The 144,179-nt window shown below is 33.5% G+C and overlaps 1 protein-coding gene and 1 pseudogene across 1 annotated transcript; both read left to right on the top strand.

The window, feature by feature from the left end:
• The first annotated feature begins 29,635 nt into the window (after positions 1 to 29,635).
• Positions 29,636 to 128,181, top strand: CCDC7 (coiled-coil domain containing 7). Its single transcript, XM_036228055.1, is given in 17 exon segments — positions 29,636 to 29,822; positions 31,414 to 31,743; positions 32,885 to 32,977; positions 39,583 to 39,666; positions 60,764 to 60,784; positions 61,161 to 61,193; positions 72,803 to 72,969; positions 76,192 to 76,253; positions 77,364 to 77,420; positions 87,829 to 87,904; positions 97,262 to 97,292; positions 97,728 to 97,817; positions 101,787 to 101,872; positions 103,744 to 103,795; positions 120,703 to 120,768; positions 123,700 to 123,918; positions 128,086 to 128,181. Coding segments are annotated over 16 exon segments (1,458 nt in total). The 5' UTR covers positions 29,636 to 29,822; positions 31,414 to 31,464; the 3' UTR covers positions 128,128 to 128,181.
• Positions 33,403 to 33,521, top strand: LOC118609251 (annotated as a pseudogene).
• Positions 128,182 to 144,179: the final 15,998 nt, after the last annotated feature.

Raw genomic sequence — 144,179 nt, 5'->3', positions numbered from 1 at the left:
CGATCAAGTGGGTTTCATTCCAGGGGACAGGAATGGTTCAAATAGATTAATGTGATACATTACATAAACGAATTAAAAAATAAGAATCATATGATCATGTCAATGGATGCAGATAAAGCCTTCAACAAGATACAGCATCCATTTATAATCAAAACACTTAACTAAATTGGTATAGAAGGAAAATACCTTAACATAATAAAGGCCATCTATGACAAACCTTCAGCCAACATTATACTTAATGGTGAAAAACTAAAAACCTTCCCTCTAAGATCAGGAACAAGGCAAGGCTGTCCACTATCACCACTGCTATTCAATATAACATCGGGGGTCCTAGACAGTGCAATCAGACAAGAGAAAGATATAAAAGGCATCCAAATAGGAAACGAGGAAGTTAAACTGTCACTCTTTGCAGATGACACGATTCTCTATGTAGAAAACCCTAAAGACTCCACAAGAACAAGAACACTACTAGAAACAATAAGCAAATACAGTAAAGTCTCTGGATACAAAATCCATGTTCAAAAATCCATAGTTTTCCTATACTCTAATAATGAAGCATCAGAAAAAAATGAAAAAAAAAATTATTCTTTTGCAATTGAAACAAAAAGAATAAAGTACCTAGGAATAAATCTAACTGAACATGTGATGGACCTATATAATGAAAACTACAACACCCTATTAAAAGAAATTAAAGAAGATACAAAGAAATGGAAAGATATTTTGTGTTCTTGGATTGGAAGAATCAACATAGTTAAAATGACTATATTACCTAAAACATTAGAGATTTAATGCAATCCCCATCAAAATCCTATGAGTTTTTTTTTTTTTAAAGAAATAGATTAAAAAAATTATCAGATTTGTATGGAAGCCCAAAGACCTCAACTCACCAAAGACATTCTGGGAAAAAAGAACAAGGTTGGAGGCACATTTAATTTGCCCAACTTCAAATTAAACTACAAAGTGACAATAATCAAAATGGCAAGGTATTGGCAGAAAACCAGACACACAGAACAGTGGAACAGAATCCAGAGTCCAGAAATAAACTCACGTTTATATGAGCAAAATATTTTGACAAAATAGCCAAAAACATACAGTGGGAAAGGAAAGCCTCCTCAAGAAATGGTGCTGGGAAAACTGGAAAGCCACTTGCAAAAGAATGAAACTAGACTATTGTCTATCCCTACACACCAAAATTAACTTAAAATGGATTAAGGACCTGAATAAAAGACCTGAAACAATAAAATATATAGGAGGAAACATAAGAACTAAACTAATGGACCTTGTATGATCCAATCAAGAAATGGACAGAGGACCTAAACAGACACTTCTGTCTAGAGAACATTGAAATGGCCAACAACTGTATGAAAAGATGTTCAACATCGCTAGGTATTAGGGAAATGCAAATCAAAACCACAATGAGATATCATTTCACACCTGTTAGAATAGCAGAATAAGTAATCAACAGAACAAGTAATAAAAAATGTTGGAGAGGGTGCAAAGAGAATGGAACTCTCATACACTGCTGGTGGGACTGCAAATTGGTACAGCCACTATGGAAAACAGTATGGTGGTTTCTCAAAAGACTGAGAATTGATCTACTATATGATCCAGCAATCTCTCTACTGGGTATTTACCCCAAAGACTTAAAAACTCATAAAAGATTTTCCACACTGATGTTCATAGCAGCTATTCCCAGTGGCCAGGACATGGAAGCAATTGAAGTGTTCTACGATAGATGATTGGATAAGGAAGATGTGGTATATATATACAATGGAATATTACTCAGCCATAAGAAGAGATGAAATACTACCATTTGCAACAACATGGATGCACCTCAAGATAATCATGCTAAGCAAAATAAGCCAGACTGAAAAAGTAGAAAATCATATGATATCACTTATATGTGGGATATAAACCTAAAAGCAACAAATGAACAAGACAAACAGAAACTCAGGGACATGGACAATGGGCTAGTGGTTACCAGAGGGTAGGAGATAGGGGAGGAGGGGGGAGGTAGATAGGGTAAAGGAGGTGAAATATAGGGGGTTAGGGGGAGGGCGAAGTGGGTAAAGGAGTTCAAATATACGGTAGCTGAAGGAAACTGGGCTTTGGGTGGTAATCACACAGTAGAATATATAGATATCAAATTATAATGTACACCTGAAAATTATATAATTGTACTCACCAATGTTATCCCAATAAACTTAATAAAAAAATTGAGAAAATATTTGCAAACCATATGATAAAGGTTTAAATCCAAAAAAAAGGAACTCACATAACTCCACAGCAAAACAGAGATAATCTGATTTAAAATGTGCAGAGAAACTTAATAGGCATTTTCCCAAAGACACAGAAAAGGCCAACAGAATAAGTGCTCAGCATCACTAACCTTCAGGGAAATGCAACTCAAAACCATGCACTATCACCTCATACCTATTAGGATGTCTATTATCGAAAAGACAAGAGATATGTGTTGATGAGGATGTGATAAAAAGGAAGCCTTGTGCACTGTTGGTGGAAATATTAAATGTTGCAGCCACTGTGGAAAACAATATGGCAGTTTCTTAAGAAATTAAAAATAAAACTACCACATGACCCAGCAATCCCACTTCTGGGTATATGTCCTAAGGAAGTAAACAGGATATGACAAGATATCTGCTCTCCCATGTTTATTCCAGCATTACTCACAATAGCCAAGATATGGAAATAACCTGTTTGTTAAAGGATGAATGGATAAAGATGTGGATACATATGAATATTATTATATGTGACTATATATTACATATATGAATATTATTCAGCCATGAGTAAGAAGGAAATCCTGTTCAATGTTATGACAGAAATGGAACTTGAGGGCATTATGCTTAGTGAAATAAGTTAGGGAAAGACAAATACTGTATGAACTTACTTATATGTAGAATCTAAAAACAACCAAACTTGTAGAAACAAAGTAGAGTGGTGGTAGCAGTGGCTATGGGGTGGAAGAAATTAAGAAATGTTGGACAAAAATTATAAACTTCCAGTTAGAAGATAAGTTCTGGGGATCTAATGTACAGCATGATGATTAGAGCTAACAATTCTGTATTATGTACTTGAAAGATCTAAGGGAGTAACCTTAAATGTTTTTACCACAAAAAAAGAATTGGTAATTATGTGACATGAGGGTAATCATATTACAATATATAAGTGTACCCATTCAACAGGTTGTACAGCTTAAACCTACACAATGTAACATGTCAATTACAATTAATATAGCTGGAACAAAAACATTGTAAGTGTAGATGTGCAGTAAAGAAACACTGAATATGAAAATCATTATTCATATGTTGTAAAAATTTATTCTACTGATGAGATAGAAAGGGTCACACAATAGCTTCGTAATGCTGAATAAGTTACTACTACATGATATACAAACTTTAGTGCTTTTCTTCCTCTCTAGGTGCTTTGGGCAGAGGTTTAAACCTATATGTAAAGGTACATGTAACATGCTTTCAGGTTAATATTTATGTTAATAGTGTTTACCTTTATAGTTCCTTTTAGTAATGTAGAAGGTAAATGTGATTGGCAGAGAATGTATAATCACAATCAAACGATACTTTAAATAATAAAAAAAGTATATGTATAACAGGTAAGGGGATAAAATCTACTTGTATGTATAATGCCTGGGTGATTCTTTGTAAAGTATATTTTCAGAGGCAGTTTTACCAAGTATAATAGTTTTAATATTGTTTACAAAATATTCACTCTACCCTTCTGCTCCCAGTGACATTAACTTGATCAAAATCTTCCATTGGTTGATTCAACATGGTGGAAATGACAACATGCCACTCTGAAGTTCAAATTTAAGAGATGTTATGGTTTCTTTTTTACTCTTGTGCTCCTATGATATGCCATGCTCTAGGTAATCCTTGATCATTTAACCTGAATTCTGGAATAAGATGTCTAAAGCACACCTGATCCCAACCATTAGCCTGGAGGAACAGCCAGCTAACTTAGCTAAATGTTTCTGAACCATTACTGATCTGTAGACTTGAGAATGAATAAAGGTTTATTATTAGAAGCCATTGAGATATTGGGGTTGTTTGTGGTGCTGTATTATGACAGTAAAACTTGACTAATATAACATTTTTCAAAACTTCGCAATATCTTTTCTAATATATTTTATTAAAAAACAAAGCAAAACAGAAGACTCACTCCAGTTATTGTTTTTTCCTTAAATTTATTTTCACACATGACCAATGAAATATCAGTCAATATCTATGCTGGGTGTCTTTTGTTTGCTCCACCAAAATACTCTCCACACTTTCTAACCTTGCTCTCTTAAGAGATTTAAATAAGGTTTGGCCAACAAGAAGCACTGACAGAACAGAAGAAGGAACAGAGAAAGTGGGGCTGGGGATATTTAATTTCTGGACTTTCTCCTTGCTGGGTCACTGTAAGCTGGCAGCATCCTGTGGTTAAAGGACACAGCATCCGCCAAGCAGGCCTCTCTGCATATCCATAATAGCTCACTCCCCCTTTCCATGTGGGCCTAGGGCTTTCCTTAGCCCTGAGGTCACTAGCTCTAAGTACTGCACTATTCCTTGTGGTTTCTTTATACCCTGCCCCTACTCTTATAAATAGTCCCTTATTAAACTTTCCTCAAAATTGCTCAGTTTAAGTGTATCATCTGTTTCCTGCTGTGACCTTGACTGATATAAATTCCTTGCTTAAATTTTATAAAAAGTATTTGTGAAGTGACAGAAGTTCAATTTAATCTGGTGTTCTGACTGACATACTTTATACCAAAAGAAAACATATAAGCATGCATATGTGAAAATGTGCATGGCTCCTAACCTGATTTTGTTTCCCTGCCTGGAGGCTTCTGTTATGCATGTTCAGGCTTGTGAGACCTTTCTCAGGGCACTGTTTCTTTGTCAGGTAACTTGATATTACTTCCAATTCTAAAATTTTGTGCTAATTAAGCAACTCTCAATGTTTTTCCCTGCAATTTTCTCTATAAATGCTAGACGATTTCATTTTTAAATTTCTTCTCAGGATTTAGTAAATGAGAAAGAAAAGTAAAAATAGAGTGGAGGAAGATAGAAGAATAGTTCTTTCCTTAGCTCTCTAAACTTTCATTGTAATAAACTTCATTTTCCAGTAATAGACAATCAATTATTTCTCAAAGCTGCTTCTCAACTGTGAGAACTTACCCAATGTATTTGTTCTTTTTCTACCTCAATTTTTTCAGTACTAGCATATCAAATTCAGGGCTAAAATATCTACTTTCTGCCGCAGGCCACAGACCTCAAGCTGTTTGACACAGTCGCAGCCGGAGTGAAGCGTCGCTTGCAAAGCAAGCAATGCTAGAATCATCTGTGCCTGTTGCTTTGCTCTGTATTGTCTATATTGAAAATGTATGCATCGCTTTTGATTACTGTTCCGTCTTTGGGAGAGGAGGGGGGTGTTAGTGTGGAAAGGCAACTTTTCCAAGACTAGGGCACAAAGAAATATAAGTAATAGGAATTAATCAAACAACTTGATCAAAGGAGAGAGCAAGATTTACTTTCTGAGTGGGCCATTGTGTCAGTGCTTACGTGGAAAGCCCCTGTTAGGCCCACAAAGGCCGGGGTGGGGGGAACGTGTTAGCCGAAATAATGATTCTTACTGGAAATTACTGTTCGACTATTGCTATGGGCATTTATACCTTTGATTATAGGAACATAACATTCTAAACAAGCTTTCTGCTTCTGTAACCCTGCTTACATACCTAACCTGTGAGTTGACAAGTAGTGAATAGAAGAAAAATAGACGTTTGTGTTTAGACAGAATGAAGAATGGGATTTTGGGCTTAAAAACCCTGCACCTCTACATTTTTGAGGTGATAAAAAATAAAACTGCCTTGCATCAAGGCTCACTGCCTGTCGTTTTTCCTTCGCCGACTCCACATATCCTTCAGCCCTGGAATTGGCTGGAGCTGGCCTCCGGCAACTTTCAGTTTTATTCTGAGAATTTAATATAATATGTGAAAAAGAATCTAATGCAGTGATTGGGACTCAATAATTGCCCATTTATTTTAATCTTTATTCCAACTGTACTTCTAAGGTTTATTCAGTCCTTCTGCAACTGCTTTTCGGAAAGCCTAGGTATTTGGTGGACTTACATTTTTTTTCCTACTTGAAATTTTTTTCTAGGTTTCTTGTCAAGATGGCAGAGTAGGTAAATTCTGTGCTTGCCTCCTCTCATGACAACATCAAAATTACACCTAAACTGCAGAACAACCAGCATTGAGAATCACTTGCAGTCTAGTCGAACAGAAGTCCTACAACTTCTATAATGAAGAAGCCATGTTAAGACTGGTAAGAGGGGTAGAGATGCAGAATGGGGCTTTCCTACACCCATGTGGGGTGGTTAAAAATTGGGAGGAATATCTTGGCTGTGGAGGTCCCAGCCCCGTACCATGCTACCCACTCCAGGGTTCCAATGCCGAGAGGTCCCCATAACCTCTGGCTGTGAAAACCAGTGGAGATTGTGACTGAGTGAGATGGAGAGCAGCTGGAGTACCAGGAATTCCTCTTAAAGAACCCACGCATGAACTTACTTCCTAATGAAGTCACTTGCTCAGAGCTCCAGCAATGGGGCAGCAGCTTGAAAGACACCATCGACATACAGGGAGGAACTGAGTTGTCTAGCTTCAGTGTAAGAGCTAGAGGAAGCTTTCTCCCAGCCAGAAGTGTTGGCGAAAGCCATTGTTCCTTTGTTGAGCCCTACCCCAACTCAGCATGTTGACTCAGTGGCCACCACATCTGAGTCTCCAATAACCCGGCTAATACTGATTACCCAGCCCTGATGATTCCCTGAGATGCTGCCCCACCCAACTTATGGGCCCACCCAAGTTGCTTCTAGTGGCTTTTTAATATGAACAGCGTGTTTTGGCTCATGCCGCAGATGTTCCTAAAATCTATCAAAGGTTTGCAAAACCCTAACAAGCAGCAGCTGGCCTTGACATGTCTTTTTACCTTTTGCTAAACAGCCCCAAGCTTGGCACTGGTGGCAGCTGGCCTCGTTTTGCAACTTAGTCTCTCCCGGGCACCTCTAAGCCCAGCACAAGTGGTAACCATTTGCAGACCCCTTTGTGGCTTATATCATGTGGCCCCGGGCAGGGCGTAGGCAGAGGCTAACCTTGACCTACACCAGAGCACCATCCAAGGGGCTCCAGAAACAACACACCTGGGGGCCGGCTTCAGATCACAGAGTGCACACCCAACCACCTCCACAAACGACATACCCAAAGGACAGACTGGATGGCACCAGAGCCTTGCTAAAGTGATTCCTGCTCCATTGGGTCAGCCCCTGCACAATAGCAACTTCACTGTAGTAATGGTCAATCCTCACAACCAATTAGCCTCAGGGTCAATCCCTCTAATTGACATGCCAATAGCAATTAAGGCTCAATTACAACAGGAAGGCCCGCAAAGGACACAAAGGACACATCTAAAGCATTCAGCTCAGGTGAGCAGGGAGACTGCATCACTGGGCCCCACAGGACACCTACTCCATAAGGCCACTCTACCAAGACTGAAAGACAAAGCAGCTTTACCTAATACATAGAAACAGAGAGAGGCAGCCAAAATGGGGAAACAAAGAAATGTCCCAAATGAAAGAACAGAACAAATCTCCAAATAAAAGAACTAAACAAAATATAGACAAGCTATTTACCAGACGCTAAGTTAAAAATACTGTTTATAAGTATGCTCAGTGATATCAGTGAAAACTTCAACAAAGAGATAGGAAACATAAATGTAAAGATAAAAAATGTAAAAAAGAACCAGTCAGAAATACAGAACACAATACCTAAAATGATGAATATATTAGAGGGTATCAACAGTAGATTAAATGAAATGGAAAAATGAATCATTGAGTTGTAAAATAAGGTAGCAGAGAACACCCAATCAGAATAGCAAAAAGGGAAAAAAATCTAAAAAAAGAGGATTGTTTAAAGGGCCTCTGAGACAACATTAAGCATACGAACATTCAAATCACAGGGGTAGCAGAGGAAGCAAGGGATTGAAAACCTATTTGGAGAAGTAATGACTGAAAACTTCCCTAACCTGTCAAAATAAATAGACATACATGTCTAGGAAGTGCAGAGAGTCCCAAATAAGATGAACCCAAAGAGGTCCACACCAAGACACATTATAATTAAAATGACGAAGATTAAAAAAAAAGAGAGACTCTTAAAAGCAGCAAGAGAAGGCAGTTAGTTTCCTACAAGAGAGCTCCCATAGGACTGTCAGCTACTTTCCCAGCAGAAACTTTGGAGACCAGAAGGAATTAGTATGAAATATTTAAAGTGATTAAAAACAAGGACCAACAACCCAAATTAGTCTACTCAGTAGAGCTATTATTTAGAATTGAAAGAGAAATAAAGAGCTTCCCAGACAAGAAAAAAGCAATACTAAACTAGTATTACAAGAAACATTAAAGGGACTTTTTTAAGAAGAAGAAAAAAGGATAAAAAATATGAATAATAAAATGGCAATAAGTACATATCTATCAACAATTACTTTCAATGTGAATGGATTAAGTGCTCCAATCAAAAGATAGGGTGGCTGACTAGCTAAGAAAACAAGACCCTTACATATGCTGCCTACAAGAGACTCACTTCAGCTTGAAAGATACACACAGACTGAAAGTAAAGGGTTGGAAAAAGATATTTCATAAATAAGAAAAAGTTGAAAACCACACTATATTACTCATATGTGGGATATAAAACTGAAAGGAACAAATAAACATGATAAACAGAGACTCATGGACACGGACAGTGGATTAGTGGTTACCAGAGGGAAGCAGGGAGGGGAAGGTAGACAGGGGTAAAAGGGATCAAATATTTGGTGACAGAAGGAAACCCAACTCTGAATAGTAAAAACACAATGCAATATATATATGACTTACTGTTGAATGATACACCAAAAATATTTAATTTTGTTAATGTTACCCTAATAATTTTTAATTAAAAAAACAATAGAAAAAAGATATTTCATGAAAGTAGAAACAAAAAAAATATCTAGGGTAGTGATACTTATACAAGACAAAATAGACTTTAAAAGAAAGACTTTAACAAGAGACAAAGAAGGACCCAATAATTCCATTTGAAGTATTTCTCTGAAGAAACTCAAAACACTAATTCAAAAAGACATGCATCCATATGTTTATTGCAGCATTATTTATAATATCCAAGAAATGGAAGCAACTCTATGTCCATCAATAGATGAATGGATAAAAAGTGCTACATGTATACAATAAAATGTTACTCAGCCATAAAAAGAATGACTTGTTGCCATATGCAACAACATGGATGGACCTACAGAGTATTATGCCAAGTGAAATAAGTCAGACAGAGAAAGACAAATACCATATGATTTCACTGTGGAATCTAAAGAACAAAATTAACAAAGAAAACAGAAACAGACTCATAGATACGGAGAACAAACTTATTGCTGCTAGATGGGAGGACATTTGGGAGATTGGGTGGAAATGGGGATGGGATTAAGAAGTACAAATTGGTAATTAAAAAACAGTCATAGGGATGTGAAGTATAGCATAGGAAATATAGTAAATAATATTGCAATAGCTATATATGTTGTCAGATGGGCACTAGATTTATTGGGAGTGATCACTTCATATGTGTCTAATAACAGTTTTATGCCTGAAACTAATATAATATATTTGACTATAATGAAAAAATTAAAAAATAACTTAAAAAGTGAAGGATGTTAGATAGAAAGTTTTAAACTGTGGTAAAATACACATAATAACTGTGATAAAATAAACATAATATAAAATATATCATCTTATACCGTTTTTAAGTATATGGTTCAATATTGTAAAGCATATTCACATTGTTGTACAACTAATCTCCAGAACTTTTTCGTCTTGCAAGACTACAACTCTATATCCATTAAGCAACTATTCTCCATTTTCTTTCCCTCCATCTTCTGGTAACCGCTATTCTACTTTCTGTTTGTATAAATTTGACTGCTCTAGGTACCTTATATAAGTGGAATCATCATAGAGCATTTTTCTTTTTGTGATAATTTATTTCACTTAGCATATCATCTTTAAGGTTCATCTGTATGATATCTTGTGTCAGAATTTCTTTTGATAGATTTATTTTTAAAAATAAATTTTCTAAGATGTACTTGACGAAATTTCTAGATTTTGTTCAAAATCACATTTCTCCATGTGCTGAAAGATAAAAATGGCTCTAACACTGAAGATTATTATCATGAAATTGTAAAAAGTGTACCACGTGCTTAGAAAGCATCCTCTAGTCACCAGTGTGCTCTTTATGAATATCTGACTTTGTTTGACATATGTACACATGGGAATACTTATTCCCCTCAATCAGTCAGTGTTCTCATCCACCGGCTATTCTCTGTCAGCACTCTCGTTCGGAAGTGTATTAAGAAGTTTAATGAACAGAAAGGAATGCTGTAAAAAAGCATATTTCAAACATTAAGTATGTGGACTATCTATTGATTCTGAGAATTTCTGAGCAACTTTAAAATGCTCATTTTCCATACTTATGCCTCCTGTTACTAGATGCTTTTCTGGGCTCCACGTCAAGCTTTGCTGTCTGTGTGTGTGTTTTTTTTCTTTCTCTCTATTTGGAACATACAGCCTGCCAGAGTTCCTGGAACTCTTCTGAATGTGATGAATTGGGTCTCCTCCAAGACCTTCCCTGAATGCAGATGCACTGCTAATTTTCCCAGAGCTGGCCCCTTGAAAACAGGCAGAAGGCAGTCTTGGTGGTTAGTAGAAAATAGTCTCTCAGATTCATCCTTCTGCAACTACTATTCACCCTTTGTAACTGTTAAAATGATTTCTTTTCTTCCTTTGCTTCACGAGGAAATGGGGATGGGGTATTCTTGGAGAGGAATGATACACCTGTGGAAAAATCCCAAATGGGTCAACATTTGTTTTCCCCTCAGTTTTATTGAGATTTAATTGAGATATAACATTATATTAGCTTAAGGTGTTCAATATATTAGAAATAGGTATATATTGTGAAGTGATTAGCATAGTAAGTTCAGTTAACATTCATTATCTCACTTAATTACATTTTCCCCCTTTGACTGAGAACTTCTAAGTTCTACTCTCTTAGCAACTTTCAAATATACAACACAGTATTGTTAACTATACTCACTCACCATGCTATACATTAGAACAGAATTTATAACTGGAAGTTATAAATGTTGAATACCTTCACCCCCCCCCCCCGCCCCCACTGCCACCTTGCCACCATGGGCTCTAATCACATCTATTTTCTGTTTCTATTAGTTTAGTTTTTTTGGATTCCACATATAAGTGAAATCATATAGTATTTGTCTTTCTCTATCTGGCTTATTTCACTCAGCTTATTTCACTTGTCATAATGCCCTCAGAGTCCCTCCATGTTATCACAAATGGCAGGATTTTCTTCTTTTTTTAATGGATGAATAATATTTCAGTGTTTATATAGATCATATTTCTCTGATCTATTAATCTATTGATGGACATTTAGGTTGTTTCCATATCTTATATGTTGTGAATCCTGCTGCATTAACACGAGTGTGCATATATCTCTTCAATATAGCGTTTCAATCCTTCAGACATATACCCAGAAATGGGATTGCTAGATCATATTGTAGTACTATTTTTAATTTTTTGAGTAAAATTTATACTATTTTTCATAGTGGCTGCACCAATTTACAATCCCACAAATAGTACATAAGTTTCCCTTTTCTTCACATCCTCACCAACAGTTGTTAATTCTTCTTTTTTTGATGATAGCCACTCTAAAAGGTGTAATTGACATATAGCATTATATTACTCTCAGATGTACAAGATAGATTTAATTTTTTATATGTTGCAAGATGATCATCACCAAACAATAAGTCTAGATTATGCCCATTACCACAATAGTTACAAAAATTTGAAAGTATAATTTAAATAATTAAAAATTGTTTTGAGGTTTGTTTAAGGCATATAATATGGTCTATCTTGGTAAATGTTCCAATTTTCAATCCCACCAACAGTGTACAAAGGTTTCTTTTTCTCCACATCCTCACCAACATTTGTTGTTTTTTGGTTTATTGATGATAGCCAATCTGACAGGTGTGAGGTGATGTCTCATTGTGGTTTTAATTTGCATTTCTCGGATGGTTAGTGACCTTGAGCATCTTTTCATATATCTATCGGTCATCTGTATATCCCCTCTGGAGAAATACCTATTCAGGTCTTCTGTCCACTTTTTAATTGGATTGCTTGTTTTTTGTTGTTGTTGAGTTATATGAGTGTTTTATACATTTTGCATATTAACCACTTGTCATAGGTGAATATCTTCTCCTATGTTTCATTTAGTTGATGGCTTCCTTCGCGGTGAAAATTTTTTTTTAATTTAGTGCCATTTGTTTTTTTTGTTTGTTTGTTTCCCTTGACTGAGGAGATATAGCAGAAAAAATTATTAATAGCAATATCAGAGAGTTTACTGCCTATATTTTCTTACAGAAGTTTTATGGCTTCAGATCTTACATTTAAGTATTTATTCCATTTTGAGTTTATTCTTATATATGGTGTAAGAAGGTGGTCCAGTTTCATTTGTTGAAGACTGTATTCTTTCCCCCTTTGTTATCAATTAAATGACCAGAGAAGCATGGATTTATTTCTAAACTCTCTATTCTGTTCCATTAATGTATGTGTCTGTTTTTATGCCAGTACTGTGCTGTTTTGATTACTGTAGTCTTATAGTATAGTTTGATAACAGGTAATGCGATACCTCCAATTTTGTTCTTTCTCAAGATTTCCGTGGCTATTTGGGACTATTCTAGCTCTCTGAAAAATACCATTAGTATTTTGATAGGGTTTGTATTGAATCTATAGGTTGCTTTGGGTAATATTGCCATTTTAACGATGTTGATTCTTCCTATCAATGAGCACGGTATATGGTTTCGTTTATTTGCATCTTCAATTTTATTTTTAATGACATAATTTTCCAAGAACAGGTCTTTTACTTCCTTGGTTAATTGGATTCCTAGGTATTTTATTGTTTTTGATGCAATTGCACATGGGTTTGCTTTCTTAATTTCTCTTTCTGACAGGTAATCATTGGTGTATAAAAATGCAACGGACTTCTAAATATTAATTTTGTATCCTGTACTTTACTGAATTCATTGATTAGTTCTAACAGTTTTTTTTAATGTGTGGAATTATTAGGGTTTTCTTTATACAGTATCATGTCATCTGCAAATAATGACAGTTTTATTTCTTCATTTTCAATTTGTATTCTTTTTATTTCTTTTTGTTGTCTGATTGCTGTAGCTAAGACTTCCAATACTATGTTTAATAGAAGTGGTGAAAGTGGGCATTCTTGTTTTGTTCCTGATCTTAAGGAAAATGCTTTTAGCCTTTCTCCATTTAGTATGCTGTTAGCAATCGATTTGCCATATCATGTTGAGGTATGTTCCCTCTATTTCTACTTTGCTGAGAGTTTTTATCATAAATGAATGCTGGATTTTGTCAAATGCTTTTTCAGTATCTGTTGATATAATCATATGATTTTTATCTTTCAATTTGTTAATGTGTTATATGACATTAATTGATTTGCAAATATTAGACTAAACTTGCATTTCAGAAATAAATCCAACTTGATCATGGTATTTTAAATTTTTTACTGAATTATATTTGCTAATAGTTTGTTGACAATATCTGCAACAATATTCATAAGGGATAACTGCTTGTAAGTTTTTTTTTTTTTTTTTGCATTGTCTTTGGTTTTGGAATCAGGGTAACGCTGGCTTTGTAAAAAGAGTTATGAAGGGTTCCCTCCTCTTGAACTTTTTGGAATAGTTTGAAAAGAACAGGTGTTAATTCTTTGAATGTTGGATAAAATTCACCTATGTAGCCATCTAGTCCGAGACTTTTGTTTTCTGGAATTTTTTTTATTACTGATTCAATTTTGTTGGTGGTAATTGGTCAGTTAAAATTTTCTGTTTCTTTTTGACTCAGTCATGGGAGATAGTATGTTTCTAGGAATATATCAATTTCTTTTAGATTATCAAATTTGTTGACATATAATTGCTTATAGTATTTTCTTATAATCCTTTGTATTTCTGTGGAGTCCATAGTTACTTCTCTTTCATTTCTGATTTTGTATATTTGGGTCCTCTCTCTTTTTTTCTTAATGAGTCCAGTTAAAGGTTTAATTTTGTTTAGACGTTCATAGAACTGGCTGTATTTCATTGATCTTTTATATTGTTTTTCTGAACTATTTCATTTATTTCTGCTCTGATCTTTATTATTTCCTTCCTTCTACTCACTTTAGTTTTTTGTTTGTTTGTTTGCTGTTGTTTTTCCAGTTCATTTAAGTGTATCATTATATGGTTTATTTGAGATTTTTGTTTTTTGTTTTTTTTTTGAAGTAAATCTGTATTGCTATGAATTTCCCTCTTTGAACTGCTTATGCTGTGTCCCATGGATTTTGAGTCGTTGTGTTTTTGTTTTCATTGGTCTCTAGGTTTCTCTTCATTTCTTCCTTGATCTCATTGTTAACCCATTCATTGTTTAGTAGCATGTTGTTTAGTCTGTGTATCTTCCAGCTTTTTTTTTGTAGTAGTTGATTTCTAGTTTTATATCATTGTGGTCAGAGAAGATACTTAATACAATTTCAATCTTCTTAAATTTATTGAGACTTGTTTTGTGGCCTAATGTGGGCTATCCTGGAAAATGTTTCATTGGTACTTGAGAAGAATGTATATTCTGCTGCTTTGAGGTGAAACAATCTGAAAATACTAATTAAATCTATCTGATCTAGTGTATCATTTATGGCTACTGTTCCCTTATTGATTTTCTGTCTGGAAGATCTGTTCACTGGTGCGAATGGGGTGTTAAAGTCTCCAAATGAGTGTAATACTATCAATTGCCCCCTTTATGTTGGTCAATAATTGCTTTATATATGTAGGTGCTCCTATGTTGGGTGCATATATATTTATTAGGGTTATGTCCTCTTTATGTATTGACCGCTTTATTATTATGTAACATCTTTCTTTGTCTCTTTATAGCCTTTGTTTTAAAGTCTATTTTGTCAGATATAACTATGGCTGCCCCAGCTTTTTTTTCATTTCCATTTGCATGAAATATCTTTTTCTGTCCCTTTACTTTTAGTCTGTGTATATCATTTGACCTAATGTGGGTCTCTTGTAGACAGCATATGTATGGGTCTTGTTTTCTTATCCATTCAGCTATTCTGTCTTTTGATTGGAGCATTTAATCTATTTACATTAAAGTGATTATCAATAGGTACATAGTTATTGTCATTTTATCATATTTATGTCCCCACCTTTTTTTTTTTTTTTTTTTTTTTTTTTTTTAATAAAGTTCCCTTAACATTTCTTGTAATTCTGGTTTGTTGGTGATGAATTACTTGAGCTCTTTCCTGTCTGGGAAACTCTTTATTTTACATTCAATTTTAACTGATAGGTTCTTATTTTTTATCACTTTGTATATTTTTTGCCAATCCCTTCGGGCCTGCAAAGTTTCTATTGAAACATCTGCTAAAATTCTTGTGGGAGTACCCTTGTAAGTAACTAGCTGCCTTTTTTTTTTTTCTACTTTTAGGATTCTTTTTGTCTTTAACTTTTGGCATTTTGATGATGATGTATCTTGGTCTGGGTCTGTGTGGGTTCTTTTTGGGACTTTCTGTGCTTCCTGGACTTGTATATATCTAGTTCCTCTGCCATTTTAGGGAAGTTTTCTATCATTATTTCTTCAAGTAGGTTCTCAATCCCTTGCTCTCTTTCTTTTCCTTCTGGTACCTCTATGTTACCAGAACGTTAGTATGTTTGATGTCTCAGAGATCTTTTAAACTTTCCTCATTTTTTTGATTCTCTTTTCTTTTTGCTGTTTCTACCACATTGTTTTCTCACTTTCAGTCCTCCACTCTGTCTAATCTACTGTCGATTTCTTCTAGTGTATTCTTCATTTTGGTTATTGTAGTCTTCATTTCAGACTGATTCTTTTTTATGATTTCTATGTTCTTTTTATATGCTTACTATATTTCTGTTGAAGTCCTCACTGAGATGATCTATTCTCCCCCTAGTTCACTGAACATTTTTATAACCAATGTTTTAATTCTGTCTCTGGGAGATTGCTTGCCTTTATTTCATTTAGTTTTTTTTTTTTTTCTGGAATGTTCTTGTGTTGTTTTATTTATGGCATGTTGCTTTGTTTTTTCATTTTTGTTGCCTCTCTGTGTTTGTCTCCATGTATTAGAAAGATCTGTTACATCTCCCAGCCTTGGCCAGGTGGCCTTATGTAGTAGGTGTCCTGTGTGGCCCAGTGGCACAGTCTCCCTAATCACCTGCACCATGGGCTCTAGTTGTGTTCCTTGTGTGGTTATGTGTGTTCTCTTATTGTAGCTAAGTCTTGATTGCTGTTAGCATGTTAGTAAATGGGATTTACTCTTGGGCTGACAGGGTGTGGCGATTGGCCATGTCCACAGGGTATGAGCTGCTATGTAGAGGATGATCCCACAGAGTGGGATTCACTCTAGCAGTCTTATGTACCTGTTGAGACCATCGTTTGAGTGTGCTGCATATAGTGCTAGTCAGGTGGTGCTCTGTTGTGGTCTGATGCCAGTCTTTAGATATGTTGGTTCTCAAGTCCCTTAGGAGGGCCTCCTGTGTAAGCTAAGTTCAGCTACTACCTTTAATTGCTTGGGGACTACCCGGTAGGAACTAAAGTGTGATCTGCAGATGGTAGCTGCCTATACTGTATCTGGAGGCAAGTGAGCAAGATCATGCTGTGTGCTAAGGTTGGTTATTCCTTGTACTGGTTCTAGGGCGGCTTAGCAAAAGGACCCATGCACCTCAAGGCCTGAGGCTGCCTGCCAGCTACCCATTTGACTTTGCAGCTGGAGGAGCATTTGGGTTGGCGAGTTGGGTGGGGTGGGGTCCCAGGGAGTCACCAGGGTAAAGCGAACAAATTTCACTTGGCCAATGCAAAGTCAGGTTTCATGTCAGTGCTGAATCTGCAGTTTCTCATAAAAGTCTCCGATTGCAGCAAAGTCAGCCACTGTCCTCCTCAGGCCCTCAGACCCTCATGATCCACCCAAAAGATACTGCATGCAGCTTGGGCTGGCACCAGTGGCTTGCCACCAAAGTCTCTTCTGAAACATGTGGGCTGTGGGCCACATGAGCTGAGGACTACTGGCTGCCAATAAATATGCAGCTCAGGGAAGCTGCAGGATAGGGCCGCCTGACAATGGGCCATGGAGACAATTTGAGGGCTAGGTGGGGTGAGGCCACAGGGAGACTGAAGGTGAAGTGGGTTGATCTCTCCAGGCCGGTTCTGCTTCAGAATTGGCTGCGTAAGTGAGAAGCAGGGTGTTCAACACAGGCAGGATGGTGCTCACCTGTAGACTGCCTGGAAGGGGACCTGACAGAGGAGCAGTGGTGGCTGTGGCTCTAGCCTCTGCCCTGGCACCACGTGACTCAACCTTTCCCTGTACGTCTGCCACATCTCCTGAGTCTCTGACCCTTGGCCGGAGCTTAGGGAGAGTGTCTACGAATGAATGAGTCCATGCATGTGCCTTTTAATAGGACTTGGATTTCCAGTTTTTGTTTTTGTTTTTGTTTTTGGTCTCACGCAGATGGCCAGAGTCCCCAATGGGTTTTACAATCAAATTTTGTGAGAACTACTTTCTCTAGGATTGGAACCCTGGGTTGGGGAACTTCTGGGTGGGGCTAGGGCCCTTCGTTTCTTCACGGGTAATCTGCAGCCACATTCTCCCTCCCACTGTTCAGCTGCCTCACAGGGGTGCAGGACCAGCCCACTTAGTGTCTTTGCCTTGCTTTCCGAACTCAGATATGTTATGATCAGCTAGATTTCAAGTGGTTTTCCAAATTGTTTGTTTTAAAATTTGGTTGTAATTTTAACATGGTCATGGAAAAAGTGAACCCTGCTTCTTACCTAGCCCACCATCTTGTCTGGAACCTGTTATGTCTTCTTAATGAATGAGTTCTTTATCATTATGAAATAACCCACTTTATGCTTAGTTGTAGTTTTTATTCAAAAATCCATTTTTTTCTGAAATATAACAACTATAGCTTTTTTTGATTAGTGTTAGCATGGGATCTCTTTTTCTGTCTATTGGGAAGCAATTTTCCATGGGTCTCTTACATTTTTGTACTTCTTGTTTCTGCTTTTGTTATAGACTATGTTTTTAAAAAGGATATTTATTTAACAAACAGCCTTGGAGGACAGATATAGGGTCTTCAACCTGGGCACAGGGCAGAATTTGTTTCTGATGAGAATAATAAAGAGAATTTCTCTTTTTGGGGCAATTATTGGATAGGTGTGATTATTGATATGGTTGGACTTCATGGAATCATTGTGCTATTTTCTATTTGTTCCCTTGTTCCCTTCATTCTCTTTTTCTGTCATCTTTTAAACTGGGTCTTTTTAAAGTTCCATTTTATCTTCTTTTTATTTCTGATTCATAAGCTATAACTCTTTTCTGAGTAATTTTATTGCTTGCTTTAGGTTTTACAGTATGCATCTTTAACTTATCATGTATATTAGTTTCCTATGACTACTGTTACAAATTACAAACGTGGTGGCTTAAGACAAAAGAGAATTATTCTCTCATGAAATCCGAAACAAATTTCATTGGGCTAACGTCAAGGTGTTGGCAGGGTCACACTCCACTAAGAAGTCCTAGAGGGGAATTCCTTGATTTGTGACCACATCACTCAAATCTTTGCCTTGATGGTAACATTGCACTTTTTTTTTTTGCCTGTATCAAGTCTCCCTATGCCTCTCTCTTATAAGGACACTCGTAATTGCATTTAAGGATTAACCAAATAATCCAGGATAATCTCCTCATATCAAAATCCTTAAATTAATCTGTAAAGTCTTTGCCATATAAGATAACATTGACAAGCTCCAGTGGTTGGGACCTAAAATATCTGGGGGCCATTTTCTAGCCTACATCACAGCTTACCTTCATGTGGTATTATAACACTCCACATATAAAATAAGGATCTTGCAATGGTATGTTCTTACTTCTTCCAATTGGCTTTTGTGCTATTATTGTCATATATTTTATATCTGTTCTAAATTCTTCACTACATTGTTACTGCTTTTTTAATATTTTAAATCAAACTTAGAAAAATATTTAGGAATCCACAGACATGAATATTATGTCACTTGAAGTTTTTAAATAGGTCACAGAACCCAGATAATTTTTTCCCCCAATATCTTTTCTGTATCTTTCTTTCTAGACAATATTTCTTGCTATGACATCAGGTTCATGAATCTCTTCTTCCATAATTGCTAATTTACTGTTTCTCTCATCTAGCGCATTTTTTTTTTTTATCTCAGATATTGTGACTTTCATTTCTGGAAAGTTGATTTGAGAGCTTTTATGCCTCCTCTGTTTCTGCTTAATGTGTTCAACATTTCCTCTAGATTATTGACTATATAGACTGCAGTTGTAATAACTTTGTCCTTGTCTACTAAGACTCTCATCTGTTATATCTAAGACCATTTCAACTGATTACATGCTTTGTAACCTTTTTAAAAATCTATTTTTAATTAATTTATTTTTGATTACATTGGTCAACGAAATTCAGTAAGTTTCAGGTATACAATTTAACAGTAAGGCAGATATATATGTATGTATATATATATATATATACACACACATATATATAGTTTTTTTATATATATTTTTTCATTGTGTGTTTCCCTCTCATAGATTTCTTTCTGTCACCACATATTTGACCCTTTTTACCACATCTATATCTCTCCTCCCCCATCTGCCTATTCTCTGGTAACCACTAGTCTATTGTTCATGTCCATGAGTTTCCATTCTTTTGTTCTGTTCATATGTTGCTTTTACATTTTTATCCCACATATAAGTGATATCATGTGGTTTTCAATTTATTCTATCTGACTTATTTCACTTAGCATGATTATCTCAAGGTTCATCCATGTTATCACAAAAGGCAGTATTTCATCTCTTCTTATGGCTGAGTAATATTCCATTGTATATATGTACCACAGCTTCTTTATCCAATCATCTGCTTCCATGTCTTGGCCAGTGTGAATAATGATGTTAAGAACATCAGTGTGCAAAATCTTTTCAGAGATGAGTTCAAGTCTTTGGGGTAAATACCCAGTAGAGGGATTGCTGGATCATATGGTAGATCAATTCTTAGTTTTTTTGAGAAACCTCCATACTGTTTTCCATAGTGGCTGTACCCACCAGCAGTGTATGAGGGTTCCTTTTTCTCGGCATCCTCTCCAACATTTGTTATTACTTGTCCTGTTGATAACAGCTATTCTTTTTTTTTTTTTTTTAACATTTTATTTTTTTATTTTCCCCCTCCCCACTGATAACAGCTATTCTAACAGGTGTGAGATGGTATCTCATTGTAGTTTTGATTTGCATTTCCTTAATAGCTAATGATGTTGAGCATCTCTTCATATATTTGTAGGCCATTTGTACGTCCTCTATGGAGAACTATCTGTTCAGGCCCTCTGCTCATTTTTTGACTGGATCTTTTTTTTTTTGTTATTATTATTGAGTCATATGAGTTCTTTGCATATTTTGAATATAAGGCCCTTATGGGAGGCGTCACTTGCAAATATATTTTCCCATTCTGATGGCTGTCTCTTTATCTAGTTGATGATTTCTTTTGCTGAGCAGAAGCTTTTTAGTTTGATATTGTCCCATTCATTTATTTTTGCTTTTACTTCTCTTGCCTTTGAGGTTCAATTCATAAAATCCTCTTTAAGTTCAAGGTCCATTAGTTTAGTTCTTATGTTTTCTCTTATACATTTTATTGTTTCAGGTCTTTTATTCAGGTCCTTAATCCATTTTAAGTTAATTTCAGTGTGTGGGGATAGACAATAGTCTAATTTCGTTCTTTTGCAAGTGGCTTTCCAGTTTTCCCAGCACCATTTCTTGAAGAGGCTTTCCTTTCCTACTGTATGTTTTTGGCTATTTTGTCAAAATTTGCTCATATAAACACGAGTTTATTTCTGGACTCTGGATTCTGTTCCACTGTTCTGTGTGCCAATACCTTGCCATTTTGATTATTGTCACTTTGTAGTTTAATTTGAAGTTGGGCAAATTAAATGTGCCTCCAACCTTGTTCTTTTTTCCCAGAATGTCTTTGGCAAGTAGGGGTCTTTGTGCTTCCATACAAATCTGATGATTTTTTTTGATCTATTTCTTTAAAAAAAGCTGATGGGATTTTGATGGGATTGCATTAAATCTCTTTAATGCTTTAGCTAATAAGGTCATTTTTAACTATGTTGATTCTTCCAATCCAAGAACACAAAATATCTTTCCATTTCTTTGTATCTTCTTCAATTTCTTTTAATAAGATGTTGTACTTTTCATTATATAGGTCTTTCACATGTTTCGTTAGATTTATTCCTAGGTATTTCATTCTTTTTGTTTCAATTGCAAAAGAATAATTTTTTTTTTCATTTTTTTCTGAGGCTTCATTATTAGAGTATAGGAAAACTATGGATTTTTGAACATGGATTTTGTATCCAGAGACTTTACTGTATTTGCTTATTGTTTCTAGTAGTGTTCTTGTTCTTGTGGAGTCTTTAGGGTTTTCTATATAGAGAATCATGTCATCTGCAAATAGTGACAGTTTGACTTCCTCGTTTCCTATTTGGATGCCTTTTATATCTTTCTCTTGTCTGATTGCACTGTCTAGGACCCCCGATGTTATATTGAATAGCAGTGGTGATAGTGGACAGCCTTGCCTTGTTCCTGATCTTAGAGGGAAGGTTTTTAGTTTTTCACCATTAAGTATAATGTTGGCTGAAGGTTTGTCATAGATGGCCTTTATTATTTTAAGTGTTTTGATTATAAATGGATGCTGTATCTTGTCAAAGGCTTTTTCTGCATCTATTGATATGATCATATGATTCTTAATTTTTAATTTGTTTATGTAGTGTATTACATTAATCAATTTGTGTACGTTGAACCATCCTTTGCCCCTGGGAGGAAGCGTACTTGGTTGTGGTATATAACCTTTTAAATATTTTGCTGTATTTGGCTCACTAGTATCCTATTTAGGATTTTTGCATCTGTGTTCATGAGAGATATTGGTCTGTAGTTTTCTTTTTTCATGTTATCTTTACCAGGTTTTGGTATCAGGGTAATACTGACCTCATAAAATGCTTTGGGAAGTAGTGCCTCTTCAATTTTTTGGAAGAGTTTGAGGAGAGGAGGTATTAAATCTTCTATAAATGTTTGGTAGAATTCACTGGTGAAGTGATCTCATCCTGGACTTTTACATTTTGATAGGTTTTTGATGATTGTTTGAATTTCTATACTGCTGATCGGTCTATTTAGATTTTCCAGTTCTTGATTCAATTAAGAAAAAGAAGGTTGTATCTTTTTAGGTACTTGACCATTTCTTCTAGGTTATTAAATTTGGCATTATATGCTTTTGAATAATATTCTGGTGAGATCCTTCCTATTTCTGTAGTGTGTGTCATAATTTCTCATCTTTATCCCTAATTTTTGTTTCCTCTTTTTTCTTTAGTGAGTCTAGCCAGGTGTTTGTTGTTTTTATTAACCTTCTCAAAGAACCAGCTCTTTGTTGCATTTATTTTTTCTATTGTTTTTTTTGTTGTTGTTTTCAATTTCATTTATTTCTGCTCTAATTTTGATGACTTTGGGTTTCATTTGTTCTTCCTTTTCTAGTTTTTTAAAATGAAGTGTTACATTGTTTATTTGGGCTCGTTCTTGTTTTTGGAGTTAGGTCTGTAATAGTATGAACTTTCCTCTAATGACTGGTTTTGCTGTCTCTCAAAAGTTTTAATATGTTTTGCTATCATTATCATTTGTTTCTATGCATCTTTTTATCTCTCTTTATTTCTTCTCTGACCCAGTTATTCTTCACTAGCATGTTCTTTAATTCCATATATTTCTTCTTCCCTCTTTCTTTTTACAGTTGATTTCCAGCTTCAATGCATTATGATCAGAGAATATGGTTGGTATGATTTCAACCCTCTTATATTTGTTGAGGCTATCTCTGTGTCCTAGTATATGGTCAATCCTTGAGAATGTTCCATGTGCACTAGAGATGAATGTATAAGCAGTTATTTTGGGATGGAAGGCTCTGTAAATGTCATTTATGTACAGGTGGTCTAATGTGTCATCTAAGGATGTTATTTCCTTATTGATTTTCTGTTTGGATGATCTGTCCATATGTGACAGTGAGATATTTGGGTCCCGTACCATGATAGTGTTTTGGTTGGTTTCTCCCTTTAGTTCAGTTAGTAATTGCTTTACATATTTTGGGGCTCTCTGATTGAGAGCATAGATATTAATAAGTGTTATGTCTTTTTGGTGTATGATTCCCTTTATCATTATGCAGTGTCCCTCAGCATCTTTTTTTACCTTTTTTATTTTGAAGTCTATTTCATTTGATATTAGTACCACTACTCCCACTTTTCTCTGAATGCCATTTGCTTGAAATATAATTTTCTACCCTTTCACTTTGAGTCTTTATTTGTCTTTGGAGCTGAGATGTGTCTCCTGGAGGCAGCATATGGTTGGGTTTTGTTTTTTGATCCATTCTGCAACTCTGTGCCTTTTTATTGGTGAGTTCAGTCCATTTACATTTAGGGTGATTATTGAAATATGAGGTTTTCCTACAAACATTTTATCTTTTGCTTTCTGGCAGCTCGGTGTTTCCATTGCTTCCTTGTCCTTGTGTTCCATTTTCTTTATTTTGGTTGGCTTTTGTGGGGTTTCCCTCTAGTTCTTCTTGTTTTATGTTATATATTTCAGTTCTGAATCTCTGATGTGTGGTTCCTATTAAGAATATGTAAAGGATAGTTTTATATATATATATATATATATATATATATATATATATATATATAGTAATCTTTTTTCTTCTCTGTGTGTCTTATTTCCATTCTCCTTTGGGAATTTGGGTCTTTGAACCCTCCCCTTTTCAGTTATTATTGTATCAATTTGTTCTTATGTATGCTGAACATTCATTAGTATCTTGCTATAGGAAATCTCTTCTTATTGTTTAAGCTTATAATGCCCTGTTGTTGGTAAGGGTTGTACTTCTCTGCTTCTATCTGCTTGCTCTTCGTCTTACTTCTAGTTACTTTTATTTATTTATTTTCTTTGTCATTTTGTTTTCGGTGAGCTGATCCCTCTCAGAATTTCCTGTAATGCAGGCCTTGTGTTGGAGAATTCTCTCAATTTTTGTATGTCTGGAAAGGTCTTTATTTCTCCTTCATATCTAAAGGAGAGCTTAGCTGGATACATTATTCTTGGCTGGTTGTTTCTTTCATTTAATAGTTTGAATATCTGATTCCACTCCTTTCTGATTTGTAGGGTTTTTGCTGAGATGTCTAACAATAATCTAATGGATTTTTCTTTATAGGTTACTGTCTTCTTTTCCCTGGCTGCCCTGAGAATTCTGTGTTTGTCATTGATTTTTGATAATTTTAATACAATGTGTCTCAGTGAAGGCCTTTTTGGATTGAGATAATTGAGTGTTCTGTTGACTTTTTGAATTCCAAGCTCCAGCTCGTTGCTTAGATTTAGGAAATTCTTTTAAACTATTTATCTGAAAATGCTTTCTAATCTCTCTTCCTTTTCCTTGTCTTCGAGAATTCTCATTATTGTTATGTTTCCTCTTTTGATGGTATCAACTAGTTCTTATATTTCTCTTTCATTATTTTTCATTCTTCGGTTTCTTTCTTCTTCCTTCTAATTTATTTCTAGATTTCTGTCTTTGATCCTTTCCTCCATTTGGTCTATTCTATCCCTCAAACTTGCTATTTCATTTTTCATCTCTTGCAGTGTGTTCTTCATCTCCAGAAGTTCTATTTGGTTCTTTTTGAGGGTTTCAATCTCCTTGCCAAAAAATTCATTCTGCTTATCTAGCTGTTGTTTCTGTTCCTGAAATTGTTCATATGAATTGGTTTGGATCTCACTGAGTTTTTCATAAGTACCATCCTGAATTCTCTGTCATTTTAGTTGCATATTTCTATGTCTGTATGCTTATTTTCTGGAGATTTTTTTTCTTTTCTTTCTTTCTTTTTGTTTTTTCTGAACTGCCTTGTCATCTTGGTGTTCATGGACTATTAATGGACTATTTCTCCACTTGGGCATTAATGGAAGTGTATTCTGTTGTTTTTCCAGAAAGAAGATTTATTAAATAAAGGTCTCTCTTTAGCCTGCTGCAAAGAAGGCACTCTTCTTTTGGTTTCCACTAGGTGGCATCTAAGTCTCTTGGATTCCTGCTTTATATAATATCTTAATAATTCCTTTTTTTCTTATAGATAATCAATTCCATTTGCTACCCTCAGTCTCAGTCCCTGTTAGTGTCAGCAACAATTTCATTACTGTTTGCTCAGATTTTCCTGGTGCTCCACGGTGCTCAGTCTTTGAGGGGCCCTTTGGTTTTGGGGCGTGGGGGCTCCAGCTCAGCTTCGTTTTTGCAACCACGGCTGGTTAAAATAAATTGTTGTTTTCCTGCCATCCTGGATTCTCTGCAATCCCAACTTGTTTGCTTTCTGTCCTGATTCTTGGGCACTTCCACCATGGGGAGCTCACAGCTCTCCCAGGCAGAGCTGTGCAGAAAACTTGCTGCAGCTTCTCCCCTTACCCTCCTCCTGCAAGGAGCTCCAGCTGCGAGAGTCAGCTTCTTTGTTTCTCCCAGCCCGCCACTTGACTCCCAGGGTTCTGACCTGCGGTAGCTCTTATGTGCAGATCCCACACTCAGACATGCTGGTGTGCAGTTTAGGTGGTTTTTCTTTTCTTTTTTTTTTTTGAGTTTTAGATGTTCAGCTCACTATCGTTTCAAGGGGAGTGATCTGGAGACGTTTCTCACTCCACCATGTTTCTGACGTTGCTTGCTTTGCCACTTTTGATTGGAATCTAGACATTGTGATTCTTACTTTGTTGGGTATTGGACTTTTGGTATGCTTAAAAATATTTTTGAGATTTTGTTCTGGGTCTCAGTCAAATTATTTGAAACATTTGCCCTTTTCAGGTCTTATTTTAAAGCTTTGTTTGGTTGATTCAGAGGAGTGTACAGTGTAAGACTAGTTTTGACATCCTCCTGAGTTAGTTCCCTTCTGAGTACTTTTGAGCACCTATGAATTACAAAATTTTTCACTCTACATGTTGAGAACATAAAATATTCCCAGCTCCTCATGAGGTCTGAACATTGTACACTATAATGCTTTCAGGTGATTCTTCCCTTGCATGCATACAGTGATCATTAATCAAGGGTCCCTCTAAAGTTATATGAAACTCTTCCTGTTCTTCAGTATCTTTCCCAGTATTTTCTCCTCTTAACTTTAGCTTCCATGGCCTTGCTGGTCATCTTTTTTTCCTCAACTCATGACAACTTCTGGAATCTGCCAGGTATCCCTTTTTGTATTATGACTTGAAAACTCCTCTTTTTAGGAAGTAAGCTTAGGAAATCATAGGGCTCATTTTGTTTGTTTCCTGTTACACCAGGATCACCATCATTCATCACCTCATAGGCAATGTCTTGAGATTAATTTTTTTAATATTTTACCTGATTTTTTAGTTTTCTTTTTTTTTTTTTTTTCCTGGTCAGGAGGATAAATCCAGTTCCCCGTCACTCCATCTTGACTGGAAGTAGAAATCTTCACATTATTCCCTGAAGAATGATAAAAATAATACATGTCCATGGTACAAAGTCTATGATCCAATTCCAACTAATTTTCAGGTAGGGCATTAACCAGGAGCTATGAATAATTTTTTTCTCATAATGATATCAGTGGTTCTATTTCTATTTCTTTCCCCATTGAAGTGCATTGGTGCTGTTGAAAATCAATCAAATGTACAGATATACCTTGTTTTATGATGGGGTTATGGTCTAATAAACCCAACATAAACTGAAAATATTATAAGTTGAAAATGCATTTAATACACTTAAACTACTTAACATCATAGATTAGTCTAACCTTAAATGTGCTCAGAATATTTATATTCACTTGCAGTTGGGCAAAATCACCTAATAGAATAAATACACCATTGAGTTTTGGTTGTTTATCTTCATGATCACTTGGCTGACTGGGAGCTGTGGCTTGCTGCTGCCACCCAGCATCATGAGAAAGTATTGTACTGCATATTGCTAACTCAGGAAAGGATCAATTTAAAATTCAAAGTATGGCTTCTATTTATGCAAATCACTTTTACACCACTGTAAAATTAATCTTAAGTCAAATCGTCATAATCTGTGACTGTATATGAATGGGTGTATTTCTAAACTCTTTATTTTGTTTCATCAATCTCTTTGTTTATCTTTGTGCAATACTATAATGCCTTGATTATTATAGCTTTATAATAACCCTTGAAACCACATAGAGTAAGTTATTTAAAAATTTACTCATTTTCAAAGACGGTTTTGGCTATTCTAGATATTTGTATTTCCATATAAATTTCAAAATTATTTTGTCAATTTTTACCAAATAGTCTTCTTGGATTTTGAGTGGAATTTCATTTAATCTATAAATTTAATGTCGATAAACATAAGTTAATTTAAGGAAGGCTGACAATATATCAATATTGAGTCTTCCAATCTGTGAAACATAATGTCTAGCTCCATTTATTTGAGTCTTCTTTAATTTCTTTCAGTAATGTTTAATACTTTTATTTTTACCTGTTTTTCATATTTTATGTTAAAATTGTTCCTAAATATTTAGTATTTTTGGTCATAGTATAAATGATTTTTAATAAAGCTTATATTCTGTCTGTGAAGGAATTCAATTGTTTGTTGCTAGTATGTAAGAATACAGTTGATTTTTGTATATTGACCTTAATGCATTTAATTATTAATTTTAGTAGTTCATTTAATGTTACTTTGGATTTCTTTGAATACAATTATGTGGTCTAGGGATAAGGACAGTTTTCTTTCATTGTAATGATAATGTCTTTTATTTTCTTTCCTTATTGCATTGGCTAAGATCTCCAGTACAACATGGAATAGGTATAGTAAGAGTAAATATTCTTTCCTTGTTTTGAACTTAAGGGAAAATTACTCAATTTTTCACCATTAAATATCATGTTAGCTGTAGAATGTTCATCGATATCCTTCATCATATGAAAAGTTTGCCTATTCCTAGGTATTGCTTGTCTGTTTTTATATTATTCATGCCACAGAGTTGGACCACTGCCAAGTTTGACATTCTATGCTAAAATTTATTCACCTTTTAGACTTCATTTTTGCTTTACTAGCACTGATACTTGTCTTTGATTCCCAGCTAAGTTAAATATTTAGGCCACTGAGAGATTAGGATGTTAGAATTTTGACTTGACTCATGCTGAGTGCTTTGCTCAGGTAATTTGACAACTTGACCATTCAGATTTTGCCAGAAAAATTAAAGATGACTAGATACAATCAATTGCCAGGGTTCTGGAAAATAGTAGAAATCTACTGTCAAATTTAGAAAGTTTGAGGATCTTCTTAAGATTAAATATTTTGATTTTTAGTTCTGTCTTTCCTATTCTTTCTTTTTATAATGGTTTTCAGAGATTTTGAATTTAGTGATTCAAGTCTTTGTAAACAATTTCCTCAGATTAAATTTGTTGACAACTTTTTTTATGTTGGTGTAGTACTTATTAAATTTGATCACTGCATGTATATTTTCCCCTATTATTGACATCATACATACTGAAAAGTTCACAAATGATAACTGTAAACCTTCATGATTTTTTGAACACACCCAGAAAGTCAGAGCAGGAAACATTTCTGGCATGTAGAAGACTTCTTGGCATCCCTTCCAATCTATCCCAATGGTAACCACCAATAGTATACTGGAGGTGGCTTGCTCCAGCTCTTGAGAGCTGATTGTTAAGTTTTCAGGAATTTGGTGAGGCAGTTCTTAAACATAGCTATTATTAACAATTAAGTTCTATCAAGTTAATATATTTTAATATAAAACATTTTACTTGGTCAACAAAGCTTTATCTGGAGACTGTTTTAAATTAATAATCCTATTTTTAAAAAACAAAATTAATTTCCTGAAGGTAAACTACCCGAATAACTCTACAATGGAAACTGATGGCAAGAGACTGCCTGTGTGGCACAATTCATCTTTCTAGTGCACTTTATTCTTAAAACCTTCAAGTTGCTGCATAATTCTGTGTGAGGGCAGAGTCTGATAAACAGACTCCACTAAAGGTCGCATTGAAAAGAGCTTCAGACAGTACAGATGAGGACCTGGGGCTCAGGTTTTGCTGGTGATGGCCAAGTTTTCAAATTACTGAATGGGTACATGTTTTATTTCGTTAGGCCAAATGCCTGAAAGAATCTGCGTTTGTGAAGCGTCCTGGAAGAAACTATGCAGGTGAGAATGAGAGAAGAGGTCTCCGTAGTTGCCGAAATTCTTCAAGTTGTTCCACTTGAGGGAAGCCGGGGATGGCATCCCTTGCGTGCGTAGCTTGTGCGCGCGGCGGCGTCAGGCGTTGGACGCCCGTTACGTGGGGTCAACGGCCCGACCTGGCGGCTGGCGCCCTGCGGTCATTGCTGCCGCCCAGCGGTGCTAAGGCCGGGCCTTTCATTTCAGCACAAATGTCAGTTTGTAAAATAGCAGGGGTGGATTCTGGAGGGTTTGCAGGCTTCCGTCTTGAAGGAAGTCTGAGAGGCTCAGAATTTTCAACTTGGTCACCTTAGACCCAGTCTCACAAGGCAGAACCACCCCGTGACCTAATTTCCAGCAGCCTCAGCAGGTATACTCACTCCTCGGAGGGGAAACTGGTGAGCTACCTCCCTCATCAAGTTGTGAGTTTTCATTAGATTCTCTGGCAAAGCATCCTTGTTTTTCTCTTAATATTCCCACTGTGTGACCTCAGTCATGCTCATTTTGATGCAGAATCTCAGGGAAATCATACTTTCCTACCTTATTCCTTCCCCAATTTTGTATACTGTATTATTACAGGTTTGAAATGACTATCTAGTTAATCACTGAAGGAAAACTAGAAAATATTTGTTTTTGTGGTAGAAAGCGACTGTTAAATTTGTAACAGTTTATAGTGATATAGTATCAACCTTCTAGGATTGCTAGGAGGGCTTTAAATGAAGTAAATATAAGTATTCACTGCATGTAACTTTAGTTTTCGTATTTATGTGAACTTCATGGATCCATTTGTTAGGTTGTTTTCTAGCAGCACCTGGGGAGTGTTCCATTTTTTTCTTATTGGTTTCTTGAAATAGTCCACATCTCTGCCTTCCTGTCTGCTGCTATAGTTAAACTTTCCCTGTGCCAATCTAAAGTGCGTTAGTCCATTTGTGCATTAAAACCCATTTCTTCTTATTTACTCAAGGATATCAGCCCAGCAATTTTCCTACCACTCATATATTTTTCTCTCTATTGAATCATTTCAGTCAGAATACACATAAGTTTCCTAGTTTCTGGTGGATGCTGGAAATCCTTAACATTCCTTGGCTTACAGCTACATCACCCCAATTTCAGTCTCTGTCATTACATGGCCGCCTTTCCTGTATGTTTATGTACATGAGTCTTCACATGTCTTTCTTATAACACCACTAATTGGATTTGGGGCCCACTCTAATCCAATATGACCTCATCTTAATTTGATTACACCTGCAAAGACTGTATTTTCAAAAATGGTCTTAAGAGGTGAACAAAAAGATATCTTCAAGTCATAACTTTTAGGATTTGAAGATATCTTTTTGTGGGGCACAGTTCAACCCACAACAAGACTAGTCTAGGTGTGAAGAGCTTCAGACAACAAAACCAATGCTATTCTATCTTAATTTTGCCAGTCTACCAGATAACTTCCATGGTCAGGTATATACTTTAAAACTCTTTGAGAAGATAAATTGTCCCAAGTCTTAATTAATCAGCTTTGGAGAGAAAGAAATAGAATGAAAGTTTTAAGCCCTGCCCAGATTCTTCCTTACCCCATCATGATTCTGGTGCTACTTTGATATTACTCTGCTCATACCCTGAGTCTGGGATATTACTTCTATGGAAATAATGATTGACTATATATGTGTATACACACACACATATGGTATTTAATAGCCCTCAAATGGAGGAAAGCTAAGAATAAGAATTTAAAATTTTCTAAATATATTTTCTCACTACTGCCATTGTTTTTATTATCCTCTCACCAGCCCCCATCCTAAATGCCCATACAGAAATCAGCCTTCAATCACCTCTAGAGGTATATTACATTAAAAAAAATTGTTTTATTATTTGTTAGGAATATTTCCCTTTTCATTTTGTTATTTCTCCAGAGTTGATTTTGGGATCCACCATCTTCATCACAATTGATAATTCTACCATCATTTTAAATCTGAACTCTTCATCTTTTTTTAACAGGGAGGAATAAAATTTTTTCATCTGTAACTTGGAAACTAAGCAAATAACATAATGAAACCAGTAAAGCATTTGTCGACCTCTAGTAATAAACTGGGAAATGTTCCAGAAATAAGTTACAAAAAAGGACTATTGAATTTATCATTGTCACCTAAACTAAAGGAAAAACATAGTTCAAAATTAGTACGTGATAAACTTGAACCAATGGTCTTAAGATCTCCACCAACAGGAGAATCCGTTGTGAGGTATGCTTTGCCCATTCCATCAAGTAAGACAAAGGAGTTAATAGCAGAAGATGAATTGCTCAGGAAGATTACCAAACATCTGAAGATGGTAAGACACTTGTTGGTCCTTGTGATGGGGTTCCCATGACTGTCCCTGGGTTTAGTGATTTGCTAAGAGAACTCATTGGACTCAGCATATAGTCATTAATGGCTAAGATTTATCACAGTGAAAGGATACAGAACAAACTCAGCAAAAGGAAAAGGCATATGGGAAAAATCTGGAGGAAACTAGTTTCAAGCTTCCAAGATTTCTCTTTCTTTAGAGCCTCACAGGACATGCTTAATTCTTCCAACAACAAATTGTGACAACACATGTGAAATGTCTACTAGAGAAGTTCCTTAGAGACTCAGTGCCCAGGGTTTTATTGGAGGAGTCACCTAGATACTATCCGCCTGTCATGTATCAAAATTCCAGACTTCCTGAAGGAAAGCAGGTGTTCAGCATAAATCATTGCTTTTACAAACAGTTTAGGGACAGTGAGACACTGTTACTAGTTAGTGAATGGTGAAATCCAAGTTCTGAGAGGCAAACAGATCTTCTGAAGGACAGGCTTTTCTAAGTTTCATCCCTGCTCTATTAATTCTTTTACTTTTAGTGCTGAGAAAGAAATCTTTCTTTCTCTTGGTTTCTTTTTGCACAGTGATCAAGAATTGAATTGTAAATCTACCAAATACCAAATGAGAACAACGGGGAATAGCACAAATATGAAAAGAAGAATATAGTTTGTCAAACTTCCAAAATACAAGTTTGCTTAAAGTTTGAGAAATTGGTTCAGAGAATTTCCTTTAAAAATGTATTGCTTTCTAGTCTTCATCTCTTTACTCCCACTTTCTTTAAAGAAGAAAGTCGAGTCAGTAAGGTTTTGAAGAATACTTTAGTGGTTAGTATAGTTGTTGCTTCAGCTATCCATGGACAGACCCTCTCCCTTTTTGATACCTGTCAACGCAGAAATGAACAAGTCATACGGCTTCTCTTCATTGCTAGGAAGTAGGGTCAAGGACTGTTGCTTATCACTTCTTCATGATGATATGAGATGGGGCATAAAATGGAAAATTTAAGTTTATGGCACTGGCAGAAATGTCTTACTGCCAAAAAAGTCCTGACATGGTTTTCTAAAACATCTTTTTTTATATTTAATGTAATAATTTTAAACTATGAAGGTACTTAATTTGCTTTGATTTTCTCATAGGTTGTTTCTACTTTGGAAGAAACCTATGGAGTTTGCCTGGAAAATGTAGAAAACCCAGTTATGACGTCTGAACAAGAAGATTTAACTTTTTCTGTAAGTATATGTAACCCTAATGTAGAGACATTAACATTGAGAAGGGCTAAAATTTGCTATTGCTCCCCATATATGTCCACAGAATGAATTCCCCATCCAGGAAAATGATCCTCCTAGGAAACCTGAAAATGGTGTACTGATTTTTCCATTCTCTGCTAACACTTCTCTTAAAGTTTAATTAATGTTATCTATATATTTATGTATCTATATGTATGTGCATATATATATATATATATATCTTGAGCCTATTTTTTAATGCTGATGCTTCTGTTTAAGTTTTAAGCATGTAGTTGGATGTTGCTTTGAGATGTATATCTTTTCATGTTAACAAAGCGTTCTTTGATTTCTAGTTTGCTAAATAAAAATAAAACAAGAGGTTATTGAGTTTTAACAAATGTCTTTGTTGTATATATTGAAAGTAGTGTGTCTATGGCCATGCTATCCTGAACAAGCCTGATCCTGTCTGATCTCAGAAGCTAAGCAGGATTGGGCTTGATTAGTACTTGGATGGGAGACCACCTAGGAAGACCAGGTGCTATAGGCGTAAAAAAATTAATAAAATAAAGGATTGTAAGCTGACAAGTTCCTTGCAATCTGTGAGGTCAACTAAGGGTTACCTCACCTAAAAAATAAAAAAAAATAAATAAAAAAAAGAAAGTAATGTTAACTATTGATGTCAGTATGTCATTCTCCTTTAATAATGAGGTGAATTATTTTACTTATTTCTTAATATTCAACTATACTGTAATATATTTACTCATAAAATATTTTCCATCTATTTTATAATTAGTTTTGTTAGTTAGAGATTGAGTTTGGCTCCTGGTAAAAACCACCTATGTTGCATCTTTTAATTCATGAACATGGTACATCTGTCTCATTTATTTAGGTCTGATTTCTTTCATCAGCATTTTGTAATTTTCATCATACTGATTCTATACATGATTTGTTAGGCTTATATATTAATATTAATATATTAATAATATATATATCAATATTATATATTAATAATAATAACTTACTCAATGTACTTTCTCATTCTAGGGGTTTTTCTGTAGATTCTTTGAGGTTTTTTACATGACAATTATGTTACCTTCAAATAGGGACAATTTTATTTCTTCCTGTCCAATATGAATACTTTTTATTCCTTTCTCTTGAATCGGGCTAGCTCTAACTCCTTGTATCATTTTTAATAATAGTGATGAGAATGGATATCCTAGACTCATTCTGACTACTACTTTCAGATGAGGGTGAAAGTTTAGTTTTCTGCTTGGCTCCACCAACACCACTCCGGTGGGGGAATAAGGAAAGACTACTTTCATTGTGCATTTCTTTTATCACAGCTCTATTCACACATATTGGGTGGTGATGCAGTTTTTTTCTTGGTGTTTTGCTCAAGTAGGGTAGATATTGTCAAAAAATTTTTGTGTTGTGATAAAGACCCCTTTTCACAGTGCTTCGGCTTTTCTCATGGCATTTTCTTTTTGTTCTGCTCTTATTGGAAGTTCCAGGTTGAATGCTTTTCCAGTGCTCCATTTATTTTATATGTTCATAAAAAGAAAACCTAAGGAACTCATTATTCTGCAAGTCCTGATATCCCTGTCTTTCTCTTTCTACATTTCAGAATTTTTTTGTTTGTTTGCTGTGTTATGTCTAGGATGTTTTAGCTGTAGGAGGGAAGGCTCGAGGAATGGGCCTAGTCAAACATGGCCAGAATTGGAAGTCAAAAATTATTTTTTGTCTTTGATATAGTTCTAAGTTCTGATGTCTGTCCTATCTGATGTCAGTTTTCTTATGATTAATCATTGCATATTATATCTTCTTTCAAACTGTTACTTTCAAATTATGACTGTGTATTTACTGTGTCTCTTTGCAACAGCATAAAGTTGAGACTTGCTTTCGTATCTAGTTTGACAATCTTTAAATTGGTATATTTAGTTCATTTACGTTTAATTGATACAATTAAATATTATGTATTTAATTTGTTAAAATGAAATGTTAATGACGTAATGTGAAATAAGTTTATTATTCTACTATTTGCTTTTTTTTGTTCCATATGTTCTTTGTTCCTTTTTTCTGTTTTATATGGGTTAATTATGTATTTTTTAGTATTTCATTTTATTTGCTTCTTTTCTTTTGGCTTTTAGCTGTCTTTTTTTGTACTTGCTCTAGGGATTCAACATATGTCTTAAACATCACAATCTATCTTGAGTTAATAGTATACAACTTTATTTCTAATGTGAAAATCATATAGCAGTATAATTCTGTTTATCTCACTTATGTTTTTGTGCTATTGCTGTTACATTATTGTTTTTCCCCTTTTTTCTGACTGCTTTAGAGATTTTCTCTATCTTTCTTTGGGTTTCAGAAATTTGATAAGCTGTACCTATGTGAGGTCTTTAGTATATTTATTCTGTTGGAATCCATCAAGCTTTGAATTGTTTTTCATAAAATTTGAAAAATTTTGTTGATTATTTGTTCAGATATAGTACGGCCTGCCTTCTCTCTTTTTATGACACTCTAATTATATATTAGACTGCTTGGTACCGTGTAAGAAGTCACACTCTATTCATTTATTTCAGTGTTTCCTCTTTCTGTGCTTTAGTTTGGACAATATACATTACCCTATCTTCAAGTTCACAACCCCTTCTGTGGCGTCTGATCTGTTGTTAAGTGGTAGGCAAAAAAATTTTTATTGCAAATATTATAATTTTTACCCTTAGGATTATCTTTTGGTTCCCTTTTAGGGATTTTAAATATTTCTCCTTCTGTTATTTATCTTTCTATCTTTTCCTGCAAATTATTTTAATAATAATAGAGTTTTGAATTTTTTCTTATCTGCTAATTCCAATATCTGGGTCATCAGTGTGTTTGCTTCTACTAATTATTTTTCTTTTGGTTGTGGATCATATTTTCCTGGTTATTCATTTTGTCTGATTTGTGTAATCCATCATCTTGCCTATTGCTGCTTCCTCTGAGGGACCGATTTCTTTGATTTTGCCAGTATTTTAGCTGGAAGGAATTTGAACTTCACATTTAAATAGTTTGGTTCACATTTTGGTTCAATCCTGGCAGTGCTTCAAAATACAATTACCACAAGAATATGCAAGATGAGATTTCTCTACTTTTTAGCTCTTCCTGTTTTATAGTTGTATAATTGCCATTTCAATCAAGCTATAAGACATTTTTGTTATCCCCCAAAGTTCCCTTGTACCCCTTGCAGTGACTTTTCTTCTACCCTGGCTCCAGATAACCAACGATCTATTTCTATGGTTTTGTCTTTTGTAGAATTTCATATAAATAAAATCATATAGTATTTAGCTTTATTTATTTACTCCCATAATGTTTTAGAGATTCATACATGTTGTTCTATGTGTCAGTAGTTTGGTCCTTTTATTTTGACGAGTATTCCATTCCATTTGAATAAACTATAATTTCTTTATTCTTTCAACAGTTAATAAACATTTGGGTTGTTGGATCCAGTAGCTATTTTGGCTATTATAAATGAAGCTTTTATAAACATTTGTGCACAAGTCTTTGTGAGGACATACGTATTCATTAATCTTGGATAATTACTTAGGAGTAGGATTGGTGGGTTATGTTGTTAAGTATTATGAACAATTCCCAAGCTGTTTCCTAACATGGCAGTACCATTTTGTGTTCCTACCTCTCATATGAAAGTTTCAGTGGCCCCACATTCTTACTAAAATTGATATTGTCAGTCTTTTTCATTGTGACCATTCCTAATAGGTATATAGTCCTCATTTTCCACCACCTTCTTAGCAAAATTTATATGGGATGGGAGCTGCTGAGAGAAAAATGATTTGTTTGAGTGATTTCCTTTGAGAATTCTTTCTGATTCCAGGCCATCTGCCAACCTAAATGGCTGTCAAAGGCTCTGCTGTTTTTGCTTCAACCTCGAAATTCTGTTTGTCAATGGCAGGTCTGCTTTTTGACTGCACACACTAGGCCAAGTGCTTTCTTCCCTCTAGCACACTCCCTTTAAGCATGGCTTTTGTTCTTTGCTCACCTACAAAATGTTTACTCTTCTGTGGAATTCAGTTCATCAAGTTTTTTCTATGTCCTTTCCTTTTCAGTATCCTCAAGGAAAATTATGATAGTTATTTTATATAACTTTCTTTTTGGGATGTTAACACTGGAGTGAAGGTCTCATGTCTTTTTATAACCTAATCATGAGTAGCATTTTTCGCTCCCCTTTTAAGGATCTTTTTAGAAGTACTGTTCAACAATTTATTTTTTTTCATTGGTTTAATTGAGACACGTGGCTGCCATTATTGGTAAAGAAGGCTGGGAAATTTATTATTATTATTACTACTATTACTATTACTATTATTAGCTATGCACATTGCTATCCCCAACAAAATAGAGGTCCTGCCAGTAAGGGAGAATCAATATAATGTAGGTGACTAATTATCTCTATTATGATATTCTACTTGTCTCACAACACTACTATTGTTATACTTTTTGACATTTTGATATCCATATAAAAGAGCTTTCCAAATAATCTAATATCTCTGTTCATTGAATTTATTTTCTCCAAGATCTTGTCTTCTGTCCTGCCTCAACCACTAACTGACAAGATATTCTCTAGTCTTTTTTATAACCAATAACTAACTTTTCCATAATTAAAATTTTAATCATTCTTTTAAAAAAATGTTTTTAAATTAAGTTTATTGGGGTAACTTGGTTAATACAATTCAACATCTGAATATTCCATAGTGTATTTACCACCCAAAGTCCAGTTTCCTTCAGCTACCATATATTTGATCCCCTTTATCCACTTCACCCTCCCCCTGCCCCTCTATATTTGGTCCCCTCTACTCCATATACCTCCCCCCTCCTCCCCTAGCACCCTACCCTCTGGTAACCACTAGTCTATAGTCCATGTCCATGAGTCACTGTTTGATTGTGATGTTCATTTGGTGCTTTTAGTATTATATCTCACATATAAGTGATATCATGTGATTTTAAACTTTTTCTGTCTAGCTTATTTCGCTTAGCATGATTATTTCAAGGTCCGTCCATGTTGTTGGAAATGGCAGTATTTCATCTCTTCTTATGGCTGAGTAATATTCCATTGCATGTATGTACCACAGCTTCTTTAGCCAATCATCTATCGTAGGACACTTTGGTTGCTTCCCTGTCCTTGCCACTATGAATAATGCTGCTATGAACATCGGTGGGAAAATATCTTTATGGATATGAGTTTTCAGGTCTTTGGGGTAAATAGCGAGTAGAGGGATTGCTGGATCATATGGTAGGTCAATTCTTAGTTTTTTGAGGAATCTCCATACTTTTTTCCATAGTGGCTGTACCAATTTGCAGTGTATGAGGGATTTTTTTTTCCCTCTGCATCCTCTCCAAAATTTGTTATTACTTGTCCTGTTGATAACACCTATTCTAACAGGTGTGAGATGGCATCTTATTGTGGTTTTGATTTGCATTTCCGTAATAGGTAGCGATATTGAGCATCTTTTCATATATTTGTTGGCCATACAATTTTAATCATTCTTATCTTTGGCTTCCTATATTTCTCATTCGGTCTATCTAATATGCTGACTCCAAAATCCTTTGATTCCATTTGGAACTATAATCCATTGGACCTACTGCCTTGTCACAAATTCTCTTTTTTTTTCTTACCTAGATTAAATTCCATGGTCCATAACCATTGTTCCCTCGCCCATATAGTTAACTCTCTTGCCTTGTCCTTTATTAATATTATACTTTTTAAAACTGCAACCCTAATTAGATTTATCTCTATCTTCTCTATATTTGTGACACCTGAGTGTGGGTGGGAGCAAATCCCCAAGTATGCTAATGGTCTCACTTTATCATTGTTATTAGTCACTCTCGTTCATTCATCTTCCCGCTCTCATGAATGGCTATTGTAGTTTACCCTGCCTCTTTTCTATTTAAGTATAGGTCTTTAATATGATAAAAAAAAATTGACCTATGTGTATATTTAAAAGGTAGTGTTGAGGGAATGTATTCTTCAGGGAGAACATCATATTAGAATCTTAACTTTATATAAGCATCTGAGATTTGTTTATCATGACCAATTCTATGATTTACAAATCATCGCTATTTTAGAAGAGAATCAATCATTGTGACATTTTAATCTGTAACTATTTTTACCTCAAGGTTTTCTATTGACTACTAAGTGACTATGAAAGACTAAAGCTCCTTGCAGATATACTTATAATGAGAGGTCAAAATTAGCATTCATTTTTTAACACAAAGAAGTATTTACATAGTACACACACAATGGTTACCTTTTCTTTTTGCCACCTATAATATTTTAGGAGTCTAAGACTTGATTTTCTGCAACTATATAGAAGAAGATGAGAGGAGAGACATAGCTAAGTATATGTCATATATGAGCACTCCCCAGAATGTACTTTCTTTCACACTTTCTTTCTGGGAGAATATGCTAATATAGCATTTGGATTATGGTTTCTTATGTTTGAAGGAACATAAATCACATACATGAAATTATTTTAAAAAGTAGTTAAATGTACTAAAATATAGAAGAATATGCATATACATTCTGAAATAAAAGTAACTATGTTTTGTTTTTCTTTTCAAAGGTTGGGAATGATCTGAATTCATTCTTGGTATGTTGTTCACAATTTGCAAATCAATTAGAAGAAGCAGTTAAAGAGGAACATCACGTATGTATTCAGTGTAAACTGCTAAGTATAAAATATTACTTAATATTTTAATAATTTTAATTATTAGTAATTAATAACTAATCAATAAAACAATATTGGCTATATATAATTATATATATAATTTTTAATTGCTATTAAAATACAGTTAGCATACAATATTATATCAGTTTCAGGTGTACAACTTTATGATTAGGCATTTATATAACTTGTGAAGTGCTCACCCCAATAAATCCAGTACCCATCTGACACCATACATAGTTATTACAATATTATTGACTATTCTTTATGCTATACTTTAAATCCTTATGAATATTTTGTAGCTACCAATTTGTACTTCTTAATCCTTTCCCCTTTTTAATACTTCCTCACTCCTGCAACTCCTTTCCATTTGGTACCATTGAAATATTCTCTGTATCTGTGAGTTTCTTTCTGTTTTGTTTATTTCGTTCTTTAGATTCTACATGTAAGAAAATGTGTATGGCATTTGGCTTTCTCTGACTTACTTCACTCAGTACAATACCCTCTAGGTCCATCCATGTTATTGCAGGTGGCAAGATTTCATTCTTTTTTATGGCTGAGTAATATCCCATTGTGTATATGTACCACCTCTTCTTTATCTATTTATCCACCGATTGCACTCAGGTTGACTCCATGTCTTGGCTATTGTAAATAATGCTGCAATGAACATATAAATGCGCATATCTCTTCAAAGCAATGTTTTGTATTTCTTGGATAAATACCCAGAAGTGGGATTACTGGGTCTTTCTTTGTCTCTTGTCATAGCCTTTGTTTTAAAGTCTGCTTTGGTGTAAATGTTGCTACTCTGGATTTTTTTTTGTTTTTATTTTCATGAAATATCTTTTTGGATCCCTTTACTTTCAGTCTGTGTGTGTTTTTTGGGTCTGAAGTGAGTCTCTTGTGGGCAGCATAATTAAGGGTCTTGTTTTCTTATCCATTCAGTTACCTTATGTCTTTTGATTGATGCATTTAATCCATTTTTATTTAAAGCAATTGTTGCTAGATATATAGTTATTGCCATTTTATTATTCATATATTTAATCTTTTTTTTCCTTCACCTTTTTTTTCTTAAAGGAGTCCACTAACAGTTCTCATAATGCCAGTTTGGTGTTAATGAATTTCTTTAGCTTTTTCTTGTCTGGGAAGCTCTTTGTCCTTCAATTCTAAATGATGGCTTTGCTGGGTAGAGTAAACTTGGTTGTAGTTCCTTGCTTTTCATCACTTTGACTATTTCCTGCCAATCCCTTCTGGTATGCAAAGTTTCTGTTGAGAAATCAGCTACCAGTCTTATGGGAACTCCCTTGGAGGAAACTAACTGCTTTTCTCTTGCTGTTTTTAAGATCTTCTCTTTGTCTTTAACCTTCAGTATTTGAATTATGATGTGTCTTGGTGTGGACCTCTTTGGGTTCATTTTGTTTGGGACTCTTCGTATTTCCTAGACTTGTATGTCTATTTCCTTCACCAGGTTAGGGATTTTTTTGGTCATTATTTCTTGAAATAGATTTTCAGTCCCTTGCTTTCTCTCTTTTCCCTCTGGTATTTTTAAGATGAGAATGTTGGTACACTTGATGTTGTCCCAGAGACTCCTTAAATTATCCTTATTTTTTTGGATCTTTTTTCTTTTGCTGTTTTGCTTATGTGTTTTTTGGTACCTTATCTTCTCAATTGCTGACTTGATCTGCTTTATCTAATCTACTATGAATTTCTCCTAAGGTATTCTTCATTTCGGTTTTTTTTATTCTTCATTTCTGACTGGTTCTTTTTTACATTTTCTATCTACATTTTCTTGTTTTGTGTCTCTTTGTTAAAGTTCTTGCTGAGTTCATCTACTCTTCTCCTAAGTTCATTGAGCATCATTGTAACCAGTGTTTTGAACTACATATCTGGGAGCTTGTTTGTCTCCATTTTGTTTAGTTCTTTTTCTGGAGGTTTGTTTTGTTCTTTTATTTGGGACATATTTCTTTGTTTTACCATTTTGACTGCCTACTTGTGTTTGGATGTATTAGGTAGGGGTGCTGTGTCTCCTGATCTTAGTAGTAGGTGTGCTGTGGGGCCTAGTGGTACGGCCTTCTTCGGTCTCCTGAGATGGGTGCTCCAAGCGAATCCCTTGTATGGGTTTTGTGCCCTCCTGTTGTAGTTGAATCTTGGTTGCTATTTGCTCATCATGGGAAGTAATAACCCTTGGGCTGATTGGTTATGATAACTGGCTGTGACCAGTGAAAGAACTCTTATGCAGGAGCTGACATTACAGAGCAGGATTCACTGTAGTAGGGCTCTAGTGCCTGCCCTGTCTTTTCTTTGGGTGTGTCATCCTCAGATGTGTTCCTGGGTGGTACTCTGACTCATACCAGGCTTGGGCCTCCTGGAAGGGGCCCTAGTTCAGCTGCAACCTGTGTTCTTCCTAAGACCACTTTGCATGATCCACCAAGCAATCCACAGATGGCTGCCATGCTGGGCTTGGAAGTGCCTCAAGAGGCCAAGCTTCAAACTGAGGCTGGCTGCTGCTAGTGCCAGTCTTGGGGCTACGCAGCAAGAGGTACAGGGCATGCCAAATCAGATGCTGCTTGTTTAGGTTTTGTGAACACTTGAGAGATTTTAGGAAATTTTGCAGCATGAACCAAGACAGGTTGTTTGTATGGAAAATCCACTGGAAGTAGCTTGGGCAGGCCCACACGCCGAGAGTGATAGAACTTCTGTCTGGTCAGACTCCAGGTAACTTCCTATGATGACTATTTTGTAGCTTAGTTGTAACTTCGATGTGGTTGTGATTTAACTACTCTGATATCTTGACCGGAAGCCTAATATGCTTTTAAATTCTGTTTTCTAGTATTTTGTTTAGGATTTTAAAATCAATATTTATCAGAGATATTGGTTTGTAGTTTTCTTGTGTCTTGTCTAGTTTCAATACCAGGGTAATGCTGGCTTTATGGAATAGTTTGTTAGATTCAGTCCTTCAATCCTTCATGTTTCTCTGGAAGAGTTTGGTCTTGGCAGGTTGTATGTTTCTAGAAATTTATCTATTTCTTCCAGATAATCCAGTATTTTGGCATATAATTGTTCATAGTAGTCTTCTTTTATCCTTTGTCTTTTGGTGGACATCACTGTAATATCTCCTTTTTCATTTCTAATTTTAACTACTTGAGTCTTTCTTTTTTTTTAGGCTAGCTAAAGACGTATCACTTTAAAAAGTCTTTTAAAAAACCCACAACTTTTGATTTCATTGATTTTTTTTCTCTATTCTCTATTTCATTTATCACCTCTCTAATAATTATTATTTTCTTTCTTCTGCCCACTTCGAGTGTAGATTGTTCTTTTTGTTTTTCATTTAGGTGTAAGCTTAGGTTGTTGGTTAGAGATCTTCTTTTCAATGTAAACATTTGCCACTATAACCTTTTTAATACTGCCTTTGCTGAATCTCATAACTTTTGATATTTTGTATTTCTCTTTTCATTTGTCTCTAGATGTTTTCTAAATTAATTTCGTGAAAAATTTTTTTGATCTATGGTTTGTTTTATAGCATGCTGTTTAATTTTCTCATATTTGAAGATTATTTCTGTTTTCTTTCTGCTATTGATTTTTAGGTTTATTCCATTTCGTTCAAAGATATTTTGCATGATTTTCATCTCCTTAAATTTGTTAAAACTTCTTTCGTGTCCTAACATGTAGTCTATTTTGAAGACTGCTCCATGTGTGTGCTTGGGAAGAACATGTATTTTTCTGTTTTTGGGTAGAGTGTTCTGTATATGTTTGTTATGTCTATTTAGTTTGTAGTATTGTTATAGTGTGTTTCCTTATTGATAGTGTCTGAGCTATCCATAACTGAAAGAGGGGCATTGATATCTCCTATTATTAGTGTGTTGCTGTGTGCTTTATCCTTCAGTTGTGTCAGTGTTTGTTTCATTTGTCTCTTGCTTTTGTCAAGATTCTATCTCTTTGTTGTGATTTTTGACATTTTAATTATAATATATCTTGGCATAGATCGCTCTAGATATATTTCTAGTGGAGTTCTTTAAGCTACCTGAATTCGTGTGTTTATTTCTCTCCTCCAAATTGGGAAATTTTCAGTCATTATTTCTTCAAGTAAGTTCTGCGCCCCTTTCTTTCTTCTCCTTCTTGAATTTCCATAATATGCATATTGTTCTGCTTCATGATATTCCTTAGGCTCACTTCATTTTTCTTAATTTTTTTTCCCTCCTATGTCTCAATAATTTTGAAGATCCTATCTTGAGTTCGCTGATTCATTTCTCTGCCTGGTCAAATCTGATGTTGAGTTCATGTAATGAATGTTTCAATTCAGTTATTGTATTCTTTAGTTCCAGAATTTCTGTTTGGTTATTCTGTATAGTTTCTATATTTTGGTGATATTCTCATGTGGTCCATGCGCCATTTTTCTGATTCTGTTTAGTTGTCTATCAGTGCTTTAAAAAAACTTATTACATACCCCATGATGATAATTTTAAATTCTTTGGCAATTTATATACTGTATCTTGATTTCTTTAATGTTAATTTCTGGAGATTTCATTTGTTTCTTTAAATATATGGTGGACCTTTTTTCTTTGTCTTCTTATTTTTTTTGTTGGGATTTTGACATCTGGAGAATTATCCAATTCTCCCAGACTTTGTGATCTGATTTCCTACGTGGAGAACTTTCCCAATTCAGCCTACCTTGATTCTAGAGACCTCTCAAACACTTTTTTTTGTGTGTGTAGGTGGTCCCTCTGCAATTGTAAATGTCATCTCCTATTAAAGATTTATAGGTTTCTACTCAGGCATTCCTTCAGTGTCTCTGTGATATTGCAGTCTCCCTGGTGATGTTGTAAGTCACAGAACTAGAGCGCCATCTAATATCTGTCTTTTGTGTTGCAAACTTTAGTACATGATTGATTGCCTTCTTCTCAGAGATCCTCAGTTTGGCAACCCGTCCCAGCTAGTACTTGGGTGGATGCAAGAGTAAAACCAGTCCCTTGGGCAGTACCCGCTAAATGTCAAAAAATGTATAGGTTCTATTCCTTTCCATCCCCAAATGAAAGATGGGAGTTGTGGCTATCCTCCCAATTGTGCTACGCTATAGAGATAGGGAGGAGCTCTGGCAAATTAAGGTGGAGAAAGTAAAAAATTTTCTACTAGGCTTTGCTGTAATTGGCTTTGTTCTTGCTTGAGGTGCAGTAGCCTTTTAACTGGTTGCTGGGTTTCTCACAGAGGCATTTAATTTGTTTGATGTTAAATCCCTGTCTTCGTGGGAAAAGGAGAATCTCAGGCTTTCTATTTGCCATTTTGCTGATGGAGCCTTGTTTCTTTTTAGTCGGAAATTTTATTAGAAACCAACATCTGATAGTTAATTATGCCCCCTGATCCTAGACTGTCTTGGCTTCCTTTTAGCAGACAGAATTAGGAAATATATACAAGCATGTACACATATACATACGCACATACTTATTTGATATACAAATACTTTTACATACATATAGAGTGCACATATACATGCATATACACATGAATAGACATATTCAGAAATCTGGAGTTCTTACGAACACCTTCAATTCTACTGTTTCCCCTCAGGGCTTGTTTTTGCCTTCCTCCATTTCACACGTGTATGTCGTCTTGTCTACGGTAAGAATCCTAATTCCCAACATCGACACATTTACTCATTTGTTCAATCCTACAATACTTCTATGATTAAGAATTTCTTGACTTATGCCTCTATAAAAAAAAAAAACAGAGAGATTTTATGATTTGTTTGTACCTCCTCTCCTCACTCCTGCAGCACTCATGTCCAAGACTGAGTTTAGGGTATATGTTAAATTCTGTATTCGTGTTAGATTAGTTCTTTTTCTTTTTTCTTTGCTAGTTTTATTTGTTTAAGTTTGCTTTTAGTTTTAGTTTCCTGTTTCTAACTTTCTTGACTTAATTTTATTTTTGAAATATGTAGAACATTAATCTACTTTAATAAATAAAAAGCAATGTAAAAGGGTATACATAGAAAAGTATCATTCTTCTCCTTATTCTTCCTTTCCGTTGTGTTCCTCATCCCCTTTGCCTACTCTTACAGGTAAACAACTTCATTGTTTTTGTTTTTGTTTATCTTATTTTTCTTTCTTAAAAGATAAGTACATCTCTATATTTCTGTCTAATTCTTTTATTTCTCTTTCTTTCTTACCCAAAATGTAACATATGAGATAACCTCTAATTTTTTTAACTTAACATTACCTCCTGGAAATCATCTTGGTTTACAGAGATCTTTCTCATTATTTTTTACAGTTGTATGTTCAGCAGTTTGTATGATAGTATATACCATAGTTTATACTGTAGAGTTTATAGTATTGAATAGTTTATTCGATTAATCTCCTATGTAAACATTTAGGTGATTTTCAATATTTTGAAATTGCGGACAGTGCTTTAATGAATAGTCTTGTGTATGTATAAATTAATATTTTTAGAGGTGTATGTTCAAGGTTGTTTCTGTAAATGCCATTGCTATGTCAAAATATAAATGCATGTAAATTTTGTTAGATTTTGGAAACTTTTCTGCATCAAGGGATTGTGCCACTTTTAATTTCTATTAACAACATATGATAGTATCTGTTTCCCTATAGTGTCTTCAAATGAGTGTATGCCACATGTTAACATTTTATTAGCCTGATGAGTGAGAAATGGAAGATCACGGTTGTTTTAAATTTTATTTTTATGAGTGTATTTGAAAATATGCTTAAAGGCTACTTGTATGATTTTTTGTGTGTGTGTGAATTGTCTGTTCATGTCTCTTGGCTAGTTTTGTATAAGATTTTCATCTGTTTTTTTCCTCCCTCAGTTTCTAAAAGTTCTTTGTATATTAGGGATATTGAGTTTTATCTATAATATATTATCTTGACTTTGTTTATGATAATTTTGATCATGCTAAAATCTTTATCCTCCTCTTCCTCTTCTTCCTTCTTGTTTCATAGTCAAATGTATGACTATTTTATTGTTTATGAAATTTTTGTTATATAAAAACTTTTTCTAAATATTATGGAATAATTCATCCATGTTTCTTTTAGTACTTTTACAGTTTCACATTTTTATATTTAGATTTCTCATAAATTCAGAGGTTCTTCTTGTGTAGCACGTGAAAAATGTATCTAATTTTTTCTTTCCAAATGGTTTTGCAGTTGTTTCACCACTATTTGTTTCAAAGACTTTTTTGATCCAGTAATTCTATCATTATTGTACACTAGAATTTTATAGGCCTCTTGTTTATTCTGAACTCTCTATTTTTACTTGGTTAGGTGGTCTATTTATTCATATCACACATTTAAAAAATTAATTAAAAGTGATTATAATGTTTTAAATACCTTCCAGAAATAACTCATCTTTTCTCACAGTTCTTGCTTTTAGTGTTTTCTTAGCTATAGTGAATTGACTTGTGGACCCCAAAAAAGTATGTCTAAGTCCTAATCCCCATAGCCGGTGAGTATAACATTATTTGCAAAAGAGGGTCTTTGCACACATAATTAAGTTAGGGGTTTCAGATGGGATCATCTTGGATTAACCAACTGGGTCCTAAATTTAATAACAATTACCTTTATAAGAGACAGAAGAGGAGATGCAATAGAGGACAAGATCATGTGAAGACAGAGCAGACTGGAGTTATGTATCTACAAGCCAAAGAAGGCTTAGATCCATTAGAACCTTTAAAGAGGCAAGGAACAGAACATCCCCTTGAGTCTCTGAAGGGAGCAGAGCTCTACTGACACCTTAATTCTGGAGTTCTGGTTTCCAGACCTGTGAGAAAATAATATATTTTTGTTTTAAACCACCAATTTTGTGGTAGTTTGTTATGGCAGCCCTTGGAGACTAATATATTACCTATTCTTACATGTTTTATTTTTTAAAATATAAACTTTAGTATCAAGTTAAATAGTTTCTTAAGAAAGCTCATTGATATAACTTATTGAGATTGCATTAAAATTATAAATAAATCTAGGAAGAACTGATATCTTGGTGATGTTGAGACAGCTTAATCAAGGAAAAGGGGCGTATTTTTTAAAATGTGTTTTAGAATGCTTTATTTTATCCTAATGGAGAAATTGGAAACTTTAAAATGTTTATTCCTAAGTGTTTCTTGTTTGTTTGTTTGTTGCTACAGTCATGTACTGCATGACTTTAGTCGATGACAGAATGCATATACGATGGTGGTTTCATTCAATTATAATAGAGATTTTATTGTATTTTTATAGGTTTAGTTATGTTTAGATATATAAATACTAACCATTGTGTTACAATTGCCTAAAATATTCAGTATAGTAACATGTTGTACAGATTTTAGCCTGTAACAATATGCCATATCATATAGCCTAGGTGCGTAGTTGGCTATATCTTGTAGGTTTGTGTAAATACACTCTATGATATTTGCCCGAAGATGCATTTTTTAGCATGTATCCCCATTCTTAAGCAGTGCATTGTATTAAGCAGTGTATTATATTAGGCTTTTCTCATTTTCTATATCTTCTAACCTACTCTGTGTGTGTGTGTGTGTGTGTATGTGTGTGTGTGTGTGTGACTTTTTGTGTTGAATATACTGCTATTTTTCTGAATTCTTAAGTCTGGGTTAGTTTTTTTTTCATTGTCTTTTTAGGGTTCTGCAGGTATACTGACATATCCCTTATAAAGTTAATACAATCCAAATACATAGCTTTTTTTTTTCTTTTCTGAGTCTCATGGAATGTTTATTGTTTTCTCTAGACCAATACATTGTACAGTACATCCAGAGCATTGTTAAATTGTATTGGAAATAAGCAGGAATGAAATCAACATCTTGGCCGCATAAGACATTTCTTGTTTTACTTGCCTACCTTTAATAACAAAAACTCAGTATCATCCACAGATGTGCTTTTGAGGGGCTGTGGGATTCATCAGTATATGCCAAGGGACCAGGGAGGAGGCTCACCTACCTGTGCATTGGGTAATATGCAGACAGCTATTGGTCTCAGCTTAGCACCCTGCAATAACCCATGAATTGGATCCATCCCCTTTATCATGATTTGAGAGCCTCTGGAGAACACTAATTTAGATAATTACTTGCAGTAAAGAGTCTTTGCGGAGGTCCAGGCTTACAAAGGAGAAGTTCCAGCACTCTGTTGGAGCTATAAAAAAAAAAAAATCAGTTGGAGCGTGTAAGTAAGAGAAATAGTTTGACTTTACTTGTGTCACCCCTTTTCCAACACAGCACAGCTTAGAGCTAAGAAAGGAACTTCACAGCCTGTGATTTATACTATGAGGGACAGGAAGAGTATGCGAATGAGTACCCACCTTTCTCAGCTGTTTGGACACTGCCAAAGGGGCTCATTTCTCTCTTGTACCATAAGAATACTGAATCATGAACTATATGACTGGGGTGCCAGAATAGGCAAGAAGAGTGGCAGATAGAATTCTTGGAAGTCATTATAGAGATGTGATTCCTAATTGCATCATATTCCATCAAGAAGCCTACGCTTGAGCTGCTGGGTTCCCCCCTACAGATTCTTCAACTGGTCCCTGGCATTCCCAGTGTTCTGTGTGTTTTACTCGCAATGTCCACTCCACCCTGTGGCCAACTTCCTGTCTATTATCTCATCAGTGGCACAAGCAAGATTGGCAGATGGTTAATGAGTGAGCACACTAAAAAGTCAGCTGAATCAGCTGGCCAGCAAAGACCACAAATTTGAGTTTTAACACTACCTTTAGGAAAACAAGAGAGGCTGTTAGTACTCGGTTTAATGTATTGGGGACCTAGAGAAGGCATACAAACTTAACAATTTTGTCACAAGAGGGAACAATAAGTGTAGAGCAGATATACCCATAGAAACTCTGAGATAGCTTCAGAATCTCTAGCATGGCTCACAGAAACCATCTCTATCCCAGAGGCAGTTAGTTAATAAAGACTGGAGGAGGTGACTGGTACTTCAAATGCGAAGACAGCAATATAAAACTTCAGAGAACATGAAAAAGTAGGGTAACATGGCACCAGGAAAGGAGCCCAATAATCTTTAAGTAACTGAGTCCAAAGATATAGGAATCTGTAATTTATCAGATAAAGAATTCAAAATAACTGTCTTAAGGAAGTTCACTGAGCTACAAGAAAACACAGAAAGATAATTAAACAGAACCAGGAAAACAATATGCAGACAAAATGGGAAGGTTAACTGATGGAAATCATAAAAAATAACCAAATTCTGGAGTTGCTGAATACAATGAATAAAATAAAAAATGCACAGAACAAAGAAAAAAGAATGAAAAAGACTGAAGAAACCCTGTGCGATCTATGGGATATCACCAAAAGACCAATTTGTGAATTATTGGAGTTCCAGTAGAAAAATAGAGAGAAAGAAGTAGAATGTATATTTAAAGAAATAATGGCTGAGACTTCTCAAATATGGGAACTATTTGGATATTCAAATTCATGAAGCTCTTAAGTCACCAAAGAAAATCAACTTAAAGAGATTGTCTCCAAGATACAGTGTAATAAAACTGTCAAAAATACAAAACAAAGAATCTTAAAAGCAACAAGAGAAAAGAAGATTGTAACATGCCAGGTAAGACTATCAGCTGATTCTCAGCAGATTTCTCAGCAGAACCCATCCAGAGAAAATAACCTGCCAACCAAGGATATTTTACGTGGCAAAGCTATCTTACAGGAATGAAGAAAAGTCTCTCCCAGACAAACTGTAGCCCATGGAACTTACCACTAGACTTTCCTTACAAGAAATGCTAAAAGGTGTTCTTCAAGCTTAAATAAAAGAGTGCTAATTAGTAACATGAAAACAATACACAACACACTGATCAAATTCAGAACACCATGTTATGGTGAAGTGTTAACCCCTTAACTTTAGTATAAAGATTAAAGGACGAAGTATTAAAAATAACTATAGCTACAATAATTTGTTAATGAATATGCAATATAAAAAGATAAACTATGACATCATAAACATAAAAGGGGGAGTAAAAGGGTAAAGTTTTTGTATGTAATTGAAGATAATTTGTTTTCAGTGTAAAATAGACTGCTATGTCTCTAAGATATTTGATGTAAGCCTTATGGTCGCCACAAAGTAATAACCTACAGTACAGTCCCAAAAGATAAAGAGAAGGAAATCAAAGCATACCATTATGGAAAATTATCAATTTACAGAGGAACACAGCAAGAGAGGAAGAAATAAACAAGGGAACTACAAAATATCCAGAAAACAATAAGATGACATTAGTAAGTTCTTAGCTATTAATAATTACAAGCATACAAGCTTAATAATACTTTGCATTATTATACTTTGCAAATACTGTGTTTTTTACAAATTGAGGGTTTATGGCAACCATGCATTTAAACATGTCTATTGGTGCCATTTTTTCCAACGGTATTTGCTTACTTAGGGTCTCTGGATCACATTTTGGTAATTATCACAATATTTAAACTTTTCTATTATTAATTTTTCATTGTGACCTATGATCAGTGATCTTTGATGTCACTGTTGTGGTTGTTTGGAGATGCCATGAAGCATACCTATATAAGATGGCAAATTTAATTGATAAATATGTATGTTCTGATTGCTTCACAAACTAGCCTTTTCCTCATCACTCTTCCCTCTCCTTGGGCTTCTGTATTCCCTGAAACACAGAAATATTGAAATTAGGCCAATAATTAATCTTACAATGTTCTCTCAGTGTTCAAGTGACAGGAAGAGTTGACATGTGTCTCACTTTAAATCAGGAGCTGGAAATGATTAAGCTTAATAAGGAAGGCATGTGAAAAGCCAGGATAGGCTGAAAGCTAGGCATCTAACACTAAACAGCCATGTTGTGAATGCAAAGAAAAAGTTTTTGAAGATTAAAAGTACTATTCCAGTGAATACATGAATAAGAAAGTGAAACAGCTTTAATTCTTACATGGAGAAAGTAATAGTAGTCTGGGTAGAAGACCAAACCAGCCACAACTTTCCTCTATGTTAAAGCCTAATCCAGAGAAATGCCCTAATTCTCTTAAATTCTGTGAAGGTTGAAAGAGGTAAGAAAGCTAAAGAAGAAAAATTTGAATCTAGCAGAGCTTAGTTCATGAGGTTTAAGGAAAGAAGCCATAACATACAAGTGCAAGGTGAAGCAGTGATTGCTGATGTAAAAGCTACATCAGCTTATCCAGAGAATCTAAGATAATTGATGAAGATGGCTACATGAAACAACAGATTTTCAATGTATACTGAACAACTTTATATTGCCAGAAGATACCACCTAGGACTTCCTTAGCTAGAGAGGAGGTGTTAATTCTTGTCTTCGAAGTTTCAAAGGACAGGCCGATTCTCTTGTTAGGAGCTAATGTAGCTGGTGACTTTGTTGAAGCCAATGCTTATTTACCATTCAGAAAATCTTAGGGCCTTTAATAATTATGCTAAATATACTTTGCTTGTGTTCTATAAATGAAACAACAAAGTCTAGATGATAGCACGTGTGTTTACAATATGGTTTGTTGAATATTTCAAGCTCATTGTTGAGACTTACTGCTCAGAAAAAAAGATTCCCTTCAAAATATTATTGCTCACTGACAATGCACCTCGTAACACAAGAGTTTTGATGGAGATTTATAATGAGGTTAATGTTGTTTTTATACCTGCTAACACAGCATCCATTCTGCAGTCCATGGATCAAGGAGTAATTTTGACTTTCAAGTGTTATTATTTATAAAATATATTTTGTAAAGCTGTAGCTGCCATAGATAGTGATTCCTCTGATGCCTATGGGCAAAGTAAGTTGAAAACATTCTGTAAAGGTGTCACCATTCTAGATGCCATTAAAAAAATTCATGATCCATGAGAGGAGGTCAAAATATCAGCATTAACAAGAACTTGGAAGAAGTTGATTCCAGTCTTCATGGCTGGCTTTGAGAGGTTGAAGACTTAAGTTGAGGAAGTAACTGAAGATTGGTGGAAATAACAAGAGAACAAGGATTATAAGTGGAGCCTGATTAGGTGTGACTAAATTGCTGCAATTTTATGATAAAACTTTAACAAATGAGGATTTTTTTTTTAATGGATGAGCAAAGAAAGTGGTTTCTTGAGATGGAAACTACTCCTGGAGAAGATGGTGTGAAGGTTGTTGAACAAAATATTTAGAATATTACATAAAGTTAGTTGATAAAGCAGCCACAGGGCTTGATAGGACTGACTCTAATTTTGAAAGAAATTCTACTGTGGGTAAGATGCTGCCCAAGAGCATCACAGTTTCTACAGAGTAATTATTCATTAAAGGAATTCATTAAAGGATGTGGCAAACTCCATTGTTGCCTAGTTTTAAAACATTACCCGAGGCACCCCAACCTTTAGAAATTACTATCCTGATCAGTCAGCAGCCAACAACATAGAAACAAGACCCTCTGCCAGCTCTTCAATATCTCAGGTGATGATCAGCATTTTTTAGCAATGAAATATTTTTAAATTAAGCAATATACATTGTTTTTAAAGACATAATGCTATTGCACACTTAGTAGACTACAGTATAGCGTAAACAAAACTTTTATATAAACTGGGAAACCAGAAAATTTGTGTGACTCACTTTATTGAGATATTTGCTTTATTGTGGTAATCTGGAACTGAATCCTTATTATCCCAAGATATGCCTATGCTCTAAATATAAATGAATTGAATTCTTCACTCAAAGACACAGAATGACTGGATAGATAAAAAGATAAATACCCAACTGTATGCTGCCTATAAGAGAATCATTTAGTTTTAAAGAGAGCCATAAGCTTAAAGTGAAAGAATGGAAAAAGATATTCCATGCAAATAGAAACTAAAAGAGAGCAGGAGTAGCTATATTTATATAAGCCGAAATAAACTAAGCCCCAAAACAGTTATGAGACAAAGAAGGTCATTCATTATATAATGATAAAGGTCTCAGTTCATCAGGAAGATAGAACGGTAGTAAATATATATACATCCAACATCAAAGCACTTAAATATATTTAGCAATTGCTAACAGAGAAATAAACAGCAATACAGTAGTAATAGGAGACTTTAATACTGCACTTTTTACAGTGAATAGATTATGCAGACAGAAAATAAACAAGGATTGAAATTGAACCAAATGTTAGAACAATAGTCTCATTGGACATATACAGAACATTTGTTTAACAGCAGCAAAATAATTTTCTTCTCAAGCACACACAGATTATTTTCCAGGATATAGCATAAGTCATAAAATAAATGTTAGCAAATTTAAGAAGATTGAAATCATACCAAGTATCTTTCCAACCAAAATGGTATAAAATTCATGAAATAGAAAATATATATTAAAAAAAAAACAATAATGAGTAAGGAAATTGAGTTGGCAATGAAAAGCTACCACAATAATGAGTAAGGAAATTGAGTCAGCAATGAAAAAAAACCACCACCAACACCCACCCCTCAACAAACACACAACAGATGCTTTCATTGGTGAATTCTACCAAAGAAGAATTAGTGCCAATTCTTCTGAAACTCTTCCAAAAAACTGAAGAGAAGGAAATACTCCCAAGCTTATTTTATGAGTCCAGCATTGCCCTATACTGAAGGGAGATAAGGACACTAAAAGAAAAACACAACAGATTAGTGTAATTGATTAATATAGGTGCAAAAATTCTCTAGAAAATACTAGCAAACCAAATTCAACAGCACATCGAAAGGATCATATACCACAGTCAAGCGGGACTTATCCTTGTGTTGCAACAATGGTTTAACAGATATAAATCGATCAATGCGGTACATTATACAAATAGAATGAAAGGTAAAAATCATATGATTACTGCAGTAGATGCAGAAAAACATTTGACAAAACACGCCTTTTATGTTAAAAACTCTCAACAAATGGTTTTAGAGGGAACATACCTTAAATAATAAATACTATATGTGACAAGCCCATAACTAACATCACTCTCAGTGGTGAAAAGGTTGAATACTCTTCTTCCAAAATCAAGAACAAACAAAGGGGTCCACTCTCACCACTCCTATTCAATATGGTGCTGGAAGTCTTAGCCAGAGCTATCAGGCAAAAAAAGTAAGAGACATCAGAATTGGAACAAGGAATTAAAAATTATCTTTGTTTGCATATTATGTAATTTTATATATAGAAAGTCCTAAAGACGCCACTGTTACTATTAATGAATTTAGTAAAATTTTAGGATCCAAAATCAAAATACAAAAATCAGTTGCATTTCTATACACTAACAATGACATAGCTGAAAAAGAAAGAAACTAAACAATTAGATTTGCAATAGAATCAAAACAATAAAATACTTAGGAAGATATTTAACCAAGGAAGTGAAAATTTTGTACACTAAAACCTACAAGATCCCAATGAAAGAAATTTAAGACAGAAACAAATGGAAAGATATCCCATGTTTATGTATTAGAAGGATGGATATTGTTAAAATGTCCAAACTACTAAATATCATATATAGATCCAATGCCATCTGCATCAAAATTCCAGTGACATTTTTAAAGGGATATAAAAGCTATTCTAAAATTTGTATAAAACCACAAAAGACCCTGGATAGTCAAAGCAATCTTAAGAAAGAACAAAGCCAAAGGCATCAACTTCCTGATTTCAAATTATACTACAAAACCACAGTAATCAAAACAGTATGCTACTCAGATAAAAATAAATACATAGATCAAGGGAACAGAATTAAGAGCTAATAAATAAAGTTTTGCATATATAATCAACTAATATTTGATAAGGAAGTTAAGAATACTCAATGGGGAAAGGTTTTCTCTTTAATAAATGGTGTTGGGAAAACTGAATAACCACATGAAGTGCAATATAATTGGAACTCATGTAACATACCTTATAAAAATTAACTCAAAATTGATTAAAGACTTAAACATAAAACCTATACCCATAAAACTTCTAAATGAAAACATAGGGAAAGCTCTTTGATACTGGTCTTGGCAATAATTGTTTTGAATATGAAATCAATAGCACAAGCAACAAAAGAAAAAGTGGGACTACAAACTTAAAAGTTTCTGCAAAACAACAATCAGCAAAATAAAAAGACAGCCTATGAAATGGGAGAAAATATTTGCAAAGAGTTTTTCTGATAGAGGATTAGCAGCCAAAATTTACAAAGAACTCATACAACTAATTCCCTAGGGAAAAAACAAACAATTCATTTTAAAAATGGGTAGAGAAACTGAATAGACATTTTTCCACAGAAGACATACAAAAGGCCAATAGGTACATGAAAAGTTGCTCAACTTTACTAATCATTAGGGAAAAGTACATCAAAACTACAATGAGATATCACCTCATACCTGTTAGAATGGCTATTATATAAAAGACAAGTAAAACGAGCGTTGGAGAGAGGATGTGGAGAAAAGGGAATCCTGGTGCACTGCTGTGGGAATGTAGTGCATCACTATGGAAAACAGTATAGAGGTTTGTCAAAAAATTAAAAATAGGATACTGTATGATCCAGCAATCTTACCTCTGGAAAATAAGTAGTATCTCCTTTTTTTGTTGCAGATTTTTTACTGTATATAAATGCCTGTTCCTTAACATAGCTTTTAAATCTTGTCAGTTTACATCCCATTCTGATTGCTTCCTTATCTTTCCAGTATGACTGCGTAATTTTCCTACTGCTTGTAATGCCTTCTTCTAGCTCTCCTATTTCTTATTTTATCTGTTGAAATCATCCCCTTGAGCTAAAGCTATGATTTCCTCTGAATGTTCAAAGGGAAGGAATTAGCAAGCATTTCTACTTTGAACTGAAATATGGATGAAAATCTCCCTACAAGGCTTAAGTCTTCTTGAATTTCCTAGTGCTTGTTTTTCTGTTATCAACAGGTGCTCAGTAAATGGTTAAAATAAATGGGGAAATGGCTTTGGGAGAGGGGAAGGCAAAAGGAGCCTAAAATCCTTGAGTCCCTTCTCTCCCTGATTTAGGTTCCTCTAATCTTTTAAATCATTAAATGTTTATCCTATAGGGGAGAAAAAACCTTAGCAAAGGGATGCATACATTTATTAGACAAAAAAAAATTTTTGTTAGGTGATACAAACAAACTTTATTTAACACTTCATGAAGTGAACAGTTTCCTTTTGGGGAACTGCAAAATGAGGCAGAGAGCAGGAAGCTTTCATAGGATAAAAAAGAACAAGGAAGTGAAAAATAGAAATTGTTTGAATGACTGGAGCCACATAGTCAACCTTGTTTGTGGTGAGAAGACCCAGAGTTGGCATGATGTTTAGGGACTGGGTGACTGGATATAATGCATTCCTGGTCAAGTGGAGCACTTACGGGGACACTAAGATTAAGTTTTGGGTTGCTGGTGTCGCACCCAATGCATAAGTGGCTCCATCTTGAGTCTTGAAATGAAAATGATATGTACTTCTGGGTATATAGCCCAAAGAAATGAGAACAAGATCTTGAAAACATATCTGCACTCTGGTGTTTTTTGCAGCATTATTCACAAGAGCCAAGATATGGACACAACCTAAGTGTCACAGAAGATGGTAAAGAAAGTGTGGTACACACACACACACACACACACGGATACTATTTCAGCCATGAGTAAGAAGGAAATTTGCCATTAGTGACAAATGGATGGACGTTGAGATCATTATGCTAAGTGAAATAACTAAGACAGAGAAAAATCAATAATGTATAATATCACTTATATGTAGAAGCTAAAAAAGCCACATTAATAGAAATCCAGAGTGGAATGATTGCAAAGACAGGGATTGGGAAATGGGGAGATGATAGTCAAAGGGTACAAACTTCCAGTTAGAAGATGAATAAGTTTTGGGGATCAAATGTACAAAGTGGTGTTTATACAGTTGGCCCTCTGTTTCTATAGGTTTCACATCTGCATATTCAACAAATCATGGATTAAAAATTATTTTTAAAAAATCCCAGAAAATTCCAAAAGACAGAACTAGAATTTGCCATGTGTTGAGCACTGTGCTGAATCCATGTGTATGAAGTGATATGTAGGCATACCCTCATGCAGCCTATATGCAAATACTATGCCATTTTTTATAAGGGACTTGAGCATCCACAGATTTTGGTATCTGTGGGGTTCCTGCAACCATCCCCTGTGGATACCAAGGGAGGAGGAATGGCTGTAGTTAATAAACTGTGTTATATATTTGAGGTTGCTAAGAGTAGATCTTAAATGTTTTCACCATGAAAAGAAATATTAATTATGGAACACGGTGGAGTTGTTAGCTAATGCTATGGCAGTAACTATTTTGCAATACATAAGTATCAAATCAATACATTGTATACCTTAAATTTATGCAAAGTTGTCTGTCAATTTATCTCCATAAAGCTAGAAAAAATAAATAGTGGAAATAGTAGACAATTTTGCTTTGTTTCTGACTAGTAAAAATGCCTATAGTATTTCCCCAATAAGTAAGATCCCATGGATTTTAAGATTGCTATCTTTCTGTCTAATCTACCTACCTATCTATTATCTATCATCTATCTATTCATCATCCTCATTCACACACAGATATATTATCATGTAGAAAAATTTACCCATTCTTATTTTCCCATGTTTTTATTAGAGTTGGTGTTAAATTCTGTCAAAGACTTTTTCAACATTTATGGAGATAATCATATTGTTTTTTCTCTAGACTTAATACTATGATGAATTATACTAATAAGTTTTCTAATATTGACTTATCCTTTTACATTTCTTGTTATCAGCTCCTCTTAGTCATTCTTTATTATTTTCATAATGTCATGTTGTAGTCAGTTCCTAATACTTCATTCATGATTTTCGTATTATATTAATAAATATCGGTTTATGATTTTTGTGCTATCATCAGTAGTAAGTATCAATGTTTTAAATTTTCCATGAAAGAAATTTGGAAATGTTATTTCTATTTCTAGACTCTGAAACAATTTTTGTAGCATTTGGCTATCTAGCTTCTAAAGATTTGCTAGAATTTCCTATAAAATCATTTGGATCTGGTGGTTTTTTGATGGAATAGTTTATGAATAATTTTCTCTATTTACTATATGGAAATCGGTCAGTTTAAACTTTCTCTCTCTGCTAAGGTAAATTTTGGTAAATCTTTTTTTTTTATAAATTACTTTATTGAAGTTTTGAAACTTATTTGCATAGTAGTATACAAAGTAGTGTCTTATTTTTTAAAAATGTTCTATCAATAGTCACATTTTCCTTTTCTATTTATTCTTTTACGTAGTTGTGCTTTTATTAATTTCTCGATTAATCAGCTGGTGAATTTTTTGTTGTTGATTTGTTTCAAAGAATCATTATTTTGTTTTATTTTTATCATTTATTTTTTTTCTTTTCCTTATTAATTTCTGCCTTTTATCTTTAGTGTTTCCTTTCTTATATTATATTTTGGTGTACTTTTTTCCCTAGTGTTTTGAGTTTGAATTTATTTGTATTTGTGTTGATATTTTTAGGGCTATGAGTTTTCCACTGATCAGTGCTATAATTGTCTCCTATACATTATGATATACATTGTTCTCATTATCATTACTTTTCAGACATTCTATTAGGTCTCTATTCACTCAAGAATTATTCAATAATATCTTAATGGAATGTCCTTTTTTAGTTTTGTTTTTACAGTCTAATTTTATTGAGTTGTGATCAGAGTATCGTTTATAATATGTCCACTTTATATAACCTACTTTTTAATGTCTTACTATATAACCAATTTTTTGTTATATTTTTCATGTGCACTTAAAAAGAAGGTATGTTTTCTATTGCCTGATTGTGGTCAGGGTTAGTCAGGATGTATTTCAAATATAGCCAAAAGTTCTACTTTATTAAGTTGTTTGATTTTATTAATATCATCATTTATTTTTTGGTTCACCTGATGTGTCAAACTGTTTTATATATGTGATCATTATGTTACTTATTACATATATATTCCTTAATTTTATATCTTCATTGTGGAATGTAAGGTTTTAGCATTATAGAGTCCTTTGTCTAGTTTAATGCTGTTTTGGCTTAATATTTTTTTAGTTTTAGGGTTGCAAATTTACTTTGTTATTGTTTCTATTTTTGTGGCAAATATTTGTTCATCGATTTTTTACCTTTTTGAATCACTGCATTTATGGTGTGTCAATTATATATAGCATAATGTTCGTTGCTTTTTGAACCAATTTGAAAATTCTCTTAATGTGCAAGTTATACCTGTATCTAAATTTTAGATGCAAAGGAATCAGTTGGAGGGCTAGTTAAAACACATTGCTGACATTACTCCCAAAGGTTTTGATTCAGTAGGCTGGAGTGGGGACTGCGAATTTGCATTACTAACACGTTTGATTATTGATGTGATAATGATGCTACTGATTGTGGGATCATTCTTTTTGAACCCCTGACCTAGAATTAGTGTTGCAGAAGAGAAAGTTTATACTAGATTGATTTTTCTGTCAAGTAACATTTTTTATGCCTGAATGCATGTTGTAATATTTTTCTTTAATATTGTAGTTCAAAATTTTTATTGAGTTGTGATAGAGTGTTTAATTTTTTTTGTTGTAAATGTAACCATTTTAACATTACATTTATTTTAAGTGATAAATATTGATATTTTGGACAGAGGGATTGGTTTTGTATAGTTTCTCTCACAATCACCTATTCTAGATGTTTGCATTTTCCATTAAAAAATCAAGTAGTAGTATAATAATTTATATCTTGATTTTTAAGGTCTTTATCAAAACAGTTATACTGAAAGGTAATGTTTGTTAAGATAATGCTTTTCATTATCTTACTCTCTGCTATATGAAAAAAAATACTCTTCTGAGAGGAATTTAAAATTTATCCCTGACACATGTTAAAAAAAAATACATGAAATCATATACATGAATTATTTGGGGGTCTCCTAATATATATCTATAAAGATGGAAAATTCTTTTTTTTTCTAGAACTATATTGTCTATGCAAAATGTACTAAAACCTGTTTGTAAATATAAAAATATTATGACTTTGGATTATAGATGTATAGTTTTATTTTAGTAATTTGTACATTTTTTTGTAATTGAAAATTGCAAAAGACTTGAATTAAATATTTTATCATACATATTGTACATAATTTTATGTTAAGATGTTTTAATTTAAACTTTATCTTCCAGATTTTGGAATCTCTTTTTAAGGTAAGTTCAATATATTGCATTTTAAGCCTACTAAAATTTAATTCAGAAATATAAGTAAAGGAGGAAATTTCTAAGTTTTGAGAAAGTAAATAAAAGTTTCAAACATGCTTCTATATGTATTTTAAAAATTTATGTTTCAGTCGTATGTTACATTAGCTCTATTCCGAACCCTAGGATAAATGATGTTTGGTTCAGTACTAATATTTGATATATGAAAAATTTCTCCCTCTGTCTCTCTCTTTCTATCTCTCTCTCACACACACCCCCCCCACACACCCACACACACATGTGCATGCGTACGTGGACCATTTTACTGCAGAAATTTAACTTGTCAATAACTATTTTTTTCGTTCCTCCCCGTCTTTTTTTTTTAAAGTGGTTTCAGCAACAGGTCAATCAGATGGAAGAGGTAAATATAACATTTCTTAATTACATTAGTTGTTCTCATTTGTAACCCAATTTGAAGTATAAGTTAAAATTTTTTGAATAACCATTGGTTATAATCTTGATTTAGATAGAGAAGGAATGAATGGGTAGAATAAAAGTGTCTCAGAGATTTACACACTACATTCCTGCATATATCAAGTATATTCAGAGTTTGGCAATAGGAAATTGAACACTAGAAATTTAATTATTATTCTTTCTTGAATTTACATAAAAGAATAAGTGAAAAGAGAAAACTTAACTTAAAAATTCCCCTATATTTAAAAAATCATGGATAATATAATATATGCTTACTCATAAAATTATATATTGGTATTCTTTAAATTTAACATTATTTTAATGATTTTTAAAAATACTTTTTGATTTTCCACCAGTTTGAAAAACTACTGGCCTTTCTCTTTAGGGTCTTTAATTCTATTTTGGAAAAGACTTTACATGTGCTGTTAATATAGCAGAATGATTTTCAGGGTCACTTCGGTGATTCATAGAATTATTTTAGTTCTTCCTTGGCTATGCTTATGGTTTAGTCCAATTAAACACTCTTGAAGCCCAGACACTTTACATTAAATAGGTTTATTTACTAGGAATATAAATTAAAGAGTAAAGATAGAAATACTGTCTCCTAGCACCTCTGGCCCCAGAGTAGACTTTCACGGTTTTATATTTGTTTTAAGATGGATATGGGTGATATTGGAAGAGTACTGGTAGTTCTTCTTTGATTATGGTAGATTGGTCATTATCTTTCTGAAGTACTAGGATTGGGGTGAAGTCTATTCTTTCCCTTTCCTCTTGTAAAATAGTACTTTGCAACTTGGGCAGTCTTGCTTACCTTCTAGCTTCTTATTTTTATGTATGACCTCTCTTTATTCTATTTTATTCATGGATTTTCCCACTCTCTTCTTTATACACTGAGTTGTGTCAGTGTGTAAGACTCATCCAAAACCTTGACCTTTTGGTTCCTTGACCCTCTCATCTCTGAAGATCTAGTGTCCTTCTCTATCTCTGGCCCCACCTCCAGTCATACTCTGGACCTTCACATTAACCAAATTGCTTTATTTTAAAAATTACTAATTCAGGCAGCTCATTCTTGAACTAGAAATTTCTATCTTTTTCATTATTACTTTAAATACTGTGCTGGTCATGCTCTGATTTCATTAGGACCACCAATTCATTTATTTCTCGATCTTCTTTTAGTCTTTTTACTCTTCTTTCTTTTTAGCTTGGAGACTATTTAATTCATCACAGTAAGTTTCTAAACTTCCTAATCTCCTTTATCCCTTCCTTTTTTCATTCTCCTATCTAACAAAACTTAACCCTGAATAAATGCAATTATTTACTCTTTAGGCCTATAGCTTAGGTGTGAAACATTGCTGAAGAAAGTGACACAATATGTCAGATACAATTACTCCAAATACTGCCTGGCGGTTCTATTGCATCTGAAATTAATTTCAACTCTTTTCAGCTATCACCTCAAACTTACCCATTTAGTCCCATTTTCACATTCACTATCAGCCAATCACTTGAAATGCTTGAAATACAAGCTACTGATTAAAATTCCTTCAATACCTGCTACCAAATAAAACTTATTTACATCCATACTCATTTTATTTTTCTTTTCTTCTGTTAATCAGAGTATATTGTTCCTTCTATGTAAAACTCATTCTTTTAGCTGATTCTGATCTCATCTCAACTTTTCAAGAAATTTGGTTAATCATTCTTTCTAGTATATTAAACTTTTTCTATTTGACTGTGCCCTTTCTTTCATTTTTTAAATGTGCTCATGTCTCTAATTTAATGCCACCTTTCCCTTCAGTTATAGGCCTATGTCTCTTTTGTCCTTCATAACAAATTTTTAAAAACTTTTGTATGTAAATTTACTCATGCAAGAGAAATATTTATTAGGTTATTATTGGGAAATAATGGCAACAACCAAGATTTATAAAAGGGAAGAGAGAAAACCCTGCAGGTAGTTTAGAAATGATGAAACTGTTTGAATTTTTCTTGAAAAGTGTTAATCAACTGGTAAACTGGCCCTTACTGAAAAGGTTAAATTGGGAATTCTCTCCTTGAAAGAGCCAACTGGGATATTGAATAATATTGGAGTTGTTAATGTGTTATCTATAAAACCTTAACAATTTAGTTGAGGACCATGCTTTACAGGTCAGAGCTAAATTTTTTGCTGTAGATTTACCACATAATTTGTTCTTACTGCCAAAACATTTCTCAGCTTATCCAGATAAGATTCTGTCCTGACAACAATGAAAACATACTGTATGGCTCTCTGCAATTTATATGTTGATAAATTAAATTAAATAGCAATTTTCTTTACCTTAGCCATAGTTAACATTATTCATCACTTCCTTTTTTTTTTTTTTTTTTTTTGGTGTGGGGGGAAGTTTACTTTCTGTTTTTATTTTTTAACTATAGTTGGCATACAACATTATATTAGTTTCAGGTATACAACACAGTGATTGGTGTTGGTAAGGTTGATGGAGACTCAGATATGGTGGCTACCTGTGTCTGCACGCTGGAAGTGGGGAAGGGCTTAGCAAAGAAACAATAGCTTCTGCCAGCACTTCTGTCTGAGAGAGTGCTGCCCCTTTAGCTCTTGCCCTGAAGCCAGACAATTTGGTTCCTCCTCATATGTCCCTGGCGCTTTTGGAGCTGCTGCCCAGTGCTGGAGCTCAGAACGAGTTAGTTCATCAGTGAGTAAATTCGTGAGTGGGCCCTCTAAGATAACCTGAGACTCTCCTAACCTTTAATTTCACTCAGCCTTATTCTTAGAACACTATTTCTCTGGCCTTTGCAAATGATACTCTTTTGGCTATTTTACCTCTTTGAATATTTCCTTTTTAGAATCACCTTCTTTACCTAACCATTAAATGTCAAAGTGCCTCAAGATTTCATCCTACACCTTTTTTTTTTCTTTTTTACTTCAAACTTTTCCTCTAGGCAATCTCATCCAGGGTTCCCCCCGCCCCCACTCAAGTCTTACCTTTATGCTGGTAATTTGGAAATATACATATCTTGCTCAAAACCATTTTATGAACTCCAGATATGTGTATAATTACTTCCTAGAATATTTTGTCTCAAACCCAATGGGTCAAAATCAATTTTTTTTAGTGCTAAATTCATACCTCTTCCAGTGTTTTCTATCTCAATGTGTGGTCGTGAAATCTATCCAATTAAGTAAACCAGAGATATGGTAATTTATCTTGACAACTCTATTCCATCTATCTTTAATATTCAACCAGTCCCTGATTCCTTTTTGTTTTATGTTCTAAATAGCTGTCAAATGTGTGTACTACTCTATCCCTTCTGCATATACTTTTGTGCCTATAACCATCATCTCTAGTATAAATCTTGATTTATGCATTCATATTTATCAGGAGGAATCTTCAGTATACCACTAAACTTCTGATCTGAAATTCCAAGTTTTTCAGCATTTAAACTCATAATTATTTGGTATTTTCTTAATTTGCTGTATCTGATACATTGTCAAGGTGTTTGTATTATATTCTGCCTTACAAGAAGTGTTTCTTAATGTATGATTAATAGGCCAAGTTTAAATATCACCTAAGATTCCTGTTACAAATGCACATTTGAGAGCTCCAAATTATACTTACTGAATGAAAGTTTATTTGTGTGTGCGTGCGTGTGCATGTGCGTGTGCGTGTGCGTGTGTGTGCGCGCGTGTGTGTGTGTGTGTGTGTGTGTGTGGAGGGGGTTAGGAATCTGCTCCATTAACAGACTCCCTTGGAAGATTATTATGCACACTAACATTTGAGAATATTGGAATAATCTTGTGATTATTACTGATACATTTTATTGTCACTACGTGCTGGCAAGATTAATGCCTGTGGTGTTGTTGCACTAAGAGATATGTGTTGAAATTTTCAAAATGAATGGTGAGCTGCACTAGAGAAAAGCAGGATAAGCATGTAGCTTACATGCTTCAGAGTTGTGCTGCGATCTAAGCCCAGTAGGTCTCTTTAATGAAATCTTATAGCTGATAATCCCACTGTCTAGTCCATATTCCCTTAGTTCTGTGACATATCTCTTCTCACAGAAAAGACATGTTCAAATATAATCCATTTTGGGAAATATACTGTAGGGTCTAATCAAGAAACAAAAATAACAGTAATCTGAATAGCGAAAATTTTAACATAGAGAATTATTATGACAGAAGAATACCAACTACAGAGGTAAAGACAACCCTAAAGAATACAGGGATAAAGATATAGGGAGCAGCCTCCACCTCTAAGATTGAAGCAGAGCACTCAAGGAAGGAACATATCTGAGTACCCACATCCTTTCTTTCCTCCTAACCCAGGGCTAAGTTCCAGATCTTTTGAAGAAGTAGCAGGTGTCACTATTGGATGGCAAAAACTTTGCTGAGAGTGGTGTCAGAAGCACGGATCTCCCTTGATTTTTCTTCTTGAAACTATAATGAGTTGAACACATACATCCCAACCAACAACACCCAACCCACTCACAAGCACTTCTGAGAGATTTGTGCATCAGAACATTTGAAGACTAAATTACCATTATTGCTTAGGTGGAGAAATAGTTCATCAAACACCATGAACAAACAAAGTGACGAAGCAGCTCACATGAAAAATGAAAAAAATCTACAGAAAATAAGCTTAGAGATATAGAAGCATGTGATTCAAATGACAGAGAATTCAAGGTTGCACTTCTGAGAAAACTCAACAAGATGGAAAAAAATTCTGATTGACAGTTCAAAGAACTAGAAACAAAATCAAGGATTAACAGGAATACTATAGCAAGATGATTGAAACTCTAAAAAAGAACCAAATAGAACTTTAGGAGATGAAGAACTCACTAAAAGAGGTAAGGAATGAATTAGCAAGCTTAGGAAATAGAGCTGACCAGATGTAAATAAGAATTAGTAATATTGGAGATAATATCTGGAAATGACTCAGATGGAAGAAGAGAGAGCCTTGAGAATGAAAAACAAACGTCTATAAGAACTTTAGGACACCATCAGAAAGAGCAATATAAGATTAATGATTTTACTAGAATGAGAAGAAAGGAAGAAAAGAACAGAGAACCTATTTAAACAATCAATGAGAACTTCTTAAACTATGGAAAGATATGGATCCAAGAAGCAAACAGAATACCTAATTATCTCTATTCAAAAAGGCCTTCTCCAAGACACTTTATATTAAAACTAGCAAAAATGAATAATAAAGAAAGAATTCTTAAGGCAGCTAGGAAAAAGAAAATGGTAATGTAAAAAGAAAAACCCACTAGATTATCATGGGAACTTTCACAACAAATTTTAAGAGCTGGGAGGGAGTGGAATCAAATATTCAAACTATTAAAAGAGAGAAATCACCAGCCAAGAATAATATATCCATAGTGTTCTCTCCAGATATGAAGAAGAAATAAAGACCTTTTCAGACATACAGAAGGTGAGGAAATTCTCTACCACAAGTCCTGCATTTCAGGTAATACTAAAGGGGGCCATTCTACCTAAAACAAAAGACAAAAAAATACAAAACTATGATTAAGATGACTAACAGACAGAAACAAGAAAGTGCAACCCTTATTAAGAAAATGGTATTTAAGCTTACATATTACATAATGGTTAAGGGTCAAAAAAAATTTAAAATGAGAAGACAAAAGTTAATGCAACCTAGAAATGAACACATAGCATAAATGTGGATAATTTTAGACCAAAAAAAAAAAAACAGTAAAAAGAAGGGAGCAAAGATTTGAATTTGCAAAGGGAAATGAAGATAAATGCAGAAAAAAATACTACTGTACATATGAAACTTTCCTTACAATAACTTAATAGTAAAGACACAAAAAAATTCCAGAACTGACATACATAACATAAAACAATAGGGAACTGAGAAAAAAAATATTGAACACCACTAAATTAAAATAATAGACCGGAAAACAAGAACAAAGAAACAATGGAGACACTGAGCTAACAGAAAACAAATGATAAAATGGCTTTAGGAAACCTTCATATTTTCAATAATCACCTAACAGAAAACAAATGATAAAATGGCTTTAGGAAACCTTCATATTTTCAATAATCACCCTGAATGTAAAGGACTGAACTCACCAATAAAAAAAAACACTGAACACAACCCAACTGTATGCTGCCTTCAAGAGACACATCTTAGCTGCAAGGAAAAATATAAACTCAAAGTAAAAGCATGAAAAATGATATTTTAAGCAAATGGCATCCAGACAAAAGTGGGGTAGCTGTAATTATATATGACAAAACAGATTTCAAAAATCAAAAGTAATGAGAGACAAAGATGGACACTTCATAATGACAAAGGGGATAGTATATGAAGAAGACATGACACTTAACAGTATATAAATCAACTACTAAGAGAACTAAAGGGAAGAAAACCCAACAAAAGCAGAAATATACTATGGGACCTAAGCACTGCACTGTCAGCTATAAACAGAACATTTAAACAGAAAATCAATAAGAAAATATCAACCTTATGACACATTAGACCAAATGGACAAAATATAGCTTTATAGATACTTTCATCCCCAAACACTAGATTATTCTTTCTTCTCTAGTACACATGGAACATTCTCAAGGACACAGCATATATTGGGACACAAAACTAGGCTTGACAAATTTAAGAACTGAAATCATACCAAACATATTCTCTGACCATAATGCTTTGATACTGAAGATCACCTGCAAAAACAACAATAACAACAAAAATAGAACAACAACAACAACAACAATGACAACAACAACAACAGGGAAAACACACAAATGTGTGAAGATTAAATAACGTGCTGCTGAAGCGAAATTGGGTCAAAGAAGAAATAAAAGGAGAGATGAAGGGATATATAGAAACACATGAGAATGAAAATAAACATATCAAAACTTTGGGATATAGCAAAAGTAGTAATAGGAGGAAAGTTCATATCATTACAGGCCTATCTCAAGAAACAAGAAAAACACAAATAAACATCCTAACATTACATTTTAAAAAATTAGAACATGAAGACTAAATGAAGCCCAAAGTCAGCAGAAGGAAGTAAATAAGAATTAGAGCAGAATTAAATAAAATTGAAAATAAAAAGACAATAGAAAAAATTAATGGAACAAAGAGATGATCCTTTGTAAAGATCGACAAAATTGACAAATTCCTGAATAGACTCATTAAGGAAAAAAAAGAAAGAACACAAATATAAATGAAAGAGGAAAAGTTACAACAGAAATAACAAATTAGGAGGATCATACAAGAAAACTATGAAAGAGTGTTTGCCACCAAATTTAATAACCTTGGAGAAATGGACATGTTCTTAGAAATATACAACCTTCTTAGATTGAATCACAAAGAACTGAAAAATCTGAATAGACTGATCAACAGTAGGATATGGAAACAATCATTAAAAACCTCCCAAATAGTAAAGGTCTGGGACCAGATGGCTTTATCAGTGAATTCTACCATTCAAAGAAGATTTAATACCTGTCCTTTTCAAACTTTTCCAAAAAAATGGAAGAAGAGGCAATACTTCCTAATTCATTTTCTGAGACCAATATTACCCTGATACCAAAACCTTGTAAAGATAACACACAAAAAAGAAAACTACAGACCAACATCCCTCATGAACACAGATGCAAAAATCCTAAGTAAAATACTATGAAATCAAATATAACACATTTAAAATATTATATACCATGATCAAGTGGGCACAGGGATGGTTTAACATATGCATATTGATTAATGTGATACACTACATAAAATAAAGGATAAAAATTATATAATCATATCAATAAATGCAGAAAAAGCATTTGACAAGATACAGCATTGATTTATAATGAAAAGACTTCATAAGATGTGTATAAAAGGAAAGTACCTCAACATAGTGAAGACTATATTTGACAAATGCTCAGCTAACATCGTACTTAATGGTAAAAACTAAAAACCTTCCTCCTAAGATCAGGTGCAAGACAAGGCTACCTGGTATCACTACTATTATTCAATATAATGTTAGAAGTTCTAGCTAGAGCAATCAGGTCAGAGGAAGACATACAAGACATCCAAATAGGGAATGAAGAAGTCAGATTGTCACTTTTCGCATGTGACATGATTCTCTTTATAGAAAACCCTAAAGATTTCACTAAAAACTATTAGAAATAATAAATATAGTAAAGTTTTAGGGTACAAAATTAATGTATAAAAATCCAGTGTTTCTATATGCTAACACTGAATTTTCAGAAAAAGACATGAAAAAAAATCTTTTTACAGTGCAACCAAAAAAAAAAGTACCTGGGAATAAACCTAACGAAGCATATGGAGGACTTATACATGAGAACTATAAGACGTTGTTAAAAAAAATTGAAGAAGACAAAAATAAATGGAAATATATTCTATTCATGGATTTGAAGAATCAACACAATTAAATAATGACCTTCTTATCCAAAGCATTATACAGATTTGATGGAATTCCCATCAAAATCCAAATGGCATTCTTTAAAGAAATAGAACAAAAAATCATCAGATTTTTATGGAAGCACAAAAGACCCCGAATTGCAAAAGCAATCTTGAGAAAAAAAGAACAAGCCAGAGGTATTACTCTGCCTGACTTTACATTATAGTAGAAAGCAACAATAATCAAAACGGCATGGTATTGGCAGAAAAACAGACACACAGACCAATGGAACAGAACTGAGAGTCCAGAAATAAACCCCTGTATGGCAATTAATTTTGACAAAAGGGCCAAAAACATACAATGGAGGAAGGAAAACCTCTTCAATAATTGATGCTCGGAAAATTGGAAAGCCGCAAACAAAAGAATGAAACTAGGCTGCTGTCTGTCACCGTATACCAAAATTAACTCACAATGGATTAAATACCTTAATATAAGACCTGAAACAATAAATTGAACAGAAAAAAAGCATAGGTACTAAACTCATGGACCATGGATTTAGGAAGATTTAATGAAGGCAAGGGAAGTAAAAGCAAAAATGTATGGGACTATATCAAACTAAAAATTTCTGCACAGCAAAAGAAACCATCAACAAAGCAAAGAGACTACCTCTGAATGAGAGAATATATTTTTGAACAACGCCTCTGATAAAGGCCTAATTGTCAAAATATATAAAGAAATCATACAGCTGAACAATAAAAAACAATCTAATTAAAAAATATGCAGAGGACCTGAACAGACATTGTTCTGAAGAAGATATACAAATGGTCAACGGACATATGAGGAGATGCACAACTTTTCTAGCTATTAGGAAAATGCAAATCAAAACCACAATGAGCTATCATCTTACACCTGTTAGAATGACTATCATCAATAAAACGAGTTACAAGTGCTGGAGAGGTTGTGGGAAAAAAGGAACCTTCATTTGTTGTTACTGGGAATATAAATTGGTAAAACTGCTATGGAAAACAATATGGTATTTTCTAAAAAAAATATACTTTCCATTGTTCATAGCAGCATTGTTCATAATGGCCATGATATGGAAATAATTGAAATGTCCTACAATAGATGATTGGATCAAGATGTGGTACATATATATAATGGAATATTACTCAGCCCTGAGAAAGATGAAATACTGCCATTTACGACATAGATGGATCTTGAGATTATCATGGTAAATGAAATAAGTCAAACAGAAAAATTTGAGAACCGTATGACTTCACTTATATGTGGGGTATAAAACTGAAAGTTACAAAAGAAACATGACAGAGAGTTATGGAGAGGGGACAACAATTTAGTAGTTACCAGAGGGAAGGTGGGGGAGGTTGGTAGAGGTAAAGGGTGTCAAATGTTATGTGGTGGAAGGAAATTTAACTGTGTGTGGTAAACATACAATGCAATACACATATGATGTATTATTGAACTTTACACCTGAAATCTATTTGATTTTATTATCCAATCCAATGTTACTCCAATACTTTCAATTAAAAAAATTAAAAACAAAACAAAACAAAAATGTTTGCTAGGGTGCCATGCTAGTGGAACTCGATCTCGCTGGGATGCTAAATAGGAATCGTACCCTGGGAAGTCATACTCTGTGGTGTTGGAAAAGCCATCTTCCAGGGAAGTGCTGTGCTTTTTTCTGGAAAGCTGTCCAGATGCTATGCTGGAAAGGTTTTCGAAGAGAGATTCTGCATTGGTAGATTTTGATAAGCTCTGAGAGAAGCTGCCCTTGGGAATGTGCCATGCTAGTGACCTTGCTAGGAAGACACCCATGGGAGTGGTACTATTGAAACTTACTGGAGTTGAGCTATTAGGTATATACTGTGCACTGTCCTAGGATTAAGCAGAGAGAGAGAGAAAGAGAGAGAGAGACAGACAGACAGACAGACATATCAGAACTAAGAAGAAAAAGCTTCTTTTTCTTCTAGTGTCTAGGACCTATACTGACAAAAGTTAACATTATGCCACCCATCAAGAGAGAAATGTTCCATTATTAAAGCAGGACAATGAAGTATAGATTCTAGATGGGAGGAAGTAAATTGATAACTGTAGCTGATTGCTATACCACTTTTTAGACTCAACTTACGATTGGTGTCTTCTTGAAGATCTTGCCCTTGTCCTTAGAGTTTCCATACATTTTCTGCTTCCCTTCCACTTGTTTTACATCCCCTAATCTTAGACTTACAGTGTATTGCTTAGTATTTACTTGTGCTATTACATCCTAATCCCAGCGCAAATATCCATTACTGAAATGAAGACTGTTCTAAATTCTCAATGTTAGAATTTCTTTTTGCTAAGTCCTAGGACTATGCAGAAAGACTTCTAGGACTTCTATTACTTTTTTCCCCAGCTGTCCCTTCCATCATAAGGATTGGAGGTGTCTACATGGGTAGATCTCTTCTGGTCTGTCAGAACTTTCTGATGTCAGTTGTCATTCTTTTCTCTTATGTCTTTACATATTGGCTGTTTCTAGGTTTCTTTCTTTCATTGTGGTTTTCGTAGCACCCATTCTCGTAGATTTATTGTCTATAATACCAATTATGGTCTGTCATCTTATTCAGTAAATCTTACTGATTCTCCTGACTGCTCATACTCCGTAGCTTTGGTCTATTCCAAAAGGGTTGAGACACCAAAATGGGTCTCAGTGTTCCCCATGCAGACTGAGAAATGCCAGCTTCATAGATTTTTATGTTAACTTCTGGAAGTTATTAACAGAAGATATTTACCTTTGAGAGCAAATTACTATCCACAATTTATCACAATAAAAGTATTCTTAGAAAGGATTTTGCTGAACCAATTACTTTAAATTCTCTTGTAAATATTTTAAATTGCCTTTAACTAATGTTGCTACAGATGTTATTATATTTGCTTAAAATTCTTATATAGTAAAATAATAAACAGAAGATTGGATTTGAGTTTTGACATGTAAAAGTCAACATTTACCTTTAATTCTGTTGCTAGGTAATTGCTAATATCAATATATTTATAAAATATTAGTATTTGTTATAGCTATTGATAAAAATATAAAATTATTTAGATATGATAAAGAATGAAACATGTTTCATTGAGGTAAGGGAACAAAATGGATATTTCCTAAATAACTGTCTAATTGTATTATTTTAGATAAGTAAAGATCAAAGTTTTTCAGAAGCAGAGTTTTCAATACCTGATAAAGCACTCACTTTAAGCATTGCACAAATAGTAAGGCGTGTGCAAAAACTTGAAGAACTGAAAAATCGCCTTAAAGAAGGATCCAGATCCTCCTGGAAAGCCATAATATGTAATTCCAAGTAAGTAAAATATGAGTTAATAGAATTAAAATCAATGAGTGGATATATAATTAGTAACAAATATAAGATAATGGTTCAAATGTTATACTACATGTAGAGCTTCTAAATCAAAACAGAAGGTCTAGTAAGCTTGTTCCTATTTGAAATTTTAAATAGTTTGAAGCAACACTAATATAGTGGATAGTAGCCACATGCGGCTATTAAAGTTAAAATTCAATTTAATTAAAATACCAATTTCTTAGTACACTAGCCACATTTCAAGTGCTTAGTAGCCACCTGTAGTTATTGTTAGAAAGTTTCATTGGACATTGCTGACCTTGAAATATCTGGCTTATAAACTCTTCTCTCAGTATAATAAGGTATAGTCCTGATAAAAAATAGGAAACTATTTAAAATATGATTAAATATTTCTTTCATGAACATCGTTATTTAAAATTGCATAGGGGCAGGAATATGTTCCCAAGAATAAATTCCTACTTTTAAATTGGAAAAAGCCATTTTATTCGGGTGCATGGGAGGAAGATTTCAGTGAATGATTACACTGATATTCCCATTATCCGTTGATGCTCATTTTTGATATTCGAAGTTTAGGTGTCTTGAAATTAAGTAGAAGAATAAATCATCATCATAAAATATCTTCAGTAATTTTTTTCTACCTCAGATAGTTACTATTTTTTTTTTTTTTGTGAGGAGAATGCTTCAGATTCACTTTCCTGGTAAATTTCAAGTGTACGATAGTATTATTAACTGTAAACACCATGATGTACATAAGATCTCTAGAACTTATCCAACTTATAACTGAAAATTTGTGCCCTTTGGCCCCCAAATTTGTGCCCTTTGGCTCAAAAATTTGTGCCAACATCTTTCCATTTTCTCAACTCCCCAGCCCCTGGAAGTCTCCATCCTAGTCTCTGGTTCTAAGAATTTGACTCTTAGATTCTACATATGAGTGAGATCATACAGTATTTGCTTTTCTCCACCTGACTTATTTCACTTAGTATAACATCCTCCAGGTTCTTCTATGTTGTCACAAATGGCAACACTTTCTGTTTTTTTTTTTTTATGGCTGAATAATATTCCATTGTATATATTTACCATTTCTTTCTCTGTTCGTCCATTGACTGCAAACTAGGTTCTTTCCATATCTTGGCAGTTGTGAATAATACTCCATATATATGGGAATGCAGATATCTCTTCGAAGATATAGATTTCATTTCCTTTGGATATATACTCAGAAGAGGGATTATTGGATCATGTGATAGTTCTATTTTTACTTTTTTGGGAAACCTCCATACTATTATCCATAAAGATTTTATCAATTTACACTGCCAACAGCAGTATAAGTATTCCCTCTCTGCACATCTTTGCCAACACTTATCTCTTTTTTGATAATAGCCATTCTAACTGGTGTGAGGGAATATCTCATTGTGGTTTTGACGTGTATTTCCCTGATGATTAGAGATGTTGAACACCTTTTCTTGTGTCTGTTGGCCATCTATATGTCTTTTTTTGGGGGGAGGGCAGAATGTCTATTAATTTGTCTATTTCTTTGCTTATTATTTAATAGGGTTATTTATTTTTTGCTATTGATTTGTATAAGATCCTTATAAATTTTGAATATTAACTCCTTATGAGCTATATGATATGCATGTTTTCTCCCATTCTGTAGGTTGCCTTTTCATTTCGTTGATATTTCCTTCACTCTACAGAACTTTTATATTTGATATAATCCCTTTTGTTTATTTTTGCTTTTGTTGGCTGTGCTTTTGGTATAATACCAAAAATATCACTGCCAAAACCAATGTCGGGGAGTTTTTTCTCATGTTTTCTTCTAGGCGTTTTATAGATTCAGGTCTTACACTGAAGTCTTTAATCCATTTTGAGTTTATTTTTGTGTACAGTTTAAGTTAATGGTCCTATTTCTTTCTTTCACATGTATATATCCTATTTTCCCTGCACCATTTATTGAAGAGACTATTGTGTAGTCTTGGCTTTTGTGTGAAAGATTAGTTGATAACATGCCTGAGTTTATTTCTGTGTTCTCTGTTCTGTTCCATTGGTTTATGTGTCTATTTTTATGTTCGTACCATATTGTTTTGATTACTGTACTCCGAAATCAGGAAGTATGATTTGTTTTTCTTAAGTTTTCATTTGCTAGTCAATCTCTTTTCTGGTTCTATATGAATTTTAGGATTGTTTGTCTATGTCTCTAAAAAGTGTCATTGGAATTTTGATAGAGACTGCATTGAGCCTGTAGACTACTTGGGATAGTATAAATATTTTAACAATTTGTGAACATGGAATATTTTTTCACTTGTTCACAACTCTATTATTCTGTTATCTTCAATCATATCTGGTATAGTAACTTATCTAAGTAAAATTTTACATTTATGAACAATCATTTCCTTTGCATTAAACATAAACTAAGACTTTTTATATTTTAGTATTAAAATAGAAAGTACCCCTAATTAGGAGGGAGCTATTCTTTATTATGCAATTACTTTATTATATCTCCATCTGTCAATGATGAGACTTAAAGGAATGAAAGGGAGTGCTTGAGTTAGCTCCAATGAGGGTTACATAATAGTTTCTTGGTTCAGAGGTCCAGATATCGTCCCTTGAACTATGTATTGTGAGGTACAAAAGCAATTTCTAATTATATATTAAAATTAATACCTGAAATTCAAGTGTCTTATGTGTGCTGAGATTTTCCTAGTAACTTTACATGTATCCTTTGATCCTTACAAGTGCTCTATCAGGTAGATACCCTAATACTCCAATTTTAATAGACAAAGAAACTGAGCTCCAAAAGGTTAAGTAACTTAAGTATCCAAAGTCACATAATTGGTAAGTGAGTAAAACGGGTTTTGAGCAAAATGGTCTGACTCTAGAATTTGTGCTCTTGATGATTATACCATTAATAACACATTGGTAAAAAGAAATCTCATGCTTCTAGCCAGTTTACTTTTTCTATTTTTGTTGTTAATGTTGTTGGTATATTTAATCGTATTCATGGAATACATAAAATTCATGGAATTACATATTTTGACTTTTATACTTATTTGCTTGCTATAATTTACTTCATTGTCTGTCAATAAAAGTTAAACAAGGAATTAAATTTTATTTTACAAACTGTATATGTCTAGAGACTACATTCTAGTTCTTATTTAAGAATACTATCCTTTGATAATAAATGTGATTTATTTATTGACATTTTAACAGGGATTGTAAAACTCTACCTGAAGCAACGCAAAGTTATGAAAAAGTACTGCAGAAAATTGAAGGTGATAGTTTATATATTTAGCTTTCATAAGATTTCCTAAATACATTATCATTTAGAGACTTGTAGTTTAAAAGCTTATAGCCATAAAATTATACAATAGTAAATTTAAAAGTATATTTAATAATTAGTCTAATATTTTCACTAGAAGTTATGATTATGTTTCAGATTCTGAGCGTGCATGAATGAATAAAATTTGGTTGTTACCCCTATAAAACCCACAATTTACTAAAGACACAAGCACTGATATTGCATTTTTATTGTAATGTAATGTGTGATAAATGTTTGCGTAATTTACAGTGAGTGTACAGAAAAGAGCCAACTTGTTCAACTTGAGGGAATAAGGAAAATTTTATGCAATCTTAAAACATGAATAGGACCTAATTAAGTGAGGAAGGGGGAGATATTTGGTATTTTAAGAACAAGGTATAACATAAACAGCATGAATTGGGAATCGAAATTGGAATGGTAAGTGTAAAGCAATAGGTATGGATGAGGTAGTCAGAGGGATTGGATGCTGTGCTAAGGAACATCTTATTTGTTTGTTTGTTTAATAGGGAATCATTGAAGATTTATTGTAAGGAAGTGACAGTTTTGGATTTAATTTAAATTTTACAGATATAATTCTGACCACATTGTAGAAGATAGATTTGGGGACTTGAAGTAGGAAAGGGAAATTATCACTGTATCTTAGAAGTGGAATAAGTGCTTAGATTAGAACTCAAGTAAAAGAGAAGACAAGGGGAAGATTTGAGAAATATTTCCTTGAAAAATTGGCAACATTTGATGATTGGATATGACAGGGAGATTAGATGATGGTAACATTAACTAAGAGACTATAAGAGGAAAAACAAGTTTTGTTGGAAAAGTGACGAGTTCATATGACTCAGTTGTTATACACATTCTTTCAGCTATTAACCACTTGTTGAGATCTATAGTGTTGGCAGCTGTATTGCTTTTCTTAACATTTTTTTGTCTTGAATGAGTTATTAATAAATATAAAATTTATATTTTATTAAAATATTAAAATAAATATAAAATTTATTGAAGTTTATGAAATTTAAACTCATATATATAACATTTAATGCTTATGACAAATTCACTATTATTTCAGAATTCATAAAAGCCCACTCAACTGAAGAATTTATGGATGTTCCTGCAACTGAACCATGTAAGTTTCCACTTATTTAAGCATCATTGTGTTAATAACCTTTATTGAGTGCATTAGTTTCTATTATTTTCTATAATTTAAATTAATAATTATTAAGTTAACAACAATAGATTCCCTGAAGTTTGGAGTCATACAACTGAGCTGGTTGTCGAGCAAGTATTGAAATTCCTAGTTAAGGCTACATGGTATCAAAAATAGACTCATTTTTGAGGAGGATCATATATTACTTGGAATGGAGGACTTTTAGTTGTGATTAGAATATGCCACTGAAATGTTGCAGGGGTAGCAAGCCTTTAAGGTAGAGCAGTGATAAATTTAAAAGATCATTTATAGATTTTGTTGCTATGAATTACTGATCACTTCATATACACTGATGCTGCTGATAGGTAGGTACTCAGTTAAAGCTGCTAGAACTAGTATATTAAACTTATGACTATGTGTCAACAGGAAGGAGAAATTACTTTGCTTATATCTTAATAATGGAGAGAATTTTGTAACAATCATGTAGCGCGTGCTATGGAATACAGTTTACAAGTGGAAAATAAAATTTGGTTGGAAAAAATTGATGAGAATCCTGTCCTCTTTCAACACCAGATTTAAACCCTAGTGTTGCCATGTTTAAACCAAGGACAGCTATACATTCTCTCTCTCTAAGAGAACCCTGAGTAGGTAGAGTAGAAAGGTATCTAGGGCTTTGGAGCAGATAGTGAAGGCCTTTCTCTATGTCAAACCCTCTGCACGTCTATGGAGCTTGCTCACTTCCAATCTGTGCAGCTGTCTTCTCTCCAGTACTGTGTCCGGTGCATTCCAGCCCCTTTGGCCTCCCCAAACTCTAAGCTCTGTCCCTGAACTCAAGGAGACCAGTAGACTCTGGATTCCTCTTCCTTATGCTGTGGTCTAGAAACTCCAGGCAGTATGCTGGGGTCATCATGGGGCTTTTTTCTTTGTTTTCCTTCTGTCAGGAATTACTGTTTTGCACTTTCTGTTTTCCAATGTTCACATATTGCTGTTTTATTTATTTTGTCCAGTTTTTAATTAGCTTAAAGTGAAAGGGTAATTATGGTCCCTGATGCTCCATCATGGACAAAAACAGAAGTCCCTATGCCTATTTGTAGGCCAATGGAACATATCATTCAACCAAAAAATAAAGTTCCAAAAGAATAAAATATAACAGTAGAACTATTGCGCATGACTTTTAAGGGAAAAATAAGATAGGGTTACATTGGATAATGTGGGGGAACACCTTTCTAAAATTCATATCTTTTTCCTTGGCAGCTGATTCAATCCCTGAGTTTCACTGATACGGCTCTACTTTTTCTATATATTGCTCTATTTCACTTGTATACTCTCTCTCTTTTTTTTTAAAAGTACCCTCTTTCATCTTCTTCAGCCAAACTTTATTCTCTCCTTCCCTTCCCTTTCTCTAAATTTTGTTAGATTCCATAGACTAATAAGAAAAAAGCTACTTTTGTATTCCACTCTGTTTTTAAAACTCTTTAGACTATCATTTAACCTTGATGTTGCTTAATTTTAGGTGCATAAAAAGTTGAGCAGAAAATATAGAATTTCATATACTCAGTCTCCCCCAACCCCTCTAAACAAAGCTTCTTCTATTATTTACATTTTACATTAGTATGGTAGAATGTTAAAATTGATAAATACTGATACATTATTATTGACTAAACCCATAGTTTACATAGCATTCAATTTTGGGGTTGTATAGTTCTGTGGGTTTTGACAAATATATAATGTCATGTATTCACCATTACAGTATGATACAGAATAGTTTTACTGCCCTGAAAAATTCTGTGTTCTACCTATTTATCTCTCCCTCCATCCACCTGAATCCCTGGCAACCACTAATCTTGATTCTATAATATTGCCTTTTTAAGAATGTCATGTAGTTAGAACTATACAGTCTTTTACTTAACAAAATGCATTTAAAGTTTCTTCATGTCTTAGTATTATAGGTTATTTTTTTTATTGCTGAATAGTAATTTTTTTGTATAAATGTACTATAGTTTGTTTATCCATTCATCTATTGGAGGAAATCGTGATTGTTTCTAAGTTCTGCAATGACAAATAAAGCAGCTATAAACAAAAGTTTTTGTGTAGACATTTTTCAACTCATTCGGCTAAATATCAAGGAATGTGATTGCTGGATCATATAGTAAAAGTATGTTGAGTTTTGTAGAGACTGCCAAACTGTCTTGCAAAGGGGCTATATCATTTTGCATTCTTATCAGCAATAAGAATGAGAATTCCTCTTACTCCACATTTTAGCATTTGGTGTTGTCAGAGTTTTGGATGTAGCTGCTTTAAAAAGTGTTTAGTGGTGTCTCATTGTTTTAATTTACAATTCCCTAAAGTTATATGATGTGCATCTTTTCATATGTTTATTTTCCATCTGTTTATTTTCTCTGGTGAGGTATTTGTTCAGATCTTTTACCCATTTTTTTTCTGTTGTTTGCTTTCTTATTGCTGAGTTTTAAGAGTTCTTTGTTTATCTTGGACACAAGTCCTTTACCAGATATATATTTTCTTTCAATATGTGGCTTATCTTTTCATTCTCTTAATAATTATCTTTTGCAGAGCAGAATTTGTAAATTTTAGTGAAGTTGAATTAACCGGTTTTTATCTTTCATGGATCGTACTTTTGATTTTGTATCTAAAGTCATCTTTGATTATTATCACTTTGTAGTATAATTTGAAGTAATAAAAACTGAAAGCAACAAATAAACAAGACAGAGACTCATTGACACAGACAACAGTTTAGTGGTTACCAAAGGGAAGAGATGAGGGGGTAATTAAGGGCAAAGGGGGTCAAATATGTGGTGACAGAAGAAAATTTAACTTTGGTGACTACACAATCCAATATACATATATTATTGAATTGTACACTTGAAACCTATATAATTTTATTAACCAATGTCACCCCAATAAATTTAATAAAAAAGTCATCTTTGAATCCAAGATTATCTAAATTTTTTTCCTAAAACTAGAAGTTTTACAGTTTTACATTTAAATCTGTGATCCATTTTGAGTTAATCCTTGTGAAAGATGTAAGGTCTGCGTCTAGATTATTATTTTTGCATATATATATGTCCAATTTTTCCAATACCAGATGTTGAAAAGACTAAATTTTCTCTATTAAATTACCGTTTTTTTTTTTCTCCAAAGATCAGTTGACTGTATTTGTGTGGGCCTATTTCTGGGATCTCTGTTCAGTTTCACTGATTTATTTGTTTATTCTTTCGCCAGTACACACTATCTTGATTATTGTAGCTTTATAGTAGGTTTTAAATTTGGATAGTATCAGTTATTCAACTTTATTCTTCTTCAACATCATATTGGCTTCTTTGGACCTGTTGCCTTTCCATATAAAGGTAAGAATCAGATTGCCAATATCCACAGAACAACTTGCTGGAATTTTGATTAGAATCAAATTGAATCTAAAGATCCAATTGACAAGAACTGACATCTTAACAATATAGAGTTTTCTTATTGCAGTTGCTTCCCTATGTATGTATGAGCAGTGAACAAGTAGAATTCAAAATTACAAACACACCATTTACATTAGCACCAAAACACTCAATACTTAGATATTTATCTAACTAAATATATGCAAGATGTATATGAGGAAAAGTACAACATTCTGATGAAAAGAAATCAAAGAAATATACATAAATGGAGAGGTATTTCATGTCCATGGATAGGAAGGAACTATGGTATGCTTTCATGTCACTTAACATTTCCTTTCTACTTGTCATGTTTTATTTATCTAGCAGCAAACAGTGAGGAGACAGTCTTATGTCATATAATTCTTGTATTACAAGATTGTGTTACCACCCTAATTAACTGACTATTATGAATCTTCATTATGTTGGTTTCCTATAAGTAGCACCTTTGATAACATTTTGGGTTATTTGATTCAGTTCAGAAATTTAACAGGGTTATTAGAGTCTTCCCATAGATCTTATTGACTTAGCAGCAATACCTAATGAAGTTCTCTTTTGGCATCATAGAGTCCTCTAATATATAATAACATAAGTAGGTCACATACACTGGACCTCCATCCAGCTTTGCCAGTAGACGCATAGTTTTTTTTTTTAAATTTCTTTTTATTTTCTATTTTTTATTTTTATTTTTTTAACATTTATTTTTCCCCTTCCCACTTCCCCTCTGGTAACCACTAGTCCATTGTCCATGTACATGAGTCTCTGTTTGTTTGTCCAGTTCATTTGTTGCTTTTAGGTTTTTATCTCACATATAAGTGATATCATGTGATTTTCAACCTTTTTCTGTCTGGCTTATTTCACTTAGCATGATTATTTCGAGGTCTATCCATGTTGTTGCAAATGGCAGTATTTCATCTCTTTTTATGGCTGAGTAACATTCTATTGTATATATGTACCACAACTTCTTTATCCAGTCATTTATCACAGAACACTTCGGTTGCTTCCATGTCCTGGCCATTGTGAATAATGCTGCTATGAACATCGGTGTGCAAATATCTTTTCGGATATGGGTTTTTAAGTCTTTAGGGTGAATACTCAGTAGTGGGATTGCTGGACCATATGGTAGATCAATTCTTAATTTTTTGAGGAAACTCTATATTGTTTTCCATAGTGGGTATACAAATTTGCAGTCCCACCAGTAATGTATGAGGGTTCCTATTTCTCCACATCTTCTCCAACATTTGTTATTACTTTTCCTGTTGATTATAGTCATTCCAACAGGTGTGAGATGCTATCTTATTGTGGTTTTGATTTGCATTTCCCTAATAGCTAGCGATGTTGAATATCTTTTCATATAGTTGGCCATTTCTGTGTTCTCTAGAGAGAAGTGTCTGTTCAGGTCCTCTGCCCATTTTTTTGTTTTTTATTGGTATTGAATTATATGAGTTCTTTGTGTATTTTGGATATTAGGCCCTTATTGGAGGTGTTGCTTGCAAATATATTTTCTCATTTGGATGGATGTCTTTTTACCTTGTTGATGATTTCTTTTGCTGAGTAGAAGCTTTTTAGTTTGATGTAGTACATTCATTTATATTTGCTTTTATTTCCCTTGCCTTTGAGGTCAAATTTATAAAATCCTCTTTAAGTCCAAGGTCCTTGAGTTTAGTTCTTATGTTTTCTTCTATGCTTTTTATTGTTTCAGGTCTTTTATTCAGGTCCTTAATCCATTTTGAGTTAATTTCAGTGTGTAGTGATAGACAACAGTCTAGTTTCATTCTTTTGCAGGTGGCTTTCCAGTTTTCCCAGCATCATTTATTGAAGAGGCTTTTCTTTCTGCACTGTATGTTTTGGCTTTTTTGTCAAAAATTATTTGCCTATATAAATATGGGTTTATTTCTGGACTCTCAATTCTGTTCCACTGATTTGTGTGGCTGTTTGGCTGCCAATACCATGCTGTTTTGATTACTGTAGCTTTGCAGTATAATTGAAGTCAGGCAGAGTGATGCCTCCAGCCTTGTTCTTTTTTCTCAGGATGCTTTGGAAATTCAGGGTCTTCTGTGCTTCCATACAAATCTGATGATTTTTTTTTCTATTCTTTAAAAAAAAAAAAGCTGATGGGATTTCGATGGGGATTGCACTAAGTCTGTATAATGCTTTAAGTAATATGGTCATTTTAATTATGTTAATTTTTCCAATCCAAGTACATGGATTATTTTTCCATTTCTTTGTATCTTCTTCAATTTCTTTTAATCAAGTCTTGTAGTTTTCATTATATAGGTCTTTCACTTGTTGCACTAAATTTATTCCTAGATATTATATTCTTTTTCTTGCAATTGCAAAAGAAATTATTTTTTCCACTTCTTTTTATGATGCTTCATTATTCGAGTATAGGAATGCTATGGATTTTTGAATATTGGTTTTGTATCCAGAGACTTTACTGCATTTGTTTATTGTTTCTAGCAGTGTTCTTATGACGTCTTTAGGGTTTTCTATATAGAGAATCATGCCATCTGCAAATAGTGACAGTTTGACTTCTTCGTTTTCTGTTCGAATGCCTTTTATATCTTTCCCTTGTCTGATTACGCTCGCTAGGACCTCCAATGTTATATTGAATAACAGTGGCAATAGTGGACAGCCTTGCCTTGTTCCTGATCTTAGAGGGAAGATTTTTAGTTTTTCACCATAAAGTATAATGTTGGCTGAGGTTTTGTCATAGATGGCCATTATTATGTTAAGGTGCTTTCCATCTATACTGATTCTGATAAGTGTTTTGATCATAAATGAATGCTGTATCTTGTTGAAGGCTTTTTCTGCATCTATTGACATGATCATATGATTCTTATTTTTTAATTTGTTTATGCAACGTATCACATTAATCGATTTGAACCATTCCTGTGCCCCTGGGATGAAACCCACTTGATCATAATATATAATCTTTTTAATATGTTGCTGTGTTCTGTTCGCTAGTATCTTATTTAGGATTTTTGCATTTGTGTTCATGGAGATATTGGTCTGTAGTTTTCTTTTTTGTGTTATGTTTACCAGATTTTGGTATTAGAGTAATATTGGCTGCATAAAATGTGTTGGGAAGTATTGCCTCCTCTTAGATTTTTTGGAAGAGTTTGAGGAGAATAGGTATTAAGTCTTCTTTTTATTTGCTAGAATTCACTGGTAAAGCCATCTCATTCTGGACTTTTGCTTTTTGGTAGGTTTTTGATGATTGTTTCAATTTCCATACTGCTGATCGGTCTTTTTAGATTTTCTAGTTCTTCTTGATTCAGTTTAGGAAGGTCGTATTTTTCTAAGTACTGATCCATTTATTCTAGGTTTTTAAATTTGGTGTTATATACTTTTGAATAATATTCTTGTGTGATCTTTTGTATTTCTGCAATGTCAGTCTTAATTTCCCCTCTTTCATCTCTGTTTTTGTTTATTTGTGTTCTTTCTCTTTTTCTTTAGTGAGTCTAGCCAGGGGCTTGTCAATTTTATTAAACTTCTCAAAGAATCAGCTCTTTGTTGCATTTATTTTTTCTATATTTTTTTCAATATCATTTATTTCTGCTCTAATTTTGATGATTTCTTTCCTTTTGCTGGCTTTAGGCCTCTTTTGTTCTTCCTTTTCTAGTTTTTTAAGATGAAGTGTTAGGTTATTTATTTCAGCTCATTCTTGTTTTTGGAGATAGGCCTGTAATGATATGAACTTTCCTCGTATGACCACTTTTGCCGTGTCCCAAAAGTTTCGATATGTTGTACTATCATTATCATTCATTTCTATGTATCTCTTGATCTCTCTGTATTTCTTTTCTGACCCAGTTATTCTTCAGTCGTATGTTGTTTAATCTCCATGTATTTGTGGTTCTCCCTGCTTTCTTTTTGCAGTTGATCTCTAGTTTCAAAGCATTATGATCAGAGAATATGGTTGGTATGATTTCAACCCTCTTATATTTGTTGAGGTTATCTCTGTGTCCCAGTGTGTGGTCGATTGTTGAGAATGTTCCATATGCATTAGAGAAGAATGTATGAGCAGCTGTTTTGGGATGTAAGGCTCTGTAAATGTCAATTATATCCAATTGGTCTAATGTGTCATTTAAGGATGTTATTTCTTTATTGATTTTTTTTTTGGATGCTCTGTCCATATGCAAAAGTGGGGGATTAGGTCCCCTATACAATAGTGTTTTGGTCTGTTTCTCCCTTTAGTTCTGTTAGTAATTGCTTTACGTATTTTAGGGCACCCCGATTGGGAGCACAGACATTAATAGGTGTTTTGTCTTCTTGGTACATGATTCCCATTATCATTATAAAGTGTCCCTCAGTATCTTTTTTTACCTTTTTTATTTCGAAGCCTATTTCATCTAATATTAGTACCGCTACTCCCTCTTATCTCTGAATGCTATTTGCTTGAAATACTATTTTCCACATTTTCACTTTGAGTCTATATTTGGAGCTGAGATGTGTCTCCTGGAGGCAACATGTGGTTGAGTTTTGTTTTTTGATCCATTCTACAACTCTGTGCCTTTTCATTGGCGAGTTCAGTCCATTTACATTTAGGGTGATTATTGAAATATGAAGTCTTCTTATAGCCATTTTATATTTTGCTTTCTGGCTGCTTAGTGTTTCCATGTCCTTGTGTTTCTGTTTTCTTTATATTGGTTGGCTTTTGTGGGTTTTCCCTCTGGTCTTTCTTGTTTTATGTTATATACCTCAGTTCTGAATCTTTGGCATGTGGTTACCATTATTAATATGTAAAGGATAGTTATATATACACAGTTGTCCCTTCTGCTCATGACTTATCTGCATTCTCCTTTGCAAATTTGGATCTTTGAATCCTCCCCTTTTCAGTCATCATTGTCTCGATTTGTTCTTATGTATACTGTATGTTCATTACTATCTTACTATAGTAAATCTCTTCTTACTTTAAGCTTATAATGCCCTGCTCTTAGTAAGGGTTGCACTCCTCTGCTTTTATCAGCCTGCTACTCATCTTACTCCTAATTATGTATATATTTTTTGTCATTTTGTTTTAAGTGAGCTGACCGCTTTCAGTATTTCCTGTAGTGCAGGCCTCGTAGTGAATTCCCTCAATTTTGTATGTCTGGAAAGGTCTTTATTTCTCCTTTATTTCTAAAGGAGGGCTTAGCTGAATATATTATTCTTGGCTGGTAGTTCCTTTCATTTAATAGTTTGAATATTTGATTCTATTCCTTTCTTGGTTGTAAGGTTTGTGCTGAGAAGTAACCTTTATAGGTTACTGTCTTCTTTTCCGTGGCTGCCCTGAGAATTCTGTATTTGTCATTGTTTTTTGATAATTTTGATATGATATGTCTTGGTGAAGGCCTTTTTGGGTTGAGATAATTGGATGTTCTGTTGACTTCCTGAATTCCTTAGATTTAGGAAATCCTCTTTAACTATTTGTCTGAAAATACTTTCTAATCATTGCTGCTTTTCCCCACCTTTGAAAATTCCCATTATTCTTATATTTCTTCTCCTGATGGTATCAGCTAGTTCTTGTATTTCTTTTTCCTTATTTTTTGTTCTTTGGTTTCTCTCTTCTTCCTTCTGATTTATTTCTAGATTTCTGTTTACAATATCACTGATTATTTCCTTCATTTGGTTAACTCTGTTTCCTAAGCTTGCTATTTCATTTTTCAGCCTTTACCATGTGTTCTTTATCTTCAGAAGGTCTATTTGGTTCCTTTTGAGGGTTTCAATCTCCTTGCTATGGAACTCATTCTGCTCATCTAGTGTTTTTTCAAATCCTGAAATTGTTGATATAATTCATTTTTGATCTCTGAAACACCATCCTGAATTCTCTGTCATTTAAGTCACATATTTCTATGTCTATAAGCTTATTTTCTGGAGATTTTTCTCTTTCTTTCTTAGATGCCTTGTCACCTTGGTTGTTCATGGTGTTTAATGGACTATTATTTCTGCTTTTTTTTCCCAGAAAGATTTATTATATAATGGTTCCTAGCCTGTTGCAAAGAAGGTGTTTTTCTTTTGGTTTCTAGTAGGTGGCTTTTAAGCCTCTTGGAACTCTGCTTCATATAAGGTCTTAAAAATGTCTTTTTTCCCCCTTGTAGATATTTAATTACACTCGCTACCCTCAGTATCAGTTCCTGTCAGTGTTAGTGGCAGGTTCGGTAGCATTTCCTCAGATTCCCCTGGGACTCTGCTGTATTATGTCTTGGAGGGTATGGGAGAGGGGCCTTCTGGGTTGGGTGTTGGGGGCTGTGGCTCAGCTTCAGTTTTGCAACTCCAGCTGGTAAAAATCAACTGTTGTTTCTCTGCTGTCCTGCTTCTCTGCTTTCTGTCCTGATGACTGTGCACTGCCACCGGCCGTGTAGAGCTCACGACTCTCCCAGGCAGGGCTGTTCATGGAAGTTGCCACACCTTCTCCCTCCCCCTTCTCCTACAGGGAGCTCTGGTTGCAAGAGTCAGCTTCTTTGTTTCTCCCAGTCCACTGCCCTGACACCCGGGGTTCTGACCTGTGGTAGCTCTTATGTGCAGATCCCATGCTCAGACCTGCTGGTATGCTGTTTGGGTGTTTTTTTGTTGAGTTTTAGATGTTCAGCTTATTGTTGTTTCAAGGGAAGAGATCTTGGGATGTCTCTCACCTCGCCACATTTAATCCAATCCTAGAAGCATAGTTTTGATCATGTTATATAACCTTTTTGAGGCTCAACTACTCTTTTTGAAAATGGTGACAGTAACTTTTTTGGTTTATTTTGAGGATTAAGAGAATTTAAATAGCATAGTGTCTTGCACATAAAAGGCATTGAATAAAATGATAACTATTTTTTATTATAAGCATTTGTTCCTTGAGTACTTTTGTGACCCTGCTGTCTTCTTTTTATGCTTGTCTGGTTCTCACACATATAACAGTGAATTATGTCAGCATAGAGGTATAACTGCCACTTGTAATACCTTTAAATCTTTTCTTTTTACAGTAGAACCTGCTTATTTAGTTCCTAAACGACTGAATGTCATGTTGAAAATATTTGAAAAACAGTCAAATATGTTAGAGAGGTAAGCTTTTAAAATAATTCCTTTTCCTAATTATAAAACTGAATATATATTTATTTTAGAAAAATTGGAAATATAAAGAAGAAAATAAGGTCACTGTTATGAAATTCAGTGTTCTTACATTGATTTTTATATGTACAATTTTAAAACTTAAAATTATAATCATACAGAATGTAAAACTGTATAGTCACAATGGAAAACAGTATGTCAGTTCTTCAAAAATTTTAAAATGTAGTTATCATATGATTTCTGGTACATAGCTCCCAAAATGGAAATTATCATCTCAAAGAGATATTTGCACAGCCCTGTTCACCACAGCAGTATCCACAATGACAAAGAGGTAGAAGTAACCCAGTGTTCAATGATGAATGAATGAATTTAAAAAATGCGATATATACATAGAATGGATTATTACTCAGTCTTACACAAAATGAAACTCTGACAATGGTTCAACTTGAATGATCTTCAAGGACATTATGCTAAGTAAAATAATCCAGTCACAAAAAGATAAAAATTTTATGATTTCACTTATATGAGGAAGAAAGCATAATCAAATTCATAGCGATAGAAAGTAGAATGGTGGTTGCCAGGGGCTGAATGGGTACAGGGAGTTGTTTAATGGTTATGGAGTTTGAGTTTTGCAAGATAAAAAGAGTTATGGAGATTGGTTACAAAACAATGTGAATACACTTAACACTGATGAACTGTACACCCACCAGTGGTTAAAATGGCAAATTTTATGTTATGCATGTTTACCACAATTTTAGAAAAGTAAAAAATTACGATCATACAAAATGTGGTTTATATGTATACTTTTTATTTAGTGATAATTCTTTGTAAATTTATATAATTATTTTTTAAGTAAATGTTTTAAAGTAAAACATGTTCAGGAAATTCACATCACACAGTGTTTTCAAAAAAATTTTATTTAGATTCTACATGGAAAAATTGGGAAACTTTACATGATCCGATTACCTAATGTAAAGAAAATAATGTTGGGGCAGCTGCTAAAAATGGAACTAAAGGACTGATGGTTTGTATTAATTGATGGTCAAGTATTTGATATGTAATGGAGTTAGGCCCTATTTAACATTTCCTCTCTTTTATCTCTTTAGAATCCTCCTTATCAAAAGGGTAAGATTAGAACTTTCACAGCTTTGTCAATGAAAACTTTAACATGCTCTAGGGACATTCTTAAAGGTGAAGGCTGGTTTCCATGAAACCATTGAACCAAGATATTAAAGCAGATATCTATACTATTATTTATTCTAGCTCCTCAGATTAGGTTATTGGTGCTAGTTATAACTGATTTTAGAATTCCCGAGCAGAACTGGCTGAAGGAGTACTATACAGGAGAGAATTTCCATCTTGAATTGTTTTATACCCAGAATAAGCTTTGTACAATTGTCTGGTCAGAAAGTGTTTTGTACATTTCTTTGCATGTCAAGAAGTATCTTGGATGACCTACAGCCATTTCAGGTGGCTAAAGTTGTATTAGTTATACAACTAGTATGTTGAAAAGCATGTTTTGCAGAATGAAATCACAGAGGAACTTTTTAAGGAACTCTTTGTATTCATTTATACTTACCGACTTGGTCTAATTTCCCCCTGCTCGTGTATAAAAATTAGGATAGTACCATGACTTTTATGATTACTCTTGTATAGTAATCAATTTAAATATAAGTTATTAACACTGTCATAAATTAGAAATTAACATTCTGTCAAATATTATAGTCAATATTTTAATTTTTATTCAAAATAAAGACTTCTTTTCACCTCCTGACCCCAGCTAAAACCTGCTAGAAGGTGTGGTTGACTTTTCTCTTTCATTAATTTCTTTCTCACTAACTAGTTGTAGTTTCTCTTCATGTGTTTGGTATAGGAAGGAAAGAAGGTAAGGTACACAGGGAAGGTCTTACTTGACTGTCACTACCTTTCTTTTCCATAAGTGCAGTTAATACAACAAATTTTCTGAATTTTCTATTTAAAGTGCCTCTCACTAAGCTTTAGATAAGAGCAACCATATTTTTCCCTTCCTTAAGAATTTAGACAGGGTTCAAGACAACTGACAGCTCTCTTAAAAGAAATACTCTTTCTAAGTCCTCTTTCCTGACCCTTTTATATTGTTCATACTGTTGAAAGGTTTTAGTGTTCTTTCTTGACTGCTTTTTTTTTCAGGTGCTAATGGTCACCTGTCTCACCTCTTACTTTGACATGTGATACTGTGAGCTTAGAGCCTCAGTTGATGCCTCAATTTAACAACTTGTTTTATTTATATACTTTAACATTCTGTTAAAATAAATACAGGTGTGGCAAACATCTTAGTGTGGTTTTAAGCTTTAATAACTTTAGAACTATAATAATACAACAGTTAAAAAACCATCATTTTGAAATATGATTGTGCACATTTTTTGCACTTATATAAAATTTTTTGAATAATAATTTAAAATGATTTTTTTAGTTACAATTTTTATTTGAGTCAGCATTTTCCATATTCAATCAGAGAGATTGAAACAAAATTAATTTATTGTTCAAAATTCACAAAACTAAATATGTTAAACAAATGGAAATAAACTTTCAAATGTTTATTTTTTGTTAGTTTGTAGCATCTATAACTTTGAAATCATTGAAGCTTAAGTGTACACTAAAACTTTTAGAACGTACTGTATTTATTGAACTTCTACCAGGTGGCTGAGTGCTTGGGACAAAATCTCAACTCAAACTAGTCTGAGCAGAAGACATTTTATTATTAAGATTCTGGGCATCTCATGAATCTGATGATAGCAATATTTCCCAGTCTCAGAAATAAGTATAAACCAGAACTTGAACACTATCAGGGCACTGTTTTCCCGCCTCCATATATGAGCTTTATTTTCTCCTATTGCAGAACTCATCTTTCCTTCTTTTTTTTTTGATTAATTTTTTGCACATATGGGAGAAGCCATGACTACTGACAATTCCTAAGGTTTACTCTTTCAGTTTTAGTAACTCTGAGGGATAGTATTTGAATTTTCTAAGTCTCAATGTCCTTGGTGAGATCATATGTGCAGCTGGAAACAGGTACCCATTTCTGGACCAAACAACTTTAGTCAAAGATTTATGATCATATAAAGTTTCTCAGGCATTATAGTGATTCAGAAGGCTTGGGAAAGAGGGGTTTCCCCTAAAAGGTGTGGAGTCTATTTCTCAGTTACTTAGTAGTGAGCAGATGTAGTGGTATTAAAGCCATATTAATATAGGATAACATATAAAAAAGGATTGTATTTTGTTATTATGCATTTTGTTATTATACAGTAGCAAGACAGGGTAATTATGCTGGTCTTTGGGGGAGCCATAGACCCATTCATCAGGGTCTGGTCACGCTGTTTATGTAGCTGTTGGTTTGTGGGTAGTAGGAAATGGAAAAGTAAACACAGACTCAGAGGACCTTGAAAAGTTTTTCTTCAATTAGGGGACAAATCGGAATTCCAATTAGAGATTGGATTTTAGAATGGTTTGTTAAACCATACAATTTCCTTGATGAACAGAATGCTGAGAGCTGGTGTCCATTGTTGGGGATGAAGTTGTCAACATTGGTGAGAACACTGCCCATCACCAGAATCATGTGTGTTCCTGACAGGAAAGCAAGCCTGTTAAGAAATGCATCACGATGTTGTATTCTAAGAAGGCATGTATCACAGTTAGTTATATTATGTCAAAGGTAGAGCTATATTAACTTCAATGTGGCAAATTCAAAGTCTTGAGTGAATTTCAGTGGCCAACTAGGGCACTGACAAAGGCAAAGGCATCCCTTTGGCCAAAAAATAATGACAGAGGCTTACTTCACACCATTCCAAAAAAGTGAATTTAATGTGATTACAGACCTAAATGTAAGAAAACAAAATCATAATTATAGGGAAATGCATTTGACTCATCAAAATTTGAAACATCTTGTTCAAAAAATGAATCAGCTAAAATATAATCCATGGACTTGGAGAAAATAATTGTGCATATACAAGAGAAGAAGTGATAACCATAAAAAGGCAAACAACCCTCAAAAAACAGGTAAAGTGTATACATATATAATTTAAGGAAGAGACAAAAATGGTTAATAAACATTTTAGGAGATGCTCAATCTGACTTGTGATCAGGGAAATGCAAAGCAAAAAGCAACAGTACATTACTCCTCCCTCCCCCATTTAGTTTAATAAAAAGTAAGAATTTTCTAATATCAAGTTTTGACAGAGCTATAGTATGATGAATACCTTAAAATGCTAGTACAATAGGAATTGTCTACTCTGAAGGACAATTTAGTAGGGTTTATTAACAATAACAACAAAAATGTGTACCTTAATATACAGCATTTCTCTTTTAATCTACCCTAGAGGAAGAAATATGCTCAAGGAGGCATATATAAAGACAAATTTTTCACATCACTGTGATAATAGTAAAATACTAGAAAGAATTTCCCTTTTTGTTAGTAGGAGTATGGCTCAATAAACTATAGTAATAGGAAATACTATGGACAACTGCATGACAATGAATCAGACAACTTACATGATATGGACAAATTCCTAGAGAGACACAAATTAAACTTATTCAAGAACTAGAAAGTCAATGAAACTGTATCACGTGATTAAAATATTTCCCATCAAGAAATGCTCAGGCCAGATGGCTTCCCTGATGAATTCAGATATTTACAAAGGATTTAATATCATCTCTTCACAAACTCTTACAAAAAATAGAAGAGGAGTTAATACTTCTCAACCCATTCTATGAGGCTAGTATTACTCTGACACTGAAATTAGGCTGATACCAAAATTAGGCAACAATAAAACAAGGAAACCAGACCAAGATGTTATGAATATGAACCTCACATCTTCTAAAACTAGCTAATTGAATTTAGCAACATATAAAAAGGGTTATTCACAAGCAAGAGGGATTTATCCTAGTAATGTAAGGTTGGTTCGAAATGCAAATATCAATTAATATATTACATGGTATTAATTAAATAATGGAGAAAAAATTATATAATTGACTTTCTAGGCAAAGTAAAAGCATTTGACAAAATCCATTACCCTTTCATGATAAAAATACTTCACAAACCGAGGATAGAAGAGAACTTACTTTATCTCGTAAAGGCTATCTACGAAAACTCATAGTTAACATCATACTTATTGATGAAAGACTTAATATAATACATTTACTTTCAGATCAGGAACAAAATAGGATATTTTCAAGTCTTTGGGGTAAATACTCAGTAGAGGAATTGCTGAATCATATGGTCGTAAAAGCATTATTCACAGTGACCAGGACATGGAAACAACTGAAGTGTCCTATAATAGATGATTGGCTAAAGAAACTGTGGTACATATATACAGTGGAATATTAATCAGCCATAAAAAAGAGATGAAATACTGCCATTTGTGATAACATAGATGGATCTCAAGATAATCATGCTAAGTGAAAATAAGCCAGACAGAAAAAGTTGAAAATCACATGATATCACTTATATGTGAGATATAAACCTAAAAACAACAAATGAATATGACAAACAGAGACTTATGAACATGGACAATAGACTAGTGGTTACCAGAGGGGAAGTGGGAAGGGGAAAAATAAGCGTTAAAAAAATAAAAATAAAAAATAGAAAATAAAAAGAAATTAAAAAAAAAAAACTATGCATCTACTGGCAAAGCTGGATGGAGGTCCAGTGTATGTGACCTACTTATGTTATTATATATTAGAGGACTCTATGATGCCAAAAGAGAACTTCATTAGGTATTGCTGCTAAGTCAATAAGATCTATGGGAAGACTCTAATAACCCTGTTAAATTTCTGAACTGAATCAAATAACCCAAAATGTTATCAAAGGTGCTACTTATAGGAAACCAACATAATGAAGATTCATAATAGTCAGTTAATTATTAGGGTGTTAATACAATCTTGTAATACAAGAATTATATGACATAAGACTGTCTCCTCACTGTTTGCTGCTAGATAAATAAAACATGACAAGTAGAAAGGAAATGTTAAGTGACATGAAAGCATACCATAGTTCCTTCCTATCCATGGACATGAAATACCTCTCCATTTATGTATATTTCTTTGATTTCTTTTCATCAGAATGTTGTACTTTTCCTCATATACATTTTGCATATATTTAGTTAGATAAATATCTAAGTATTGAGTGTTTTGGTGCTAATGTAAATGGTGTGTGACAGAAAGAAATCTAACTATCGGAGGTGAACACACAATGTAAATATATATATATGCCTTACTGTTAAAATATACAGCTGAAACTTATAGGCTTTTGTTACCATAAAATAAATTAATTAATTTAAAAAAACCCCAGAGCATTCTCCCTACTTCTATTCATTATTGCAGTAGAAGTTATAACTAGGGCAATTATAGAAGAAAAGGAAATGAAAGGTATTCAGGTGGTAAAGGAAGAAGTAAAACTACCTCATTTTGCAAATGTCAAGATCTTATATATAGAAAATCCTCAGGGATACACTAAAAACTATTAGAAGAAATAATTACTATATCAATATTGCAATAAACAAAATACATAAGTAAAAATCAATTGTATTTCTATATACTAGCTGTTAGGGGTCGAATTGTGTCCCCTCAAAAGTATGTTGAAGTTCTAATTTTCCAGTACCTCAAAATGAACTTATTTGGAAACAGGGTCACTATAGATGGAGTTAGTTAAAATGAAGCCATACTGGAGCAGGATGGGCTCTTAATCCAATATGACTGACATCCTTATAATAATTGGAGAAGATATACACAGAAGGAAGACAGCCATGGAGGCGGAGATTGGAGTTACACTATCACATCTAAAGAATGCCAGGGACTACTAGAAGCTGGAAGAGGCAAGGAAGGAGCCTCCCCTACTGATTTGAGAGGGAGCATGGCCCTACCAACACCTTAATTTCAAATTAATAGTCTCCAGAACTGTGAAGAATAAATTCTTATTATTTTAAGTCACCTAGATTATGATACTTTTGTTACAGCAGCCCTAGAAAACTAATATACTAGCAATGAATATTCCCAAAACAAAAGAAAACAATTCCATTTACAATAACAAAAAAGACATTGACAATGAATTTAATAAAAGAAGTGCAAGACTTGTGCACTGAAAACTAAAAAACATCATTGAAAATACTTGAAGAAGACCTAAATAAATGGATAGACATCCTATCTTCATAGACTGTTAGACTTAATAATCTTAAAATGACAATACTTCCCAAATGGATTCAATGCAATTTCTATTAAAATATCAATTTTCTTGCATGAATTGACAAACTAATCCCAAAATTCATGTGGAAATATAAGGAACCCAAAATAGCCAAAGAAATCTTAAAAGAACAAAGTTGGAGGAGTCGCACTTAACTGATTTTAAATTTTACTAAATACAAAGTTTTAGTAGTGAAGACAATGTGATACTAGCATTAGGATAGACCTATATGTAGCTCAATGGTATAGAATTGAATGTCCAGAAGTAAACCCTTATATTCGGTCAATTGATTTTCAACAGGGAGGCCAAGACAGTTCAGTGGGGGAAAGAATAGTCTTTTTAATAATTGGTACTTAACTGCATAGTTATATGCAAAAGAATAAAGTTGGGTCTCTTTTGCTGCCATGCACTAAAATTAACTCAAAATTATCTAAGACCTAAATTTAAGAGCTAAAACTCTAAAACTCTTAGGAGAAACTTCTCTTTGGTAGGAATAAATCTTTGTGACCTTGAGTTAAGTAATGATTTCTTAAATAAGACACTAAAAGCACAAATAACAAAGGAAAAAGAATAAATTAATCTTCATAAAAATTAAAAACTTTTGTGCTGCCCCTCAATAGTAAAAAGATAACCCTATTTAAAAATGGCCAAAATTTTCAACTAGACATTTTCTCAAACAGAATATACAAATGATCAATAAGCACACGAAAAGATGCTCAAGATTATTATTCACTAGGGAATTGCAAATTTAACTATAATGATGTAGCACTTCACACTCACTAGGATGACTGTAATAAGAAAGACAAACAATAACAGTTGTTGGCAAGGATGTACAGAAATTGGGATGTTTATACAATGCTGGGGTTATTTAAGTGGTGGTACATCTGCTATGGAAAATTGTCAGTTCCTCAAAATGTTAAGTATAAAGTTAATGTTTGACCCAGAAATTCCATACCTAGGTTTGTACCTGAGAGAAATGAAAACAAATGTTCACACAAAAATTGTACATGGATGTTTATAGTAGCATTATTCATAATAACCAAATAGTGGAAAGAAACCAAATGTCCTTAAACTGATGAATAGATACATAAAATGTGTATATCCATGAATGGAATATTATTTGGTAATAAAATGCTACAACGTGGATGAACCTTAAAAACATTAGTGCTAAGTATAATAAAGTGGTCTCAAAAGATCACGTTATATAATTCTATTTATTCAAATATCCATAAAAATCAAATCTATAGAGACAGAAACTAGATTATTGGCTGCTAGGTCTAGAACAGTGCTGAGAGGAGTAGGGAGTGACTGCTAGTAGGTATTGAGTTTATTTTTGGAGTAATTAAAACGTTCCGAAATTAGGTAGAGGTAATAGTTGATCAACTTGGTGAAGTATATTAAAGGCCATTGAATCGTACATTTTAAATAAGTGAATTATATGGCATGTTACTTATATTGCAATAAATCTTTAAAAATTGTGATTATAATATGTAAAAAACTCATTTGTCAAAAAGTTTATAGTTCATCCATATTATGGAATAACTGTCAGCAAACCACAGTCCATGTGTCAAATCTAGTTTGCAGCTTGATTTTGTAAAGTTTTGTTAGAACATAGTCACATCCATTTATTTACCTATTACCTATAGCTGCTTTTGCCAAATTGAATAGTAGCGACAGAGATCATCTGGCTTGAAAAGTCTAAAATACTTACTATTGGGCTCTTTGTGGAAAAAGTTCGCTAATCCTGCTATGGATTGAGAAGTGATATTTAAAAGAAGTGAGATTTATGTTTACCAGTGTTAATAGATCTCGGAAATTGTGTTAAGTGAAAAAAATAAGTTGATAACAATATATACAAAGATATCATTTGTTTGACAAATAAAACAGACATCCAACCCACTAACAAAAATTATAGAATCTGGTAGGTACATGTGGTATTACATAAACGCATGAAACAGGTTCTGGAAAGATACACAGCTATCTAATAGTATCTCTGGGGAGAGCATTGAATTTTTGGAGTGGTAGTCAAAGTGAACTCTAAACTTATTTGTGTTATTTTAAATTTTCTACAAAGAAAAATAAGTTACATAAATAAAAACATAAATGTAAAATCATAATACTTTATGTTTTTTTTTCAGAGCTAAGGATGATCAAGTTTTGTTAGAAACTGTAAGTATAGCATTCCCAGTTTGAAATTGCACTTTGCCCTTCTTGTTAATAGATTCTAGAAATTGTCAGAATACATAATCTTAAATAAAAATCTTATGCTTACTAAGTTTATTCAAGAAATTTCCATGTGTATGTAAACTGGAAAGCTTTGTCTATTCTTTTGATTTTACTAGACCTTATTATCACTCAGAAACACTTCACTTCTGAAATATCGAACTGTAACATCCCATAGTCTTCTAAACTTCCATTCGTTTTCACTTCTATTTCCTTTGCCTCTTTCTGCCTCCATTATGGCTTCACTATACAGATTAGTACTATTGGTTAATTATTTTCATGAGTTAATGAAGACTTTCTCGCTTTAATAAAGTACTCAAATAAGTTTTCTATTTTGAAGTATTTGATTTTCATTATTACTAAAATTATAATATTTTTTAGAAATACCAACAGATGCAAAATGATTTCCAAGTGTTGTCAGAGGAGAAGCTGATGCTAGAAAATGAACTACACAAGTTAAAGAATATGGAGGTTAGTTAAATTTTAGTGTACAAAAATGGCATACAGTATCTACAAATCCTTATTACATTTGGATATGGATCAAATATATATTTAAATGTTTTATAATACATTTTAACATTAATAATTGGTAATAGCTATATTTTAAAAACATAGAAAATTACTATATTTAAATTACCATATTAGCTATCAAAACCAAAAGGATGCTATAAAAAATAGGGGTATAATTTAAACATTCCAAAAGATGTTTCTAGGCCAAATATTTAACTTAATTAAAATATCAATATATTAGTGTTTTCAAATATACTTTCAATACATTTTATTGTATTCTTTGCAATTATATAATGTTTGTCCCAGTTCACTATACCAAGTAAAGTGAATAGAAATACCTAGGATAATTTTTTTCTCCTTTGCCATTTTTATATAGCTTATAAATTTCAAACTGTAGACAACAAAGTCAATGGATTAGAAGCAAATTTTAATTAATTTGTAAAACCATAATATGTATGTTTCAACATAAAATTAATATAAAATGAAGAAAAATACTTTAAAATCCATTAATGTTGGGTAGCTCATATTCCTTCCTTACTAGAAAAGGAAACAGAAATAGTACTAGATTTGCTACTTAATCAGTTAGAGAAGCAGTGATCCTACACAGTTGTGAATATAACATCAGGGCTGTCACTCACTTTCAATTAGGAATAGATCCATTTACGAATAGTTTCAAGTAGGAATAGAAAATGAAAATAATAAAACAAATAGAAATAAAGTAGTAAATTGTCATATCAAATAATCGAGTAGTCTGGCCAAGTGTAAGATATTTGCAACATTTAGTCATTAGATACACATTCAGAAAACTTTGGAGCTTCTTAGGTAACTTGAAGATGTTGCGGCAGTTTCCTGTTTTGCTTTTTTGAGTTGTTTCTTGAGGTTTTGTGTGTGGAAACCTAGAAAGTATGGAAGTGTGAAGGAGAAATATAGAAGGAGTGTTATTACATATATAGTAGTAGTAATATTATATCCACACGAGGATTATGACCAAGAGATCTGATTGATAGTCTGTTTTCAGAGAAGGGAGTTGATGTAACAAGATGGTAGGAAAAGAATCATGACTAACAAATTATGTTGAGCTCAGGATTTCTAATAACAAATTATATCAGTTTTCTTCCAAAGTAGGCTTCCTTTTCTAACTTAGCTACTTTGGTAATTTTAATTTTGTAAGCAACCAATTTTAATCATCAAAAGCCACATTTGGTTCCTATTCTAGTCTGGCAAATGTTAATCAGTTATTTCCTGTGTGAGTTAAGGGTTTTATTTTCTTTTTTCTATAAGGAGAAACTGACCCTACTTATGTAAAGCAAGAATTTTATTGGATGGGTAACTCAAAGAATTGCTGGAAAATTGAATGACGCATTTGGTGAGGTTTAGACCCAGGATGATTCTTGGAGTCAAAACAACAGAAGTTTATGAAGAGCCACTACATCCTTCCTTTGAGGGCATTTTTAGAAAGAGAGCTTATGGCTATTCTCCCCACCCCCATTCTTTTGTTCACTGGCTGTGGAATTACTAAGCTCCAACTGCTTTCCTTCCATACTGGTCAATTCTTAGATGATTGGATCTTACTGGCTTTGCTTGGGTCAGGTGTCACCGGAACAATTTGGTGCTGTTAATAACAAAAGGCAAAAAGGATATTGGGCACAAATATCTGGTGTCCCCTCTACTTGGTAATGTTCCCCTAATTACTATCTTATCCATTTACATATTCCAGCTATCAGCCTACTTTTACTCTAAAGAGCTATATAAGTATTTTAGGTTTTGCAACTACTCAAACCTGCATCTGTATATGTAGCCATAGACAATACATAAATAAATGAGCAAAGCTGTGGTACAATAAAACTTTAATTATAAAACCAGGCAGCAGGGCAGATTTGGCCTACAGTTAACTCATTTTTTATTTACTCCATTTGTGCTATCACCTGGCTTTCTACTCTAGCTTCCTAAATAGGTAGGATCCCCTAGCTGCATATGTTTTGGTATGCTGTTGCTAGACAATATTTTTTGCTTAAAGGTTTGTTTCTGCTCTTTCTATTCTGTTCCATTGACCCTGTCTATGCCTGATTAAAGATTTAGAATCTGTCCAGTGGCACAGTCCTGGGGGCGGGGTGGGGGAGGGATTCAGCTGCAGGCCAAGTTTAGCCACACTCTGTTCCTCCAGGGCCACATGTTAAAATTCAACAAGCAATCCACAGATGTTGTGCTTATAGTTGCCTCAAGAGGCCATGCCAGAAACTGTGGTCAGTTGCCACCAGCGTAGGTCTTGGAGCTGCTCAGCAAGGGACACAGGACATACCGAGGACACAACTGGATGTGGCTTGGGTGGAGCCGCGAGTTTGGGAAGGTGGAGTTTCAGGGAATCCTCTGGGGCGATTGACCTTTATTATCTAGTTTGATGACTTCATGGCTATGGTGGCACTGAGTCCACACTCTGAGAAGGGGGAGGGCTCAACAGAGGAACAATGGATACCACCAGGAGAGAGCCTTGCCTCCGGCCCTCACTCTGACAGTTCAGTTCCCGGTGTCCTATTATAAGTTCCTGGTGTCTCCTATGCAGCTGACTGGGTACTGGTGCTCAGAGTGAGCAGGTTTTTCACTGCGAAAGTCCACTCGCGGACATGGACCCTTTAAGAGGCATCTGCAGCTTCTGGCTACTGCTGCTGCAGCCTCAGTCCTACTCAGCTGCTCTGACTGGGCAGGCTCGCATCTTTGCTGCTCCTACCTTCTCCTGCTTGCAGGTCAAATAATTATTTCTCTCCCTAGTTGTAGTGCTTATGTTCATCTAGATCCCAATGAGATTTTCCTTGCTCTTTGCTCTGTATTTCTGTCACAACTTTGTTTTGGTTGCAAGAGAGATGAAAAAAGCCTCTATCATGTACGCCATTTTTTCCCGTCTCTCCTCTGGCATTCTTTTTTAATGTATATATTTCCTTTTTCTATGTGGTACCATTTTTCTTCTGCTTAAAGGATTCTTTTACCACTTCTTGTTGTGTTGGTTTGCTACTGATGTGTATTTTTGACTCTTTGATTTCTAAAAACTTTTTTTTGCCTTCAGTTTTGAAAGAAATGTTTTCTGTATAACAATTTTTAGGTTGACTTTTTTTTTTTCCTTTCAGTAGTCTAAAGATGTTGGTCCTTTGTCTACTGTCTTGCATGGTTTCTTTTCTTTTCTTTTTTTTTTAAATTAAGTTTATTGGGGTAACATTGGTTAATACAATTATATAATTTTCAGTGTACATTATAATTTGGCATCTGTATATTCCATTGTGTGTTTACCACCCAAAGTCCAGTTTTCTTCAACTACCACATATCTGATCCCCTTTACCCATCTACCTCCCCCCTCTTTCCTTGCCCCCTACCTTCTGTCAACCTCTAGTCTATAGTCCATGTCCATGAGTCTCTGTTTGTCTTGTTCATTTGTTGCTTTTAGGTTTATATCCCACCTATAATTGATATCATGTGATTTTCAACTTTTTCTGTCTGGCTTATTTCACTTAGCATGATTTATCTCGAGATCCATCCATACTGTTGCAAATGGCAGTATTTCATCTCTTCTTATGGCTGAGTAATACTCCATTGTATATATGTACCATAGCTTCTTTATCCAATCATCTATCATAGGACACTTGGGTTGCTTCTATGTCCTGGCCACTGTGAATAGTGCTGCTATGAACCTCAGTGTGCAAATATCTTCTCGGATATGAGTTTTCAAGAATTCGATATATATTAACTTACATACAACTTACATTTAGTAGAGCATTATAATAAACATTCTGACTGTTGTTTTGCTTCTATTTAGATAATGTTCTTCGAAAAACAGTATAGTGATTCTCAAAATAAAGAAGAAATCTTAGTAATGAATATTATCATATATTTCCTTATAATATGTTATCTTTAACTATTTCTGGTTTATAGAAACATACACAGAAAACAAAGCCTTCATATGATCGGATAAAGAAAACTATGAAAATGGAGAAGAAAAATACCAAAGAAAAATCTGAGGATTCAGAAGAGTAAGACATAAAGATACCTGTACTTTTCTTGATAATTTATATTTTCATTCTTATACAAGTCATGTTATGTAATATAAACATAACTTATTAATAGGTTTCTAAAAAACCTAACATTAGCAAATACAGTTATGAACCACATAACGTTTTGGTCAATAATAGACTGCACATACAACCATGATATCACAGGTTGTAATGGAGCTGAAAAAGTCCTATCACCTAGTGATACTGTAGCAATTCAATATCATAGACCATGCAGTGCTCATGTTTGTGGTGATGCTGTTGTAAACAAACCTACTGCGCTTCCAGTATATGAAAGTATAGCACATACAATTACAAATGGTATATAATACTTGATAATGATAATAAATGGTTATATTACTGGTTTACATATTTACTATTCTATATTTTTTAAATTAAATTTATTGAGGTGCCATTGGTTAATAAAATCAAATAGATTTCAAGTGTACAGTTTAATAATACATCATATGTGTATTGCATTGTGTGTTTACCACCCAAAGTTAAATTTTCTATTGTTACATAAGAGTGTACTCCTTCTACTTATAAAAAAATGTTTACTGTAAAGCAGTATGCCATGTTATGCCAGCAGCAACCTCACGTTTACCATGTCTCTTAGTTATATCATTTTCTCTTGTTTTTGATTCAATCTTATGTTATTTTATAAATTATGTGTAGCCTAAATGCACAGTACTTATACAGTCTACAGTATAGAGTAATATCTCAGGCTTTCACCTTCACTCACCATTCACTTACTCATCCAGAGCAACTTCTAGTCCTGCAAGCTCGACTTATGAAAAGTGCTCTATGTAGGTGTACCATTTTTAATCTTTTATACTATATTTTTACTGCAACTTTTCTATGTTTAGATATATTTACATACACAAATACATAAAATACCAGTTTGCTACAATTGCCTATGATAACATGCTGTACATGTTTGTAGCCTAAGAACAATAGGCTGTATCATACAACCTAGGTGTGTAATAGGCTATAACCTGTGGGTTTGTGTAAGTGCACTCTGTGATGTTTGCACAATAATGAAATTCCCGAATGATGGATTTTTCAGAACATATCTTTGTGAATCAGCCACTCATAACTGTATACCGTTTTATAAACGAACTAAAATATGATTGTGGGAGAAAACTGAGAAGGGAAGAACAAAGAACTAAAGAGGAAGAGAATGAACTTTGAGATATTTAGGAATAGGTACAGAATTAAATCTGTAAATAATTTAGAGGGAAAAATATATGCCATGTCCTTGATTATCTAGCTAATAATTTGTAACTTGTATGTTAACTCCCTAGTCTGTTTTTTTTTAAACTGAACTTCATTGTATTTATTTTATAAAAACAATGATCTATTGTTTATGTATGTGGATTTTTGTACAGTGACCTTATTAAGTGAATACTTTCTTTATTAATATAAAATAATTTTGCATTTCGAATTGGATTGGTCAAATCCTAATATAAATATATCGTTTAAAAATAAATTATGATTTAATCTTTATAGAGCTCCAGTAATTCAGAAAAGAAAATCATTGGGCAAATGACCTTGACCTTTGACTTAGATAAGAAAAGATGACCAGAGAAGAAAAAATAGACCAATATACTTTGAAAATCTTTGCTCCACCTCATCATTCCATATTTTAATCATACCAATGAGAAATTAGTTTGAGAAATGTTATTTAATTGTTTATCGTTTAACTTACATGGATTTTATGGCTTTTTAAAATATGATGTTCTCTAGAAAATTTCATTTTTTTTTAATAAAGAGTTTAAGTATTCCTCAAGAAAGCAAAATAATCTTGCAAATTGGAAACATCATGATATATTTAAAAGCACTTTTAATTACAGGAAGAAGTCTTCAGTCAAAGAGCTTAAAACAAAAGATTTCCTTAAAGCCCAGGTAACACGCTCTCTCTGTATATTAACATTTGATTAATAAATGCTTTGATAATTATATGTATAGACAACATTACTATGTAGGTGAATATAAATGTGTGTGTACTAAATTTCTTGTTGGTTAACTCTTCTCAGTGAGATGTTTACTATCAATGTTATGAAAATTATGGTTTATTCAAGTACAGGTAATATCATGGAGGGAAGAACATCATACTGGGAGTAATGAAAGAGACTTACTAGTTATGTGACATTGAACAAGTCCCTTTAACTTACTCGAACTTCATATTTTCCATTATTAAAGTGGGGAAAACAATAGCTGCTCTATCTATCTCAAAAAGGTATGAAAGGAGTAGGAAAGAAATAAGAAAAAGTTCTTCAGAAATTATCAATTATGAACACCCTTCCTTTTTTATGTGATCCTATAAAATGAATACAAGTAACCCTTTATTTCATCTTCACTTTGGAATACTTTCTTTTGTTATAGTTAATTTTTAAATAACCATCAGAGCATCATACCATTCATTTCAATGAGTACCTGAAGTCGTGTCCCATGTTATTGATCTGAATGATTTAAAGATCGGATAACATAAATTTGGGAAGAAAATACTGCTTGAGATACTGTATATAAAATTTTCAACTTTACGGTATTAGTTTTCTATTTCTGCATAACAAGTTACCATAAAATTTTCAGCTTAAAACAATGTACATAGTCCCACAGTACGAGTGTTTAGGAGTCTGAGAATGGTTTAGCTGTGTCCTATGTTTAAGGGCTCACCAAGCTGCAATCAAGATATCGGGTAGGCTCTATTTTGTTGTGTAACTGGCAGTCTTCTTCCAAGCTCAAGCAGGTATGGCAAACTTCAGTTCCTTGCAGTTGTAGGACTAAGACACTCAGCCATGTGGCCTTCTCCATAGGCAGTTCACATGATAACAGCTTGCTTCTTTAATGTCAGCCACGAGTCTCTCATGTTTGCTAAGACATAGTCTTATATAACACAGTCATGAGAGTGACATCTCTTCACTTTAGTTGTATAATACAATCTAGTAATGGGAATGACATCTCATCACTTTGCTATAACCTATTGACTTGAAGCAAGTCACAGGCCACACTAAAGGGGAATGCAGTATACAGAGTATAACACCTGGGATGGGGATCATGGAGGTCATTTTAGAATTCTGCCTACCACACTTGCTTATGATCTTATTTTATATAGAACAGCATTTTATATATTTAAAAAATTATTGTAATCCCACTACATTATTAATATTAGAAGTCTTGAAATTAGTGATTTAGTTAATTTGGGCTCTGTCTTAGTTCATTGAGACTGCTCTAATAAAATATCAGGAACTGGCTAGTTTTTAAACAGAATTTATTTCTAACAGTTCTAGGGACTGGAAGTTTGAGATCAGCATGCTACCTCTTCTGGGTGGCAGACTTCTTGTTGTATTCTCACATGGCAAAAAAAGGCAAGGGAGCCCCCTCTGGCATCTTTTATAAGGGCATTAATCTCATTCATGAGGGCTCTGCTCTCATGACCCGATCACCTCCCAAAGGCCTCATCTCATGATACCATCACATTGGGCTTTAGTATTTCAACAGATGATTTTTTTTTGTGGTAGTGGTGGTGGTGGAGTGGGGATGGGGGACACAAATATTCAGACCATAGTAGACTTCTATCACAAAATGCCAAAGACTGGGTGGCTTAAATAATAAATATTTATTTCCCACAGTTCTGGACTCAGAGAAGTCCGAGATTAAGGCTACAGCAGATTTGGTATCTGGTGAAGGCCTGATTCCAGGTTTGCAGATGACCACCTTCTGCTGTCTTTACAGGGTAGAGGGGCAAGGGAGCTCTCTGGAGTCTCTTTTGTAAGGTCATTAATCCCATTCGTGAAGGTACCACCCTCATGACCTTATTACCTCTCAAAGGTCCCACCTCCTAATACCATCACATTAGGGATTAGGTTTCAATATATGAAATTTGGGGTATGGGGAGATACAAACATTCAATCTATAGCAGCTAGTGTCATTTAACATTTTTTATAAATTTAAAGTCAAAATTTTCTGTGTAGGAATAATTTTTTTTCTGGAGAAAGTCTATAGATTTAATGAAAAATTTAAGGGAATTTATCTCCTTCCTCTAAAACTCCATTATAAACCATAACTGATCTTGGACATTTTGAAGACATTAATAAAATATAAAAGTGACTTGTTTAGGGTTAGAGAACAAATTGGTAGTAAAATCTGAACTGCAAACATAGCTCTCTGAATCCTGCTCAGCATTAGCAATTTGCGAAAATATATTCAGTTTTGCTTCTTTAGGCAGGCATGGGTAATAGAAGCAATTATTATTAACTATTTGCCCAAGTAATTATAATGCTTATAAAATGCTTAATAAGATATATAAAACTGAATTTCAGGTTTTTATTTTTTAGTTTACCTTTTAGAGGATCATTATTCCAGCAAGTATTCTAACATTAAAGTATGTAGATAAAATAATTCATTTGGACCCAAGGCTGCCTTTATATGGTACAGATTGTACCTTGAACAAGGGAGAGGGCTACAGCATAAATAGATGTTGAAACCTAGACCAAGGTTTACTTGCCAACTGTACACCTTGGTATAGGGCTACATTTGTATGAAAAAAAGATTCCTTTTCCTTCCTTCCTTCCTTCCTTCCTTCCTTCCTTCCTTCCTTCCTTCCTTCCTTCCTTCCTTCCTTCCTTCCTTCCTTCCTTTTACTTTTCTATAGGGGCAGTACCAATTTGCAATCCCACCAAAAGTACAGGAGGGTTCCCTTTTCTCCAAATTCTCACTAACACTTGCTGTTTGTTAATGATAGCCATTCTGACAGGTGTGAGGTGATATCTCATTGCGGTTTTAATTTGCATTTCTCTGATAATTAGTGACCTTGAGCATCTTTTCATATCTTTTTGACATCTGTATGTCTTCTTTGGAGAAACACTTATTCAGGTCTTCTGCCCATTTTTAAATTGAATTTTTGTTGTTGTTGTTGTTGAGTTGTATGAGTTCTTTATAAATTTTGGGTATTAACCTCTTGTCAAATGTATCATAAACAAATATCTTCTCCCATTCAGTACGTTGTTTTTTCATTTTGATGATGGTTTCTTTTGCTCTGTAAAAACTTTTTTAATTTGATATAGTCCCATCTGTTTTTCTTTTGTTTCCCTTGTCTGAGGAGATATATCAGGAAAAAATTACTAATAGCAATATCAGAGAGTTTACTGCCTATATTTTCTTCTAGAAGTTTTATAGATTTGGGCCTTACATTTAGGTCTTTAATTCATTTTGAGTTTATGCTTGCATAAGATGTAAGAAGGTGGTCCAGTTTCATTTTTTTTGCATGTCTCTGTTCAGTTTTCCCAGCACCATTTGTTGAAGAGACTGTCTTTATACCACTATGTATTCTTGCCTCCTTTGCCACAGATTAAATGACTATATAGCCATGAGTTTATTTTTGAGCTCTCTATTCTATTTCATTGATCTATGTGTGTCTGTTTTTATGCCAGTACCATGCTGTTTTGATTGCTATATGCTTGTAGTATAGTTTGATATCAGGTGGTGTGGTACCTCCAACTTTGTTGTTCTTTCTTGCGCTTGACAGGGCTATTCAAGATCTTCTGTGGTTACATATAAATTTTAGGATGATTTGTTCTAGTTCTCTGAAAAAATGCAATTGGTATTTTGAAAGAGATTGCATTGAATCTATAGATTGATTTGGGAAGTATGGCCACTTTAACAATATTGTATCTTCCTACCCATGAGTATGGTATATGCTTTCATTTATTTATATCTTCTTCAATTTCTTTTTTTCAATGACATAATCTTCTGAGTACAGGTTTTTTACCTCCTTTATTAATTTGATTCCTAGATATTTTGCTGTTTTTGATGCAATTATAAATGAGGTTGTCTTCTTAATTTCTGATAGTTCATATTGTTGTATAAAAGTACAATCGACTTCTGAATATTAACTTTGTATCCTGCTACTTTACTGAATTTATTGAACAGATTTTTAGAGGAATCTTCGGGGTTGTCTAAATATAGCATCAAGTCATCTGCAAATAATGACGGCATCACTTGTTTTATTTTTCCTTTTCAGTTCGGATGCATTTTATTTTTCCTTGTCTGATTGCTGGACTAGGACTTCCAATATTATGTTGAAAAGAAGTGGTGAAAGTGAATATCCTTGTCTTGTTCTTGATCTTAAGGAAAATGCTTTTAGCCTTTCCCCATTGAGTGTGATGTTAGCTGTAGGTTTGTCATATATGAGCTTTATTATGTTGAGATAAGTTCCCTCTATTCCCACCGAGAACTTTTATCATTAATGTTGGATGTTGTCAAATGCTTTTGCATCTATTGATATGATCATATGATTTTTATCTTTTATTTTGTTTATGTGGAGTATGACATGAATTGATTTGCAAATATTAAGCCAATCTTGCATCCCATGAATAAATTCCACTTGGTTATGGTATATGATCTCTTTAATGTATTGCTGACTTCTATTTGCTAATAGTTTGTTGAGGATTTTTGCATCAATGTTCAGCAGAGATATTGGCCTATAGTTTTTGGGTTATTTTATTTATTTATTTTTTTACTGTCTTTATCTGGTTTTGGAATCAGGGTAATGTTGGCCTCATAGAAAGAGTTAGAAAGACTTTCCTTCCCTTAAATTTTTTGAATAAGTTTGAGAACAATAGGTATTAAATCTTCTTTGAATGTTTGGTTAAATTCACCTATGAAGCCATGTTTTCTTGGAAGTTTTTGATTATTGATTTTTTTTGGCAATAATGGGTCTGCTCAGATTTTCTCTCTTCTTGACTTGGTCTTGGGAGATTGTATGTTTCTAGGAATGTATCCATTTCTCTCAGATTGTCTAATTTGTTGGCATATAATTGCTCATAATATTTTCTTATAATCCTTTGTATCTGTGAAGTTTGTGGTTACTTTCTTTCATTTCTGAATTTACTGATTTGTGTCCTCTCTTTTTTTTCTTAATGAGTCTTGTTAAAGGTTTATCAATTTTGTTTATTCGTTCAAAGAATCGGCTTTTGGTTTCATTAATCTTTTGTATTGTTTTTCTACACTATTTTATTTATTTTTGCTCCAATCTTTATTATTTCCTACCTTCTACTCACTTTGGGTTTTATTTGCTGTTCTTGTCCAATTTCTTATAAATGTAATTTTAGACGGTTTATTTGAAATTTTTCTTGTTTCTTGAGTACACCTGTATAGCTATGAATTTCCCTTTTTGGGACTGCTTTAGCCATTTCATAAATTTTGAGTCATTGTGTTTTCATTTTCATTTGTATCTAGGTATCATTTGATTTCTTCCTTGAACTCATTGTTAATTTATTAATTGTCTAATAGCATGTTGTTTAGCCTCCATTTGTTTGTGTATTTTCCAGTTTTTTTTGTAGTCGATTTTTAGTTTCATACCATTATGGTCAGAGAACACACTTGATATGATTTCAATCTTTTTAAATTTATTGAGACTCGTTTTATGGCTTATCACATGATCTATCCTGGAAAATGTTCCATGGGCACTTAAGAAGAATATTTATTCTGTTGCTTTGGGGTGAAACACTCTGAAAATATCAGTTAAATCCATCTAGTCTACTGTGTTATTTGTGGCTACTGTTTCCTTATTGATTTTCTGTCTCAAAGATCTGTCCTTTGATTTTAATGGGGTGTTAAAGTTTCTTACTATCAGTGTATTATATCAATCTCTCCCTTATGTCAGTCAGTAATTGCTTTATATTTAGGTGCTCCTATGCTGGGTGTGTATATTTCTTAGGGTTATGTCCTCTTGTTCCCTTGATCCTTTTACCATATGTAATGCCTTTCTTTGTCTTTTATTATAGCCTTTGTTTTAAGCCTCTATTTTGTCTGATATAGGTATTGGTACTCCAGCTTTTTTTTCATTTCCATTAGCATAAAATATTTTTTTCTGTTACTTTACTTTCAATTTGTGAGTGTCATTTGATCTGAAATGGGTCTCTTGTAGACAAATATGTATTGGTCTTGATTTCTTATCTATTCAGCACCCTATGTTTTTTGATTGGAACAATTAATTATTCATATTTAAAGTGATTATTTATTATTCATATTTATGGGTTCCCTATCCTTTTTTTTTTTTAACAGAAGTGCCCTTAATATTTCTTGTAATTTTGACTTGTTGGTAATAAATTTCTTTCTCTATTTCCTGAATGGGAAGCTCCTTATCTCACATTCAATTTTAACTGGTAGCCTTGCTAGGTAGAGTAGTCTTGGTTGTAGGTTCTTATTTTTCATCAATTTGAATATTTTGTGCCAATCCCCTTGGCTTGCACAGTTTCTGTTTATTCTCCCCCTAAGTTCATTGAGCATCCTTATAACCATTGTTTTGAAATCTGTCTGTAGTAGATTGCTTGCCTCCATTTCTTTAGATATTTTCTGGAGTTTTCTCCTGCTGTTTCATTTATGGTATGTTTCTTTGCATTCTCATTTTAGTTGCCTCTCTGTGTTCATTTCTATTTATAAGGAAGATTTATTACATCTCCCAGCATTGGCCAGTTGGCCTTATGTAATACGTGTTGTGTAGCCCAGTCTCCATGATCATCTGCACCAGAGGCTGTGGATGTGTTCCTTGTGTGGTTGTATGTTTTCTCCTGCTGTTAGCATGTCAATGGATGGGATCGACTTTTGGGCTGACTGGCTATGAGGACTGGCCATGCCCACAGGGTATGAGCTGCTGTGTGGAGGCTGCTTCACAGAGTGAGGTTTGTCCCAGCAGTATTGAGTACCTGTTGAGACTGCTTATGAATCTAGTCAGGTGGTGCCTCCGATTGTGTTGGTTCTGTGGCCCTTTGGGATGGGCTCCTGTGTAGGCCAAGGTTGGCCACTGCCTTTGATTGCTTGTGGCTATCTGGTAGGAGTACAATGAGATCTTTAGATGGTTGCTGCCTATGCTGGATCTGGAAGTAAGTGGGAGAGATCGCTCTGCGAACTGAGAGGTTGGTTAACCCCAGTACTGGGCCTAGGGTGGCTTAGTAAAAGGACGAGTGCACCTCAAGGCCTGAGGCTGCTTGCCATCTACCCATATGACTCCGCAGCTGGAAGAGCCTTTGGGTGGGATGGGGTCCCAGGGAGCCTAGGGGTAAAGTGAGTAGATTTCATTTGGCTGATACAGAGTCCACTGCATGCCAGCTCTGAATCTCTGGCTTCCTGCAAAGGTCTCAGATTGCAGCAAGACCAGTCACTGTCTGCCTCAGGCTTCAGATCACAGATCTGCTCAAGTGACTCTGCAGCTTGGGCTGGCACCATTAGCCCATCATCAAAAGTCTCCCCCTGAAATATACCGCAGGAGCTGAGGGCTGCTGCCTGCCAATGAATGTGCAACCCAGGAAAGTTGCAGGGTGGGGCTGGATGCCCAGCAACAGTTCTGCTGCAGGCAATTCGTGGGTTGGGTGGGGCGAGGTCTCTGGGAGACATGGGTTTGGAGGGTGCTGATCTCACCAGACCAATGCAGCTTTATAATTGGCTGTGTGGGGAAAGGGTTCAACATAGGCAAGATGGTGTCCACTTGTAGACTGCCCGGGAGGGGGTCTGACAAAGGAGCAATGGTGATTGTCCCTCTAGCCCTCACCCTGGTGTCACACAACCCAGTCTTTCCTCGTATGTCTCTTGCACCTCCTGAGCTGCTGACTCTCTGTCAACACCCAAGGTGAGTGAGTCTGTGTGTGGACCCTTTAAGGGCGATGTCTGAGTTTTCAGGTCCCTTTCATCTCACCCTGGATGTCCAGAATCCCCACTGGTGTTTACACTCAGATTTTCTGTCAACTCCTTTTTCCAGGCCTGACATCCTGGGCTGGGTAAACCTGTGTGGGGCTCGGGTCCCACATTCTTTTAGGGGAGCCTCTACAGCTGCACTCTCCATCCTGGTGCTCAACTACCACGTGCAGTATAGGAGCAGCCCGCTTCTCACCTCCTCCTCTCCTACTGGTCTGAATGTGGCTTTTCTTTTATATCCTCAGATGTAAGTGTTATGATCAGCTAGACTTCAGGTGGTTCTCCATGTTGCTTGCTTTATAATTTGGTTATAATTTTCATGTGATTATAGAAGGAGATGAACCCTAATTTTACCTAGCCCACCATCTTGAGAGTCTTTTTTCTTATTCATTAAAGATATCATATAGACTAGCATTCAGTAGTCAGAGTTGCACTTAACAAAATAATACTCAGATAAAATGATATAAAATATTTTTTTTCTATTAACTTTTGATTTTCAGATTATTTGTTAGAAAAAATAGAATACATTTACTTTAGGCAAGTGTCTACTTAGTGGGTGAATACCAGCTTAATTATATGGATATAAGAAAGAACAAATGCATTTTTGTAACCTAAATCTTTAGAAAGTGAATATACTTTGCATATTTGAATGTTTTTTTAATCAAATCATGTACACTATATTTTTGTGCACTAGTGGTATTATATTCCATTTTTAGAAGAGGAAAATTAAATATTAAATAACTTGACCATATTTGCAGAGTTATCTATCAGATGCACTCTGGTTGGTACTGGATAGCCCAAGGACTCTGTCCATTTGTAGGTGAGGTTAAAATGAATAAGAACATAAATTTAAATGTGATCTTTCCATTTACTGTTTCTATTCAAGGACCATCACCTTTCTAAATTTATGGAAAATTCACTTAGTTTATTCTATGTAGTGCCAAGAATTCTTTATCTTTCTGTTAAAACTACTTACTACTTATTCCTAGATATGAAGTCTCTAATACAAATATGAACTGTGACTGTAATTAAATCAATTGAATGTTTGTTCCATATAATGTAATATAATATAGAAGGTACAGAACTAACAAAATATTGAGTTTTTAAAAAAAATTTAAAGCCTCTAAAGAATCTTTTTCATGTTTAAATCGAGATATAATTGACATATAACATCGTATTAGTTTTAAGGCTGTAATTTATTATATTAGCACATACTACAGATATAATGTCCCCAACTAATTCCAACATAATAAATGTACATATAAAAGGGAAATTATGATATAGCAATTGAGAATATGAAGTTTTAAAACAGGAAGGATTTTGATTTAGATATAACAATATGTGGAAAGACAAAGACTTGAGGGAACAAAGGCTAATAAGAAAAATTCAAGTGCTTCAGTGTAATAGGAGTTTTGGGTTAAGGAGGAGAGTAGTAGGAAGTGGATTTTGAGTAAGAAATGGCTTATTGAAAAATATTAGGAATGACCCACATGGTATTATTTTTTAAAGTTCATTCTGCAAGCTATATGAAAGATGAATTTTGGGGTAGAGATTGGATTTTGCAGTCAGGGAGAACAATTATAGAGTTTATAATACTTTAACTCAGTGAGAATCAAATTAATTAATTATAAGATACATGAATTTTTTAGACTTGTAAATTGTATTTCTTGTAATCTAAAGTTTACCATTGCAAAATGGTAAAATTTAATTTTATAAAAATATTAATTCTTTCATATTTATATAATAATATAATACACTTCTAATCAGAATTTAAAAAGGCCTTTTTTAAAAGGGAGAAATAATTTGAAGATCACATAGAACTTACCTATAAAATCATCTTAAGAGTTGTTTTAAAAAAAACAGTAACTCTTTGACTACTTTTCCAATTCTTTTTGAGATTATTGGTGCATCTATTTTGGTAGTCTAAATTTTATTCATTTCTAATGACTTTTTCAGTTTACTGCTTGGAATTTTACATTATGTTACCTTAGGGTTCTTTTTTTTCATTTTTTGTATTTTTGCTTCTACCCTTTTCCCATTTCTTTTTTATTTACAAAAGCATTTATTTGTTTGTTTTTTTCTTGTTTGTTTCTTTTCTTTTTAGTCAGGTTTGCCAGGGGATTATGTATAGATTTTTTTCAACTAACTGGTTTTGGTTTCATTTCTTATTGCTGTTATTGTTTGTTTTCTTTTTATTGTTTCTATCTCTTTTTCTTTATTTTTAGTTTCTTTTCAAATCTGCATTAATCGTATATGTAACTTATTTATTTTTACTTTTGTTTAATAACAAACATTTTAAGGTATATATTTTACACTAAATACACCGTTATTTGTATTTTATAGGTATCACTGAGTTTTTATTTATTTCAAAAAATGTTTTTAGTTTACCTTTTCATTGTTGGTTTAACCTTTTAATAGAATTAACATGAGAAAATATGACATTAAAAAACTACATTTTAGAAATTTTCAGTGTTTTTGTTTTTGTTTGTGGACAAGTAGATGTTTTCATTTTCTATTACACTCAAACAACCTACACCAACCTTAAGAAGTTTAATGCATCAATAATTATTTCTTATTGATTTGGGAGTTGGCTAGGCCCAGCAGGGTGATTCTTCTGCTTTTTGTTGTATCAGCTGGTGTCACTCATGTGGCTTTATTCAGCCATGGAATATTCAGGTGGTCTTCTTAAAATGTCTCGTGCTGGGTAGAATGACTAAAGACTGAGTCTTTCTCTTTCATGTGGTTGCTCATCATTCGGTGGTCAGGCCCAAGTATCCTTACGTGATAGCTGAATTCAGTAGATAAAACCAGAAGCTGCAAGGCCTTTTAGGACCTGGTCTCAAAGCCTTAGAACATAATTTCCACCATATCTTACTGGTTAGGGGCCTGCCCAGGCTCAAAGAAAATAAATTCTATTTTATTAAACTTCTCAAAGAACCAGCTCCTTGCTGCATTTATTTTTTCTATTGTTTTTGTTTTGTTTTGTTTTCAATTTCATTTAATTCTGCTCTGATTTTGATTATTTCTTTCTTTCTACTGACTTTAGGCTTCATTTGTTCTTCCTTTTCTAGTTTTTAAGATGATGCATTAGGTTTTTTATTTGGGCTTATTCTTGTTTGTTTGTTTGTTTTTTGAATCAGTCCTGTAAAGATATGCATTTTCCTTTTATTATCACCTTTGTCGTGTTCAAGAAGTTTTGATATGTTGCACTATCATTATCATTTGTTTCTATGTATCTCTTAATTTCTCTTTTAATTTTTTCTCTGACTCAGTCATTCTTCAGTAGCATGTTGTTTAATCTCCATGTATTTGTGGTTCTTTCTGCTTTCTTTTCACAGTTGATCTCCAGCTTCAATGCATTATGATCAGAAAATATGGTTGGTATGATTTCAACCCTCTTATATTTGCTGAGGCTATCTCTGTGTCCCAGTATGTGGTCGATTCTTGAGAATGTTCCATGTGCACAAAAGAAGAATGTATAAGCAGCTGTTTTGGGATGGAAGGCTCTGTAAATGTCCAATTATATCCAATTGGTCTAATGTGTCATTTAAGGACATTATTTTCTTATTGATTTTCTGTTTAGGTGATCTGTCCATATCCGACAGTGGGACATTTAGGTCCCCTACTATGATAGTATTTTGGTCTGTTTCTCCCTTTAGTTCTGTTAGTATTTGCTTTACATATTTTAGGGCTCCCTGATTGAGAGCATAGATATTAATAAGTGTTACGTCTTCTTGGTGTATGATTCCCATTATCATTATGAAATGTCCCTCAGTATCTTTCTTTACCTTGTTTATTTTGAAGTCTATGTTATTTAACATTAGTTCCATTATTCCTGCTTTTTTCTGAATGCCTTTTGCTTGAAATATCATTTTTCACCCTTTCGTTCTGAATCTACATTTGTCTTTGGAACTGAGATGAGTCTCTTGGAGGCAGCGTATGGTTGGGTTTTACTTTTTGATTCAATCTGCAACTCTGTGCTTTTCTATTGGTGAGTTCAGTCCATTTACATTCAGGGTGATTATTGAAACATAAGGCTTTCTTATAGCCACTTTATCTTTTGCTTTCTGGTAGCTCTATGTTTCTGTTGCTTCCTTGGCCTTGTGTTTCTGTTTTTTTCTTTTTTTTTCATTTTGGTTGCGTTTTGTGGATTTTCTTTCTGGTCCTTCTGGTTTTACATTATATGTATCAGTTCTGAATCTTAAACATGTGGTTACCAATTACAGATATGTAGAGAATAGTTATATATATATTATATATAGAATAGTTATATATAATATATATAATAGTATATATAGTATATATATAGTATTATATATAGTATTATATATATAGTAATATATAGTAATATATATATATATGTATTCATTTTCTTCTGCGTGTGCCTTATCTCCATCCCAAGTTTGGATCTTTGATTCCTTCCCTTTTCTGTCATTGTTGTCTCAATTTGTCTCTATTTATGCTGAACATTCATTTCAATCCTGCAATAGCAATTCTCTTCTTATTGTTTAAACTTATAATACCATGTTGTTAATAAGGGTTGCACTATTCTGCTTCTATCTGACTGCTAGTTGCCTTATTCATAGTTATGATTTTTTTTTGTCATTTTGTTTTAGGTGGGCTGACTTCTTTCAGTATTTTCTGTAATGTAGGCCTCGTAGTGGAGATTACCCTCAATTTTCGTCTGTCTGGAAAGGTCTTTAATTCTCCTTCCTTTCTAAAGAAGAGCTTTGCTGGATACATTATTCATGGCTGGTAGTTCCTTTCATTTAATACTTTGAATATTTGATTCCAGTCCTTTCTGGCTTGTAAGGTTTGTGCTGAGAAGTCTGACTATAACGTAATGGGTTTTCCTTTATAGGTTACCCTTTTCCCTGGCTGCACTGAGAATTTTTTGTCATTAATTTTTGATAATTTTAATACAATGTTCTTGGAGAAGGCTTCTTTGGGTTGAGGTAATTAGGTGTTCTGTTGACTTCTTGAATTCTAAGGTCACGCTCATTCTTTAGATTTGGGAAATTCTCATGAACTATTTGGGTGAAAATGTTCTCTGGTCTTTCCTTTTGTTCCTCTCCTTCTGGAATATCTATTATTCTTATGTTTCCTTTCCTGATGGTATATGCTAATTCTTGTGTACATCTTTCATTTTCTTTTTCATTCTTCAGTCTCTCTCTTCTTTCTTCTGAATTATTTCTAAATTTCAGTCTTTGATATCACTGATCCTTTCATTTCTTTGGTCAACTCTATTTTCTAAGCTTGCTATTTCATGTTTCATCTCTTTTAGTGTGTTCTTTATCTCCAGAAGTCCTGTTTCATTATTTTTGAGGGTTTCCATCTCCATGCTAAAAAACTCATTCTGCTGATCTAGTTTTTTTTTTTCTCAACTCTTGGAATTGTTGATATTATTTTGGATCTCACTGAGTTTTTTTCAGAAGTACCATCCTGAATTCTCTGTCATTTAAGTCACATATTTCTATATCTTTAAGCTTATTTTCTGGAGATTTTTCTCTTTCTTTCTGAATGCCTGTCACCTTGGTTGTTCATGCCATTTAATGAACTATTTCTCTGCCTGGGAATTAATAATAGAGATTCCTGCTTCCTGTCCCTCCGCTCCCCAGAAAGAATATTTATTATATAGTGTTCTTTCTTTAGCCTGTTGCTAAGAAAGTGTTTTTTTTTTTTATTTCCAGTAGGTGTCATCCAATACTCTTAGGTACTTAGATACTCTTAAGTCTCTGGCTTTGAGACTTAATAATGCCTTTTTTTTCTTATAAATATTCAATTATAGTCGCTACCCTCGATCTCAGTCCCTGTCTGTATTAATGACAATTTTGGTAGCATTTGCTCAAATTCCTCTTGGGCTCTGAGGTGTTCAGACTTGGAGGATATGCAGGGGAGGGTACCCTCTTATTTTGTGGGTGGGGTTACTATTTCCATGATTCAGCCTAGCACTTCACAACTGTGGCTACTAAGAACGAGGTGTTACCCTTCTGCTCTTAGTTCTCACTCACTTTCTGCCCTGATCCTTGTGTTCTGCTGCTTGCGGAGCTCACAGATCCCTCAGGCAGTGCTGTTCAGGGAACAGGCTGCAACTTTTCCTCTCCTTCTCCTCCTGCAAGGAGCTCAAGCTGAAGAGGAAGCTTCTTTGTTCCTCCCAATCTACTGCCCAACTTCCACGGTTCTGACCTCTGGATGATCTTATGCACAGATCACCTGCTTAGACATGCTTGTGTATATTTTGGGTGTAATTTGTTGAGTTTTAGATGTTCATCTTATAGTTATTTCAAGAAGAAAGATCTGGCATGCTTCTGATGTCACCCCTATTACATATGTTCTCTTTCTTTTTTCTCTTCCCCCACTCTCTTTCTCTTTCTATAAAATTCAATTATGTCTAAATTTGTTTTATTATTTTAGTTCTCTATATCTTTACTAATTAGAGAATAGGTTAGGCTGCTATATAAATAAACTCCATATAATTTAATTGCTTAAACAACATAGTATATTATTTTTCCCTCAACGAAAGTTTGGGGAGATGTGGGGATAGTAGTTTGATGTCCTCTGGGACCCTGTCCTCTTGCTCTCACTTCTCATTGAAGTTTAGAAATTTTACCAGATAGTTCCTATCTATCTATCTATCTATCTATCTATCTATCTATCTATCTATCTATTTTTACTTAGGGAAGTATTGTTTTCCTATTTATTTCATTATTATTTATCTATCTTCTTTCTTTTCTCCCTCTGGAACTAATATTTAAATATTATGATTCCTAGATTTATTCTTTAAGTCTTCTGTCTTTTTAGTAGAAGATAGAAGTGTGTGTTTTTCTTCTGTGCTGCTGTGAGATATTTCTTCCATTTACTTTACAATATTTCTAAATCTATTCCCAGAAGTAGACTTTCTCTGTTTCTTTTCTTGAACTTTTATGTTAAAAAAACATCGTCTTTTTAAAAACATCTTAGGAAATTCCAAATCATGGCTTTAATTTCATCCATCAGAGATCTCCATCAGAGTTCTAGTTTGCTTCCTAATTATTTTACATCTGTATCTTTAGTTCTGCTTTAGTAGGGATACCTCTTTAGATTGTTCAATTTGGTCTTCCTGTGGGAAGTTACTCAGTCCCATCAGATGGTTTATTATATTTCTCTGACTGTTTATGAGTTCCTCAACACCTCGTAAATCATGTATGGCAATCTCTTGAGCATTGGCTAGAAGGTTTATATTTGTCCCCAGTATCACCTGTTTCTGTTTTTATAGATACCACATCCTCTACAATTTCAATGAAAATAAAAATGTAGATTTAAAGCTTTCCTTTGTTTCTTCAAATAACTCTGTTTCAGAAGTGGAATATTTGCTCTATATTTTAAGATGTTTTCCATTTTCATTTGAACTTTATTTTTTTCTGATGAGAAGTAGTCATTCAAATGATCATTTCCCTATGTGTAATGTCATCATAGTTTACTCTCAAGATGTTCTCTTTTTACTTGGTTTTCAACAGTTTTATTCTAAATTTTGTGTGTATGATTTTCTTTATATACATCAACATAGGGTTTGCTGAGCATCTTGAGTATGTAACTTTCACCAAGTTTTGGAAATTTTCAACTAATTTTTCAAGCACTTTTTTTACCATTTCCTTGCTGTATTTTCCTTATATTAGATATTTGATATTATTCCAAATGTTTTTCAGTCTCTTCATTTTTCCCAATCATTGTTTTGTCTTAGATATTTTCTATTGATGTATCTTCACATGGTCTGACAATTTACATTGTCATGTCCAATCTGCTCCTTTTTTCAGCCATTAAATTTTAAAATTCAGATGCTGTATTTTTCTGCACTACAATTTCCATTTGTCTATTTTTTTTTATAGTTTCTATTTCTATGCTGATAGTTCCACAGTTACATTCATTGTGAGAATATTTTCCTTTACTTTGGATATTATAGTAGTTGCTTTAAAATTCTTGTATGCTAATTTTAAAATCTAGACTATGTTAGAATCACTCTGTAGGTTTTCTTTTATCTTAAGAGTAAGTCTAATTTTCCTATTTCTTCAAATGTCAAGTGATTCTAAATTTTATCTTGGATTTTGGGAATGTCATGTTGAAAGTCTGGATTTTGCTATATTCTTCTGATGATCAATATTACTTTTGTTCATTTGTCTTGCTTTAATATATAATTAACAGGATTGGATGCAAAATAAAGATTCTTTATTTAGACAGAAACTCAAATTGTACTTAAAAAAAAATCTTTCGCCAGACTACTTAGAATCTTCATTTTGCCTGTGTGCTTCAGGGGTCAGAGGGAGATTTGGGCAGAGTTTATACAAACAATTTGGGGCTTCCTGTATCAGTCTCTTTTCTTTTTGTGATTTCCCCCTAACTCTTCCAGTGGCTGTGATTGTCCTGAACTCTGCTGTCTGGTTTTTAAGATCTAAAAATTCAGGCTTTATATCAGCCCATGCCCAGCTCAGATAAGGCTTGGCCTCAAGACTAGAAGCCAAAAAAAAAAAAAAAAGAATATAGTTTCTATAGGACTCTTTCCTTCTTCCAGTGTCATCTTCTCTTCAAGAATCTATCTACTCTTAGTTACTTTCCAGGTTGATAATTTTGTTCATAGTTTGTGGTTGTTATGTGTGGCAGGGTTGTCCAGTAGAAATTGTTCTGCTATACCAGAAACAGAACTAGGAACTTTAGGTATGGTTTCTAAAACTGCCTTGTATCAGATACAGAATATTTGAGATATTTCATGTGTAATAGAATCCACTCATTCTCACAAAGTCAGAACTATATTTATTTTGTGTTAAGAGTAAATTTGCTTTTTATAAACTTTGAAATGTTTGTATTTTAAATATTTCAAGCCTAGAGAAAAGGAAAAATTAAAATTTTAATTTACTGTAGTTACAATTTGGTAGATTCCAAGTTAGTTTTCCTATGCAAAATCAATATAATAAGAAGCTATAGCTACAGTAGTTACCCACCATCATGCCTGGGAAGTGTGCAATAAATGTGTATGCTCAAATAGTCATCACGATTATATATGGATTTTAGAAAGGTAATAATTATAACAGTAAATTAATAAAAATGAAAGTACCAAAAATGAATACTTTCCCCTCCTTATATCCTAGGAAGTAGCATGGGCTCTGGAAACTGAGAACAAAGTCCTTCAGGAACAACTGAAAAAAGCTTTACAGGTAAATGATATCATATTCTCTTAAAATTGTTAACAAGTGAAGGAAATATCTATAAAGAATTTATTATTTTTATTTTATTTATTTTTAATTTATTTTTTATGGTGACATTGGTGAACAGAATTCAATAAGTTTCAGCTGTACACTTTAGCAGTAAGGCATACGTATGTTTACATTGTGTATTCATCTCTTATAGTCAGATTTCTTTCTGTCACCACATATTTGACCCCCTTTACCTTATCTTCCTTTTCCCTTATTCCCTTCCTCTTTCCCTCCTCCCCTCTCCCCTCTGGTAACCACTAGTCTATTGTCTGTGCCCATGAGTCTCTGTTTATTTGTCCTGTTCATTCATTGCTTTTAGGTTTATATCCCACATATAAGTGATATCATGTGATTTTCAACTTTTTCTGTCTGGCTTATTTCACTTAGCATGATTATCTCAATGATCATCCATGTTGTCACAAATGGCAATATTTCATCTCTTCTTATGGCTGAGTAATATTCTATTGTATATATGTACCACAGCTTCCTTATTCAATCATCTATCATAGGACACTTCGGTTGGTTCCACGTCCTGGCCACTGGAAATAATACTGCTATGAACATCGGTGTGCCAATATCTTTTCGAATATGGGTTTTCAAGTATTTAGGGTAAATGCATAATAGGGAGATTACTGGATCATATGATAGATCAATTCTTAGTTTTTTGAAAAACCTCCATATTGTTTTCCGTTTTGGCTGTACCAATTTATAAAGAACTTTTAAAATGAATAATTTTGACCTTGTTTACTAATAGGTCTATATTCTTTTGCCAGGTTTAAAACATTTATTTTATGCACTGGGAATATATTAGTAAAATTTAACATTCATTTTTTATCTAAGTAATAAGCTAGAATAAAGTAAACTTGCTATTCAAACAAAAGAAATCTCTTTCAAACTGAGACAATATTATACATAAAAGTAACGTACTGTAGGCATTCTGATTAAACTTAGTTAAACTGGGATTTTGGCTCTTATTGCTCTTTTTCAAATTGTTGCTAAATGATATAATAAGAAGAGAAAAAAGCTCCATTTTTATAAGTGCGTCGATAAAAGTAATATTATTTATATATTATATAGTTTTCCTTCTGAAAAATGCAAGACAATACACAAATTTATTAATGATATAGATCAAAAAGGTGGCTGGGACAGCTGATATAAGAAGCAACAGGTTTTCTTCTTTATTAGAAGCAATAATTTAATCACTATGTTTTATACCAAAAACTAATTTTGTATATGAACTGTAATTGAAAATAAAAACAAACAATGTAGAATGATACAAGACAAAAGCAATCATTTAGAAAATATAGTAGAAAAATTTTATTAATAATATTAAGATAGTATATTTAACAATAAATAGGGTTATAGATGAAGAAAACTATACTGAAGGATATCGATGAATAGTGAAGAAACAATTTATATTTTTAGTTTTAATATTATAAATATTTCAATTTTCTACTTTCTCCAAATTGATATACAAATTTAATGTAATTTATTTATAAATATAAATGGAATTATTTTTGAGTTTATTTTTGAGAATTATTATAGGATATATTGAGATAATAAATTGGCAAGTATACAAAATAACAAAGATTTGCTCATTTAAATCAATATATATTGTAAAACTACAATAACTAAAACAATGTGGTTCTGGATTTAGTACTGAATGAAAAGACCAGAAACAGATTCAAATGACTATAATAATTTATTATTTAATAGTTTTAGTTATTAAATTTTTTTGTAGAAAGGTTAAATAGTCACAAAAAGTAAACTACTATGAAAAAATAATTAGGTCTCTTAGTTCATATGACACACCAAAATAAGTTGCAGATTGATTTAAAATACAAAAGTAATAAATGAACTATAAAGATATTAGCAGAAACACTTGGTAACAATTATCTAGTTTTGGCTAGATCAAGATTTTCTAAGTATTAAACAGTTCCACTTCTAAAAAAATACTGTAAAGAAGAAAAAATGTACAGAGATTTTGTGCAAGTATGTATAATATAAAATTTTTAATAACAAAAATTTTAAATTACCAATATGTCCACTGATAAGAAATTTACTAAATAAAGATATATTATTTAATGTACTTCTGTTAGCTATTCTGATTTTAATGTTTATTGTGATGAAAACACATCTATGACATTATTTAATGAAAGGTCATATTATATGGTATGTATAGTATGATCCAATATAGATAAAAAGTAAAAATACATATAAATGTATTAGTTATATTTAGAAATATTTTAAAAAGATAAATATCAAAATGTTAACAGTTTTCTGTTTGTGATGAGGTTATTTGTGAACTTAATTTTGTTGACTAAATATTCTTTCATATAAATATTATATATATCTTAAAATACAATATACACATAATGTATATTGAATGGTACATTATTGAATGGTACACTTGAAACCTATATAATTTACTAACCAATGTCTCCTAAATAAATTTTAAAAAAACATTAAAAAAAATCTTAAAAATTTTATTCTAGAAGAAATCAATTATTTTCCACATTTTCTTTTATTATTTGTTATTATAGATGTCAATTATCCTGTTTACAATCCAGCATTTTGTATATAATGTATACCTTTTATTAACTATTATTGTGCCTATATAATAGTTATGGCCTTTAAAAAAACAATGGCAGGAACGTCCCAGCTATAAAAACAGCCCTCACAGTTGAAGATGTTTATTCATAGTTTTTAATTTTGAAGATTTATTAAACTATGGATTATATTAGTGGTTTAACTTAAGTTTTTTCAGTTCAGTAAAAATAACATTGAGAAGTAATATGGTCATGAATATATGCAGATACCTAAACATTATAATATTGGCAGGAAAATATCACAGGAATAATGCTTGATAAATGGTTCTTTTTTAAAAAACAGGAAGCTGAAACAGCTAAGCAACAACTTAAGTATTTCCTAAGTCAAGGAGCATTGCTTAGAAGTGATGAAAAGAACAAGACAACAATGGAAAAGAATATTCATAAAACAGAAGTTAAAGGTGAAGATTTGAAATATATATCGGAGACAGAGACAACAAAGGAACAAGTTGCAGATTCAAGTGGACAAAAGAGAAATTCTAAAATCCAAGAACATCCGCAGGTAAGGAAAAAACCAAAATATAGGAATGTGAGCTATAAGAGCTTAATCTTTTATATTATCGTTTACTTTGTATCTATTACTTTAAAAAATTCTCTATGCCTTTTTTTTTTGCTTCTATTTTTACCTTTTAATTTCTGGGCATATTAATTCATTTTATCTTGAATATTAATCTGTAAATTAAATGTGCATGGATTTTGTTAGTGATTTTTTTTTAAGACATATAAATGTTGACATTTTATTTTCAGGATAGCTGTGCCATGACAAACTTCTCAGATATAAAATAATATTTTTTTATTTATATTTATTTGTTTGTTTATTTGTTTATTTATATCTAGATATAATTGACATACATTATGTTACTTTCAGGTGTACAACATAATGGTTTAACATTTGTATATTTTACAAAATTATTAACACAATAAGTCTAGTTATGTATTTTACCATACCAAGTTATAGAATTTTTTTCTTATGGTGAGAACTTTTAAGATTTTAAATCTTAGAAACTTTCGAATATGCAATACAATATTATTAACTATCATGATGATAGTTATATTATTCCCTGGACTGTAAATATACTTTATAACTGAAAGTTTGTAACTTTTGATTCCTTTCACCTATTTTGCCTGACTCTAACTCCCACCTCTAGAAATCACCAATCTGTTTTCTATATCTCTGAGCTTTTTTTTGAGTTACAACATATAAGTGAGATCATATAGTGTTTATCTTCATTTCATTTTTTTATGAATGAATAATATCCCTTTGTGCGTGTATGTGTGTGTAGATAGATCTCTCTCATGTGTGTGTGTATTTGTATCTATTTATCTATCTATATCTATCTATCTATCTATCTATCTATCTATCTATCTATCTATCTATCTATCTATCTATCTATCCATCCATCCATCCATCCATCCATCCATCCATCCATCCATCCATCCATCCCCAGGTTCTTTATTTATTCTATATCTATCTCACAGGTTCTTTATTCATCCATTGATGTACACTTAGTTTGTTTCCATACCTAAGCTATTGTAAATAATGGTGCAATGAATATGGTAGTGCATGTATCTTTTTGATGCAGTGTTTTTGTTTTCTTTGGATAAATGCCCAAAAGTGGAATTGCTGGATCTTGTAGTAGTTCTGTTTTTAGCTTTCTGAGGAACTTTCATATTGTTTTCCATAGTAGCTGTACCAATTTACATCCCCACCAACAGTGCAAAAGGGTTCCCCTTTCTCCATATTTATATACATATACATATACATATACAAATATACATATATGCTGATATACATGAGCTTCATGGTAACCATAAAGCAAAAAAACCACAAAACTATAATAGTTACACAGAAGAAAATGAAAAGAATCTAAACCTAATATTACAGAAAGTTACAAAATCATCAGGAACGTAAGCAAGAGAAGTAGAAAGGAACAGAGAGGAACTACAAAACAGCCAGAAAACAATTAACAAATGTCAATAAGTAAATACCTGTCAATAATTGCTTTAGATGTAAATGGACTAAATTCTCCAATAGAAAGACATAGAGTGCTTGAATAGATAAAAAAGCAAGACACATCTGTATACCCATCTATCTATTGCCTTCAAGAGACTCACCTTAGATGTAAGGATACACATACCTGAAAGTGAAAGGATGAAAAAAGATATTTCATGCAAATGGAAACCCAAAGGTAGCTGGAATAACTATACTTATATTGGACAAAATAACTTTATTTGTTCATGTTTAATAATTTTTTATTTTTCAGTTACAGTTGGCATACAATATTATATTAGTTTCAGGTGTACAACATAGTGATTAGACATTTAACTTATGAAGTGATCACCTGACACCATACAGTTATTACAATATTATTGACTGTATTCCCTATGCTGTACTTTACATCTTCATGACCATTTCGTAATTGCCTATTTGCATTTCTTAATCCCTTCACTATTTCAACCAGCCCCCTAATAGTTCTTCCACCTGGCATCTATCAATTTGTTCTCTCTGTATAAGTTTGTTTCTATTTTGTTTGTTCATTTATTTTGTTTTTTATATTCCAGAAAGAAGTGAAATCGTATGGTGTTTCTTTTTCTCTGGTTCACTTACTTCACTTAGTATAATACCCTCTAGGTCCCTCCATGTTACTGCAAATGACAAGATTTCCTTCTTTTTTATGGCCAAGTAATATTCTGTTGTATATATGTACCACTTTCTCTTTATCTAGTTGTCTATTATGATAGTCATTCTAATAGACATGAGGTGATATTTCATTGTAGTTTTGATTTGCATTTCCCTGATGATTAGTCATGTTGAGTATCTTTTCATATGTCTATTGTCCATCTGTATGTCCTCTCTGGAGAAATATTGCTCAGGTCCTATGCCCATTTTTAAATTGAATTGTTTGCTTTTTTGGTGTTAAGTTGCATGGCTTTCTTATATATTTTGGATATTAGCTCCTTATTGGATGTATCGTTGGTGAATATCTTCTATTCAGTAGATTACCTTTTGTTTTGTTGGTGGTTTCTTTGCTCTGCAAAAACTGTTTAATTTGATGTGGTCCCAAATGTTTATTTTTTCTTTTGTTTCCGTTGACTAGGGAGATATAGCCAAAAAAATATTACTAAGAGTAATGTCAAAGGATTTACTGTCGTCTATGTTTTCTTCTAGGAGTTTAATGGTTTTGGGACTTATATTTAAATCTTTAATCCATTCTGACTTTGTTCTTGTATATGTTGTCAGAAAGTGATCCAGATTCATTTTTTTGTATGTATCTGTTCAGTTTTCCCAAAACCATTTATTGAAGAGACTATCTTTACAACATTGTATATTCTTACCTCCTCTGTCAGAAATAAATTTACCATATAAGAGTGCATTTATTTCTGGGTTCTCTATAGTGTTACATTAGTCTATATGTTTGTATTCATGCCAGTAGCATACGATTTTGATTACTACGGCCTTGTAGTATAGTTTTATGTTAAATAGCATGATACCTCCAGTTTTGTTCTTCTTTCTCAAGATTGCTTAGGCTATTCAGAGTTCTTTATAGTTCCATATAAATTTTAGGATCATTTGTTTCTAGTTCTGTGAAAAATGCCATTGGTATTTTGATATTGAATCTGTAGATTGCTTTGGGCAGTATGGATATTTTAATGATGTTAATTCTTCCTATCCGTAAGCATGGTATCTTCTTCAGTTTCCTTCTTCAGTCTTACTGTTTTCTGAGTATAGGTGTTTGACCTCCTTGGTTAAATTTGTTCTTAGGTATTTTATTTTTTGATGCAGTTATGAATGGGATTATTTTATTAATTTCTCTTTCTTATAGTTCATCATTGGTGTATAAAAACATCCAATTTTTGAATATTAATTTTGTATCCTGCTACTTAACTGAATTAATTTATCAGTTCTAATTTTTTTTTGGTGGAGTCTTTAGGGTTCTCTCTTTACAGTATCATGTCATCTGCAAATAATGACAGTTTTACTTCATTTCCAATTCGGATGCTTTTATTTTTTTGTCTAGTTTCTGTGGCTAGGGATTTCAATATTATATTGAATAAAAATGGTGAAAATGGACATCCTTGTCTTGTTTCTGATCTTAAAGAAAATGCTTTTAGTTTTTCACCATTAGGTATGTTGTAGGTTTGTCATGTGGCCTTTGCTATGTCGATGTGTTGTTCTCTCTTGTCCCACTTTGCCGAGAGGTTTTTTTTTTTTATCATAAATCAATTCTAGATTTTGTCAAATGCTTTTTCTGCATGTATTAAATGATCATATGGTTGTTTTCATTTTATATCCCACATGTAAGTGAAATCATATAGTTCTCAACTTTTTCTGTCTGACTTATTTGACTTAGCATGATTATCTCAAGATCCACCTAAATTGTCACAAATGGCAGTATTTCATCTTTTCTTATGGCTGAGTAATATTCCATTGTATATATGTACTTACGGCATCTTAATAATTTTTATTTATTAGAGTATAAAACTTTGCTCTCATTTGGAAATAAATATTGGTAACATTTCTTCTACTATAACATTTTTGATTCCTTAATCTTACAGAATTGACATATTTTTAAAAACTTCTTTGAATGATATTTTAAAAAAATGTTTTGACATAAACAAGTTATGTGCCTATTTGGTATATTTAAATTTAGTATTATCTTTATCACAGGTCTCAATTGTCCACAATGAAAGCCCAACTGAAAACAGGTAAAATATATTTTTAAATTTATTCTTTTTCTTATCTTTACCAGTTTACATAACTAAATGGTAAAAAGAGTCATTCTAAACTCAGTATCATAAAGCTCCCTGATTCATATCTCTGCTTATAATATTTCACTCTTATCTTTGAAACCAATTCTAATAGAAAGTATTTGAAAATTCAGGTGTTAAAGAGTGATGGTTTTAGATGCTGTCAAAATAGAAAATTCTAAATAAAAATTTTAAATTAAGGACTAGGGCTAGTATACAAAACCACGCTGAATCATGTTAGTTCATCATAAACATATATATATATATATACACGTGCACACAAATAATTAAATTAACTGATTCATCCAATTAAATTTATAGTTTTCACTAGTGAGTGAGTCTGCTTGATTAACATATGATTGATTCACCACCTATACTCAAACCAGTCAAGAAATAGAAAACCTAATTCAGATATATTTGTGGAAGAACAAATTCTGTCAATAAGAGTTAGGCTGTTATCCACTGTCAGTTGTTTCTTTCTGTCATTGACTTGAATTAATGAGAATTCAAATTCAATGTACATCAGGCACTTATTTCTTAATTATACACCCCTTTATACATAAAATTTTGACTTTAACTGCCACATTGAAAAAGAGGAAAGAATTACCGAGAAGTATGTATATCTTGGCTTCATTACTGTCTTTAATATTTCTAGATTACAGAACCAGATAAATTAGCAAGAATTAGATAATAAATGTAATAATTAATGATCAGAAGTTTTGAAAAGGTCCATTTTAAATATCTGTTGTTATTATTTATATTTTTTAAAGTATTCCTTTTTAGTATTGCAAGAGATAATTAGACATTGGCTTATTTATTTGTTGTTTTACAAACTTATCGTGGGTAGATTTCTTGTCATTTATTCCTTTACATTATAGATATGTGTTGTCAGTATTATGAATATTTAAAAAGGTATAAGGAAAATATTAATAATTGTCTTCAATGTTAATGGGACTTATCCAGCTTATGATCATGTAAAAATAGAAACAAATAAAGCATTATAATCATATCCATGTTAAGAGTATGATAGAACATGGCAGATTACTACAATTTTTCTATGAAACATAGGGAAGTGCAGTTTTAGAAAATGCAAGAAAGCCATTACTTTATCACCCTGAAGAACAGGATGTGATAACTCTTCATATAAATTGTCTTAATATTGATTACTTAGTTGCTGCTACTGAATTAATAGACTTTTTATATATTTGGTGAATCTCAGAAAGTAGAAACATTGGCTTAAACAAAAATATTTTAAAGAGAATCTTCAGTCTCTATAAAGATAGTAAGGTAATCTCAGTTACTTTCCATGAGCTTTTGGAAAAATCTTGAATGGTGGTTATGATAATTTTACTGTGAATTACTGCTCCTGCAAATCCCCATTCTACTTGATTAATAAGTTACAGTTAAGAGTGATAATAGGAAGTGGAAGAATGGAAGAATTGTTGGATGGGGAACAGCAGACTGCGATGATAGGGCATATAGGACATCAAAAGCTGAAAAACAATTGTAAAATGGATATCAAATAATTCCTCTAAAATGGCTTTATTTTCTAGAAATGTTAATTGGTATAATGTTTCCTAACTTTAGGAGGAAGATTATTTAAATCCATTTCAACTCAATTTAGTTTAAATAGGAAAATAAGAACGGAGTGTTCATTCTATGCAAGGAACTATGCTAGACGTTAGGGGGCATTTAAAGATGACAACCATATGGTTCTTGCCCTCAGCACAGTAACCTTCTAGTAAGGTAGATGAGATGTGCAAAAATAAACATAGTATAATGCAGAAGATACCTTCTATACAAAGTTACCAAGAAACTGCCTCAAAAGAAGGAAAATTTTTTGGCTGGATTGAGAATAATGTATCATTTAATTAAAAAAAAAACCCAGCTGGCTTGAATTTTAATAGGGGAATATGAAGAAAAGTTGTTGCAGGTGAACTAAGCAGTTGAAGCAAAGAGAAAGATGTTTAGAATCTACACAGTGTGCCAGGGAAAGGCCAGTAATTATTTTTTTTGGAATGTAGACTGAGAAGCATAATGGATATGACATGAAAGAGGTTGTTTCAATTTGACTTGTTAGGTTTAATATAATTGCCCTAACAGCTTTAGGTTGACTATTGCTAAATATAATAAAAAATTCAAACTATTAAGCACATGGCACAATATTATTCATCAAACTTCATTTTGGGTTACTTCTTAGATCCTAATAGAATTTCTGAAATACTTTGGAAAAGTCTCCCAAACCTTCAGAGAGTGGATGGGAACGAAGTAAGGAGATCCCACCCGAGCAGACACATGGTATTGCTTACAATAAAGTACATTTTTTTTCACGCTTTACAACATTTGGAAATTTATTTTGGCTTAGGGAATGAGTTAGTTGCAAATATTTAGTCAAGCACAATTGTGTTGTTAGCTTTTAATGACTTACAGCATTGAAACTCACACCTTTTAGAAATGAAAATGTAAAGTATTTCTTGGTTCTTGGTGTTTTAGTTTTAAGAGTTACACATCCATCCTACTTCTTTCTAAATTCTCCTTTAAAGGACTTTTTCTTCCAATGTTAAGTTTGTTTTAAAGCAAAAATATCTGTACAAAAGAGAAAGTGTATTAATATGTGTTTACTTTTTCTCCATGGATTAGATGATTAGCTATTAAATTCATTCATTTATTCACTAGGATAATTAATTCAAAATATATTTTGTCACCTTCATATGCCATGTATTCTTCTAGGCATTGGGTTTTACTGATAAGTAAAATAAATAAGGTCTCTTCTCTTGTGGTATTTATATTATAGTGGGAAAGATAAGCAATAAACAAGTAAAAACAAATGAACATGACAATTTTAGAGAGTAATAAATGAAGACAATAAAACTCTCTTTCAGATAAGGAGTCACAGGAAAGGATAATTTAGATTGGGTGGTCAAGGGTATTATCTATTATGAAAAGGGATTATATAATTATGAAATAAAAAACTATTAAAATATTTTGTCTCTTTCTAGTTTTTACCAGAATAAACTTCTACAAATGTAAATTTACCTTATTATTAAAAGCTCTGGAGGAGAATTCATAATTTCCTTAGTTAACTGTTGTGTAAGGAATAGTGACCTAAATTGTAGGCATTTCCTCTATAAATTGTAAGGTAGATTTTATAGAGGAAATCTTACAAACTAAGAAATAGTAGAGTGTAAAATATCCCCTAACCTATCATTATTTCGTAGAAAGTTATGCATGGGCTGAGTATAGCTGGATTCACCAGGAGAAAGTACCCCTGAGAGGGACTTCCTCCTCATACAACAGTTTACATAATTAGGGAACTCGGGAAGAAATAGAGGACACCTAGTCAACTATGTAACAGTGATTGATTCCTGGTTGGGGCAATGGCCTTGTTAGAAAAAGGGAGCACTTGGAGGAGTAGGCAATTTGTATAGTAATATATCTGGTATCAGTGAGACCTGTTTTTCTATCAAATAGTCTTGGTGAACTGGCTTTTCCAAACCACCAAAAGGGGGAAGGGATAGGACCACCATGGCCTTTCAAAACAAAGGTTTGTCTTTCCTCTGTCCACTCTTGGTCTTGGAGTCTCTTTTATATAAATCTCTTTCTTAGCTCTGGCTAACACTTCGTCCAGATCATAACAACTTCCATAGTATTGCCTGAGTGAAGGATGTCAGTAAGGTCCATAGCTGGGTTAGGTAAAGGTATAGAAACAATATCCTATTAAATTCACATGGTGGGCTCTACTTCCTGGACAGCAAAGAAGACTGTTGTGGAAGGTTCATTCAATATCTGCGATGAGAAAGATAAATTTATTTGTCATCTTTTTTGATATTCACCCTCCAATCAATTCCAAGGTCAGACATGTTCCTACCTGATAAATTGAGATCTGTTATTCCTCTTTGGAGGTGAGGCAGATTGTCATTTTCCTGGAGTGATAAGTTCAGCAGAGATCTAAAATTTGCCATTTTGCCATCATAAGTCACCTTCAGGATCAGAAGAGGATGTCTGCAGAACCATCTGATGTAAAAACAATGCCCGTCTTTTAAATGAGCAATATATTCTGTCTCCCATGTACTGAGGTCAAAGCAGGGGGTGAAAAAAGGAAGGGGGATATATTATTGCACTTGAAATAATCTTTTTCTCCACCCCCTAATTCCAAAGTGCTTTTCGAGTTCAACCAATGCAGAATGGCCATGGGGGTACGGTAGCCTATAACTGGTAAACAGTCAGGGAAAGCTGGACCAATAAGCACTGTGGAAGTTGTTTTTAAAGAGTCTGGCTTAGATGGCAATTAGACCAGGCTTGATGAGCAAGAGTGGTTTATGTGTCTTTACAATGAATTCCTTATTAGACATCTTATTTCTTCATAGAAGATGGATTTGAACAAGGACTCAAGGCTATAGTAGAGATGATGATCATGCATTCTTGACTGGCTTTTTCATTCCAGATATTTTCCTTTAGATGTATCTTTTTTTTTTTCTTGTGGGCATATACATATACAAAATAAGGATAGAATTTGTTACTAGGTTGTACCTATATCCTTAGGCAGGAGTATCTTAGAAAAGTGTGTGTATTTAATAGTTCCTGGGTGACCCAGTGGCCTGACCATGTAACTAGGCCATAAGTGATGGCTCATGAGTGTTTGTAAAATTATACTTCAGTCTAAGGAGAGTTTACTCTGTGACCATGAACAATACCTAAAATTCACCCAATTTTCAAAGATGTTCAATTCCATGGGATCATAACAATTTTCAGACATCTTGGTGGGTAAATGTAACACTCCATTAGATTTTATGATCATTGAGAGAGGCTGTTCCATCAAGGAATAATACTTGCTTGTCAGGTGGCAAATTTTGTAGGTAAGAGTCTTACTAAGTCAATGGTTTGCTTGAAACAACAGGGGAGTAGCTCTGTGCCCAGCGAGTGTGCAGCCATGTTTCATGAATTCGGCTAAGGTCTTAAGGAGTAGGACTGGCCTTTTGATTGGATATGGTACCTCCCCTTTACAATAGAATTTCACTGAAGTTGTATCACCTTAAGAGATTTTGGTTTAGAGAAGACCCATTATGAGATAGGAATGTTGGGTTGAAAAGTGAGAATCTGTCCCATTAGGGCTCAATAATAGATTAGTAGTCACTGCCCAAAAGGCATGTATTGTACAGCAGTAGAAGGAAGTCATTGAGTTAAAAGATCCAGGAGCTGAGTAATAACTTGAAGTATTGTTGCCAAAAGCTCCAGTTAGCAAAAGTTTGCTTACAGGTATCTGTAATTTCATGCATCTGAAGAGTATGGCAACAATTTATTCAGTAGCTGGTATAGTGACAGAGACTGGGGGAGAGGGATGCTGTTGTTTTTTTTCCTTGTTTAAGTTTCAGTAGTCCACTATGGTGCCCTATGTTTGTTTGTTTTTTAGCTAGACATATTAGTATTGCATAGCATCCCTGCTTGCATCATTTTTTTTTTCTGGGAAGTAATTTATATTTACCCTCCCTGAATATTATTGAATTATTGTGGTAGTTAAGACACATTCATGTATTTGGCCAAAAAGGTGGTTATCCAACCAGGATGGCTGTGTTCCTGTTCTGGGTTTAATAATTAGGAATTTCTATATCAGTTATGTAATCTAAGAAAGAAGCAGCAAATGCGGCTGTAATATAAAGTACAAAACTAGTAGCTCTGTATATCAAGAATCTCTAAAACCACTCCTATCACGAGGAGAACTCACAGACTCAGTATATAGTCATCATCGTGGTGAAGATTTGTTATAGCAAAAAGATACAAAGCAAAATCAGCAAATGGTAAAGATGCATGGGGAAAAGTACAGAGGAAAGTGCAAGCTTTCAAGAATCTTCTTCCAATGGAGTCATACAGGATGCTCTTAATTCTTCCAGCAATGAATTGTGGCAACACATGTGAAATGTAAAGCTCTTTAGAGACTTTCTTTAAGTCCAGAGTTTTTATTATGGCCAGTCATATAGTACCCTCTGCATACCATGTACCAAAATTCCAGACTCCCATAAGGAAAAAAGGTGTTCTGCATAAACCATATTATTTGTCTAACAGTTTGGGCACAGTGAGCCATTCATTAGTTCTTGGAATTGCAGAAAACCTTTCAAAATCCAAGTTCCCATATGCCAGCCAAGACTGAACCTTGTAATCAGGTCTTTCTAAGGATAACAGCTGTCCTGCTGTACTTACTCTTTCCTGTGCAGTATACCCCTTTTGCCCTTGGCCAAGGCATTTTTTACAGTAAAATTATTATCACTGGGATCCTATGCTCCAGGTCAGACCAACCTATAGTATTGATCTTAGTTATACCCTTTAGGAGTCTCGAACTTAGCTAATTAAAAGAAATCCCATTAACCATATCTTAGAAAGCCAAGTGTCTTCTTCCTTAATTTTTTGTATTGATATATATATTTTTCCTTGCCCAAGGCATCAATTCAGGTACTGCACATACTGACTAATAAGTTGAAGATGACCTGAGAGCCTTTTGGTGCAGAAACAATATGATGACAATCAGGGTACATACACAAGAAATATAATCCCAGAGAACACATGCGATATCCTTCAAAACAAAGCTTTCACAATTCTTAGAGCACCCTAAGAGGATATACAATGATCAGGCAGTACAGATTGTCAGGGCCCTCATGTAGTCTCCTTCCATCAGGACGCTTACCTTAGGGTTTCCAGTCCAGTCTAATTGATTTAATTATTTGTTTTAGAAGGACAGTTTGAAAGCAGTCAGTTCCAAACAGCTTTTCTTGTGAGTGACACCAGTTAATCTACCTGGCAAGTGTAGATGACATCTGAAGCTATTATGTGTGGAAAACGTAGGATCTGGGCTACGCTCTGTTAGCTCAGGCTCAGCAGTCAGTTTGAATTCAAAGTGCTTTCAGCAGCTTGGAAAGGCAGCACAAGTAGTTTTATTAGTGCTCTTCCTCTCCCCAGTGCCTCCCAAAGTACTGGAGTTTTTGGTTTGTTTTTGTTTTTGGTTTTTTTTGGTCAGGTGTTGCAAAATCAGTGTTCCCATTCAGTAATCAAAACTGTATATTTTTTCTAAATCATATTCTATTTTCATTCAGACCTTTCGATTGGAAGTGCTGTTGTATGAAAGAAGGAGAAAAACATTTTTTCATAAAAGCATTTTTTTACAACTTAACCAGAAAGATATGTCATGTTCAAAAATAGATTAGAACAAATCATGAATTGTCATTAATTTCAAAATGGCTTTATTTCTATGCCTTTTGTGCTGATCATTTATCCAGTGAACAATCTAGAAAAAAAATCGATTCCTTTCTGGGAACAGCTATATTTAATAGTCAAACTGCCTTACTAAGCTGTATGTGCCAGGAGAAAGGGGAGGGAAGTAGAATAAGGCTATCAGTCAACTGTTGCAAACTGCAATTAATCTAGTAAGTCAAACACAATGATCAATCTACATCAGTGAGACATCTAGAGAGAGTGTTGGCAGTCTGATCTGCTGATAATGGGCAGAGTGGACCACATTCTCTGAGATGTACCCTTCCCCAATTTGCAACTTTTAGTAGGGATAACAAATTAGGAATGCAATCAGTTTCTGTATACAGAGTAGATCAGCAGCTGGATTTAAGATGGTTCCATTAAAGAACAAGTTCTTTTCTGTGGACATTTGTATATGACCCAATTGGTCTAGCCTACCTCCAGGATGTTTTTAGAGTTTAGCACTTCAAAGAAAGGTGCCCAGAAACTGGAACTGTCTCAGAGTCTAACTGAGCCTATGTCTGCTTTCCGTTCTTTATAACAACCCATGCTGAGGCTGAAACAGCTCATAGCAGACAGTATCAGGTATCAGGTTTCAGCTGAGAGTCAGATACAGACAATTAAGATCTGTGAATTAGCTTTTTTCTTTAATTTATATATATATATGTAAATATATATATACACACACATATATGTTTTTGTGTTTATGTGTGTGTGTGTGTGTGTGTGTATTTATAGATCAGTAGCAAAGCTGAGATCCTATAGAGACACATAGCTCTGTTATGTGTCCAAGTGACAATCAAGTCTTTCTCAAGTCCTTTTGTTTTGTCAGTCTAAAAGCCCAAATTGACTCCCTCATAAATGTGTACATCAGGCCAGAAAATCATCATCCTCTGGAAGTCAAACATTTGATTTTACAAGGCCTTATTCGCAACTAAAAACTGCTTCTTAAAACTCTAAAAGTGTATCTTCATTTAGGGATTGGCTCTCTTGTTCTTTTGCCTTTCTTTTTCCAGAGGCTCCAGTTGGCAAAATCATAATTATGGAATGTGGTCCTATTTTAAATATTCAAAGAATTTAAATTCCATGCCATTCTTGACAGCAAAATGCCAAGAAGTTGTGTTCCATAACACTTTTTCTTTGCAGATTTTCCCGATCAGGATACTGCTAGCATTTATAAAATTAAAACACATAACTTTCACATCAATTTTTACCATATATCCAGATGTGGTTGCTACAAAATACAAAGCCTTTTAAAAATTTACCCCCTTTTCCTCATTACAAGTTTATACTAGCAGCAAATTTATCATTTACAGGCTTAACATTTCAGCTGCAAGGGAATCCCCCCTGGAATGCAAGGGAGGAGTGATGCCATGGTAGTAGCAGAGCTAGGCTGAATAAAAGGCTGGATTCCTCTGCTCCTTACCCCCAACCTTCACGTTTTCCCCTCTGGTTTATTTAAAGCTTTAGCCATAGGAGCTGATTTAAACTTTTCTTCCACCAGGAAGAGAGAGTAACTACAAATCAGTTTTTATTACCTTTGATCCATCCAAAGCCACCTTTGGGAATTTTTAGGCCCTTTTCTCCTCCGATTTGGTGGTGAGAACAAAAACTAAAGACATTGGCCAAGCTGCATCTTGTTTTCCTCACTTTACCCAGCACCATAAAAGTAGCCAGGGCATCCAGCAACGAATTCTGGAGTTGAATGTATCATTTTCAGATTTAAGAGGTAACTTTTACCTCTCACAACACACAGCAGCTCAACTACTGTTTTATATCGTAGATGACTCCATAGCCACCCAAAGTAAATCATATCCCATCTCAGTCTTTCCTAATTCCTTTTCCCAAAACTATGCTTTCTTCATAGTGTGTCGGAGGCCATTCTATTGAATCCCACTTCCAGCGCCAATGGTACTGAAGGTCCCCAAGACCATTCCTAGGTACCATGATTTGCTAGGAAGACTCACAGGATTCAGCATATGGTCATTATTATATTTTAGCAAATGGATACAAAGCAAAATCAGTAAAGGGAAAAGGTATATGGGACACTGTTTGGAAGAAACCAGGTCAAAGCCTCTGAGTCTTCTTTCAGTGGAATCACATAGGACATGCTTAATTATTCCAGCAATGAATTGTGAAAACGCATGTGACACATTGTCTATCAGTGAAGCTCAGGGTTTTTACTGGTGGCTGGTCATATAGACACCCTGCCTACCATGTACTAAAATCCCTACTCCCAAAAGGAAAGCAAGTGTTTATCATAAATCACATTGTTTGTACAGTTTGGGAACAGTGAGCCACTTTTATCACTTCTGGGATTAGTGGGAGCCTTGGCAAGTTACCAGATGCCAGCCAAGCGCCAAGCTTGTAAGCAGGCCTTTCTAAGGATAGAAGTCTCAGCACTGATATGTTAACTCCTTTTTGAGCACCAAATAAGATTCAGTACATAGTAAGTTTAGGAATGTTTGAGGTCTTACCCTTTGGAGAACTGAAGAAGTTAGGGCTCTAGCTCAAGATTTAGCCTCAGTTTGTCCCATTTGTGTAACAATATTAAGATTATTCTAAATTTTGTATCAGCCCAATAGTTTCCCTCCCTTCTGTTGCAAGAGAGAAAAACAGATTTTTCTGGAACTATGAAGCTCTCTGATCAGGGGGAAATAGATATATTGGAAACAGAACATCTGGAAGGAGTTTGCATTTCAATATTACAGGTATCAGTGAAAGATTTTGAGTTTCTGCAAAGCTATCAAATGGGGGAAAGGGAGATATTCAGTGATGCCATTCAGGAAAAAAACATGTTTATCATTCTCATTAACCAATTATTTATTTTTTTCTAGTGTTAGAATAATTTTCCTTTTGTCTCATATAATTTACTTATAGTTTAAGTCTTGTTTCCAGTTATTTCAGTAATAACAAGAGCTGTTATCTGTAGCTTGTCAACATTTTCAGTGTAAGAATAATTTATTTATATATCTACACACTATTTTTAAATAGTCCACCAGGCTTATTTTCTCTAGGAGAAATAATTCCAAGTATTCTAACATTTTATATTTACAGACTCTTTATCATCTTACATTTCTACTAAACCTTTTCAAATTTTTTGAGTTTATTTATAGTTGAGTAGCCTAAAACTATGAAGCATTTGACCTATGATCATTATAATTTTTAATACTATCAAAATATTTGATATGTTTTTACTTTTATGTTTATATTCTCTATATTGAAAATTTTCTATGATTTTAAAATCCATTTTATATTGTACTATATTGCACTTTGAATCCTAGATCTTTCTGTTTTTCTTATATATAGGAATGCATTCCACATGTTATATTATTACAGAGAAGAATGTCAAATCTCTTCTCTATATTTTCATTGATAATTAAAAGTTCAAAATATACATCATTACTTGCAAGAGTTTTTTTTTTTCCTAAGCGGGGAGGGGAATGGGTTGGGGATTGTGTTGATATTTAGAAAATGGGTAGAGTTAATAAGGAAAGCTCCTGAAAAAGAAGTGTTGGAACAACAAACAAATAAATGCAAGCCAAAAATAGGACAAGTTGGGCAGTAATCCAATGGCAGTCTTTCATTTTGCCTGGGTGACAAAGAATTAAGAGGGATTATGAGGTATTTATGATAATATACATAACAGATTCTGCTGTTATATATCTATTTGCTTGGTGAGTAAAAGATGCAATGCTCAGATCTTCAGAATTAACAAATACTTTAGCAAGCAGGAGATTTATTCTTTAAACCACTTCAGTGGTGTCAAAGACTGTCATGTAGAATGCTGTCAACATGATTCTATCAAAGCAGTTAAAATACATGCTTATAATTATACTATTGTGTTTTTAAAAGGAATGATGACAAAAAAGAACCTTAAAGACTTAAAACATACTCTTTATTATTGGAATCTGTTTTATAATACAATTAAAAAGTCTGTCATAACTTAAGACTTTTGAACTATCAACTACCTTCCACTTTTACTCTCAGAATTGTCTTCCCTCCCCTGCTTCCCCTTTTAATAATCCAAACTCTGCTGTTTGAAATTCATCCTAAATTTAAAAATGTATAGGACGAGTGGAGAATTTTAAATCAGTCACACTTAAACATTTTGCATCTGTGAGACCAAAATTCAAATTACTTTAGATATTTTGCAATAAACCTTAGGCAAAGTATATTAACTGGAGCAATAGCTGTTTAAAATGAAGAACCATCAAACTCTGTTGCATTTGATAGGGCTAGGAAAGTTTCATTAAGTTCCATAGAACATAGATAGTTTAGCCATTTAAATTGTCATCTAAACTGGAATGCTGGGACAACAATCATAAACTGACACTGTGCAGAAAAAGCATGACACGTGGCTGGTCAACCTAATTTTGGAACCCTGAGAGCTGACCTCTTACCTTGAGGAACATTAACTCAGAGCTTGGGAATTGACTCCGATGGAAGACAGTGATCTTTCAATGTCAAAACTGTTGTAGAGAGATTTTGATTTTGATTCAGAAATAAAATTATGAAGAAATAACTGTGTTATAAATATGATTAAAGGACACCTCCAAACCATTCTGTGCTCTACTTTCACTGACAAAATCTTTCTCGTTCTGTGGCCTGTTAAGACCTTGAATAACTATTATGTTGAATGTTTTAAATGTGCGTTAATTCTGTGTATCTATTTTAAATCCCAGAAGATACATTATCTTCAACTTGGTATTTAGTTTCAACATCATATTTGCATTACCGTTAATTATGAATAATTATAATTGCTTATTTAATATTCTTATAGATTATGAAAATGATTCTTCAGTTACAAATAAAAAATGTTCTTCACATAATCTAATACCAGATGTTTTATAATTCTAAAGATCAGAGAAGAAAAGAGCTAGCCCTGCTATTTCAGATCTTTCACAGATCCTCAAGTCTCAGGATGGATCAGCTTTTTTAAAGAGTTTAAATGAAGTTTCAGCTGATGAAGACCAACCTACTACATCTCCATCAGAATCCCGTGATGAATCATTTACAAGAAGAGTGTTACAGGGCAAAGAAATTCAAGATTTACCGTCTGTCAGAGGAACATCACTTCCAGGGGATGAAACAGAGACGTCATTCATTGCACCCCCTGTTGTTACTAAAGGAAAGTCAATGGATAGTGCTATATCAAAGGTAAGATGTAGTACGTTGACTTGAAAGCCATTTACTTTGAATTGCTAGATTCCTTCAATATTTTGAATAAATGTTAAACAAACACAGCAATATTTTCTTACTTATAGGGAATAAAAAGTTTGCCTTTGAATACAACTTGCTTTATATTTAGAGTGTTTCTGTAATATTTGGGAATCAAAGTAATATTTTAACAAAAAAGTTTTAATTTATATTGACAAAGAAGCTGTGGCTTAGATTAGATTCTTAAATGAGACAGAAAAATTTTTATTTTAGGTTCATCTAAAAAATAATTTTATACATTAAGGTAATTATAAAAGCATAATAATTTTTGAAATAATTGTATAGACCTTCAGTGAGACCTAAAATATTATCAGAATTGTTTTTGTTAAAATGGTATTACTTACTTACTTAATTAATTCTTAGGAAAAAACTGCTGGCAAAAGAGAGAAAGGCTGTACATATCTGACACGTATTCACAATACAATTTTGTCATAGGAGTTATTGAAGTAGCTTTATAAAAATAACTTTGTAAGCCATTTGGGTTTATCTAGAGAGTGATTCAAACTATGATGTAAATCTAAACTAAACTTATAATAAATAATTATTAAAATGATTTATTAGAAATTAAATATGAGAGGGAATCGTAATATTACTTGGGTTCACTCCATTTTATTATGTGTTCCCAAGTGCTTCTCAGATCTACGAATTATATTCTCGTTTTTCAATTTAGTACATTCAGGAAAGAATGAAAAGTAAAATGTTTCTGCAATGACATTGTAGATATGAGTAACAACTTGTTCTCTCTCTAAAAGAAAGTAATTAGAGTTCTAAGATATATACTTATTGTAACTTTTGTTATTAAGATCGATATTTTAGAAGAGAAATTACAAAGCGAGACTGAAAACCAAACTTACCAAGAAGGAAGAGAATTTCAAGGTAAAAATATTTTGTTTTCTAATATAAAACTGTAAATGTGTGTACTCATGAATTAATTATAAACGAATGAAGGCAGAACATTATTCAATTTAGAAATAACTCCTTAGTTAAAAGATAATATAGAAATATATTGACCAATATGTAAAAATTAATTTGGTGAGTTAATATTAAATTACTCAGAGAATCTACTTCAACAAAGATCTGTGCCACAGTGGAATGATAGCTTTGCTTCAACCAAACAATAATATTTGGCATTATGAATTCTCAACATAATATTGTACCAAAAATAATATAAAAAATATTTTAAAACAATGTTAAATTTGTTCTTCCTTTCCAACATATATAGTTTTTATAACCAATCCATATTTTATTGTTTTGGCCTTAACTTTTAAAGTAAAATTAAATGGTTGTGATGTAGATTGCAGAAGCATCACTCTTCCACTGTGCTTTGAATTTGAAATGAGAGTGCCCAATACTATTTCAGCTATGATGATTGGTTATCTGAGATAAATATTCTTTTTTTAAAAAATAGTATTTTGTTTAATTCCTCAAAGGATAGTTGCATTATGAGATAATTCATTAGGATCAACAAATACCAGTTCTGAAAATATGAGAATAGATTCAAAGATTTTCCTTCCTTCCTTCCCCCCTTCCTTCCTTCCTTCCTTCCTTCCTTCCTTCCTTCCTTCCTTCCTTCCTTCCTTCCTTCCTTCCTTCCTTCTTTTCTTTTATATTTATTAAATTTATTGGGGTGACATTGATTAATAAAACACAATTTATCTACTTTTCTATTTAGTAGACTAAATTAATCTCTTTATGTAGCTTGTGATAAAGTACCATATGAAAATCTTATCCTTGAGAATGAAACACTCTCAATCCTCTCCAGGCAAATGTTGCAACTAAACCTTACAGAATGAATAGATACAATAGTAAATATCATAATTATAGGTATCCTTAAATTATTTTAAGTTAAGCTCATCAAAATACCTTTTTCAAGGGGTTTATGAAAATGTATTTGAGCATATATTTTGTAAAAAATTTTACATTTTGATGTAAGTGTGAATATCCTAAGATAACTAGAGAACTAAGGTGAAAACTTTGACATGCTTTGCTTGGTAATTGCATGGGCAGTAACTACTGATAACTAGAGAACTAAGGCGAAAGCTTTGACATGCTTTGCTTGATATTTGCATGGACAGTGACTATTGTGTAACAACATGACCTCTATGTACACTCATGAAAACTACCCATGCAAATTTCCCACTTCACTTTCATTGTCTTTTTAAATAAAAAATTCACTGCTTTACAGTCCTCTTCCTTTAATTTTGCACAAATAAGAAGAAATTTTGCCGACTCCTTGGCTTATTGAGAAGTTTTATAATAGATTTGTTTTTTCTATAACATTTTCTGTAACTCAGCAAAATGATAGGGTATCTGATGAAAATCAATTGCCTGAGGACATGGATTTATTTTTAAGAAGATAATCTCAAACTAAGAATGTCGAAGCTATCAGAAATGAGACTTTTAATGGTAATTAATTAATTAAAAATCTTTAAAAATCATTTTGAATTAAATTTAGGAGAGCTTTGTTCCATAGTTAATATGTCTACAACTATTTTGTTTATACCTCTAGATCTTTATTGGCGATTTATCTCTGTGTTTTATAATTTCTGAGTTAGACGTGTTAAATTTCCCACTATGATTATTGATTTCTCTATTTCTTATGTTGTATCAGGTTTTCCTTTATACCTTATGACACTTCATTATTAACATACAGATAAATTTTAAATTAGAAATATATCTAGAAGGCAAATTCTTTTGTCCTAATGAAAGACTCTCTTTATCATTTTTATAATCTTTGTTTGTTTGCTTTAAAAACTAACATGCCTTCTATTAAGGTAGCTTATCAATTTCTGATATTTTTTATCACGTTGCTTTAATTTTTTCTGTATCTTTTTATGAAACTATGGTTGTGTATTTTTCAAATTCTGATATCTTTTAAATTAGCATTCTTAATCATACTTAATCAAATTTTAATATTTGGAGTTTTAAGTTATACCATTTTTTGTGCTTCCTGTTTTTCCTGCCTAATAAGTTTCTTTTACTCTCTGCTCTATATTTTTATATTATTATATATTTTTCCTTAGACATATCCGATACCCCAAATTTAAACTTCATTCTAAAGTATAAGTATGCCAAGAAAACTAGAGAATGTTTTAAATTATTAATATTAACCATATTAAATTATTGATTTTAAATTATTGATGTCTCTGAGTATCTAAAAAGTAACAAGACTGACTTTATTTGCAAAAGTGAAAAAGATAGTCAAATATATATTTTTTATCTATTCATCTATCAATGGACGCTTAGGTTGCTTTCATGTTTTGGTTATCGTAAATAATGCTAAAATAAAATAGGGGTGCATATGTCTTTTTGAATTGATATTTTCATTTTCTGACCTTGTAAAGTGAATTTTGAAGTGTTCCTTCCTCTTCAGTTTTTTGTAATAGTATGCCCATCCCTCAATTTATGCAGTATATTTTACATAAGTTTTTTAATACGCGGTAAATAATCTCCCCCTCCCCCACACACACACCACCATTTAAATGGACTTTTTTGCATGGTTTCCATTTATGCGGTCTCATTTTACATGGTTCTTTTTTTTTCATTCCATTATTG

Source organism: Rousettus aegyptiacus, unplaced genomic scaffold, assembly GCF_014176215.1.
Source record: "Rousettus aegyptiacus isolate mRouAeg1 unplaced genomic scaffold, mRouAeg1.p scaffold_m13_p_10, whole genome shotgun sequence".
NCBI classification, from domain to species: Eukaryota; Metazoa; Chordata; class Mammalia; order Chiroptera; family Pteropodidae; genus Rousettus; species Rousettus aegyptiacus.
Note: the sequence above shows the minus strand (reverse complement) of the source record. Positions and strands in the feature narration are given on the sequence as shown.